This window comes from Pelmatolapia mariae, linkage group LG7 (assembly GCF_036321145.2).
Source record: "Pelmatolapia mariae isolate MD_Pm_ZW linkage group LG7, Pm_UMD_F_2, whole genome shotgun sequence".
Lineage (NCBI taxonomy): Eukaryota > Metazoa > Chordata > Actinopteri > Cichliformes > Cichlidae > Pelmatolapia > Pelmatolapia mariae.
In genome coordinates this window covers 63,351,345-63,494,616 of record NC_086233.1, presented here as the reverse complement: position 1 = coordinate 63,494,616, position 143,272 = coordinate 63,351,345, and the positions used below count along the sequence as shown (strand labels likewise).

The 143,272-nt window shown below is 42.5% G+C and overlaps 7 protein-coding genes and 1 pseudogene across 7 annotated transcripts; 1 reads left to right on the top strand and 7 right to left on the bottom strand.

The window, feature by feature from the left end:
* Nucleotides 1-3,023: 3,023 nt before the first annotated feature.
* On the bottom strand, nucleotides 3,024-12,174 carry LOC134630236 (cytochrome P450 2F2-like). Its single transcript, XM_063477406.1, has 11 exons — nucleotides 12,013-12,174; nucleotides 10,918-11,080; nucleotides 10,415-10,567; nucleotides 10,146-10,306; nucleotides 9,761-9,829; nucleotides 9,545-9,649; nucleotides 9,244-9,382; nucleotides 8,373-8,458; nucleotides 3,540-3,641; nucleotides 3,311-3,452; nucleotides 3,024-3,211 (listed from the first exon to the last, which is right to left on the bottom strand). The coding sequence occupies exons 1-11, from the start codon at nucleotides 12,172-12,174 to the stop codon at nucleotides 3,024-3,026; spliced, it is 1,470 nt and encodes a 489-aa protein (XP_063333476.1).
* A 3,001-nt stretch (nucleotides 12,175-15,175) lies between these two features.
* LOC134630234 (cytochrome P450 2D15-like) lies at nucleotides 15,176-20,957 on the bottom strand. Its single transcript, XM_063477405.1, has 11 exons — nucleotides 20,781-20,957; nucleotides 20,028-20,190; nucleotides 19,130-19,282; nucleotides 18,872-19,032; nucleotides 18,577-18,645; nucleotides 18,395-18,499; nucleotides 18,039-18,177; nucleotides 17,443-17,528; nucleotides 16,009-16,110; nucleotides 15,772-15,913; nucleotides 15,176-15,363 (listed from the first exon to the last, which is right to left on the bottom strand). Exons 1-11 carry the CDS (start codon nucleotides 20,946-20,948, stop codon nucleotides 15,176-15,178), a joined length of 1,476 nt encoding a protein of 491 aa, XP_063333475.1. The 5' UTR covers nucleotides 20,949-20,957.
* A 13,171-nt stretch (nucleotides 20,958-34,128) lies between these two features.
* On the bottom strand, nucleotides 34,129-52,580 carry LOC134630233 (cytochrome P450 2D3-like). Its single transcript, XM_063477404.1, has 11 exons — nucleotides 52,404-52,580; nucleotides 44,742-44,904; nucleotides 42,009-42,161; nucleotides 41,779-41,939; nucleotides 41,522-41,590; nucleotides 41,341-41,445; nucleotides 40,055-40,193; nucleotides 39,459-39,544; nucleotides 34,638-34,739; nucleotides 34,402-34,543; nucleotides 34,129-34,316 (listed from the first exon to the last, which is right to left on the bottom strand). Exons 1-11 carry the CDS (start codon nucleotides 52,569-52,571, stop codon nucleotides 34,129-34,131), a joined length of 1,476 nt encoding a protein of 491 aa, XP_063333474.1. The 5' UTR covers nucleotides 52,572-52,580.
* Nucleotides 52,581-65,638: 13,058 nt separating this feature from the next.
* Nucleotides 65,639-71,233, bottom strand: LOC134631867 (cytochrome P450 2F2-like). The gene is made up of 11 exons (XM_063480425.1): nucleotides 71,072-71,233; nucleotides 69,882-70,044; nucleotides 69,302-69,454; nucleotides 69,047-69,207; nucleotides 68,733-68,801; nucleotides 68,552-68,656; nucleotides 68,204-68,342; nucleotides 67,597-67,682; nucleotides 66,141-66,242; nucleotides 65,918-66,059; nucleotides 65,639-65,826 (listed from the first exon to the last, which is right to left on the bottom strand). Exons 1-11 carry the CDS (start codon nucleotides 71,231-71,233, stop codon nucleotides 65,639-65,641), a joined length of 1,470 nt encoding a protein of 489 aa, XP_063336495.1.
* A 1,771-nt stretch (nucleotides 71,234-73,004) lies between these two features.
* Nucleotides 73,005-78,595, bottom strand: LOC134630232 (cytochrome P450 2J6-like). Its single transcript, XM_063477403.1, has 11 exons — nucleotides 78,434-78,595; nucleotides 77,244-77,406; nucleotides 76,664-76,816; nucleotides 76,409-76,569; nucleotides 76,095-76,163; nucleotides 75,914-76,018; nucleotides 75,566-75,704; nucleotides 74,959-75,044; nucleotides 73,503-73,604; nucleotides 73,280-73,421; nucleotides 73,005-73,192 (listed from the first exon to the last, which is right to left on the bottom strand). Exons 1-11 carry the CDS (start codon nucleotides 78,593-78,595, stop codon nucleotides 73,005-73,007), a joined length of 1,470 nt encoding a protein of 489 aa, XP_063333473.1.
* A 1,771-nt stretch (nucleotides 78,596-80,366) lies between these two features.
* On the bottom strand, nucleotides 80,367-85,692 carry LOC134630231 (cytochrome P450 2F2-like; annotated as a pseudogene).
* Nucleotides 85,693-108,357: 22,665 nt separating this feature from the next.
* LOC134630230 (cytochrome P450 2F2-like) lies at nucleotides 108,358-116,774 on the bottom strand. The gene is made up of 11 exons (XM_063477402.1): nucleotides 116,613-116,774; nucleotides 115,556-115,718; nucleotides 110,408-110,560; nucleotides 110,151-110,311; nucleotides 109,952-110,020; nucleotides 109,746-109,850; nucleotides 109,419-109,557; nucleotides 109,073-109,158; nucleotides 108,850-108,951; nucleotides 108,633-108,774; nucleotides 108,358-108,545 (listed from the first exon to the last, which is right to left on the bottom strand). The coding sequence occupies exons 1-11, from the start codon at nucleotides 116,772-116,774 to the stop codon at nucleotides 108,358-108,360; spliced, it is 1,470 nt and encodes a 489-aa protein (XP_063333472.1).
* Nucleotides 116,775-120,275: 3,501 nt separating this feature from the next.
* Nucleotides 120,276-142,293, top strand: LOC134631866 (protein-glutamine gamma-glutamyltransferase 2-like). The gene is made up of 16 exons (XM_065471506.1): nucleotides 120,276-120,338; nucleotides 121,446-121,692; nucleotides 136,269-136,439; nucleotides 136,802-137,032; nucleotides 137,220-137,338; nucleotides 137,967-138,095; nucleotides 138,257-138,434; nucleotides 138,594-138,735; nucleotides 138,829-138,932; nucleotides 139,290-139,432; nucleotides 139,559-139,658; nucleotides 139,750-139,895; nucleotides 139,973-140,102; nucleotides 140,212-140,372; nucleotides 141,029-141,165; nucleotides 141,834-142,293. The coding sequence occupies exons 1-16, from the start codon at nucleotides 120,276-120,278 to the stop codon at nucleotides 142,015-142,017; spliced, it is 2,385 nt and encodes a 794-aa protein (XP_065327578.1). The 3' UTR covers nucleotides 142,018-142,293.
* Nucleotides 142,294-143,272: the final 979 nt, after the last annotated feature.

Sequence of the window (143,272 nt, the reverse complement as noted above, 5' to 3'; positions counted from 1 at the left end):
TAATTTATTTTAATCTTGCACTCCAACCACATGCAGACTAATATGTCTGCATTACATTTCCAGTGGCCACTGTTATCTGATGCGACTCTGAGACCCGAGGCTGTCATTGTGCTCTTACTCCTTTACCATTAAAATAACAAACGGAGGACAACAGCAGTTACATTTTCATAGTTTAGTGGTTTACACATTCACCTCACAAGCAAAAGTTATGCAGTTCAGTTCTAGGAAGAGACACAAATCCCTTGGGAGCTGTATCAGGAAGAGGATCTGGTGTAAAAATTGAGACGAGATGAAACGTCTGCGGGGGCTGCATAAAGAGACAGAAAGTCACAGAAAGCTATCGTACCTTTCACTTGTGCAGCATGATTGTACATTAGGTGTTGTGGTCTGCCAGAGAAGTCGGCAGCTTTGTGGACCAGGGCCTCCTTTAAGGCCCAGTGATAACAACCGCAGGCCTGGGACCAATAAAAAGGCTGTAGATGTTACCATAGTGTTCAGCCAGCTGGGGGAGATAAAGTGGCATGTTTTATAAAAATAGGGTATGAAATTCAGATTCAGTGCAATTATGAGACACTGTAACAAGTTGATTTAAAAAGTTTTTGTCATCGTAAACATTCAGTCCAAACTTGTTTGGACTAAAATCACCTCACAGCAGCTCTGCAGAGCATTTTTATTCTTTTAAGTTAGATTATTTGATAAATAACTGACCATCAGGTCACAGAGCCAAGCCCCCTCTGTTCTGTGAGGAGCTCAGCTCATCAGCTCGGGCAGACAAACAGCCGAGTGAAATAACTACCACGAAAAAAAACTTTGGAATATTCAACTCTATTTTCATTCATCTTTAAAGATATTTATTCAACAAATGAGTATCATCATATCTAGACTAAAAACAGTCACTGTCATTTTCCTTATTAAACTGTATGCAGCTTACCGAATTTCCCGGAGGAACCCACCCGAGGGATTAATAAAGTTTTATCTAATTCAATCTAATATTTTATTTTTAGAGAGAAAGGAAAACAAAAACTAACACCAGGAAACAATTAAAGATGCAGGAATCTCAGACAAACCTATCAGTGTGTACATCAATGAATGCATATATTAAAAAATTTGTAGAATTGTTTTATATATTTAAAATATTAGAAAAGACATTAAACTTTACCCTCTCTAGGCCAGCAATAAGGCTCTCCAGATTGAGATGGGGATTGGTCGCAGGCCTGTAGGGAAATTATCGGGTCTGTATGCTGAGAAAAGCAGCAGGAGAAGCAACAACAATATCAGAGCAACAGATGCAAACATGGTGATGCTGTTTCTGATGAATATTCAGTGTATTCTTTTTCATCGGGCCTTTGTACACCCTAACCTTATCGCTTTACTGTACAAACACAGACAACCTTTGCACAGTCGTGGGACCTGCAGAGGCACTGAATCGGGTTAGTCATTTGTTCGACACCGACTTGATCTACGCATGTCTGTGCCATCATAGGCAAACAAATGTCTGCTATCACTGTTGCCACAGAACATAATGGTACCTATGATGCCTACTTAACTTTTAATTTAATATATAGAAATGCAAATATTTAAAATCGTACTTTTTGTTTTAATGTTTAACTGACAAAAGTTAAAAAAAGAAAAACAATGGATGCCTGTATTAGGACTGTTTTTACAACTTCAGCTTTGCATGATTCACAATATTGGAAAAATACTGCATTTCAAACCATCTTTTTAAAAATGTTGTACTGGTACTTGGAGCAGCTCCACCCACTTTCCTTTGATTGGCTGCTCCTCGGAAATCAAAGGTTTGAATATTATGTGGGTAGGCGTGATGTACTCCTGAGACGGTCGCATCAATGGGATCCATTTTTTCCCCAAGCTATTTGTGATTAGTTAGACCTGGTAAAACTGTAAATGTCTCATTATATAGGCGGAGGACGTCTGGGCGTCTTTGTGCCTCTCTCCACAGACTCCGCCCCCACAACCTGAACCTGGATGAGCTGTAGAAAATGGATGGATGGATACCATCACATAAAAATATATAAGCTTTCTGTAATTAATATTTAGAATATTTCTGTATTTTTAAGAGACAGTAAATTAAAATACATGTTGTAGATTTAACATATTGTTCATTTTTAAGGACAAACATGTTGAATAAATAGTATTTAAACATGAAAAGATAATGAAATACGTATGTACTACAATAAAAATCTTTAATCCATGTTTAAGGTAAGAAAATGAAATATGAGCCCATAAAAATGTCAAAATACAAAACAAGAAACAGGGTTTATAACTACAATCGAAAGTTATTATTATTATTATATCAAGTGAAAAAACTAATGATGTTTTTTTTATTTGTGTTTATAATAACTTTGTGAAATGATGAAATTAAAAATGGTCTGTTAACCCATTTTAAGTTAAAGTGTTTCTTACCATCAAAATCTATAAAGACCTGTAATTCGGGCTGATGTGAAGAACATGCATGTGTTTTGCAAGTTTTTAAATTTGGGACAGTTGTAAATGAGTTTCTGTTAATGTCTGAAAACCAGGGAGATCTGCTGAACAACCAATAACTAAAATTAATTGTCACAAAAGATGACCTCAAAAAAAGAGTCTGCGTAACAGTGAGAGTGTAAAACAACACACACAAATCTGGGTTGTAATGGATTTATTGTTCCATGAGAGAAAACACTCTTTATTAACACAATGATGGGTGTGATTCACATCCACACAACTTTTTTTTTCCCAAATTAGATGTTGGACGACTGTTGGTCAGGTTTTTTTTATATAGCTCCAAATCACACAAAGCGTTGCCTCAGGGTTGACCCTGCAGTATTTGGAAAAATCTAATACATAGTTTAGAGACTAATTAAGGATCAAACCCTATGTTGGGATAGGTGCACTCACCCAATTTATGTATATTTTACTTTTGTGACTGTTGACTTTAAGGCAGCAGAAATTTATTTTCATTCAATTCTAAGTATGACTCTATTTTTATCTGAGTCACTGAGCTACAGCGTCTGCACACCATCTCATTGTGGTGTCCTGAGTTGGATCTTCATGCTAAAAGGTTTGGGAGTTAAGGTGATCCCGTAGACCGGAGTGAAGTCTGGTTCTCCTGCGTCCTCGGGCCAGATGAACTGATATCTCCTCAGCAGAGTCACCATGATGAGGAAGAGCTCCATACGAGCCAGACCCTCTCCGAGACACATCCGAGGACCTGAGACATTAAAAAAGGTCTCAGTACCATGTAGAACAGATATTTGATCAACCCTGTCTCTGCTGCTGCTCCAAGTAAGATTTGTCTATGCTCTTGTACCTGCAGAGAAAGGCATGAAAGCCTCTGGTTTAACAAACTCTCCTTGGTCATTTAGGAAGTTTTCTGGGTTGAATTCATGAGGGAATTTCCACTGTCCGTCCTCGTTGAGCACTGAGGTCAGATTCTGGATAATTACTGTACCCTGAAAACACACCAAAAGAATAAAAGACATTAAGAAAACTCTTCATTGCCTCTATTCCTAAAACCTATATAGCCGCTTGCCTCTTACCTTGGGAATGGAATATCCCATGAGCTCTGTGTCCCTGGTGGTGCGGTGGAAGACACTGAGAGGAACAGTGTTGGCAACCCTCTGTACTTCATGAATCACTGCCTGGATTAAGACATGTTTTATGTAGTATAGAGCAAAAGACAAACAGTGCAGGCTCACTAGTACTAGCAGTTATCTAGTTTCTCTCTGTAAAGAGATTTCTTCTTCATGTTAAATGTGAGTCTTCTTGTCTCTGTCTTTAGTATGTCTTCTATCCTTGAAAGTTGTGCAATGTCAACACTAGGGGTGCAACAATACATGTATCTGTATTGAACTGTTCGATACGGTGCTTTCGGTTCGGTACACATATGTATTGAACAATACAAAATTTTTCATTTATTTTATCAACTTTTCTTCTGACGATGCTGTCTGTGTTGAGAGCTCAGTGGATCTGCGTTCGACTACTCCGCCTAGGCTGCATTGTCGAGCACAGATCCACTAAGCACCGCCCATATGCATTCACTCAAGCTAGCGAGACAGAAGTTAAGCTTGTTGCAACATCAACGCTACCTGAAATTGAACCTCCCGCACCCTCATTCAGATCTGGCGTTTGGAACTATTTTGGTCTTCATGTGAAGCATGACCCTGATGGTAAGCGCGTCATGGACAAAAGTAAAACAGTATGTCGGATGTGCCACGCAATGCTCAATTACATCGGTGGGAACACAACGAATATGACTGCACATTTATGCTGACATCACCCTAGTGCAAAGACAAGTGGAAGCAGACAAAAACAACAACAAGCACGCATGCTACAAACTCTACCCGAGTCATTTAGACAGCCGTTAGCACATGATTATAAGAGGGCAAAAGAAATAGACAGGGCAATTGCAACTTTTATTGCTGTCAATGACAGCGTGCAGCAAACAATCAGGGGAAAGAAGACAGCATTCAAGATGTGGCTTCAGTCTCGCAACGATGGCGACTATCAACACTACAGGGCCCTTCAATCGGCCACGAAGAAGGCAATAGTAGCGGCAAAAGCATCACATTATGACCAACTCTACAAAGAACTGGACATGCCCGCAGGAGCGAACAAAATCTACCGCCTCGCCAGAAACCGCCATCGAGCAATGCAGGACATCGGCCAGGTCAAACACATCAAGGATGCCAACCATCAGATCCTCCGTGACCCGCCCATCATTCTCAAACGTTGGAGCAAGTATTTCTCAATTACCGCCCGATCCGACTCCTGTGCCACACCATGAAGCGGATCATCGACGCCAGGCTGCAAGAAATCGTCACAATAACGCCCAACCAGTGTGGCTTCGTCAAAGGATGCGGCAGAATAGATGCCATCCATGCTGCCCGCCTGCTGTTGGAGAAGCACCGAGAGAAGAAGACCATCCATATGGTCTTCCTCGACCAGGAAAAGGCTTTCGACCGAGTCCCTCATGACCTGATCTGGCACTCTCTGTGATCACACGGGGTCCCCGAGGCCTACGTCAATTGGATCAAGCTCTTGTACAGAAATGTGACCAGCACAGTCAGAAGCCCAGTGGGAACATCACCACCTTTCAACATCACTGTGGGCGTGCACCAAGGCTCCGTGCTGTCCCCGCTTGTCTTCATCCTCTGCATGGACACTGCGACCGCTGACCTCCAAGCTCCCACCCTTGGACACTCCTCAATGTTGACGATGTCTTCCTCGCAGATGAATCTCGAATGGAGCTGCAACGCCAAACACAGCAATGGAAGACATGCCTGAGTGAGTACGGGCTGAGGTTGAACACCAAAAAAACTGAGTACTTAGAAGCCGGCCCCCAAACCGACAGCACCTGGCAAAAGTATCTCACTTCAAGTACCTCGGATCGATGATCAGCACTGATGGCGACATCCCGCCAGATGTACGAGCCAGGATTGAAGCCTGGATGAAGTGAAGCCAAGTCACTGGTGTCCTGTGCAACCGACGAATGCCTGACCGCCTCAAGTCAAAGATCTACAAGAGCGTAGTGCGCCCTGTGGCCATTTACAGATCAGAGTGTTGGCCAGCCGCCGCAAAGCACGAACAGGCCCTTCACACAATGGAAATGCAGATGCTGCGATGGTGCCTGGGCCTGACACGATGGGACCACGTCACGAACATCGACATCTGAAAGTGGCTAGGCATCGCACCAATTACGGAGAAGATGCAAGGAGCACGACTGCGATGGTACGGGCACGTGGTCAGAAGTGACAAAAAATTGGGGGCAAGAACAGCAGTGCGACTCAGCCCCCAAGGCCGGCGACCAATGGGGTGGGGGGTGGGGGGGGGGGGGTAGTTTTCATTTTGAAAAACATCTCCACGCCCACAAAAATATTAAAAAGTGTGTCAAGCACTGTCAAGGGAGAAGACTGTGTGGACTGAGAAGGAGGACCCAAGTGCTGACACGCGAAAAACAAAACTTAATCTTAACAGAAAGCGAGCGGTTTATTTAAGGCTGGTTGAACAGTTCAAAACAACAGGATAAAGGCATAATAACCTAAACTGGGTGAACTAAGGCTAGGCATAAAAAACCTGGAACATGAACATAGAAACCTGGCATGAAGAAACCTTAACGTGAAGATCTGGAATGGAAACATGAAAAACCTGAAACATGGCATGAACGCAGCAGCATAGCAGATGATCGGACACCGAATGAATGAAAACTTAGAGGCTAAATACACACAGGAGGTGATCAGGGGAAACACATGGGGAAACAGCTGATACGGATGAATATAATGACGCCACAGAGGAAGTAAAACTAAACACACTGAACATGGAAACATCAGACTCTTCAAAATAAAACAGGAAACATAACGGGACGCAGACATGACAACACAAGTTTCACAACATAGGGCACGCAGATATGAAACACATGACAGACTAAGACACGCAAACTTAACATGATGAACCGATGAGGAACACACACACCATAACTACACAGAGGGAAAAGGGGACTGGAGATGAGACATGGACATAAACAGAACATAATGGCGGGAGACAAAGATATGATTGAAACACATGAAGGGCAAAGGAGACGTCAACACAGGGGGCGAAGACACAAGAGGAATCTTATGGGCTCAAATTGTGGTCATAAATATTTTGTACTTGTAAATCAAATGCGTAGCTGTGAACTGAGTTTTGTAACCTTGTAAACCAAAATATCTGAAAATTTTATGTTTGTGCATCTGTAGATGATTATTTGTGTGTGTGTAAAAACGATTTGTGTTTGTAGAAAATATTCACAGAAGTTACAATTTTTTTGTTAAGGTCTGCTTACAGATACAAAGCAAAACACTGCGTCTAAAACTCTGCGCTCAGGTTCCCTGGCTGTGTGTGTGTTTCAACATACGAATTCTGACCCAATTTTTCTTCCTTTCAACTGATTGGTCAATGTCATGCCAATCACAAATGTAACAATCCAATCAGAGACAGATGGGTTTGGCTGTCAGAGGAGTGCTTTACTGAACTTCAGGTCCTGGAAGGGTAATTGCCCTTTCACGTGCCAGCGTTTTCCTTCATCACCACGAAGGAAAACATTCTGTGCGTGTCTGAGTTCGGTGGATTTTTTGTCGCAGGTTTACGTGCTTATACAGGGACCTCCAGAGACTTTTCAACGGCTCTGCGGACCTCGGGGGGGAAAGCAGTGTTGTGGAAATGACACACTTTTCACTAGTCGGGATAGTTACAAAGCTTTCTTCGTTATGAATGAGCAATACATGTTTTTATTGAACATTTGAAGATAATACAACACAAACTCTTGTAGAGGATATAAAAACAGAGAGATACATACAACAAGGAGCAGGTGCATCTAGTACACGTAGAGCTGCCACCCAAAAAAAATTTTGAGTTAGCACTGCCAATCAGTAATCTACGTGAATGACGTCATTTCCTTGTTACTCGGAAGCTGAAGCCCTCAACTACAAATGCTACAGCTAAGCTACCGGTATTACATCCAGTCATGAATGCACAGATTGCTGAGTGTTTTCAGCGTGGCTTCAAAAATGATGAAATTCTTGTGTTATTAGTTTGAATCACATGGCGTTACTATCAGCCAAGGTACTCGCGAAAGAACCAATTTGTTGCGATCCGGTTTTGAGTGCGCGTTACTCTGCGCCATATGCTTCTGGGTAACAAGAAAGTGACCTTATTCACGTAGATTACTGATTGGCAGAGCTAACTCGAAATTTCGAGTTAATAAGTCAAAATTTCAATAAAATAACTCGAAATTTCGAGTTATGGATACTTTTTTTTTTTAGTGGTGGAAACGAGCTTCCATAGTTCTGATTGGTTTGTTACATTTGTGATTGACATGACATTGAACAGCCAGCTGAAAGGAAGAAAAACTGGGTCAAAATTCATACTCGTAAGTTGAAACTCACACACAGCCAGGGAACCTGAACGCAGAGTTTTAGACGTAGTGTTTTGCTTTGTATCTGTAAGCAGACCTTAACAAAAAATTGTAACTTGTGTAAATATCTTTTACAAACAAATCTTTTTTACACACTCACAAATTCTCCTCTATAGATGCAGAAACATAAAACTTTCAGATATTTTGGTTTACAAGGTTAAAAAACATTTATGACCAAAATTTGAGCCCACAGAATCTAATAAACAATGAACCATAACTGGGAAACCTAGCAGCTTATAACTAAATGAACTTAAACACAAACCATCAACATAAATGAAAACTCAAAACGCTGGCTCGATCATGACAATGCTACAGCGACATAACCAGTCGAAATGTTCAGTCTGCAATACCCTGCATCTTCTTGTCTTCATTGTAAAATATGAGTAAACATATAACCAGACATATGTTGTATGATTTGTACCTGCACGTAGGGCATATTGTGTCTATCTTCAAAACTGGCGCGGTCCTTCCCGTCTAACACTCGGTCTATCTCGTGCTGACATCGTTCTGTGGGAGATGTTGCATCATACAATGTGTTGTAAAGAAAATCAAAAACAAATGTTACATAACAAACAACAGTTAATGCTATTCAAAGAGAAAATGAAAATTAGCAATGTGGTAAATGTCACGAGTGAATGATGAACTAAACATAGGATTAAACAAGTTATTAATAATGGGTGCTTTTCATTTGCTGTAATTCTGCATTGTTTTTCGACACACTAACATGAACAAAAACAAACAAGCTTGATTATTTGTAACATACACAGTACAACGTGCAGTGAAATGTTCTTGCGTCCGTGCTTCGCGCCATTCCAGGGTTCTTGGTTAGCATGAGGGGTCTAGCCAGGACCCTTACTGGATACTGGGTGGGAAACAAACTTGTGACTCGCACTCCAAATACGTGTAGTCTTACCACCACACTATCCAGCTGCTACAAGTGGACAAATTCATATGTAATTTCACAGGCTTAAAGACCATTTCCAGCTATTTCTAAGTATACCTTATTAGGTTCTAACATGGAAATTGTTGCATATTATTGAAAGATTGTGAAAGCACAGCTCTAGCAGGGACTCTTTTTGTTCACAGTAAAAAGCAAAATCTTGGATGAAAATCAATTGTTTTGTTTTAGTCTAGCGTACAAAAACATCTCGTGTGCACAAACTAATATCTAGTGGACAGATAACGCAAATAAAACACGACAAATTTAAAAGTAGTGTAATATTTTACTATAAATATGTCAACAAGTTGAATTTTTCTTGATCAAATTATGAGTACGGGGGGAGTCGTATTACCTTGTATGTGTGGATAGTTCATCAGGTAAAGAAAACCAGTAAGAAGCGTGTTAGAGGTGGTGTCAGTCCCAGCGAAGTGAAGATTCAGCGAGTAAATAATGAGCTCTTCTTCTGAAAATGAAGACTCTTCATCAACTCTCTAAAAATGCAGAGAGTGATAATTGTAAGAAACATTCAAGCAAGACAAAAATGTATCATATCATACATATAAGAGTATGAGTGTTATACTTGTGTAACAAGATACTGAGTAAATACTGAGAATGTGCATTTATTTATTGCTTTCCTTTTCACGCTCACACACCTTCTCCAGTTCATCCAGGTAGCAGTCAATAAAGTCTCGTGGCTCTCCGGGAACTCGGGTCTCTTTGTGCTCACTCACCATGCGACGTGAAAGATTCTTATAAATCTAAAACATGCAATTCTTCATTTGTACTTTTCGTTTTTCACTGACAGTGTGCATGCGTATGTTTTTATCTTTATTGTACAAACGTGTGGTAAACATGATCTTCAACATTACCTCCATTTTCTTAAAGGCCTTTTGGAAGGGCAGTGGCAGGTTACGTATTATAGGAAAAGAGTCATACAGCTGCACAAAAACAACCAAACAACAAAATTGGTGGAAGAAGACGTATTGCTGAAGATAAATTTTAACATTTTGATTTGACTGGCAAAATTATGTTGGATGGACAGTCAACAAGTCGACACAAAGTCCATTCTGACTTCTAAACAATAAGAATATAGCAGTGATTCCACAGTGGATTTTGATCTTGAAGATGTTTCACCTTCAGCTCTAGACTGAGCTGAAGACTGTAGCCATGTTGGCATGCTCCAGGCAGTCTCACAGACCTGTCAGCAAACTGTAAACACTTTGCCTCAATAGCATTGCTGTCAGTTTTACTCACCGTGGCCCACGGTCCATTGGCTATCTTTGAAACCTCGGTAAAGATTTCAACAAACAGCTTGATTAACTCGTCATCATACTCGTAGCGTCTAGCAAACAGAACCTGGCAGATGATGTTGGAGGCTGCATTATGAAACATAACCTTAGGGCTCATTGTTTTACCTGTAGGAGACATAATGAAACAAGACAGCACTGTACGAGAGTACAAATCAATATTCTGCAACCGACATCTTGTGCAAAATTGTTGCGTGAACCCATCGATGAACATACCAACGTTCTTTTCCAGGGTACTGATGATGTGTTTGATCTCGTCATGAATTCTCTCCTCCATTGAATTCTTTCCCAGACCAAAGTTCCTCAAAGTCATCAAAGCAAAGCGACGCTGTTCCTTCCACTTAGAGCCATAATCTGCCATAACGACTCCTACAACAGGTTGAGCAACATAAAGAAGAAAGAACTCAAGAATCTTCCCTGTTCCAAAGCTCTCCAACCTCTTGGCCTAAAACTTAAGTGAACAATTGATCCTCACAGTGTCGTTTAAAGTCAGTAAAACTTCAGCAACATCAACTTTCCCAGGTAGGAAACATAAACCACTGTGAGTCTGTTTCGCTTGTTTTGATGCACGCGAAAGTCACGACAGGGGCACTGGAGAAGCAGCAACAAAACACCCACCAAAACATAAATTTGACTCTGAGTCGCAATTAGAATTTCTGATAAAGATGATTTTACTATTATTCCATTATACCTCATATAACATATGATGTAAATTCTACCTTTCCCATCACCGATCTCATTAATGAACAAGCCTTGAGGTCGTCCAGCAAAATCAGCAGCCTTGGTCACCATAGCCTCCTTCATGGCCTTTACACCATTGATGACCACAGCTGGTTCGCGCCCCAGGAAAATACTGTAGACATCTCCATAAGACTTCCTCAGCTGGGAGGAAACAAAATGACATGTTTGAAATCCATGCATCACACCCTCAGATGAATATAACATTTTGAAGGGGCTTTAAACATATTTGCCATGTAGGGAAGTACCGACCAGAGGAATTAACATGTTATATGGTCTAAAGCAGCGGTCCCCAACCTTTTTTGCGCCACGGACCGGTTTATGCCCGACAATATTTTCACGGACCGGCCTTTAAGGTGTCGCGGATAAATACAACAAAATAAAACTAGTACCGGTACCGAACACACGTGAAAAGACCCAGGAAAACCGAGTTAACGATAAAAACGATAACAAAATAACGCTGAAAACCGATAAAAACCCTAAAAACCATACATTTCACACCTGAGCCTCAACTCTCGCGGCCCGGTACCAAACGACTCACGGACCGGTACCGGTCCGAGGCCCGGGGGTTGGGGACCGCTGGTCTAAAGCAGCTCTGAAAAAAGGATTCTGGTTTTTAATTAAATTAAATTAAATGTAATTTACGTTCTTAATATTTTTCTACTATGACCTGAAAATAGGACCCTGTGTACGCATCCTGCTAGACACAGCTTGCGGCATATTAGTAAAGCTATATTGAAAAATTATACTCAATAAAAATATTGCCCTTTTATTATTTTATATAAAGAAACATAAAGATAACCCCCTTCACACATACAGAAAAACTCTGTTGGCAAATACTGACTTATCAAGAAGGTAAAGTGCAATCTGTCCAGTGACTTGCAGTATTGGCTGGGTAAATGCCAACTGTGCAGAGAGTCAGTTTTATACCAACAACATATTAGGCAATGACAGTAAAAAGGTAAGATCAGTACTGTTAAGTGCCTGTATGAGAATGGCCCATTTTTCCTTTCGTAAAATGATAAAACTTTAGGTAATTTAAAACAACACAATTCAACAAACAGCATTTTTATTACCTTCTCAAAATCTTTCAAGGGGTTCTCTAGGCTCAGGTGAAAAACGCTGCCCAGTAGCGGCACGTTAAGAGGTCCTGGTGGAAAGTTCTTGGGCCTCCGGGATTTGAGATGAAGGATGGCGATCCAAATGAAGAGCCATAGCAGCACAAGTGAAGCAAACATGTTGAGACAGAGAGGAATGCACTGAAAAAAGAGTAGTGTACATGGTTAGCCTCTTTTAAAGGGGTAGTTCAGTCATTGGCCCTCCCCTTTCTGTTTGTGTACTTTCAAATAAAAGCATGTCAAGCTAAAAAAATTGTGCATGGTTTCCATGCCCATATGGAAAAGATATATATAAATCTTATAAAGTTTCTGTCTTGTGTGAAACTTGTATGAAAAGCATACAAGAGTGAAAACAGATATAAGATCCCTAGAAAAATTATATAAATGAAACTTGTATGTTTTGGATACTTATTAAAACAATATATGAAAGTGGCCACTTTCATGAGTAAATCATATAAGCCTTATATGATTCACTATATGAAGTAGGCCACATCTTATGCAAGTCTGTTCCATATGGGTGTCTAGTAAGCACCAGTTCCTCAAACTCATTTTTGAAGACCCATTGGAATTCATTCACAAACTATGTGAACTGTTAGAATGATTAAGTAAAGCAGTTTTTTAATTATTTTTATATACACATCTCAGCTCATTAGCTTGCTGGCGCTCTGTGTTTTTGAGGGTCGGGATCCTCATTCAGCGCTACGACTGAATTGAAATATTGAGACTGACGTAGAGCACAGAGCGTCGTTTTGCAGCATGCTTACACATCACACTGGTTAACAGTCAGGATGATATTTTCTGGGCCAAGGGAGTCCGAACAGAATGTCCAGAACTTAGATAATAAATAGAATCAGTAGGATGATATTAATTAATCAAGGCTAGGCAGGGAGGTGTTTTCTTTTCTGTCTCTGTCATTCCAGGAAAAGGAGGAGATCCGAGGTCGAACGTGAATGGAGAGAAGACAATAGGGAGACAGTAGGCCATGTTGCTTCCGGAAGAAGACAGTCATAATAAAATGTGTTATTCTTGAGGTATAAAACTGTACAGCCCGATTCAGAGTCATGTATTCATGTGAAGACCGACGGCTGATTTCACAGAGAAGTCCAGCACTGTAACTTGTAATTTTAACTGCCGAAGCAAATTAAATGTTTTTAAAAGACACATATTTCTCCTGTACTTCCTTCTAGAAAAACTGAACACAACAGAACCCAGAAATGCCTGCATTAACCATACTTACCAATATTTCATGCACAAAATTATGACTTGTCGGTATTTTCTTCTCTGAATTTGTATGTTCTGTATTCACAAATTCAGAATTTCCACAGACTATGTATGCAAACATGCACAATACTACACAAAATCACCAAATAGCAAAAATACAAAATACGAAAAGTACTTACGAGTCAAATCAGATCAGAATTAGAACAAAATAACTAACCAAAAGACGCAGCCCTTTAACTCTGGTTCATAGATGAGTTAATCTGAGTTTTAAAGTGACTTCCTGTCATGAAACAGCTGTGTGACGCAGGCAGGTTAGGACCCAAGTGCAGAATCACAGGACCTAGAAACTCAAACAGCTTTATTGACAGAGTGCTGGAGATACAATACTAAGCTAATCTAAACTGGAATACAGGAACATAAACGAAACATACAGAGAAACATGCAGGGAAAAACACACCCACGAGAGAGACAGCGATGCAGGACAGACATAAATACACACAGAAGGGTAACGAGGGAAGTGGAGACGCACGGGGAACACAGCTGACACAAACGAACAAACACACCAAACACGAGGCTGTCAAAATAAAACAGGAAACAGTGAGAGGTGATGACAGGACATGGAACACAAGGAGAGGAACACGGGAACAGAAAAGGGAAACAAGACACAAGGACGTCTTGATGCATTCTCATTCATCCAGGGAAGTAAATCTCCAAAAGTTGAATCTGTTCATCTGGACGTAGCGTTTTGTGGGAGAAACGTTTCGTCACTCATCCAAGTGACTTCTTCAGTCTCAGCTGACTGCAGGTTTCTTATAAACAGTACATTTGCATAATGACTGAAACCAGCCCACTGAAGGAACAATGGGCTGGGAGGTCAGTTCCTTAATCATAATTATGCAAATTCCCATCTTACAATGCTGTGATTGCAGCCATTCCCCAACTCTCTGTGAATGGTACTCATGGCCATTGATCAGTGGGTTTTGGTCAGTGATTGTTGATCAATGGTCATGAGAATTTGCATAATTATGATTAAGGAACTGACCTCCCAGCCCATTGTTCCTTCAGTGGGCTGGTTTCAGTCATTATGTAAATGTACTGTTTATAAGAAACCTGCAGTCAGCTGAGACTGAAGAAGTCACTTGGATGAGTGACGAAACGTTTCTCCCACAAAACGCTACGTCCAGATGAACAGATTCAACTTTTGGATATCGTTGATGTGAACTACAAAGTTGTAAAGTTTAAGTCGATGGTTTCTCAGTGGATGTGGTAACCACTGCTTTTTGGGGATTTTAAGGAGCATTCATTATTTAACTGGTTGTTTGTAGCCCTGATGTTGCTGGGCACGTCCATTATGTTGAAGAAGACTCTGCTTCATGGATAATAGCAGAAGTCATTAAACGTTTCACTGCCATGCCCCCCCAAAAGCTCCACAAATGTTTTTGGGCAAAAAATAAACAAAATCAAATAAAAATGACACTCAGCAAGAGCGTACGGGGATCTTTCATTTATTTTTTCCTACACACATCGTACAGATATACATATCCTGCATAAATTATTCTCATTCAACTTAGTTTTTCTCATTATTCCCCTTGTCATCAGTGCCCATGTCCCACAGTGGCTCCATGTCCCACAGCTTGAGAACCGCTGTACTGATGCACATCTCAGTGAAACCTGCCCAGCAGAACATGTTTCTTATCTTAAAAGGTCTTTTCTTAAACGTGAAAGAAGATGTTATAAAATATGACATTTTCTACAAAGTCTCGCTGTTTTTTCAATAATCATAGGACATCAACCAATCAACCATGAATGAATAAAGGTCAATAATTTCAATAAAAATAAAATTAGACTAAATTGACTAAAGACTAAATTGTTTCTTTCTCCTTCTATGAAGCACATCGGCTCACTGTGGCATTCTGAGTTGAACCTTCATGTCATAAGGTTTGGGATTCATAGTGATGCCATAGACTGGAGTGAAGTCTGGTTGTCCTGCGTCCTCGGGCCAGATGAATTTAAACTTGTGCAGAAGAGTCACCATGATGAGGAAGAGCTCCATACGAGCCAGACCCTCTCCGAGACACATCCGAGGACCTGAGGCATTACAAGACACTTCAAAGTTATCAAAAACAAACAGATTTACCCAACATCCCTGGTACTGTGGGAACAGGGCATGTCCATATGTGGATTCATAGTTTTCTTCAGTTTTTGGTCTACTAACTACGGCATATTTTACATGCTATAAAAGACAAAAAGGAAAAAAAGCCTTCATGTTTTTCCCTGTTCCATCCTCAGCTTCTTTGACACAGTGACATCTGCTCTGATGCTTCTACCTATTATTAAGTCTCACAAGTGTTAACTTTATTATGATACCAAGATATTTTACACCGAGTTTGTAATCATAGAGAAATAATCAATTAATTTTGTGTATGCATATTTCAAGCAGGGTTTACAGGTTAATCAGCCCTGTCTGTGTCAGTCAGTGTGTTTGTGGTCGTCTACCTGCAGAGAAAGGCATGAAGGCCTCTGGTTTAACAAACTCTCCTTTGTCATCGAGGAAGTTTTCAGGGTTGAATTCATGAGGGAATTTCCACTGTCCCTCCTCGCTGAGCACTGAGGTCAGATTCTCGATGATCACTGTTCCCTGAGAAGAAAACAAATGCAAAGACAAGTCCATTAAGGATGCTCTTGACTTTATTGTATCTAATGTTAAAAATGATTTAATCAGTCGTCCCTTACCTTGGGAATTGAATATCCCATGAGCTCTGTGTCTCTGTTGGTGCAGTGGAAGACACTGAGAGGGACAGTGTTGGCAATTCTCTGTATTTCATGAATCACAGCCTGGATGAAGAGATTATCTGTACTTTATCTTTGAGCAGAGACCTTTTCTATTCAGAGGGCTCTCGTCACTGTTACTTAATATGGAACTGATCTGAACACAGTAAGAAATCCTGATAAAAAGCCATATCAGTCTAATTTTCTCATTTAAACAAATAGTTACCTGTTGTTATTAATTAACCTGCAATCACATGAAAACTACTTTGTCCGCACACACGTGTTCTGCAAGAACAACACCCAGTGGAGTTTGTCCAAGTACTCCATGTGTTTTTTATCACACAGCAGCATTACTAGATTTTATGCGTTACGTTAAAACACGTTGTTTGCATAAACAATGTTCCTTCTAATACTCAATACAAGTAACTATTCAAAGCATGGAAAAGGTTATGATGATACTCCTTTACCATGAAATGCTTCTTTTATGGTCAGTAGATCAAATCTACATCAAGTCAGACCAGTTCCTTCAGTAAAAGCAGAGCTACCATGGTTGGATGGATTTCCTGAATAATGCTGTTTATGTGCATCTTCTAATTCGTTTTGTAGTTTTAAGATTTTGGATCTGTTGCCAAGACAACCAGACCATGAAAGGTTTTGAAGAACCAAAAGATTCAGGATGACACCGATTTGACAACATTTTAATTCAGCTAAAATGCTGGAATTTGTGCTTACTGTCTCCATCTCATCCTATCTCTGGCATCCTCTTTTTGTCACGCCAACCCTCTGCATGTCCTTCTTCAATATATCCATGAACCTTCTCTGTGGTCTTCCTCTTTTCCTGCCTGCCAGCTCCATCTTTACTATCCTTTGTCCAAATTATCCACAGAGGGATGTACATGTGTACAGCAAACCATCTCAGCATTGCATCTCCAACTTTGTCTCCAAACTGATCAACGTGAGCTGTCCTTCTGATATACTGATTTCTAATGGTTACCATCATAGTCACTCCAGAGCATACGTCTGCTCTGCAGGCTCTTTCCACATGTTCCCTACTCTCACTATAGATCACAATGTTATCTACAAACATTATAGTTCACAGAGACTCCAGCCTGATCTCATCTGTCATTGTAAACAAAGGGTCCAATCCTGATGTAATTCCAGCCCCAACCTGAACCAATTTTCAAATCCTGCTACAATCCTGATCACTGTCTTGCTGTCCTCGTACATGTCCTACACTTTTCTAATATATTTTGTATCCACTCCTGACTTCCTCATCCAGTACCATAGTTCCTCTCTTGGGATCCTATCATATGATTTCCCTAGATCTATGAAGACCCACTGCCACTCGTCTAAATAGAGGACAACTGTAAGTAGCAAGATCTCTAACATATACAGTACCTGAGTGTAAGGCATCTTGTGTCTGTCCTCAAAACTGGCTCGATCTTTCCCTTCCAATACTTGATCTATCTCTTGCTGACATTTTTCTGTGTAAGAGAGATAACATCACACATTAACATCCACATTTCACAATACAGCTTCCATACATCCATACATCCATCTTCTTCCGCTTATCCAGGGCCGGGTCGCGGGGGCAGCAGCCCAAGCAGAGAAGCCCGGCTCTTACAACAGTTGTATAAGGATCGAATGGCCCGTAGCAATGGGTCAGACACCCCACAGGACACCTGAGGGACACGGTTGAATGCCTTCTCCAAGTCCACAAAACACATATAGACCGGTTGGGCAAACTCCCATGTGCCCTCAAGCATCCTCGACAGCTTACACAACATGATAACACTGTATTTTGTAAGTAATAATTTGGGGTTCAAAAGAAAGATGAAAATGCATAATGATTAAGCAGGTCTCCTTTTGGCCCCGCCTACATTTTTTATAAGCTGTGTTTCAATTTAGACTCTGTTATGTGAAGGCTACAGCACAAGTCAGAGAATTCAATGACAAATAACCATAATATGCATTATTTACATGTGCAGGTTTACCTTGTATGTGCGGGTGGTTCATAAGGTAAAGAAAACCAGTAAGTAGGGTGTTGGAGGTGGTGTCAGTCCCAGCAACATAAAGATCTAAAGAGTACATAATGAGCTGGTCCTCTGAAAATGAAGACCTGTCATTGCCTCTCTACAAAAAAAGGGGAACAGTTATTGTAAGACAAATGTCTTAATCTGTTACTGGAAATTAATTAAAAATTGTAAAATAAAAACAAAAACATTTCTGTGAAGTATTTAGGCATTTCCTTTTAGAAAGTAGGATTAAATTAATTTGATTTTAAATATGCCTAATACATATGTAAAACAGAATATGAAAAACAGATCTGTTTCTTTTCACACTCACACACCTTCTCCAGTTCATCCAGATAGCTGTCAATAAAATCTCGTGGCTCTCCAGGGACTCTGGTCTTCTTGTGCTCATTGATTAAATCAATTGTAATATTCCTACAAGTCTAAAGAGCAAACGACATTATTCACAGTTTGAAAGAATTTTACTTCTTCCTGCTGTAAAAGTGAAAATTAAAATTACCTCCATATTCTGAAAGGCCTTTTGGAAGGGCAGTGGCAGGTTACGAATTATAGGAAAAGAGTCATAAAGCTGAAAGGAAAGACAAGCTGGGTAATTTGCTTAAATGTCATCAGAGGCGACCAATCCTGGTTTTCCTTTTTGTTGGTTCTACTTATCAAATTAACATGCTAAAGCTAGATGTGACAAAAACATCTGCATGTTAGTTTTGTTACAGGTGGAATTGCTGCAGTAAAATCTCCGCCTTAATGAAATTCCTGAGGAAACTTTGTTACCTCAGAAACATGCTTTTACTCACCATAGCCCACGGTCCATTGGCCATCTTGGTATTCTCAGTGAAGCACTGAACAATCTGTTTGATTAATGCATCATCATACTCGTAGCGTCTCGCAAACAGAACCTGGCAGATGATGTTGGAGGCAGCATTGTGAAACATAACTCGAGGACTCGTGGTTTTACCTGGTAATGTAACAGCACAGCATTGTAAAACAACACAGAAGAACATTACGGAAACAACGGCTCAGCACAAAATTCAGTTATGTGGACCAACGCTTACCAACGCTCTCCTCCAGCGTGCTAACAAGATATTTTATCTCTTCATGAATCCGGTCCTCCATCGAGTTCTTCCCCAGACCAAAGTTCCTCAAAGTCATCAGAGCAAAGCGACGATGTTCCCTCCAACTAGAGCCGTAATCTATCATAATGACCCCTACGACAAAATTAGAAACACAAAGAAGGGAAAGACGTAAGGATCATCAGTGCTGACAATTTGTCATCATTGCTCTACTTTCTGGCTTATTTCATCTTTTATTTATATTTTATTCAATACAGCTTGATACACCAGCATCTCACTGGAGTTTCACTGCAGTCAGAAAGGACTGTTAGCATCTCTAGCATGCATGCTAAAATTAAATTATTGATTTAACCCTGAACCTTAGTGCAATTCCAGGATAACTACGAGGATCTTAAAATAAGCAACAGGTCAACTGATAGAAGCTGGGAATGTTAGACTCTGGTTAAACATGCAGACAAGTGCAAGAAAAACATTTCATTGCCTGAACATGTGAAGCAAGTCATTTTTTAACCAGCTTGTATCAAAGAACATGAACCAAAGTGGTTTGAAAACTTAGATCATCTTAGAGTCTTCTTATAATTTAGATTCATACTTGCTGTTAAAAAAAAAAGTGTTTGTAGTTTTTTGTATGATGGATGGAAGTTATTAGTAATAATGTAGCTTGATGTATTTTTTTACATCAATTTATTTGCAATGTTTTGTGTCTGTTTTGCCACCATGATTATTTCCAAAATAATGAGTTTTTTCTCTTATGTACGCACTAAATAATACCAAATAAAACCTCCAACTTTAGAATCCAGAAAGAAATAGAAAGACTTTGTTTGGCTTTTTTTGTAACAGATGTTATGTTATGTTTTTTGATAGATAACATCTGTTCTACCTTTCCTTTTGGTGACATCATTAATAAACAAGTCTTGGGGTCGTCCAGCAAAATCAGCAGCCTTAGTCACCATCGCCTCCTTTATGGCCTTCAGCCCATTGATGACTACAGCTGGTTTCTGGCCAATGTAAATACTGTAGACATCTCCATACGACTTCCTCAGCTGGGAGGAAACAAAGTAACATGATTGAAATCATTTACACATATTCAGATCAACATTTCTTTCTAAAGGACTTAAACATATTTACCAAATTATTTAAGTTCAGTGTTTACTGACCTTCAGGGGAAGTACCATACAAGTTTATATAGGCAAAAGTTAACAGTCATGACATAAAAGGTATTGTACTGGTAACTAGAAAGCTGTTTGTTGCATGTTTAGCGTGCATGTTGTTATTGCAAATTTGTAACTTCAAAGTACATTAACAAAATGATAATACACCAAACCCTTAGTTTACCACAGAGATTAGCTGATATGCAATGTTACTGAACATTCCTGCTAAATCGTTATAGTGTAAGATTCTTGGATTTCAAATGATTTCATTTACCAGTCACAGCTGTTTCATGGTTTCATGTCTTTAACAGTAAAACCACAACAACTCTTGAATCTGTTAATGTCAGGAAAATCACAATAATGTGAATTTATGTGTGAGTTTTAGTATCTAAACATTTAGAGCCATTTAATACTATTAATAAATCCATTAGTGGGATAAGAGTATGGCATTTAAACACATTTCATTGCAAGGTTTTTCTTACCCTCTCAAAGTCCTTCAAGGGGTTCTCTAAACTCAGCTGCAAAATGGTTCCCAGTATGGGAAAGACTGGGGGTCCTGGTGGGAAGTTCTTTGGCCTCTTGGATTTGAGCTGAAGGATGATAAAGAAAATGCAGATCCATAGCAGCACAACTGAAAGAAACATGGTCATATGAGTTGGACTGCACTGAGAGGAGTAGCTGGCTGACCTGATTATAAACGCGTAACTCAGCCAGCTGTTTACCCTTTGCTCTATGTGAAAGGTTAGCCACAACTTTGAAAGAACAGCACACATTGCTCAACCACTTTTAGCGTGCACATAGGCTACTGTACATCAGTACCTGTCTTCTCTAACAACATGCAACAAGAAGTTGAGGTTATGAAAGGACAAAGATAAGGGGATCTCTTTTTATGATCCTTCACGCCACAGTTAACGAAACACGTCTCAGTCTTAAGGTGGTCGTTTATATGTGAAGCATCTTAAATATACCACAGCCCTTAGTTCACTGTAGAGGCTAGCTGGTTGACATGCTACAATCTAATAGCTCAACTGTTCTGCCTCTGTCTTTTGTCCTATAAACACTGATTCTTTATATTAAACGCGAGTGAAGACGTCACATAAATACGATAGAGCCAAAGGAAGTTTTTGGTTTCTATTCATTCACTGGTTTCTCCACCTCTCCAATAATTTGCCATATTTCTTTTTCAAGGATTGGCAAACATTGGGAGCCTAGGAGCACTGCACTGTGTGCTGTGATTACGTGTGATGGGTATACATGATGGAGTATTGCAGGAGTAAACAAAGTGAATGCCTAATTTCTAAGATGTGGTGAAAGTGTGGGAAATATTTTAAAATTTCCTGAAATGTTGAAAAAATGTTGAAACATTGTGGAAGATATAAAAGTAAAGACATTAGTTGGAAAAGAGGATTCCAGTGTGTCTGTTGTTTTCATGTAGCACTGTCAACCATGTGCAATCTTACTCCTGTGACATGGTATTTGTCAAATCCTAAACTGAAACTGTATCCATGTACAACGATACTGCAGTGGTGTAAACTAGTGATGTGTCGGTCGCGAAGGAAACGGCTCTTAGAGCCGAAGTGAACGACACGAGCCGGCTCCTTATTGGGTGCCGTGGGGTTTTTTTTCTTTCTCTCACCCTCTCTCTCGCACTTTTTTTTCCGCTTCACTCCGCACGCGAGCCTTGTGCTTTGCGCTGGGCAGAGGGGGGAGGGGCGGTAGTTACAGTCGCAGTAGCACAGGAACAGAGCGGGAGGGAGAGAGAGAGAAAGAGAGCCAGGGACAACAACGTCACATTAGAAAGGTATAGTAATCATCCACAACTACTTTCAGTTGTGGATGATAAAGGATTCAGAAAGTTTATTCATGCAGGCCCATATGACAGAGAATGTGCATCTTCTTTTTGTTTTCATATTTTAATTTATATTTAATTGTGTTGTGGTTTGCAGTGTTTTGTGTTGTTTCACTTTAAATTTGTTTAAAAGGAAAAAGATGAAAATTTAAATAGTTAAAAGTTGAAATGTAAATAGTTGGTTTTTGATGAGTCCGTCTAACACAGACCCACTGCTGGAACGAGACAATTTACTACACAGCAAAAGCAGGACACAAGTAGGCAAAGTTCAAAGTTCGTTGTGTTACTCGTGCACAAGGGAGACCCAACTGGAGCCAAGTGTCGTTCCGCCCACTTGACCTCCGTCAGACTCTCAGCTAGGTTCCCTATAGCACTCCTTTTATTGTGGTTACATGAATATGCATAGGTTCATTAACATATGACGTTTCATATAGGTATACATGTGGACAAAGAATACCTTGTCTGTGTGTCGTGTGTGTGTGTGTGTGTGTGTGTGTGTGTGTGTGTGTGTGTGTGTGCGTGTGTGTGTGTGTGTGCGTGTGTGTGTGTGTGTGTGTGTGTGTGGTCAAGATGTGAACCTGTGAAGACTCCCCAAAGCTGGTGCCAGGAGTCTGGCGGTCCATCTAAACAAAGGGATCTCATACTTAACCAGATACAGAGTAGGTGTCCTCCTATACCATAAATGAGTAAGAGACGATATAACCTCTCTCATGACCTTAAGGTGTGTGTGTATGCCAAAGTGCTCTGGAAGGCACACAGAGTCTTTACAGACTAGTACGGATCAAACCTCCATTATTATGCAATCGATTATAAAACTCTAAGCATATATGAGTGAATATTTCTAAGCATAAATGACAATCAACAATATAAACCTGACATTTCTGCCCTGTTTGACATTTATGCTAGAAATTTCAAAGTTATGAACACCTTATTTCTAACTGTTTCAATGCAAAGATTTTTATACTCAGCATCTGTTAATCACCCTAAATTACTGTAGAAGTACACAGTTGACAAATGTGTTAGCAGTTATCCTACTCCTCATTGATCTCCCACACAGGGTAAACTACATCCTACAAGCGAACAAATGAATTGTTGATAGTCAAAACAGAAATTAACATTCTCAAAAACATCCCAGCTTGGTGGTGCTCCTCCTCTAGGCATGTAAATCACACGTCTCTCTGCAGAGTGGTTTGAGTTCTGCAGGGCGTCATAAATGTCTCTTCCAGTTGTTTCCATCACTGTCCATAGGACCAGAGTCCAAATGTATGCAGACATGGTAGACAAACATACCAGCTGGTTTTGTTGTTTGTCCTTTCTACTTTGGCTCTTGGCGAAGGCGGTCGCACTTTTCTCCCTTCTCCCTCTCCTCTCCCTTAGCTTCCCTGCTTAGCCTCTTGTGTCCTTGTCTAGTCTCGTGTTTTTTGTATTACTTTTCCCTGGAACACTCTCTCACAGTTTGTTCTCTAAAACCTAAAAGAGGAATTATGGATTTGATCAACTGGTCTCTGAATGCAATTGACACCCTTTTCTCAACGAGAAGTCTGGGCTCAGGTGAGCCTGAGTGCTGAAGATATCTACCTATTCGGAACCATGATAACAGGGTTCTTGCTGATCGGAGCTGGCTTGGCCCTGGCTTATCGAAGAATTAAGAAAGCGGAACCGGCTGTTCAAACCTCCACAAGGCTGCCCGCTGGGATTGAAACGATGGGATGAGGCGTGAGTTCTCAAAATGGGCTCATTAAGTGCAGCACGGATAAGATCTTGGAGAAGCTTACGGCTGCCGTGAATACTCAGAATAACACCTATGAGCGCAAATTGGATCACATCTTGGAGAAGCTCACTGCGGTCGTGAGTTCTCAGAATCTGCTCTTTGAGCACAAGAATGACAACATCACGGAGCGTAAGTTTGATAACATCATGGAGAAGCTCACGGCTCTCCAACGGGAGATTGAGAGACCAGTGTTGGACTGTTAGAACAGCTTTGAAATTCATATGAGTTGTTCGCACTAAAGTAAAAACCACCATCACTTCATGCGGATACCCCTTCGGCGCCAGCTGCGGTCTCAAGGCTGGAGCTGAACAACAACACCCTGATAACGACTGTGCTTAGACTGTTCTTCCCATTCTATGCAAGGCCAGCTGGGTTGGCTGGAAGACTGTTTACTTAGCCTGGCAGGGCGAAGGACACTGTCTCAGCTGAACTCTGGACACATATACACATACACATACACTGATACACACTCATCCCTCCTCCCTTTCCAAACGCCTTCGACGCTTATTCCCTTCCGATGCTGACGGTGGATCATGGAGACCAGCGCATAGGCTGCAGGCCCGGATGTACTGTCTACACTGGCTGTCTCTCACCCTTTACCCATCCCTGTTGCTTGTCATGTGTTTCTTTGGTGTATTAAGAGTTTTTTCATGTGCAGAGGTGTTTTTTTCTGTTCTCAAACTGATCTCCCTGTTGGAGCTCAGTCTGGGGGGAGTTATTTTTTTTTCTCCTTACCTTTCCTCATGTGGTGCATTTTCCATTGTTATACCTCTCTGACCTGTCTTCCCCCTGTGATGTTTTTGTGTAATGTATGTATTGTCGGAGGGTAAGATGGCGCTGCCATTGCGTGCAATAGGTCGGCAGCCTTAACATGAAATTTCCCACTCGTGGGACTAATAAAGGTATCTTATCTTATCTTATCTTATCTTGTCCATGTGGCTTTCAGCTATCTCCAAAGCTGCAGGCCTCGTCAGCACTCTTCTATCAACCCCCATCACCTCACTTCAGGCCTTCGTCCTGCGAGGGGGATTTTATGACTCCTCTATTGTCCATTCATCTCTGCAGAAAACCCCTTTGTGGAAAGGGTGTTGGATCCAGTTGTTGTACTGCTGTTATGATCCCACCTGTTGAATCACTTCAGCAGTCTTGTAGAAGTGGTCATGAAGCAAATGGCAACAACAATGACACAAAGGAAAACCCTCTTCAGAGTGTCACTGTATGCATAGCACAGTGACACAGCGTCAGGTGATGTTCATAGGAAATTGCTGTCGTCACCACCATAGCTTCTGATTCCTGTGCTTTCACAGAATCATGATGCCATCCTCGAACTCTCTCTGCGCTGTCGATTGGAGCTTGGCTCGCTCCCCTCATCCTTCAGATGTCCGTCTGTTGTCCACAATCTCCTCTTGTTGGCCTCTGGAAAGCCGCGTGGCACAGCTCTCACTCCAACGCAGCTTTATGGTCATTGCTGTGGCTCCGGGATCTTCTCATGATGACCAGTAGGGCCCCAAACAGCACAACCTTTGACCTCAACCACTGCCTGGACTGTCAGCTATGCCTGGAATGTTTCTTGTTTCTCACTGGGCCTCTGAAGATTTCTCAGGAGATTCCAGCCTTTGGGATGATTTCTTCCAGCAATACTCTGGCTGCTGCACCTGTATCTCCTTACTAGGAGGAAAAACTTCTATTTGGAAAACATGTCAACCATCATCAAACCACATTTCCCTTTAGTTCAGTGAACTTCACTTATAGGCCATCAAAACCTCATCTAAACATAGATGCACCACTTGTATAGGCTCAATACCTGTAAATGAACTCTTAATCCCACAAATCAATGCAAAAATCATATAAGACATAGAAAACATAGTTTCATGCTAATTCTGGACCCCTCCTCTTGACGCATGGACACTCCCATGAGTCAACTCATCAAAACCAGATTCCTTTCTTAAAGAAAAAGGTTAGTCAGATCATTTCCCAGGCAACATCAGGGCGTCTCATCTGGAGTAGCCCCACTCCGGACCTGTAACCCTGCAATAAAAGATGTCAGTGTGTGTCGCATACTAGGATTGCTTAACACCTGGCTCCACCAGGAGCCTGCATACACACCATCATTGCCTGGAAAACAAGATCTATAAGTTAAATCAAACTTCACACTTGCAAACAATCGTAGATCATAAGAGTAATAAAGCATTCAGCATCAAAGACAAGTATCATGTGCAGCTTTTCTCAAATCATTAAACCACAATTATTGCCATAATTCGCCCCAGACATGGATCATCCCATGTGGTTAGTCAACATTACTGTAATCGGTGACTTTCCTTAAGCAAAGTCACTCATTTATCACTATGAGCTCAATAGTGGCCAGCTAATGAGCCCCATATTAAACTATTCCATAAACACTGCACCTCTCATTTGTTTTCTCAAGTCACTTGTCTGTCTCTGCTGAATCCTCTACATGCACTCTTAAAAAAAAAAACATTAGAAAAACACACGGACCATCCTGGCTTTCAGGCGCAAGTCGACAGGTTCCAGAGGTGCTGTAAAAGGTCATAAAGTTAACCCTGCTGTAAAAAGAGTGATACTGGTTTCAACACAGGATGTGTCTCACACTGTATTCACATTTTCCCAACAACACAGTGTAACAGCATCACCAACATATAACCTGTAAACACAGTTTCCCTTCACACATAAACCCTGTAATCCTGTGGCAGAAAAAACATTATTAAATTGTGTGTCCTGCTGTAAATCACATAATCAAATCACATGATTAACCCTCTGCTGTAGAAAAGAAAATGTAAATGTTAGCGCTGTGCAGGTGTATACACTCTTTCTCACAGTGACCTCTGTGAGTAACACAAGGTGGTGAATAACACCCTTGGTAAATTCAAAAACATCCAGAAAAAGTACAACTAAAAAGGTTAAATTTCCAGAGTTCACATAGTCATGTGACCCAAGTTTCCTCCTCTGGTCTCCTCCTGCTCTTGCAACAGAAGACACACACAGATATACATCCACACCTTGCCACATCGGCATGGGGGTTAACTTCGCATAATGGTGTTACGTCAGTCAAGTTTTGTCAGCTTTTACCAGTCAGTCAGTTCCCCATTTTGTTTATTTTCACTCATTCATTCATTCAGTGATTCTTTCTTTGCTGATAGTGGAATTTATCGTCGCATTTCGTTTCCACTCTCAGCAAAATGACGTCATTTCAAAAAGAAAAAGAAGAACTTTAGATCGGATTACCTCGCTGAATCCTTTTGGACAGGGACTCGCCTTCTGATTATCCCAATAAGTGGCTTTCTCCCAAGCCCGTTTTAATGTGGAGAAACTCACTTGCAACAGTTTTCCCGACGACGTGTCGTATAGCGCTTTTGTTCTAATCGTGCAGATCTGCTCAAACGACAGAGATTATCAAACAAAGCTTTCAGTGCACTGTGAAAGTATCAAAATATCAAGGCCTTGTTAAGTCATGACACATGTTCCTCATCTCAGGAGGGTAAATCATACCAAACCTAATTGGCAGGTTTAACCTTGCAACAAAAGACAAATCATCAGCCAAATTAATCTCAAACATCCATCCATCAGCCACACACCACACAACATAAGCCTAATTTTTTTATTAGCTATAAATTTAATCCCCAGGTCTGTGTAAATTACTTCTGCTGCATCAGTCAGGCAGAAAGCATCTCCCAATTTACTATATTAACAACTACATTTATTGTCTGATCACTGGTTGGTCATACCAGAATTTTTTTCCCCACAAAAGTTAAACTGTTGTCCTGCAACCTAGTTAATTGTCAGCATTGGATAAATTCAGCATTTGATAACAAGTGTCTGTTAAATTTACACTATTTTAACACTGATGAGAGATAACAAGCTGATTTTCATTGCATGTGTGTTTGTGTTATTAGGCAGGTTTAATCGATGTCTGTGGAGCTGCATCTCCAGCAGGGCATGTTCTTAAAGCTGCCTTTCCTTCACATTTCTCTGCTATAATTTGATCATTTTTTAACTAATTTGCTATGAGTCCAATGGTCTTTGCATCACTTTTCATCACACTAAGTGACTTGGACAAGATGATAAACAGACTCACATGCTTAAGATGCTTTCTAATCTTCATGAACTCTCTTGTATTTGTAAATGTTAGTAGAGTTAATACATTTTCTGTTTGTGTGTGTGATTTCGTATATGTTTCGCTTTCCAGTGTTTCAGACTCCTTCACAATTTTCCCACTTAAGCAGTCAGTTTCCTTTTTCCCAGGTTTGCTAACCCAAATTTTGATTTCTCACATTAAACAACAGCATTCCTCTGTGTTCTCACCTACTGCCTCTCACTCTGTTGTCCTCTCCCACTTCAACAGTCCAATAGCAGGCAGTTCTCTTTCAGCTTTGTCCTGTGTTCCACTGTCTCTTTTTGCCATTTTACTCCAAAAGTGGCAAATGTCAAACTCCAACAGTCTCCTCAAAGGTCCTCTTCACATGCACAGTGAAGTTGCAGCTTGTTGGAAACACAGTGCCATTCATCCAATCAGTCAGGATGATGGGTTTGCTCTTCTTCTCTGATGCTGTTTGTCCACACTGCTGCTGCTTGCTGGGTGTCTCTGCTCAGGACTTTGCTGCTATCTCTTTATCTGCCATGTTATTGTTCTTTGGAACTGCATTCCTTGTCTTCAGGGAGGAGTGAGAGCTCGCTTGTGAGGTTGAGGGACACATGACGCTGTACACAATTCAGCCAGAAACTTGGCCTGAACGTCTCCAATGATGTTAACCTATAACTTTCTTCCGACCGCTGCATGTGGAAAATTGATCCAGGTCTGCTCTTCACCTAAAAGTGACAGAACTAACATTTTCATTATGCTCATCACTACTTAAAACAACACACATCTCTCTCTCTATTTTGTGAACTCTCCTTTCTTAAAAGCAAAAATGAGATTGTAGTTGTTCTTGGCTGAGAAACACAAAACCTTTTCCTATTATTATTTTTCATCTACAATGTAAATTTTGTTTCTTTTTTTTCTTTTTTGTCCACTACGATAGCTGGTGACCTGCAGAATCACCTCTCTCACAGTTGGAGACAATTACTTTTACACAGCGTGCACACACACTGCGACGTCAGGCACATTCACACTCACTTTTTTCATCTGCATAAAAAAATCATATGGCCAATGGTATGTGCCACGGTGATCCATAAGTATGATCACAAGTTTATTTAGTTATTTTTCAACCCAACAAAACAAACAAGCAAAAACATGATGTTGATGCTATGAACACTTTACACACATGAATCATGATGCAGGAAAAACTGCTGCGCATCTGAGGTGTGAGGAAGAAACTGAACTCTCAGATAGCTGCATGCTCAAGTTATCATAGCTCTATTCCTCCCTCTGATGTGTTCTCAGCCAGCGCCTGCTCTGATAATGTGTAGCTTGCTCATCAGCTCAGAAGTGACCACATATTCCATCCAGCTTCTCCATCTTGTAATTTTAGCTGTTGCATACAGGGTTTAGCATATTAGTTGTTTTTATAGGTGTGCTCTATATCACAACAATGTCTCATAATAGGATGACAGTTTTTCAAAGAGGTCAAGTGCCTCTATGCACTTCATTAGTTTAGCTATTTTCCTTGTTTACTGCATCAAACATGTCATTGTACAGGGTGGGCCATTTATATGGATACACCGCAATAACATGGGAATGGTTGGTGATATTAAAGTCCTGTTTGTGGCACATTAGTATATGTGAGGGGGCAAACTCCTCAAGATGGGTGGTGACCATGGTGGCCATTTAGAAGCCGGCCATCTTGGATACAACTTTTGTTTTTTCAATAGGAAGAGGGCCATGTGACACATCAAACTTATTGGTAATGTCACAAGAAAAACAATGGTGTGCTTGGTTTCAACGTAACTTTATTCTTTCATGAGTTATTTACAAGTTTCTGACCACTTATAAAATGTGTTCAATGTGCTGCCCATTGTGTTGGATTGTAACACAACTATAATGCAACCCTCTTCTCCCACTCTTCACACACTGATAGCAACACCGCAGGAGAAATGCCAGCACAGGCATCCAGTATCCGTAGTTTCAGGTGCTGCACATCTCGTATCTTCACACCATAGACAATTGCCTTCAGATGACCCCAAAGATAAAAGTCTAAGGGGGTCAGATCGGGAGACCTTGGGGGCCATTCAACTGGCCCACGACGACCAATCCACTTTCCAGGAAACTGTTCATCTAGGAATGCTCGGACCTGGCACCCATAATGTGGTGGTGCACCATCTTGCTGGAAAAACTCAGGGAACGTGCCAGCTTCAGTGCATAAAGAGGGAAACACATCATCATGTAGCAATTTCAAATATCCAGTGGCCTTCAGGTTTCCATTGATGAAGAATGGACCCACTATCGTTGTACCCCATATACCACACCAAACTATCACTTTTGTTGTTCCAACAGTCTTGGAGGGATCCATCCAATGTGGGTTAGTGTCAGACCAATAGCGGTGGTTTTGTTTGTTAACTTCACCATTCACATAAAAGTTTGCCTCATCACTGAACAAAATCTTCTGAACTGAGGGTCCTGTTCCAATTTTTGTTTTGCCCATTCTGCAAAGTCTGTGCGCCGATCTGGGTCATCCTCGTTGAGATGCTGCAGTAGCTGGAGTTTGTGCCATTTGTGAGTAGCTAATATCCGCCGAAGGGATGTTCGACTAATGCCACTCTCCAGTGACATGTGGCGAGTGCTACGCTGTGGGCTCTTGCTGAATGAAGCTAGGACAGCCACTGATGTTTCTTCATTAGTGACAGTTTTCTTGCGTCCACATTTTGGCAAATCCAACACTGAACCAGTTTCATGAAACTTAGCAAGCAGTTTGCTAACTGTAGCATGGGAGATGGGTGGTCTCGTAGGGTGTCTCGCATTGAAATCTGCTGCAATGACCCGGTTACTGCGTTCACCAGATATCAACATGATTTCGATCCGCTCCTCACGTGTTAACCTCTTTGACATGTCAATGGCTGTGAACAAAGAGAAACTCTCCGTTTGGCAGATTCCACTTTCTCAGAATGCCGTATGGAATAAACTCAGCCAGCGAGGTGTTCCAGCGTGCAATGGAGCATCTCTTTGCTGGATAGCCCTGCGCTGTCATCGTCGATGACATAATCATTGGCTTAAGAGATGTGAAAGACCATGAACAGAATCTCAGAAAGGTACTCGACCGTGCGAGGGAAGTCAAGCTGAGACTCAACCCCCTAAAGCGCAAATTTCGACTCAAAGGAGTCTGTTATGTTGGACATGTCTTCACAAGCAAGGGCTTAAAGCCTGATCCAGCAAAGACCAAAGCAATCAAGGAGATGCCCACACCTGAAAACGTCACAGCTCTCCAACGCTTCTTAGGGATGATTAATTGTCTAGGAAAGTTCATTCCTAATTTCAGCGAGCTCTCAGCCCCACTTCGGGAGCTAGCGTGCAAAGACATTCAGTGGTGCTGGCTAAAGCAGCATCAAGATGCATTTGATGCTTTAAAACAGAGCCTAACCAGTCCACCCACTCAGCTACTATGACGTCCAGAAACCTGTCACGCTTACGTGTGATGCCTCGCAGTATAGACTCGGGGCTGCATGCCTCCAGGAAGGTGCCCCGATCGCCTACTCCTCTCGTACTCGGACGCAGACTGAGATGCGCTGTGCGCAGATCGAGAAGGAACTTCTTGCAGTTGTATTCGCATGTTCCAAGTTCAACGATTACATCTATGGAAAGCAAATCCAAATCGAAACTGATCATCAGCCGTTGGTCACTATCCTAAGCAAGCCCATACACTCAGCTCCAGCCAGACTGCAGCGCATGATGCTCAGACTGCAGAAGTACAACTTTCAGATGGTGTACAAAAAAGGCTCGCAGATGTACCTCGCCGACACTTTGTCCCATGCTCCCAAAACCTCGACAGATCAGCACAGTGATAAAACAGCAGACTACGAGATCATGTCGATCCAACAAATCTCTTCTTCCAGGCTAACTGAACTGAGGGAACACACTGCCTCCGATCCAGAGCTACAGAAACTGAGCACTGTCATAATGAGAGACTGGCCTTGCAGACAAACTCAGCTCTCTGCGTCTGCTTTCTCTCCAACATGATCTGCCCACTAAGATCATGACTGGCATGGTCCCTGTGCCTCACCAGCTGATCCCGTATTAGGCAACATGTGTTTTTGTTGTTTTTGCTCTTTCTCTCTCTCTCTCTCTCTCTCTCCTGCCGGGGCAGTGCTCATTATGGGCTCGCGCCCCTGGCCCACGCACCTGCCGTCTCCACACCTGCTGCCTATCTGCGTAATCGCGAGCCCTACTTAAGATGGCAGCACTGTGCTACTTGTCGCTGGATCGTTGAGCTATCAGCGTCAGTAGTTTGAGAATCAGAATCTGTGAGTTGTTTCTGTCTGTTCGCCTCTAACTAACGTTTCTGTGTACAGATCTTTCCCGGACCTTTCCCTGCCTGCCTGTCACCTCGTGGACGAGTGTGTGGATTTGTGTAACCCAGTTGTGGAGAGAGGAGAGTGATTCTTTGGAGCGCGTCTGATCCCCTTCCTTTCCCTCATGGACCCCGGAGCCCTGGTGGCTTATCAAGAATGGAAGGTACAGAACGCCAGCTGTAAATAGCTCACAGTATTGGTTGGACATATGTCGAGTGTCTCAGCATTATGCCAACAACATATTAGGCAATCACATAAAAAAACAGGATCAGTACTGTTAATGAGTAACTCATGGCTGTATGAGAAAGTAATTTTTTTATTCTTAAATTTAAAATAAGAGGTCATTTAAAAAAATTCCTTCAGCACCAACATTTTTATTTCCTTCTCAAAGTCCTTCTAGGGGTTCTTCTAGGCTCAGATGAAAAATGCTGCCTAGCACGTGCACATTAACTCGTCTTGATGGAAAGTTCTTGACTTAAAGGACTGCCTTCAGTTTTCAGGCCCCTCTCCTGTGGAACCAGCTTCCAGTTTGGATGCAGGAGACAGACACTATCTCTACTTTTAAGATTAGGCTTCAAACTTTCCTTTTTGCTAAAGCATATAGTTAGGGCTGGACCAGGTGACCCTGAATCCTCCCTTAGTTATGCTGCAATAGGTGTAGGCTGCCGGGGGATTCCCATGATGCACTGGGTGTTTCTTCTTCACTCACTATGTGTTGATAGACCTCTCTGCATTGAATCACACTTGTTATTAATCTCTGTCTCTCTTCCACAGCATGTCTTTATCCTGTCTTCCTTCTCTCACCCCAACCAATCACAGCAGATGGCCCCGCCCCTCCCTGAGCCTGGTTCTGTCGGAGGTTTCTTCCTGTTAAAAGGGAGTTTTTCCTTCCCACTGTCGCCAAAGTGCTTGCTCACAGGGGGTCATATGATTGTTGGGTTTTTCTCTGTATGTATTATTGTAGGATCTACCTTACAATATAAAGCGCCTTGAGGCGACTGCTGTTGTGATTTGGCGCTGTATAAATAAAATCGAATTGAAATTGAATTGAATCGATGCAAATGCAGATCATTAGCAGCACAATTTAAACAAACATGGTGAGATGAATTGGACTGCACCTTTAAAGGAGCTGCTCAGCTCTCAGCACTGCCTTTTCTACCTGTGTACTTTGATTCTTTACGTTAAAGGTGAATCATGTCAGTCACTCGAGGTCATATTCACAAACTGTATGACCACACAAATCTGTGCATCAACCATGCATACGAAGGTTTCACACAGTTATGATTACTCTGTTTTACTTTTTCATTTGTTTGTAATCAGTTTTCATCAATGAGGAGCTCTAAAAAAATTCCATGAACTACTTTTGACAATTTCTTGGAGAGTGTCTTCTTCTTGGATGATTACAGTTGTTCTTATGTTTTTAAGAAGCCCCCCAAAAGTTCTCAGTCCATAACCTTTTATTTAAAAAAAAATCACGTAATTAATCAAAGATGGATTTTAATAAAATCACAATCAACATGAGTGTGCGAACATCTTGTTTATTGTCTTTTTCCTACATAAATCAGACTCATTCAGCTTTGCTTTTCTGATTTTTTCCCTTGGCTGTTTCCTACCATTTGAGAACCATTACATAAATGCTGTCTCATCCCAGCTCATTCCCAGCAGGATGAGTCAGTGTATTTCCTATTTTAAAATGACCTTTCTAAACTAACTGGCATTCTATTTCCATCTGCTTCTTTGTATTCACACTGCCTCACTGTGGCCTTCTGAGTTGGACCTTCATGCGGTAAGGTTTGGGAGTCATCGTGATCCCAAAGACTGGAGTGAAGTCTGGTTCTCCTGCATCCTCGGGCCAGATGAATTTAAACTTCCTCAGCAGAGTCACCATGATGAGGAAGAGCTCCATACGAGCCAGACCCTCTCCGAGACACATCCGAGGACCTGAGGCATTGAAAAAGACCTCAGAATTATCAAAACAAAGACTGTTTTAACTGGCCTGTCTGTCCCCGTCAGTGTGCTCATGTACCTGCAGAGAAAGGCATGAAGGCCTCTGGTTTAACAAACTCTCCTTGGTCATTGAGGAAGTTTTCAGGGTTGAATTCATGAGGGAATTTCCACTGTCCCTCCTCGCTGAGCACTGAGGTCAGATTCTCAATGATCGTTGTTCCCTGAGGGGAAAATGAATACAAAGAAAAAAATGTCCACCAGGGATGCTCTTTATTGCCTCAGTTGTTCAAACATATTTAAAGAGCTGTCCCTTACCTTGGGAATGGAATATCCCATGAGCTCTGTGTCTGTAGTTGTGCGGTGGAAGACACTGAGAGGAACAGTGTTGGCAACTCTCTGCACTTCATGAATCACAGCCTGGACCAACAGAAGAGATTGTCTGTGCTTAATCTGACTCTGGGAAGACTTCAGGTGCTCAGACAAAAAATACATATCAATAGATCAGGTGGGTCATCTGAGATGATTACACACTGTCAGGTTTTTGATTATCATCAGCATCATCAGGAAGTGATGGAATGGCAAAACGTAGAGTTTCAAACTTCTGTGAGCAAGACATTCTGCTCCTTTTTCACTTTTATACAAAAGTTTTAGCCAGTTTTAGACATTATTGAATTAGAGGGCTCGTATGGGCAGAAATCTGTGCCATCAGAAACTGAATTTGAATAAGTTAAATTTGAATTTGAATTGCACAGATTGAATCTGAATAGTAACTTCAATAAAGGCTTTTACAAACTGAATATGAATTAGCCTAATTTGAAATTCAATTTATTGGTTTGAAAATGATCATCACTAAATTGAAATTGAATTTTATAGTTTGAAAATGAATTCTTTGCTTGGAAACTGTATTTTATCCTTTAAAAGTTTAGCTCTCAAATAATTTCAGATTCACTTCTCACCATTCAGTTTCAGTTTCTCCCCTGTATTATCACATGCCTTGTGGTGCAACTACTTATTAGTAGTAATAAATGTTTTGGGGCAGTGCCAGGAAATGCACACTTACTCCTGTTAGTTCATGTTCCCTGAGCACTGGCAGGAGTATTACATCACACGCCCTGTTGGGTACAACCCAGAGTCTCTTCAGACACAGAAGTGCTTTCCTCAGCTGGCTGTAGCTCAGGCGGTAGAGCAGGTCATCTACTGATTGCAAGGTTGGTGGTTTGATACCTGGCTTCTCCTAGTCTGCATGCCAAATATCCTTGGGCAAGATACTAACCCCAAATTGCCCTCTGATGCGTCCATCGGAGTATGAATTTGTGTGTGAATGTTAGTTAGAAAGCACTAAGAAAATGTGCTTGGGTGAATACACAAGTTGTGTAAACTGCTTTGAGGAGTAGAAAAGCGCTATATAAGAACCAGTCCATTTACCATTTACTCAGTTGCATAATCTTAAATATGATAATATATCTCTATATGTAGGCTACATACCACAGGGCTTTAAGGCAGCATTATCCATTACTTGACCCAGCTTTCTTAGCTAGGTCACAATTGTTGGTTAATATTGGTTAATTAATAGGTTGAAAGAGTAGTTGTCAAACAGCTAACAGATTATCTGCAGAGGAATGGCTTATTTAAAGAGTTTCAGTCAGGTTTCAGAGCTCATCACAGCACAGAAACAGCTTCAGTGAAGGTTACAAATGATCTTCTTATGGCCTCTGACAGTGGTTGTCCTGCTAGATCTCAGTATAGTGGTCAAAAGGTTTGACCATAATATACAGTGTTGGGAAGGTTACTTTTAAAATGTATTCCATTACAGAATACTGAATACATGCCCCAAAATGTATTCTGTAACGTATTCCGTTACGTTACTCAATGAGAGTAACGTATTCTGAATACTTTGGATTACTTAATATATTATCATGCTGTTTACAACTACGTGAATGTACTATTGCTGTGATTTATTACTGTTACTGAAGGTCCGAAACGTAGTAAAGGGACCTCTGGCTAATACGTCGGGTTAGTGTCGGGCTCGTAGCTGAAAACTAGCTTTACTTTGTTGTCTGGGTCAACTTTGCTAGCGAGAGACAGAGAGAGGCGTTGAAAGGCTGCTCCAACGGAACTTATTGTTTCCGGAGGAAAACACGAACACAGTGTACAGTTGAGTCTTAATAGCTTACTTACAAATGGGCTCGTCAGGCACTCTTCTTGGCTGCAGTGGTTATTATTATATTTACATGCTTCCAGCTCCCGTTTTTGCTCCGTGACAGCTCGGACTTTTCCTTTCTCTCCCTCCCTCGCTCACAGACACATAACGTGTATGGTAGTCCATTCTCCCTGCAGCACGGACTACACTGCCCATGAGGCTACATGCTTTAGAGCTATGCCTGTAGCATTCTGCCTATTAGCTTAGCACAACAACAACAACAAAAACGCGCTCTCTCACCCAGGAAACACGCAGAGAGAGAGCGTCACCCTGTAACCATGGCAACCATAACGCTGCCGCCTGGAACAACAGAACGTAGCTGTCAAACAAACCCAAACAGTCCTGACCCGCGACAATATGAAACAGGAAAGTACCGCCGTGTAATCCATTTATTTCAACAAAGTAACTGTATTCTGAATACCACCTTTTTAAACGGTAACTGTAACGGAATACAGTTACTCATATTTTGTATTCTGAATACGTAACGGCGGTACATGTATTCCGTTACTCCCCAACACTGATAATATATTATTACTGAGAGCTGAACATGCTGTAGGTAGGTATTAAAGCTACTGTGCTGCAGTGGATTGAATCATATGCAATAAAGGTTAATTATGCAGTTTCAAAGGATTTCGTGCTGGGACTAGGGATGGGTACCGGTATCGGTTCTGACATAAACGGTAGTAACCAGACCGAAAAGCAGCGCACATTTCGGTGCTTTATTTTTGTGCTTTTTTTTCCCTGAGATGTCATACACTTTGGATTCTAGCCAATCATTTTACCTTTGCAAGGATAGTAGGCGGGTCCAGGTACGTACGTTCTTTTAGAGCAGAGCTACAGATTAAAAATGCCCAAGGTGAAGCGGTCAAAAGTCTGGCTGTACTTCACAGCAAAAGATGCAAACTCAGCAGCCTGCAACAAGTGCTTTAAGCTGATACTGTGATACTGTGCAAAGGAGGTAACTTCTCGAATCTGATGAAACACCTGGCCACGCATAGCCTTTTTTTAAAAGCCCAGAAATGCACCGTGTTTGATAGCTTGCTGCGAGACCTCACACCGAGCACATCTACTGCGGGTGTGGTGCCTGTTATCAGACCTGGAGTTACCAGCATCCCCCAAGAACCCGAAGAGGAGAGTCCTGACCCCCAGCCCTGCCAGTGTAGCAGAAATGATGAGGATGATGATGGCAGCAGCAGCCGTTCTTCTCTGCGTGAGTAGCTTACCGTTGTCCGTGTGTAATTTACGTTGAGTAGGCTAAACACGTTATTACATTAATGCATGTAAGGTGAACTAGCAAACACCGTCGTAGTTACATGCGGCTGTCTTCTTGTTTGATGGCAGGTACTCCCTTCACCCTGGCCAAAAAGGCTAAAATGACCAAAGAAAAAGTGGACAAAATTCATAGGACAAAATTTATAGGCAAAGATCTCCATCCATTTTCAATGGTGGAGTCACCATCACTCAGGTGAAAAATGTTGTATTACTCTGACATAAAAAATAGTATCTTATAGACTGTATAATACTGTATAAGTTAATATGTTCATAGCTGCTTAGCTTTGTAAATTTTTTCTAAATTATTGGTGTAAATATGTAATTAGGTGTTTATAGGTAAACTATATTTGAATAAAGGGTGAGCTATATGTTTTTACTTTTTCTTTTTTATCTGGAAGAAAAAAAATTAAATTCAAATGCAAATGTATTTTCTGTTTATTCAGGGAGATGGGTTATATGTTTTATTTATTTTATGTGGAAAAAATAATTAAATTTCAACTCAAACACTATCCAACATACTTGTACCTGCTTGAGAAAAGCAACCTCATCCAGAATTTGGCACAGGTTAACAAGGTAGCTATCACCTGTGATGGATGGACCAGTGTTGCTCAGGACCATTTCCTCACAGCACTGCTTCCAGCCAAGAGTGATACCATATATGCCCTATAGCTGCAGAAAAGGCTAACATTGTTATCTTTTTACAAAAAAACAGCTGAACATGAGAGGTTTTTGGACAAAGTTTGTGTTCTCCATTCTTTAAGCACCGGTTTGAGCACCGTTTAAGCACCGGCACCGTTTCAAAAGTACCGGTTTGGCACCGGTATCGGAAAGAACCTAAACGATACCCATCCCTAGCTGGGACCAGATCTGTTTATGTTATACACGATACCCTTAGACAGTATCAGTCAAAGGCACAGCATACATTGTTATTGCTATGCAGATGATACCTTATCTGTCCATGAAGCCAGATGGCACACACCAATTAGTTAAACTGCTCTAAAATTAGCAACATCCTGTTTAAGCATGATGCTGAAAAACTAGTTCATGCATTTATTACTTCTGGGCTAATAATTGTAATTCTTTATTATCGGGCTGTCCTGAAAACTCCCTAATAACCAGTTAATCCAAAATACTGCAGCTAGAGTCCTGACAGGGACTAGAAAGCATAGCATATGTCCCCCATATTGACTTCTCTTCATTGGCTCCCTGTTAAATCCAGAATTCGTATTTAAAATCCTTCTGCTCACATAAAAGGTCTTATGTTAAAGACCTCATAGTACCATATCACCCCAATAAAGAGTTTCCACCTCCTGTTCTTCATCTGTTCTTATTATTGTGGACCCCAAGCATTTTTTGTGTCCCTTTTATATTAATATTGTTTATTTCTTGGACTTTTTGTAATTGAATGGATTATACCTCACTCTTCCATAACGTCCCTTGAGTTTTTACAGCTGCCAGCAGTTAAACACACCACTGAACAACACCTGCTAAACAGAGGGACCTCCAAAGGTTGATTCTGTTCATCTGGACGTAGCTCAACTGAAAACGCTACGTCCAGATGAACTGAATCAACCTTTGGAGATTTATTTACCTGGATGATTGAGCATGCATCAAGACGTAAACCGAGGGACATTTATAAGTAAACTCTGCCTGATGTACAGCACCTGGGTGTAAGGCATCTCGTTCCTGTCTTCAAAACTGGCCCGATACTTCCCTTCCAGTACTTGGTCTATCTCTTGCTGACATCTGTCTGTGCAGACAAAATAAAATAACACAATTCACATTACGGCTTATATAACATGTTGAGACTCTATCACACTACGAGAGCCAAAACATTGTTGCGACTACATTCTTGAAAAAGGAACTGGTTTGATGTTGTCAGTAAAGGAGCATGTTGTGTTGAGAGTGAAGTTATTTTATATGCATGCAGTGGGGAAAACATATAAAACCTTCTGTATTAATTCACTTCATCTTGTCAAACAATACCAGTCATTAAATACCAAATCCACAGTTGATCTAATGGAAATGATTATATTGGTAAGCAGCTGACTTCAGTGGGACTCATACCTTTACAAGATGTGATGATATGCGATGGGCACTTTTTGACCCCTAATTAGTTGCTACCAGGTGTTCTTCAAATTAGATTCTATTATGTGAAGCCTAAAGTGCACATGAATGTGACAAACTGAAGATACAGAGCCTGTAGCAGAAACAAATATCAAAAAAACATAATATGTCTTATTTACATGTGCAGATTTACCTTGTATGTGTGGGAAGGTCATAAGGTAAAGGAAAGCAGTAAGGAGTGTGTTGGAGGTGGTGTCAGTCCCAGCACCATGAAGATCTAAAGAGTACATAATGAGCTGTTCTTCTGAAAATGAAGAACCGTCATTGCCTCTCTAAAAAGAGGAGAATGATTATTGTAAGACAAATGTCTTTTTCAGTTGTAGTAAGAAAATGCATTTTTTAAATGTGTGAATTAAAACTTTATGGATATCTCTCTTTGGTGTTGAGAAGCGTACCTTTCAGTATATCTGAGAGACGGTAAACAGACTAAACATCCAGCTTTTTATGTTAAAAGTGACACAGAAGGCTCAAACATCATGTTTCTGTACGTGAGTTTGCTAATTGTAAATCATCTCTAATTCTTAATCAAATATATAATCAAAGTATAAGTCTAATTAATATGTTGAATGAGGAATGCCGTTGGGAAATGAAAATGATTATCATGTCTGGATTTTTTGTGCGCTGGCATGATTCTGCATCGACCCTGTCAGATTAGTGTGTGTGTGTGTGTGTGTGTGTGTGTGTGTGTGCGTGCGTGCGTGCGTGCGTGTGTGTGTGTGCAAGATAAGAAATGTGTCTCCAGCCTTCATAATGTGTATCTAATTTTGCTGATAGTTAATTATGTTTAATACTAGCCTGAATACAATCAAGTATAAGTTTAACCAATACGACGAATCAGAAAATATAATCTGAGTAAGGAAATAATAAGAGTCCTCTGACTGAGATTCTGTGTGGAGCGGCTTGTTCATGTTAAAGATGACCTTGGAGGCTGTGTGGATGGGAGTGGGGAATAAGCGAGACACTAAAGAGACACTCTGATGTTAACATGTATAATTTGAAAAAAGCTATTCTGAGTATACTGTAATAGGCAAAAACAGAATTATGATTACAGTAATTGTCACTAATTCTAACTTTGGTATGTAACCAAGTGCACAGATTTAGAGGAGAGCTGCTGATCATGGCTGTGACTGAGGGGATTTGAGCTCGAATGGAGGGCCATCCTTGCATGCACACCTTAGGCCAGAATCAGCAAGCTCAACATATGGATGACTGAAAAGCAGTTAGAGCTGGGCGAGTCTTCTTCACAATTCCTTCTAAGCTCTTTTCCTACAAGGTAATATTCATAGACTTAGACTTTTTTAAACAGAACCAATTATAGACGTTCCTGTATTGGGTCAAAATTCCACAGTGGAAAAGCCAGGATTCCAAGAATTCAAACGATTACACTGGTTAGATTTGAACATTTTCACACTCACACACCTTCTCAAGTTCATCCAGATAGCAGTCAATAAAGTCTCGTGGCTCTCCGGGGACTCTGGTCTTCTTGTGTTCATTGATAAAACCAATTGCAATAGTCCCATAAGTCTAAAAAGCAAAAGTTGTCATTCACAAAGAAACAAAAACATATTCTTCCTACTGATAAAGTTTTTGTTAATATTACCTCAAAATTCTCAAAGGCCTTTTGAAACGGCAGTGGCAGGTTACGAATTATAGGGAACGAATCATAGAGCTGGAAAGAACGATAAGTGAGGTTTGTTTAATTGGGAGCAGAACAGGCCAGTCCAGGTTGGTAAATATACAGCTGTATATGTAAAACATCTGCATATTAGTTTTGTTACTGGTAGAATTGTGGGTTTAAGAGCTCAATATAAATTGTATTCCTAATTGAGCTTTATTACTTCATAAAAACGTCCTCACCATAGCCCACGGTCCAGCGGCTAGCTTGGAGTTCTCAGTGAAGCACTGAACAATCTGTTTGATTAACGCATCATCATACTCAAAGCGTCTCGCAAACAGAACCTGGCAGATGATGTTGGAGGCAGCATTGTGAAACATAACTCGAGGACTCATGGTTTTACCTGGTAATGTAACACAAAACATTACAGAAATAATGGCACAGCACAAAATTCAGTTATGTGGACACTTACCAACGCTCTCTTTCAGCGTGCTAACGAGGTATTTTAACTCTTCATGAATCCGGTCCTCCATTGAGTGCTTCCCCAGACCAAAGTTCCTCAAAGTCATCAGGGCAAAGCGACGATGTTCCCTCCAGCTAGAGCCATAATCTACCATAACGACACCTACGACAGCAATGGCGACAAAGAAGGGAAGAACGTTAGGATAATCAATGGTGGCATTTTGTTCTTTCTCAGAGAACCTCGACTTTCTGGCTCATTTCATCTTTTATTTATGTCCAGTTCAATCCAGCTCGATACACCAGCATCTCACTGGAGTTTCACTGCAGTCAGAAAGGACTGTTAACATCTCTAGCATGCATGTTAAAATTAAATTATTATTTAAACTGTGAATGATGCAAAGCTAGTCGAGTCCAGTTCCAGGGTAACTACAAGGATCTTGAAATGAGAATAACAGGTCCATTGATAGAAGCTGCTCTGGGAATGTTAGACTCTTGCTGAACCTACGGGCTGGTACCGTATTTTTCGGACCATAAGGCGCATTGAGCAAAACAAAACAGATAAGTCAAACTTTACTCAACTCATTCTTCTTGCTTCCTCCACTTCCGTACCATTGATTCATTAATGTTGAATTCTCTCACAGCTGCTCTATTCCCATGTTGTTGCAGTATATTAATGACTAACCTCGTATTGTGGATGGATTATCTCAGTTGTTCTCCTGACTGAAGTTTGGTCCGTTTACAGCATCCTGCCATGCGATTGCGATTGCAGGAGCCTTGCGATTGCGAGGCTCCTGACTACGTTAGCCGTAATGCTCCGACAATCCATCAAGCGGCTTCGTAGCTTAGCAAAGTCGTACTAAAACATTTGTTGACAGATTTTTGAGTCTACCACATAAAATCAGTTCGAGGTCAGTAAGCACAACCAGAATTCATACATAAGGCACAGTTTTGAGAAAAGGATTTTGAGTGCGCCTTTTAGTCCAAAAAATACGGTACAATAAAAAAAACATCTCATTAACTAGAAATAACAAACAAGATGAACCAATGTGGTTTGAAAACTTAGATCAGCTTAGACTCAACTTATAATTTAGATTCAATTTATAATTTATTGCTTTTTACATGGTAGATGAAGGTTATCAATAATAACATAGCTTGTTGTGTTTTTAACTTGCATTCATGTATTTGTGTTGTTTTCTGTGATAAAATAAAGTATTGGACAAAGACATATTAAAGAGCAGTTTAACCCATGTCTGTTTTCTTACCATGATTATTTCCAAAACAATTCGTGTTTTCCCCTATGTATGCACTAAATAATAACACACTAAAACCTCCAAGATCAGTTTCAAATATACTACCAGTCTGGTCTGGTGCACTACCAAGTTTGGACACGCCTTCTCATTTAATAATTTTTCTTTATTTTTACTACTTCCTACATTTTATATAAATACTGAAGACATCAAATATATGAAGCAAGATTTATGGAATTCTGTAGCAAAGAAAAAGCTGATAAATAACTCTAAATGTGTCTTATATTTTAGATTCCTGTAAGTAGCCGCCCTTTGCTTTGTTGACAGCGCTGCAAACCCTCGGCCTTCTCTCAATGAGCTTCATGATGTCATCACCTGAGATGGTTTCACTTCACAGGTGTGCCTGTCAGGGATCATTGGTGGAATTTGTTGCCTTCTTAATGGGGTTGGGACCATTAGGTGTGTTGTGCAGAAGGTTGGTACACAGCTGACAGCCCTATTTGACAACTGTTAGGATTCATATTATGGTAACAACCAATCAGCTAAGTAAAGAGAAACAACAGTCCATCATTACTTTAAGAATTGAAGGTCAGTCAGCCCAGGAAACACTAAAACTTTGAATGTGTCCCCTAAAACCATCAAGCACTACGATCAAACTGGCTCACATGAGGACGCCCCAGGAAAGGAAGACCAAGAGTCACATCTGCTGCTGAGGATACATTCGTCCGAGTCACCAGCCTCAGAAATCACAAGTTAACAGCAGCTCAGATTAGAGCCCAGATAGATGCCACACAGAGCTCCAGTAGCAGACTCATCTCTACATGCTCAGAGGAGACTGTGTGAATCAGGCCTTTATGGTCAAGCAGCTGCTGAGAAACCACGACTAAGGAAAAGCAACAAGCCGAAGGTGAAGCACGGAGGAGGTGGTGTGATGGTGTGGGGGGGCTTTGCTGGTGACACTGTTGGGGATTTATTCAAAACTGAAGGCACGCTGGACCAGCATGGCTACCACAGCATCCTGCAGCAACATGCCACCCCATCATTTATTTTTCAACAGTACAATGACCCCAAACACACTTCCAGGCTGTGTGAGGGCTATTTGACTAAGATGGAGAGTGATGCAGTGATGTGTCAGATGGCCTGGACTCCACAGTCACCTGACCTAAACCCAGTGGAGATGGTTTGGGATGAGATGGAGCGCAGAGTGAAGGCAAAGGGCCAACAAGTGCTCAGCATCTCTGTGAACTCCTTCAAGACTGTTGGAAACCATTTCAGGTGACGACCTCACGAAGCTCATGGAGAGAACGCCAAGAGTGTGCAAATTTCACACTTTCTTTATTTAGTAAATAAATCCATATGTGTTTATTCATAGTTTCAAATAGTCGTGACAGTAAAGAAAAACCATTAAATGAGATGGTGTCTATATGTTTTTTTGTTGTTGTTGTTGTAAAATATTAGGTGTATAAAATTCATATGATAGATAACATCTCTTCTACCTTTCCTTTTGGTGACATCATTAATAAACAAGTCTTGGGGTCGTCCAGCAAAATCAGCAGCCTTAGTCACCATCGCCTCCTTTATGGCCTTCAGCCCATTGATGACTACAGCTGGTTTCTGGCCAATGTAAATACTGTAGACATCTCCATACGACTTCCTCAGCTGGGAGGAAACAAAGTAACATGATTGAAATCATTTACACATATTCAGATCAACATTTCTTTCTAAAGGACTTAAACATATTTACCAAATTAGTTAAGTGTTTCGGGGGAAGTACCATACAAAGTTTATATATGCAAAGGTTAACAGTCATGACATAAAAGGAACTGTACTGGTAACCAGTAAGTTGTTTATTGCATGAAGGTGCATGTTTAGCATGAACTTTCACAATTATTTAGGGTTTTACTCATATTCTAAAAGATGTTAATGAGCTGTAAAAGAGGAGTCCGGTGTGTGACTGATTAGAGACGCAGGTGTTATTATAGTTTCCATTTTCTAATTAGTTTTTATTTATTTTTTTTTTTACTTTTTCCAAATCAAATCAAATCACTTTTATTGTCACATCACATGTGCAGGTACACTGGTACAGTACATGTGAGTGAAATTCTTGTGTGCGAGCTTCACAAGCAACAGAGTTGTGCAAAATACAATAATGTAAAACAAGCAAAATATAAAAATGGCTAATCTAAAAAGTAATAAATATATGTACAATATGTAAAGGTATATACATTACTGAATGTGTATACTAAATATGTTTTTCTACATGTGTGTGTTTGAGTGTGTATATAGTATGTATATACATGTTTTATACATGTTTTACAAATGAAATAAAGTAAACAATAAAATAAGATATATAAAATATACAGAGGTTGGTATGTGCAAAACAGTGGTATTTATATACAGTATGGAGTGCATAATGTTGAAGTTCCAGTAGTGAGGGTGAGGTGTCTATGACGTGTTCAGCAGTCTGATGGCCTGGTGGAAAAAGCTGTCTCTCAGTCTGCTGGTACGGGACCGGATGCTGCAGAACCTCCTTCCTGATGGAAGTAGTCTGAACAGTTTATGGCTGGGGTGACTGGAGTCCTTGATGATCCTCCCCGCTTTCCTCAGGCACCGCTTCCTGTAGATGTCTTGGAGGGAGGGAAGCTCACCTCCAATTATCCGTTCAGCACACCGCACTACTCTCTGGAGAGCTTTGCGGTTGTGAGCGGTGCTGTTGCCGTACCAGGTGGTGATGCATCCAGTGAGGATGCTCTCAATGGCACAGCGATAGAAGGTCCTGAGGATGCGGGGGCTCATGCCGAATCTTTTCAGTCTCCTGAGAAAGAAGAGGCGCTGCTGCGCCTTCTTCACTGTTTTGTTTATGTGTCCTGACCACGTAAGATCCTCAGCCAGATGTACACCAAGGAAGCGGAAGCTGCTCACTCTCTCCACAGCGGCGCCGTTGATGGTGATGGGGGTGTGTACTCCTCTGCACCTCCGGAAGTCCACTATCAACTCCTTTGTCTTTGCGACGTTGAGGGTGAGATGGTTGTCTTGACACCAGTGGGTCAGGGCGCTGACCTCCTCCCTGTAGGCCGTCTCATCACCGTTGGTGATAAGACCCACCACTGTAGTGTCGTCCGCAAACTTCACAATGATGTTGGAGTTTCTAGTGGCCGTGCAGTCGTAGGTGTAGAGTGAGTACAGGAGAGGGCTCAGTACACACCCCTGTGGTGTCACGGTTCTGGGTCCGTTGGACCCAGTATTTTGAGTTTAGTATGTTTGGGTTTATATTTGAATGATGGATTGTTTTCTTGTTGTGCTGGTGTTGATGATTATGATGATGTCTAGTATTAGAGTTTCATGTTTCTGTTTATCATTGTTTTTAGGAATTGTGGTCTCACTTATTGTTTGGGGTTCATGTATTACTTTCTGTCCGCCTCTCTGTGTTGAGTCCGTGTCTTTGAGTTGTGTTTCTTGTTTCCTGTTTTATTGTGAAAGTCTTTGTCTTATGTTAGTGTGTCTAGCTTCGCTCCCCCGTCCTCGTTAGCCCTGATCTCTCCCAGCTGTGTCTCCCTTCTGTTGCCCATTCCCTCATTACTGCCCTGTGTATTTAAGCCCTGTGTTTTCCTCTACCCGGTGTCGCGTCGTACCCTCAGATGTTGCCTGTGTGTTTCCGTGTCAGTGTTTCACTAGTTTCATGTTAGTACCACTGCTCAGTTTATGTTTTGTTTTCTGCCAGCGAATAAAGCTGAGGTTTTTGAGTTTCAAGTCAGTGTATGAGTCCTGCATTTGGATCCACCTCTTCATCCACCAGCACACAGAGCCCTGACAGAACGACGCGACCAGTAATGGATCCAGCGGACTCACTGTGGAAGCGCAGCTCCCGTTTTGACGGGACCCGGCTAGCGCTTGGAGGGCCTCCGTGCTGCCGTTCCTCACTAGCAGCCTACCCTTCGGCCCACTCATCTGCTTCCTCCCCTCGGACGCCCCGGTCGCGCAGAAAACGCTCCAGCCGGTCCCGGGAGGATTACTACGAGCCTGCAAACAACCAGCTTACGCCTGCACAGGCGTTCTACAAAATGTTAGGAATTATTATCGTGCCACCCGACTCACCCAGCGTTTCCACATCACCGAAGGAGCAACCACAGCAGAGTCTTTCCTCGTCACATTCCGCCAGCGCCGCTCCCTCTTCAACAGGGGGGCCGCGAACGCGCCGCCAGCACTCACAGTTCCAGCAGGAGCCTGGGATTCATCTCAAACAACCGCCTAGGGTGAGTGACGGAGTCTCCCTTCAGTCACCTTTCGTGCCTAGGGATAAACAGACTGTTTCCCCCAAGGACTGTTCTGTGTCCCAGTTGCATGTTTCTGAGGTTGCCCACTCTGCAAAAACTAAATGCCGAGACCCAGTTTGTGATATTGGGCATTTTGAGACCGTTCCTGAGCTTCTCCCTCCTCTTGTTCCTGCTCCTAGGGTAGCTCGAGCCCAGCATTCCCCTCCACCCGTTTCAGTTCCTCAGGTGGGAGGGGTTGGTGTTCAGCTGGTGCCAGCACCCATTTCTGTGTCAGCTGGAGGCTCAGGTGAGCGCTTCCAGCCGTTTTTCTCGTGTTCTGAAGGCTCAGGAGGATTAGCTCAGTCACCATCTCAACCACCATCACTACAACCTTCACTGCAGCCACCCGTAGCTCAGTGTCCAGTGTTCCCTGCTCAGCAGCCACCCGTAGCTCAGTGTCCAGTGTTCCCTGCTCAGCAGCCACCCGTAGCTCGGTGTCCAGTGTTCCCTGCTCAGCAGTCACCTGTAGCTCAGTGTCCAGTGTTCCCTGCTCAGCAGCCACCGGTTGCTCGGTCTCCACCTCCACCAATGTTTTCATCTCAAATTCAGTCACCCGTAGCTCGGTCTCCACCTCCACCACATTCAGCTCCGCTACCCATAGCTCAGTCATTTCCACAATCAGACTTACTACAAACTTTGTTACAGTCCATAACCCAGTCAGTAGCGCAGTTAGTAAAGGAATCGTTAGCTTTGTCTTCTGCTCAGTCAGCCACTCATCTTCACCCTCAGTCAGGGGTCCCAATTGCCTCTGGCCCTGCATCTACTCCAGCTGGAGGGCCCGAGGAGCCCGTGCAGCCTGAAGTTTCGTTAGCTGGGGGTTCAGGTGAACCCAGACAGCATCCTGCCTCGTCGGCTGGAGGGCCCGAGTCGCCCGTCCAGCTTCAAGTGTCGTCAGCTGGGGGTTCAGGTGAACCCAGCCAGCCTCAAGTGTCGTTAGCTGGAGGGTCCGAGGAGCCCGTCCAGCCTCAAGTGTCGTCAGCTGGGGGTTCGGGAGAACCCAGCCAGCCTCAAGTGTCGTTAGCTGGAGGGTCCGAGGAGCCCGTCCAGCCTCAAGTGTCGTCAGCTGGGGGTTCGGGAGAACCCAGCCAGCCTCAAGTGTCGTCAGCTGGAGGGTCCGAGGAGCCCGTCCAGCCTCAAGTGTCGTCAGCTGGGGGTTCGGGAGAACCCAGCCAGCCTCAAGTGTCGTCAGCTGGGGGTTCGGGAGAACCCAGCCAGCCTCAAGTGTCGTCAGCTGGGGGTTCGGGAGAACCCAGCCAGCCTCAAGTGTCGTCAGCTGGGGGTTCGGGAGAACCCAGCCAGCCTCAAGTGTCGTCAGCTGGGGGTTCGGGAGAACCCAGCCAGCCTCAAGTGTCGTCAGCTGGGGGTTCGGGAGAACCCAGCCAGCCTCAAGTTTCGTTAGCTGGGGGTTCAGGTGAGCCCAGACAGCATCCTGCCTCGTCGGCTGGAGGGCCTGAGGAGCCCAGCCAGCCTCAAGTGTTGTCAGCTGGGGGTTCGGGAGAACCCAGCCAGCCTCAAATGTCGTCAGCTGGAGGGCCGGAGTCGCCCGTCCAGCCTTATGCCACATCTGCTGGTGGGTCCGAGGAGCCCACCCAGCACCACACCTCTTTAGCTGAGGGTCCTGGAGGACCCAGACAGCACATCCTCCCGTCTGCTGGCGGTCCGGGGAGGGCTGTTCAGCCGTCACCCACATCATCATCATCGCCGCCTGCAGCAGCATCATCATCTCCGCCTGCAGCACCCACATCTCCGCCTGCAGCACCCACATCTCCGCCTGCAGCAGCCGCATCTCCATCCACGCCTGCAGCAGCCGCAGCTTCATCCACGCCTGCAGCAGCCGCAGCTTCATCCACGCCTGCAGCAGCCGCAGCTTCATCCACGCCTGCAGCAGCCGCAGCTTCATCCACGCCTGCAGCAGCCGCAGCTTCATCCACGCCTGCAGCAGCCGCAGCTTCATCCACGCCTGCAGCAGCCGCAGCGCTGCCCTCTGGTTCCGCAGCCGCCTCGCTGCCCTCTGGTTCCGCAGCCGCCTCGCTGCCCTCTGGTTCCGCAGCCGCCCCGCTGCCCTCTGGTTCCGCAGCCGCCCCGCTGCCCTCTGGTTCCGCAGCCGCTCCGCCTACGCCTGGCCCGGCCTCTGTGTCTTCGTCCACGCCTGGCCCGGCCTCTGTGTCTTCGTCCACGCCTGGCCCGGCCTCTGTGTCTTCGTCCACGCCTGGCCCGGCCTCTGTGTCTTCGTCCACGCCTGGCCCGGCCTCTGTGTCTTCGTCCACGCCTGGCCCGGCCTCTGTGTCTTCGTCCACGCCTGGCCCGGCCTCTGTGTCTTCGTCCACGCCTGGCCCGGCCTCTGCTCTGCCATCGTCTGGCCCTGCGGTTGCCGCACCGTCATGGGACCCGGTCCGTCCTGTTCCGCTTCGCCTCTGCCGGCCCCTTTCCAGGCCTCTAATTGGGCGTCATGGCCATCGTGGTCGGCCTCCTGGGAGGGATCGTCGCCGCTGCTGGCATCGCAGCCGACCTCCGGATCTGCTCAGTGGCCGCCACTGCCTTCCACGTGGCCGGCCCCCAGAACTGTTTGCCCGTCGCCGCCGTTGCCGTGTGCACGGTCGGCCCCCAGAACTGTTTGCCCGTCGCCGCCGTTGCCGTGTGCACGGTCGGCCACCAGAACTGTTTGCCCGTCGCCGCCGTTGCCGTGTGCACGGTCGGCCACCAGAACTGTTTGCCCGTCGCCGCCGTTGCCGTGTGCACGGTCGGCCACCAGAACTGTTTGCCCGTCGCCGCCGTTGCCGTGTGCACGGTCGGCCACCAGAACTGTTTGCCCGTCGCCGCCGTTGCCGTGTGCACGGTCGGCCACCAGAACTGTTTGCCCGTTGCCGTGTGCACGGTCGGCCCCCTGAACGGTTTGCCCGTTGCCGTGTGCATGGCCGACCCCCTGACCTGTTTTGGTTCCTGTATGGCTGACCTCCGGGTCGACCCCCTGAACTGTTTGTGGACTCTTGTTGAGCTCTTGTTTGGTTTTTGGTTTTGATGTGTTTTCCTGTGTTGTTTGGACTCTTGTGCTCCTTGTTTTTTGTTTGGTTTCTGTCCCTCCTTCCTGGACCCCCTCCGCCCGCCCTGGTTTGGTGCTCATGTTTCGTTCTGGTTTTTTTTTTTTTTTGTTTATGGCTGTCGGGAGCCAGCCCTTAGAGGGGGGGTACTGTCACGGTTCTGGGTCCGTTGGACCCAGTATTTTGAGTTTAGTATGTTTGGGTTTATATTTGAATGATGGATTGTTTTCTTGTTGTGCTGGTGTTGATGATTATGATGATGTCTAGTATTAGAGTTTCATGTTTCTGTTTATCATTGTTTTTAGGAATTGTGGTCTCACTTATTGTTTGGGGTTCATGTATTACTTTCTGTCCGCCTCTCTGTGTTGAGTCCGTGTCTTTGAGTTGTGTTTCTTGTTTCCTGTTTTATTGTGAAAGTCTTTGTCTTATGTTAGTGTGTCTAGCTTCGCTCCCCCGTCCTCGTTAGCCCTGATCTCTCCCAGCTGTGTCTCCCTTCTGTTGCCCATTCCCTCATTACTGCCCTGTGTATTTAAGCCCTGTGTTTTCCTCTACCCGGTGTCGCGTCGTACCCTCAGATGTTGCCTGTGTGTTTCCGTGTCAGTGTTTCACTAGTTTCATGTTAGTACCACTGCTCAGTTTATGTTTTGTTTTCTGCCAGCGAATAAAGCTGAGGTTTTTGAGTTTCAAGTCAGTGTATGAGTCCTGCATTTGGATCCACCTCTTCATCCACCAGCACACAGAGCCCTGACATGTGGAGCACCAGTGTTCAGTGTGATGGGGGATGAGGTGGTGCTGCCCAGTCTGACCACTTGGCGTCTGTCAGACAGGAAGTTAAGGATCCAGCTGCCGAGGGAGCTGCTCAGTCCCAGATCCTGCAGTTTCCTGTCCAGCTTCGAGGGAACGATGGTGTTGAATGCTGAGCTGTAATCTACAAACAGCATTCTCACATACGTGTCTCTCTTCTCCAGGTGTGACAGGGCAGCATGGAGTGTCAGGGCTATGGCATCATCAGTGGACCTGTTGTGGCGGTATGCGAACTGTAGAGGGTCCAGTGAGTCGGGTAGTGCAGAGCAGATGAAGTTCCTGACCAGCTTCTCGAAGCATTTGCTCACGATGGGGGTCAGGGCTACAGGTCGCCAGTCGTTCAATGAGGAGATGGTGGAGGATTTGGGTACAGGGACGATGGTGGCCATTTTGAAGCAGGCTGGGACTACAGACAGAGAGAGGGAAAGGTTGAAGATGTGTGTAAACACTCCAGCCAGCTGAGCCGCGCATGACTTGAGGACGCGGCCGGGAATCCCGTCCGGACCAGTAGCTTTGCGTGCATTCACCCTCCTGAAGCACTTCCGCACATCCTCCTCAGACACAGTGTGCGCACTGACGTCATCCGCGGTGCGCACACTGTCCGGTCTCGTGGTGTTCGCTGTGTCGAATCTAGCGTAGAATACGTTCAGATCCTCACACAGAGAGGCCGTGGTCTGCGGTGTGCTGGTTTTCCCTCTAAAGTCTGTGATCGTGCTTTTTCCAGTGTAGTTTAGTTTCATGGTGGCATTTTCACTTTCAGCGTAAGATTCTTGGATTTCAAATGATTTCATTTACCAGTCACAGCTGTTTCATGGTTTCATGTCTTTAACAGTAAAACCACAACAACTCTTGAATCTGTTAATGTCAGGAAAATCACAATAATGTGAATTTATGTGTGAGTTTTAGTATCTGAACATTTAGAGCCATTTAATACTATTAATAAATCCATTAGTTGGATAAGAATATGACATTTAAACACATTTCATTGCAAGGTTTTTCTTACCCTCTCAAAGTCCTTCAAGGGGTTCTCTAAACTCAGCTGCAAAATGGTTCCCAGTATGGGAAAGACTGGGGGTCCTGGTGGGAAGTTCTTTGGCCTCTTGGATTTGAGCTGAAGGATGATAAAGAAAATGCAGATCCATAGCAGCACAACTGAAAGAAACATGGTCATATGAGTTGGACTGCACTGAGAGGAGTAGCTGCTGACCTGATTATAAACGCGTAACTCAGCCAGCTGTTTACCCTTTGCTCTATGTGAAAGGTTAGTCACAACTTTGAAAGAACACATTGCTCAACCACTTTAGCATTCAGAGGCTAGTGGTGTCTATTCAATGCCTTGTTCTCCGCTTATTTGTTCTTTTTCTTTGTCCTGGAATGGCAAACTTTGGTAGCCTAAGAGCACTGCAATGTGTGCTGGGTTTGATCGATAGAGCAAACATAGATAAAGATAAAAGACGATTTCAGTGTAATTACATAAATTATGTAACAACGTAAGTTCACATCAGTCGCACACCCTATTCAATATATGGTCAAGTAAAGTAACTCTGCAAGGTTTGGAAGCCATTTAACAGTGACATACTTAGTTCTGACTGGATATTACCATCTGCCTCACTAACTTTAATCATGAGACAATTAAATTACAAGAAAATAACAATCTGTGAATCATGAAATCAACTGAAACATACTTACAGATTGTACAAACTCAACACCAAATAATGCCTCTTTACACTGCTGTGCCCCAGAATAAAACGGCGGATCTGTTTTATATGCAGAAGTTTAAATTACTTTACTGGGATCAGTACACTCCCAGCCTGGCATCTATAAGATACCAAATCCAGAAACAACATATATACAGTAACAAACACAACAAGCAAACACAAACAAGAAGAATGACCTCTGACACAGGTCTCGGGAACAGTCACCATTTCTGATAATCTTTAATAACATGATGTTTACCAGGAATGAGTATCAGGTGTGATTCATCTGATGTTAGCTGGGCTCTTGTTAACCAACCGACAACTCTGAGATGTTTGGAGGAAAGGTTGTACTTTGCTGAGTTGGCTTGATTAGCCATGAAGAAAAGACTAGCTGGTCAGCTGGATTGTTGTCGGTAGACACATACTTCCATTGTCTTACTCTTGTGAACTGTTTGATCTGTTCTTTTCAAACCATAGATGGCCGCCGCTGGAGATTGGCCATTACCAAACACATGGACCTTCATCTGAATCTCAAGGTTGAGGTCACAAAACCACAAGACACAGAAATAATCCCAAAGTTTTTCTTTGCCCAAGAAGCTGTGGAACATTTGCTGAATGTCAGTTATACTGCAAAGGGTTCGCACTTGAAACAGACAAGCAAACTGAACAGGCTGTTATTTAGACCTGAGCCTGGCGTAGCACATGAAAAAGGGACATATTATTGTACTGAGCGCTGAAGTCAAACACTCCCTTGATTTGCCATGACTACTGCGGATGACAGACACCGAAGCTTGGTAAGTACCAGCATTCTTTACCATGTAAGAAGAATCTGGTTGACCATTCAATCAATCAATCAATCTTTATTTATAAAGCACTTTTCATACAAACTGTAGCACAAAGTGCTTTACATGGTTAAAAGCAGCCCACCTCACCCTCCCACTCATTCCCCGCACTGTCATTAACAGAAGCGGTCATGATACACACATCCCCCCACCCCCACACACACACATACACACACACCTAAAGAGTAAAATTGGGCTGGGTACGTATTAGCCAAGTGAGGAAACACTATCACAGGGAGCTGTCTGCACCGGGAGCCGGTCACAGACCGCAGCCTCCAGGCTGGGCACACAGCAGGAGGGAGGCTAAGAAGCCCCCCAGCCAGGCTCAGAGGACCCACAGGGCCCCAGCAGCCACGGTCGATCACAGCCCCGGTGCAGAGAACCCCCTCCGAGGAAACACTGGAGATATGACCTAATAAGAATATAAACAGGATAAAAAGATAAAATAAATAAGAGTGGGATACAATATAAATATAAGTATAAACAGAGTAAGAAGATAAAAAATGAATAAGAATAAAATCAGTAAATATTAGGTAAAACTAAATGAATAATATAAATAGAATAACAGGATAGAATAAATAAGCATTAAATAAATAAGCGTTAGTTAAAAGCTAAATTAAAAAGGTGGGTCTTGAGCCTGTTTTTAAAAACATGTACGTTCTCTGCGGCCCTGAGCTCCTCCGGCAGGCTGTTCCACAGTCGAGGACCATACCACTGAAAAGCTGCCTCTCCGTGAGTATGTGTCCTGACTTTAGGGACAATCAAAAGGCCAGTACCAGAGGACCTCAGGGTCCGTGAGGGTTCATATGGTAAAAGCAGATCTGAAAGATAAGAAGGCCCAAGACCATTAAGACATTTAAAAACCAATAAAAGAACTTTAAAATCGATCCTGAAACACACGGGGAGCCAATGCAGCGATTGTAAAACCGGTGTAATGTGGGCCCGCCCTCTGGTCTTTGTCAGCACACGAGTTGCAGAGTTTTGCAAAAGTTGCAAAGGTGAAATATTTTTTTTGGGGAGACCAGAGAGCAGCGCATTACAATAATCAATGTGACTGGTAATAAAAGCATGCATCAGCATCTCCGTGTTGGCCCGAGAGAGAATAGGGCGGACTCTGGCTATATTTTTTAGATGATAAAATCCAATTTTGGTTACATGTTTAATATGTGGGATAAAACCAAGCTCAGAGTCAAAAATAACACCCAGGTTTTTCACTTGTAGTGAAGGGCATAGTGAAAATGCCTGTAATTTAGACAAGAGTTTCTCTCTCTGAGCCTCAGGACCGATGATTAAAACTTCAGTTTTGTCCTGGTTAAGCTGTAAAAAGTTTTCTGCCATCCAAGATTTTATATCTAGAATACAGTTAAAAAGGGCATCCATTGGTCTGGTGTCATCAGGAGACACGGAGATATACAGCTGAGTATCATCAGCGTAACTGTGGAAGTTCACTCCATGCCTCCTGATGACACCGCCAAGAGGGAGCATATACAAATTAAAAAGTACAGGGCCTAAAACCGACCCTTGGGGCACACCACATGTCATTTTATGGATCTTAGAGGAGCATGTATCCATACTCACCATAAAAGTTCTGTCTGAGAGATAGGAAGTGAACCAGTTGTGTACAGTACCAGAGAGGCCCACCATGTGTTTCAGTCTGTTTAAAAGTATAGCGTGGTCTACTGTATCAAAGGCTGCGCTTAGATCCAGTAGCACCAGGACTGAGAGCTTCTGGGCGTCCCAGTTACATCTAAGATCATTTAAAACCTTTAGGAGAGCAGTCTCTGTGCTGTGGTTCACCCGAAATCCAGACTGAAATATTTCTAGGATCTGTTTATCATTCAGAAAATCATTAATCTGAATAAAAACAAGTTTTTCTAAAATTTTACTTAAAAATGGTAAGTTGGATATTAAAATTATTGCAATCCAAATTGCTCTTCTTCAGAAGCGGCCTCACCACCGCCGTTTTAAAGGCAGCAGGGAAGACACCCGACTGAAGAGAGCAATTCATCATGTATAAAAGCTCAGCTTCAAAAAATCCATAAAGTGTTTTAAAAAGTGGAGAGGGGATTGGATCTAAAAGACATGTGGTGGGTCTCACTGTGGAGAAAACTTTCTTAAGGTTCTCAGCATTAACCAGGACAAAGCTGTCCAGTGTCTCCTCAGGTACAGTCGAGCCCTCAGATGTGTTTAAAATCATATCACGAGAAGATAAAATATCACATCTGATGGTGTTGATTTTTCCCCTGAAGTGGTCTGCAAACTGCTCACAGAGTGAGTCTCTGGGGGTTCTTTGGGAGCTGTCCTGCATTGCAGGACATCTTTTCCATGAACTGTACATAGTGGTCTTCCATGTCTGGCTTCCTTCCTACACCAAAGAGACATGAGACGTTTGAGGTCTTGCTTCCTGTTGTAATAGCTGACGCTGTCTCGGTGACCGAAATGGGAGAGGGGCCACCCAACTGTCGGATTGATCCTTGACAAATTCATATGCAAAGAAAAAGCTTCTTTTCAAATGATCGTGCCAGCTTATTCTCCTCCATTGTTAACTAAAGATCTGCTTGCCAAGGTTATCTTGAACTGGCTTTCCCCTGTGAACCGCTTTTTGTGTCTAACCGTTTTTCCCCACTCGGCGACACACCCGCCGGGGGTCAAACTCTGGTAATTGGTGATTCTGTTCTCAGACATGTGAAGCTAGAGACACCGGCAACCATAGTCAACTGTCTTCCAGGGGCCAGAGCAGGCGACATTGAAGGAAATTTAAAACTGCTGGCTAAGGGTAAACGTAAATTCAGTAAAATCATAATTCACGTCGGCAGTAATGACACCTGGTTACGCCAATCAGAGGTCACTAAAATCAATATTGAATCGCTGTGTAACTTTGTGGGACTCTGTAGTTTTCTCTGGTCCCCTCCCCAATCAGACCAGGAGTGACATGTTTAGCCGCATGTTCTCCTTAAATTGCTGGCTGTCTGAGTGGTGTCCCAGAAACGATGTGGGCTTCATAGATAATTGGCAAACCTTCTGGAGGAAACCTGGTCTTGTTAGGAGAGACGGCATCCATCCCACTTTGGATGGAGCAGCTCTCATTTCTAGAAATATGGACAAATTTATTAAACCCCCAAAATATGACTATCCAGAGTTGGGACCAGGAAGCAGAGTTGCAGTCTTACACGCCTCTCTGCAGCTTCTCTCCTCCTGCTACCCCCCCAAAAACCCATCTCCATTGAGACTGTGTCAGCTCCCAAACAGACAAAAAACAAACTAAAAACCAGCAACAAACAACTTAAACATAAAAAATCAAAAAGAAAGAACAATACAGTATCCACATCTGAACCAAAGAGTAAAACAGTGAAATGTGGATTATTAAATATTAGGTCTCTCTCCTCCAAGTCTCTGTTAGTACATGACTTAATAATTGATCAACAAATCGATTTACTCTGCCTTACAGAAACCTGGTTGCAGCAGGATGATTATGTTAGTTTAAATGAATCAACACCCCCGAGTCATTCTAACTACCAGAAACCTCGAAGCACAGGCCGAGGGGGCGGTGTGGCAGCTATTTTTCACACCAGTCTATTAATTAACCAAAGACCCAGACAGACTTTTAATTCATTTGAAAGCCTGATGCTTAGCCTTGTCCACCCCAGCTGTAAAACTCAGAAACCAGTCTTACTTGTTATCATCTATCGTCCACCTGGGCCTTACACAGAGTTTCTCTCTGATTTCTCAGACTTTTTATCTGATTTAGTGCTCAGCTCTGATAAAATAATTATTGTGGGTGATTTTAACATCCATGTAGATGCTAAAAATGACAGCCTCAACATTGCATTTAATCTGTTATTAGACTCAATTGGCTTCTGTCAACATGTAAAAGAACCCACCCACCACTTTAACCACACTCTAGATCTTGTTTTAACATATGGCATAGAAACTGAACATTTAACAGTGTTTCCTGAAAACCCTCTGCTGTCTGATCATTTCCTGATAACATTTACATTTACAATAATTGATTACACAGCAATGGAGAGTAGACTTCATCACAGTAGATGTCTTTCTGAAAGTGCTGTAACTAAGTTTAAGAATATAATCCACCCACTGTTATCATCTTCAATGCCCTGTACCAACATAGAGCAGAGCAGCTACCTGAACGCTACTCCAACAGAGGTCGATTATCTTGTTAATAATTTTACCTCCTCACTACGTACGACTCTGGATACTGTAGCTCCTGTGAAAACTAAGGCCTCAAATCCGAAGTACCTGACTCCGTGGTATAATTCTCAAACACGTAGCCTAAAGCAGATAACTCGTAAGCTGGAGAGGAAATGGCGTGTAACTAATTATAGGCCAATCTCCAACCTTCCTTTCATATCAAACATCCTTGAAAGAGTAGTTGTCAAACAGCTAACAGATCATCTGCAGAGGAATGGCTTATTTGAAGAGTTTCAGTCAGGTTTCAGAGCTCATCACAGCACAGAAACAGCTTTAGTGAAGGTTACAAATGATCTTCTTATGGCCTCTGACAGTGGACTCATCTCTGTGCTTGTCCTGCTAGACCTCAGTGCAGCGTTCGATACTGTCGACCATAATATCCTATTAGAGCGATTAGAGCACGCTGTAGGTATTACAGGTACTGCACTGCAGTGGTTTGTATCATATCTATCTAATAGACTCCAGTTTGTGCATGTAAATGGAGAGTCCTCTTCACACACTGAGGTTAATTATGGTGTTCCACAGGGTTCAGTGCTAGGACCAATTCTGTTTATATTATACATGCTTCCCTTAGGCAGCATCATTAGAAGACATAGCATACATTTACACTGCTATGCAGATGACACCCAGCTCTATCTGTCCATGAAGCCAGATAACACACACCAATGAGTTAAACTGCAGGAATGTCTTAAAGACATAAAGACCTGGATGGCCGCTAACTTTCTGCTTCTTAATTCAGATCAAACTGAGATTATTGTACTCGGCCCTGAAAAGCTTAGAAATATGGTATCTAACCAGATTCTTACTCTGGATGGCATTACCTTGGCCTCCAGTAACACTGTGAGGAACCTTGGAGTCATTTTTGACCAGGACATGTCCTTCAATGCACATATTAAACAAATATGTAAGCCTGCTTTCTTTCTTGGGTGCAGTTTTCTCTGTAGTGGGGTCGGGTGGGCTGTCCCGGGCTCTGTGGGGCCGGTCGGCGCTGCTGCACTGGGCCCTGGTCCAGATGGGCCTGGGCCCCCTTTCCCTGGCGGGTTGCGGAGTATGGGGGTGCCTACTGGGGTCAGCGGGGGAGCTGGCCCCAGGGAGGGGTCACTTGCCCCTCCCTTCCTTCCCTCCCCATCTCCAGCTGCCTCCCTCTTCCCACTCCAGCACAATCACCCACACATGCAGGGCCTTGGGGTAGGGATGTGTCACCAGGGTGCAGAGGAGGCATCCCCCCCCTCTGTCCCCTTCTGGCTGCCTCCGCCTCAATTTTATCCCACAACTTAGACATTCACATTACTCACACTCTCATTACACATACATATAGGATCTTGGGGGTGGGCTCACAACACGGAATCCAAATTACCATCAGGGTGTACACCTCACCCCTGGCGTCGTTGCCCACCTCTCAATTTTAAATACACGTAGACATTGAGGGCTATCAGGAGGGGCTATGCGCTTACCTGCTGCTCTCTGGCAGGTAGCTCCATGCCCTCCTGGGTTTTAATTGCACCTTAGAACACATATACATCAACACTACATATGAGCGGGTAGAGGGAGGTTTGGAGTCTTCCTACACCCCCGTTCTCTGCGGCCTGCTGGAGTGGGGGGGCTAGGAGGAGGAGTTGGCCGTCCGACTGGGGTCTGGAATGTGGGGCCTCCCTGCTGCTGCGGGGTCGGGGCGGTCTGCTTCTCCCCACTGCAGGGAAAAGGGTAACACCACCTGGGTCTGGGTGCAGTTTCCCCCTCCAGGGGCAAGGGTACCTAGACCCGGTTCTTAGAGTACGCTTGGGGAGTGTGATTGTGTGTACAGCGTCTCTTTATGTCTGTCTCCACGTTGGTTGAGTGTGGAGTAATTGCCTATGAGAGCATGAGGGTGGGAATGGATGTTTGTATCTGTGTGTGCCTGTATGTCTGTGTCTATATGTCAGGTTGGGTATCAGACGCCACCTCTCTGGGGACATCTCAGGCCCTCCAAGGTTTGGAGGCCTATCTCCCCCCACCACTCCCCCTGCCAGTGGCAGACGCCCTCAGACATCGGTGCGTTGGTGGTTCTTTGTGTCCGGGGGTGGGTGTCCGGGTACACACCAGCTCACTCCTTGGCAGCTGCTTATCGGGGCCTGGAGCCTGGGGCTCGCTCGGGCCACTTCGGAGGTGGGGTGCCCTCGGCCTCTCGGCCTGGGGCTCGGTCACTCAGGCACAGCTGGCTGCCGGCGGAGCTCACGGGCACGTCACTGCAACCCCCCCTGGCTCCTGCTCCGCTGAGTGACCCCTCATCTGGGACTCTCCTCAGCTCTTTCTGGGACAGTGGCGCGGCTGCCCCTCTGTTGGTCTTCCTTGGTCTCTTGTGTTCTGGGGGCCTCTGGATGTCTGGAGTTTTGATCTCCTCCATACCTGCTTCATGCCCTGGAGGACGGGGCTGTGGCCCCCCCACACCCTCTAGCAGATCATTACATGAAGGAACCTTTTAAATACAAGCGCGCTCATGCTCACAGGTGTACACACAGGTGATCACACACACAAACTACACCCTTTTTGGCTCCTACCTCAAAGCACACTGTGCGCTGTCGATCTTACGTGCTGCACAATAATGTTTAATATTTAGTATTTACTGTCATATTCCCATATATCATTGTGATGTTGTTTATTCTATTACTCTCATTTTCTTCTGCTTGTTTTCTTTTTTCTTTCTCAACAGGTGATTGATATATGTGTTTTTTGTCTGCTTATTTTGTTGGTTTTTTGGTTTTTTTGCCCTTTATCACCGTCCCTCTTCTCAGCTGTTTTTCTTTCCCCCAGTCAAGTCTGTCCCGGATTCAGCAAATGAAAATAAAATAAATAATAAAAGGTGAATCAAATAGACCATTATGGCAAGGCTGGGATGGTCAATTTGGTAAAGTACATCTGTTGGGCATCTTTCTTCGCCTTTAGACAATAATTCTGATGGCAAAAGAGACAAACGGGACAGGCAAAAAAAAAAAAAACACTGTGAGGAACCTTGGAGTCATTTTTGACCAGGACATGTCCTTCAATGCACATATTAAACAAATATGTAAGACTGCTTTCTTCCATTTGTGCAACATCTCTAAAATTAGAAATATCCTGTCTCAGAGTGACGCTGAAAAACTAGTTCATGCATTTATTACTTCCAGGCTGGACTACTGTAATTCATTATTATCAGGAAGTCCTAAAAACTCCCTGAAAAGCCTTCAGTTAATCCAAAATGCTGCAGCAAGAGTCCTGACAGGGACTAGAAAGAGAGAGCAGATTTCTCCTGTATTGGCTTCCCTTCATTGGCTTCCTGTTAAATCCAGAATTCAAAATCCTGCTCCTCACATACAAGGTCTTAAATAATCAGGCCCCATCTTATCTTAATGACCCTGTAGTACCATATCACCCTATTAGAGCACTTCGCTCTCACACTGCAGGCTTACTTGTTGTCCCTAGGGTATTTAAAAGTAGAATGGGAGGCAGAGCCTTCAGTTTTCAGGCCCCTCTTCTGTGGAACCAGCTTCCAGTTTGGATTCAGGAGACAGACACTATCTCTACTTTCAAGATTAGGCTTCAAACTTTCCTTTTTGCTAAAGCATATAGTTAGGGCTGGACCAGGTGACCCTGAATCCTCCCTTAGTTATGCTGCATTAGACATAGGCTGCACCCATGATGCATTGGGTGTTTCTTCTTCACTCACTATGTGTTAATAGACCTCTCAGCACTGTATCATACTTGTTATTAATCTCTGTCTCTCTTCCACAGCATGTCTTTATCCTGTTTTCCTTCTCTCACCCCAACCAATCACAGCAGATGGCCCCGCCTAGGGATGGGTATCGAAAACCGGTTCTTGTTGAGAACCGGTTCCCACTGTTTCAATTCCTTGGAATTGTTTGCCATTTTTACAAACGATTCCCTTATCGATTCCAGTCGCCCCGAGTGACGTCACCACGTTGCGGAGCGTCATTTACCTGGCAGGAAACATGGCGGCTCAAACGCTCAAAAGTTTGGTCATACTTTACGAGAACGGATGACAACAGGGCAACTTGCAATACTTGCAAAGTAGATATTTCATTTAAGGGAGGAAACACTACGAATATGCAAAAGCATTTGCTCACAAAACACGCGATGACCTTAAATGAATGTCGTGTTTTTAATTCCGCTCCGGACTCGTGAATCTCAACCCAGCAGCCGTGGTAACGTTTGCACGTCCTCTCCCGTTAATGCGGCAGGTAAATAATCAACTAACAGTGCATATTATGTTAGCGCGATCTGCCTTATTACAAAACCTGCCATTACTGTGCATTTAGGTGACCATGATGAGACAGACAGAGTCTGGCTGGCTCAGATGCTGGCAGTTCTCACTGCAGTCTACCGGTAGCGTCTCCTTTCAGGCCAGGATAGACGAATGTCACCGAGCAGTGACTGAGTTTGTGGTCAAAGGCTTGCACCCGTTTGCCACAGCAGATGCCCCCGATTTTCGGTAAGTGAATGTGTTTAATTGTAGGCAGGGACATTACTGGATATTCTTGTGTAATTGCTACAGAATAATTTATGTTATACTTTGTTATTGCTACAAAAGAATATTGATTTTATTATTTTACATTTACAATTTTTTCCCCGGGGACCCTGTGACACCCCATTGAAGAGCCGTAGGCTGTGGATCTCTTAAGATCTCACTGTTGGGTTTGTAAGGCCATGTTACTCCTAAATTTCTATCTTGTTCAAAGAGAAGATTGTCAGAAGAAAATTATGTTTTGATCAGTTACATGAAATGTATTCTTTTTATAATTAAGCACATGTCTATGTGACTTTTCACCTAGTAACTTGTGTGATGAACCTATGCAGCTACTAACCGCTTCCTGTCTTCAGAGAACATTTAGATGTAGAGAAGAGAAAGCTCAGCTCTTTTACGAGAACATACAGATGTAGAAAAGGGAAAGTCCCGCTACTGGAGTGATGATGTTATCTTTGTAACACCACACACACACACACACACACACACACACACACACACACATATACAGATCAATCTTGTATAAATAAAGAACGCAGACGGTGACAAAGCGCGAGTCCATGAGTGTCTCCTGTGCGAGCGCTCTGTGACCGTCCTCGCGAGTAAAGAACTGCAGTGTGCTAGTGTTTTCTAACTCAGACGTCTCAGCTGAAGAACGGCAGGGTGATTTAAAGAAATCCCCTGTCAAAGAAGCTAATCGACCTTAGTGTTCTCCTTTTTTAAAAAGAATCGATAAAGAATCGAATCGTTAAACAGAATCGAAAATGGAATCGGAATCGTGAAAATCTTATCAATACCCATCCCTAGCCCCGCCCCTCCCTGAGCCTGGTTCTGCCGGAGGTTTCTTCCTATTAAAAGGGAGTTTTTCCTTCCCACTGTTGCCAAAGTGCTTGCTCATAGGGGGTCATATGACTGTTGGGTTTTTCTCTGTATCTACTATTGTACGATCTACTGCACAATATAAAGCGCTATGAGGCGACTGTTGTTGTGATTTGGCGCTGAGGAATTAGCACTTCATGTGGTCTAAAACAGCTGTGGGAAAACTGATTCTGGTGTTTGATTAAATATGCTAATTTACATTTAAAATATTTTTACACTATGACCTGAAAATCAGACTCTGTGCATGCCTTCTGCCAGACAGCTTGTAGTGTGTATTCAGGTATATAACTTTTATTATAACTATCCAGAACTGAGATATCTGATAGGTCTGTGTAGCACAGGCCTACTGCTGGAACGCCAAGACAATTCTACTACAACGGCAAAAGCAAGACGCAAGTCACTTCTCTTTGTGTTGCTTGTGCACGAGGGAGAGAACTGTGACGAGCGCCGTTCCTTCTGCTCGAACCCCAGTCACTCTCAGTTAGCTCCCCCATAGCACCGCTCTTTATTGTGGTTACATGAATATGTATAGGTTCATGTCAAGATGTGACCCTGTGAACGACTCCCCAAAGCTGGTGCTAGGAGCCCAGCGGTCCACCTAAACAAAGGGCTCTTATACTAAAACAGATACAGAGTAGGTGTCCTCCCATAGTATAAATCAGTAAGAGAAGGTACGACCTCTCTCATGACCTTAGGATGTGTGTGCATGCCAGAGTGCTCTGGGAGGCACACAGAGTCTTTGCAGACTGCTAAGGATCAAACATCTTATCAATATGCAATCAATTATATAACATAAGCCCTTTCACCCATATAGAAAATAACCTTTGCAAATATTGGCTTATAAAGAAAGGAAGGCACAGAACTGCCAAAGAACTGACTCACAGTATTCACTGGATACATGCCAAGTGTGAAGTGAGTCACACTTGGCATGTATCACAACAATAGTCGCCTCAAGGTGCTTTATATTGTTCAGTAATATTTTTGAATATTCATCAATAATTTTGAAAAACTGCATGATTCAGCAGTCAGGAATGACTGCGTACCCTCAGTTTAGGTTATTATTTCAAACTGTTGTTGAACAGTAACAGTTGTGCTAAATGGCCAAAGTCTGGCTCTGACAGTCAGTCGCAAAGTGATTATTTCTTTTTAACTTGTGCTAGTAAACAAAAACAACTGATATTCAACTAGTGGAGGCAAATCTGCTGACATAAAGCAGAAGACTGATGTGTTCCCATCGTGGACCAGACCCATCTTCTAACTACACATGTGTAAAGGTTTCGACACATCTTGAGTGGTTGTGTTGACCTGTTCAAAGACAGTAAGGCCAAAGGAGAAAGGGTTTCACTCTGTCATTCTTTCTGCTACATGAGACGTGTAAAAGACAACGTTTTGCCGTGACAACACTGCTGCACACACTCAACAACAACAACAGTAGCACCCATGCTGCAGCAGCTGGTACACATTTAATCTGAATGCTTTGATGACAGGTCTCCAAAGCATACCTCCATCATTTCTCAGTCCAGTGCTCTTGGTTATCATTCATTGTTTTCTAAAGTGTTTTTAGAGTTTAAAAATGCACCTTTTTAATGGAAAGAGGAAAAATGTAAGTGACTGTAGCATTCAGAGTTGTTCGTAGCCTTAGTCTAATATCGAGGAGCTCCAAAACAAAATTCCTAATGTTTGAGAAAGCGATTTAAAAAGGAGTAAGACAAGTATGATTTTGGCATGTTTATTAGAGACTGTCTAGTGTTTTAATACACTTGTTCTTAAAGTTTTGACTGGCATCACCCCACTAAGAAGCCCAAAGCACGTCTCACTCCACCACCATTTTAATCTAAAAAAAAATCACAGCTGAGTTTTAATAAATACCACTCAACAGATACTAATCAACTTATTTTTTTTCTCATCATTCCCCTTGTCACCCACGCCCCACCTGCAGTGGCTCCATGTCCCACAGTTTGAGAATCATTGTGTTAAAAACATCTCAGGGAAATTTTCCCAGCAGAACGAGTTAAAGCTATTTAAGCTACTAAGTACAGCATTCTTCATTAAATAGGTTTTCAAAACTAAGTGGCACTTTTTCTTTCTGCATCTTCCACCTATGCACGCCACTTCAGTGCGCGGTCCTGAGTTGGACCTTCATGTGATAAGGGCTGGGAGTCATAGTGGCTCCATAGACTGGAGTGAAGTCTGGTTCTCCTGCATCCTCGGGCCAGATGAACTTGAACTTCCTCAGCAGAGTCACAATCATGAGGAAGAGCTCCATACGAGCCAGACCCTCTCCGAGACACACCCGAGGACCTGTGGCATTGAAAAAGACAAAATTATCAAAAACACATTGATTGAACTGGCCATGTCTGTGCTGTTACTCAGTGTGTTTATGCTCATGTACCTGCAGAGAAAGGCATGAAGGCCTCTGGTTTAACAAACTCTCCTTTGTCATCAAGGAAGTTTTCAGGGTTGAATTCATGAGGGAATTTCCACTGTCCCTCCTCGCTGAGCACTGAGGTCAGATTCTCGATGATCATTGTTCCCTGAGGACGAAATCAACACCAAAACCATTAAGGATGCTCGTCACTTTATTGCCTCTACCTATTTAACCAGCTGGCCCTTACCTTGGGAATGGAATATCCCATCAGCTCTGTGTCTTTAGTGGTGCAGTGGAAGACACTGAGAGGAACAGTGTTGGCAACTCTCTGTATCTCATGAATCACAGCCTGGATGAAGAGAAGACATTTTCTGTGCTTTATCTGACTCTGAGCAATTTTTAAGTACTTTGACATAAAAACACAAAATCAGAGGCTGCAGACGTGGGGACCTCTCCCTATAAGCCACAGACAGGATGCAGTATTGATGAGATCATTTCAGCTGATGTAACCTTAAAAAATATTCAGACAGGGTCACGTGGACTATCACACGCCTTTGGCAGTGCCAGGAAATCTAATCCTATCTAATCTTCACAGTCATGTGATGAAACACTCCTGCCATCACATGATTGTTAGGTGTAACACACAACATGTTCAGACGTGCACGCCCTTCATGCAGCCAGAGCTGCTGCCAGGGGTTTGTTAGGGAAAGGGTGTTCCTAACATCCTTCCTACCTATCCTGGTACTTCCTAACTACAGTCTGTAACCAGGACATTATGCAAAACAAGCTTTTAAATTACAATATAATTCTTTCAAAGTAGGCAAACACGACCCTGATGGTTGAGCGCGTATGTTTCTTATAAAATCAGTGGGTTTCCTGTGGCTCAGCAGGTAGAGCAGTATGTGTGAATGTTAACAAGAAAGCACGTAAAACGATAGAAAAAAGTGTGAATGGGTGAATGTGGCATGTGGTACAGAGTGCTCCACGAGAGCAGAAAAGCGCTATATAAGAACCGGCCCATTTACCATGTTAGGCTGACACTCAATGTTTGTGACAGCGCACGACGACAGAGAGGTTACTCTCCCTGTTAGCTGACACTGCTGTGGACCATCAGTCTAATGCTCTGCTTTAAATAAACAGTTACCTGATGTGGAAACATAAAACTTCTTTGTCAACGTCGTCACACAGCAGCCTTACTAGATTTTATGCATTAAGGTAAAACACGTTTGTGTTTCACGTCTAATGAAAACGTTCAAACATCATAGTTCACAGTGTGGAAAAAAGTCACGATGATTCTGCAATATGATTTCGACATGAAACGCTCTTTTTATTATGAGTAGACCAGTTCCAGTCAAACCAGTTCTTTCTACAACAATGGAGGCTCCACGGTTGGGTGGATTTCCTGAAAAGAAGCTGTTTAAATGCATCACCTAATGTTATTAATGATGACCAAAACTGGTCTGAGTTTTTGGGTCTGTTGCCAATATAAACCAACATAAACTGTTTAGAGAAATGAGGAGATTCAGGCTGATATTTATTCTGCTTTCCACCTACTGCTTGTCCTGGAGCTATCGTCTTATTGTGGACCGTGTGCATTTGTGTGTTCTCTTTTTATGATTACCTGTAGGACTCGCTATGCTGTTTAACAATGCCTGCTAAATAAAAGGCCAATTCTAAGTAGAAATCTCTCTGATATACAGCACCTGTGTGTAAGGCATCTTGTGTCTGTCCTCAAAACTGGCCCGATACTTCCCTCCCAACACGTCGTCTATCTCCTGCTGACATCTTTCTGTGCAGGAGAGATAACACCACACATTCAATTCCACATTTCAGATATCTGTAGGTGAGACAAAGGCAGACTACACACAAGTAATGTAACACTAAAGCATTAGGCCCGTAGAGATGGAACCTTATGTATTCATTCAATTTGTCTTCAACCTTTAATATGAGATGATATTAGTCATATCAAACACCACATCCACACCTAATCTAATATAAATAATTTGTACTGGTAAGGAATTCAGTTAAGTGGGACTCTCCTTTGTTAAGTTAATATAACGAGCATATAGAATATAGAATGCTGGGTCATAGTAATAATGGTTGCTCGTATAACTGTGTAACAAAAGCCACACAGCTAAAAGTCGTGAACATGTGGGACGGGCATGGCCCCTTTTGCTGCTATCGGGTGTGGCTCAGGCTAGATTGTATTATGTGAAGGCTAAAGTACAAGTGAACACCTGGAAAACCTCGAGCAGGACCACAGACACCAATGACAAATAACCATAATATGTCTTACATGTGCAGGTTTACCTTGTATGTGCGGGTAGTTCATAAGGTAAAGGAAAGCAGTAAGGAGGGTGTTGGAGGTGGTGTCAGTCCCAGCAATGTGAAGATCTAAAGCATTCATAATGAGCTGCTCCTCTGAGAATGAAGACCCATCATTGCCTCTCTAAAAGGAGGGGAATAATGAACATGATAGAAATGCCTTCAGCTCTTTACATTTAAAACAAAATAATTTTAAACATTTTTAACCATCTTGTGAACTAAAACTATACAAATATCTCCTTTTGGAAAAGTGCAGGTTGAATAAACTCAAATAATTGTTATATTTTGTATACTCAAAATAGAGGAGATGTGATTCTTTTCACACTCACACACCTTCTCCAGTTCATCCAGATAGCAGTCAATAAAATCTCGTGGCTCTCCAGGAACTCTGGTCTTCTTGTGCTCATTGATCAAACCAATTGCAATTTTCTTTGAAGTCTAAAAAGCAAAAGTAGTCACTCACAGTTTGAACAAATTTACTTCTTCCTGCTGGTAAAGTGAAAATTGAAGTTACCTCTATATTCTGAAAGGCCTTTTGGAAGGGCAGTGGCAGGTTACGAATTATGGGGAAAGTGTCATAGAGCTGAAATGAAAGATACGAGAGTTAAATGGGAGTGGGGGGGATGAATCACGGTTTTCTCTTTGTTCAGTGCTACTTATCAGGTTAGCATGCGAACATACCAAAGCTACACGGTGACTATAGTAAGTGTATAAATGTGTACACACAGAACTTCTGCATCTTAGTTTTGTTATCAGTGGAATTAAAACTTCAGCCATGACAGGATTCCTAAGTAAGCACGATTACATGGGAAACATGCTTTTACTCACCATAGCCCACGGTCCATTGGCCATCTTGGTATTCTCAGTGAAGCACTGAACAATCACTTTGATTAGCGCATCATCATACTCGTAGCGTGTAGAAAACAAGACCTGGCAGATGATGTTGGAAGCCGCATTGTGAAACATAACTTGAGGACTCATGGTTTTCCCTGTAGAAGAGATTATTCAACAGAACAGAATTTTACAAGAACGCAAAGGAAACAACAGCAAATGCAACGTCGTCGTGGTCACAGACGGACCCACCAACACTGTCTTCCAAGGTTCTAACGATGTATTTTATCTCTTCATGAATCCGGTCCTCCATCGAGTTCTTCCCCAGACCAAAGTTCCTCAAAGTCATCAAAGAAAAGCGACGATGTTCCCTCCAACTAGAGCCGTAATCGACCAAAATGACTCCTAAAACAGATTTATCAGCACAAAGGGAAACGAGATCACTTACTTTCTGGCCTGTGTCATCTTTTATTACGTTCCACATTCATTAATAGAACTCTATTGTTTACATGGATTGTTCACAGGGTCCAGCATGTGTGCTGCACCGTTGTGATGAAGAGGAGTATTCTACAAAGAGATAGCAGCAAAAGGTGAATTTTCCTAACCCATGTTGTCCCAGCATGCTTATCTCAAACTGGGTGTTTTTCCTTATGCATGCAGTAAATAATAATACACTAAAACTTTAAGCCACAGAATCTAGTATATGCTAACGTATATACTGGATTTTTTTGTTTGTTTTGTTTTATTTATTTAATTTTTTGTTTTGCTGTTTTGGGTACTGATGGTAAAATGTGTGTGAACACTATCATGTGATAGATAATGTCTCTTCTACCTTTATTCTTGGTGACATCATTAACAAACAAGTCTTGGGGTCGTCCAGCAAAATCAGCAGCCTTAGTCACCATCGCCTCCTTTACGGCCTTCAGCCCATTGATGACTACAGCTGGCTTACGACCGATGAAAATACTGTAGACATCTCCATAAGACTTCCTCAGCTGGGAGGGAACAAAATGACGTGTCAGTTTTTGAAATTTATGAACCAGATACTCAGGTGGACATTTCCCTCCAACACGGTTAAACATTTTTGTCCAGTAATTTCAGTTATGTGTTTTCTGTGGAGAGAAATAAGCATCAAATGAATTTGAAAATTTGTCTCAAGACTCCACGTGACGACGTGACTGATCAGATGATTCGTGCACGTGCGTTTCAGGTTTTCTAAGTAAGTGAGAGTGAAGCAACGTGTAATTTTAGAAATATGTGTATGCACAAACAGCTTTTTGAAGGAGAACGTTATCCAGTTCCTGAAGCTGAAATTAATAAATTAAGTTATAAATCAGTTATTATACATCTGTATTTATTCAGGTCTGGGCATACACATTTGTAAAATAGTTTGACGTGGTGTAAAATTGCTTTGTGTGTGGATAGAAGCACGCATTACACACTGCACACATTTATTAACTTTACGCTTGCAGAGCATGCCATACGCATTTGTTAAAGACACATTTGTCTCTGCAGTTTGATGACCTGCAGGGAAACAAAAAACGATATACAGTATAAGCAAACGTTAGCAGTGATGAGACCAAAGGATTTCAGTGTTTCACTCGCATTTTGTAAGATGTTGATGTTGGTCAGTTTTAAAAACGGAGCACAGTGTGTCTGATTTGTAGAGATGCATGTGGTTCTTTTCTCATGTAGCACTGTCACGTGACATTTCTTAAACGATAAGCTGAAGATTGATCCATATACAGTGATGATTGCAGGGGGTTTGAACTATGCTAAACTATCTTATAATCACATAAGGAGCTCACTATAGTGTAAGAACTTTGGATTTTAAAGGTGTTTCCTTTTACAGCCACAAGCATCGATAATGTCTTTAACAGCACAGTCAGGAGAAGCACACTAATGTTTTAGTATCTAAACATTTAGACCCATTTAGTACTAATAATAGTAAATCCATCAATAGGATAAAAAATATTCTAAAATATTTTAGAAATTTTTATTTTATTGAACGTTTTTTCTTACCTTCTCAAAGTCCTTTAAGGGGTTCTCCAAACTCAACTGCAAAGTGTTCCCCACCAGGGGAAGGACTGGGGGTCCTGGTGGGAAGTTCTTCGGCCTCTTGGATTTGAGTTGAAGAATAAGAAACAAAAGGCAGAGGCATAGCAGTGCAATTGAAACAAACATGGTGAGATGATTTGGACTGCACTATGAAAAAGTATTAGTTATTACTGATCTCTGGCTCTCTTCCACAGCATTGACTTGAAATAAGAGAAGTAGCTGGCAGACCCACATTTAAATATGTAGCTCGGCCGGCCCTCTTCCAGCTACACACCTTGAGATTTGTGTGAAAGGTGAAACACAGCGTGATAAAAACAGAGCACATTGCTCCACCACCTTTAGCGTAATGTGACAGGCTACTGTACAGCAGTATCACATTTCCTTAAATATCACATAGTGCCAGGCATTTTTCTGTGTTTCATTTTCTTCCATTGTTAATAAAACACATTTTAATACGAAGGTCCTCATTTCTATGTGAAGAAGAAAGTGAAAGTAAACTGGGTAAACTGACTAATCTACAAGAATTTGCTGTGACTTGTAAAGATCTGAAAGAAAAGAGTGGAGGGGTCAGAATTTCCAGGTAAAAACTGAGCTGAACATGCTCAAACAGCAGAAACCCTCACATAAGATCATAAACTAAATAAACTTTAATATTAAGATACAAAGAGACAAAGCGTAACACAATATAAAAATATGTAAAACCTGCTAGTAATAACAAAGTAACAAGATTTAGATAAAAGGACCTGATTCTGTATTTTATATATTTGTAACATATTTGTGGTTGTTATGTAGCACCGACAACAATGATTGCACAGCTGTGATATGGAAAAACTAAAATCATAAAATGAAAATGTATCCATGTACAATCATCACTCTAATGGCTTTAAAATATCAGTCGGCTGTTTTCAAACTCTTCTTTGAGAAAAAGAATGAACAAAAGAAAACACTCCATTTGTGTGAGTTGAAAGGCCAGTTGGATCATTGAACTGTACAGGTGCTGAACTCTATACAGACAGCACATTATGTAATCAGCAACCAACCACCTTTTATTGCAAGGATTCTGTAAGGTAGATGAGTCAGAGCAATGGTAAACGTTACTGTTGCTTTGCAACAAAATCTTCACCTAGCTGCTCTTGCTAATGCTGCTAGCATTATGGAAACATTAAGGCTAGCAAAGTTACTGAAGTCCATCACATCAAGACTAAAAGAAACTTGTTAATGTTTGCAAGTGCTGCACTGCAGGGAGGACTTTATCGTGAAAGCGTGGCTATAAAAGGTTGCAAATCTAAGAATCCAAGAGATGCAGTTGGATCAAGTTGAGGATGTGCATTTCTTAAATAAGAGTTTCAGCAGATTTAATGCAAGTTCAAATCTTCAATGTTTCATGTTTGAAGTTTGAAATAATCATATTTTAATACTTTTTATGATCCTGTAAGTGTCTGATGTTGAGTTTAAAGAGATTCTTTGAGAAATTTTTCGAGGCCTTTAATGATCATAAGCTTTTATGGCACAGTGAGAAGGTCTAGTACTTATAACTGACACAAGCTTAGTTACATTGTTGTAAATAGACCAAGTTTAAAAACAACTTAGTGAAAAACCAAATCAAATGTAACTAAGAAAATGATTGAGGTGAAATGTTTGTTTGACGTTTTATGTTGTTGGAACAGAAACAATCTTCAATCTATTTATGGAGTCATGAGCTAACAAATAAAGAACAGCCTGAAATTAAAAGAAGCTGATTCAAACTGCAGAAAGTGTGAAATACAAGAAACAAATGTGAGTTTCATACGTTTATTTCACATTTCACCAATGCAGTAGAAATAAGAAATGGATAAAAGTTTCCCAGATAACTTCCAACCAGGACTAACTGCTAGTTAAGGTCCATCTGCACACCGCCTCACTGTGGCGTTCTGAGTTGGACTTTCATGCGGTAAGGTTTGGGAGTCAGAGTGACCCCGTAGACTGGAGTGAAGTCTGGTTCTCCTGCATCCTCGGGCCAGATGAACTTAAACTTCCTCAGCAGAGTCACAATCATGAGGAAGAGCTCCATACGAGCCAGACCCTCTCCGAGACACACCCGAGGACCTGAGGCGTTGAAAAAAATACCTCAGTATCATCTACGACAGAAGATTTAATCAACTATGTCGGTGTGTGAATCGTGTTTTCATGTACCTGCAGAGAAAGGCATGAAGGCCTCTGGTTTAACAAACTCTCCTTTGTCATCGAGGAAGTTTTCAGGGTTGAATTCATGAGGGAATTTCCACTGTCCCTCCTCGCTGAGCACTGAGGTCAGATTCTCGATGATCATTGTTCCCTGAGGACGAAATCAACACCAAAACCATTAAGGATGCTCGTCACTTTATTGCCTCTACCTATTTAACCAGCTGGCCCTTACCTTGGGAATGGAATATCCCATCAGCTCTGTGTCTTTAGTGGTGCAGTGGAAGACACTGAGAGGAACAGTGTTGGCAACTCTCTGTATCTCGTGAATCACAGCCTGGATGAAGAGAAGACATTTTCTGTGCTTTATCTGACTCTGAGCAATTTTTAAGTACTTTGACATAAAAACACAAAATCAGAGGCTGCAGACGTGGGGACCTCTCCCTATAAGCCACAGACAGGATGCAGTATTGATGAGATCATTTCAGCTGATGTAACCTTAAAAAATATTCAGACAGGGTCACGTGGACTATCACACGCCTTTGGCAGTGCCAGGAAATCTAATCCTATCTAATCTTCACAGTCATGTGATGAAACACTCCTGCCATCACATGATTGTTAGGTGTAACACACAACATGTTCAGACGTGCACGCCCTTCATGCAGCCAGAGCTGCTGCCAGGGGTTTGTTAGGGAAAGGGTGTTCCTAACATCCTTCCTACCTATCCTGGTACTTCCTAACTACAGTCTGTAACCAGGACATTATGCAAAACAAGCTTTTAAATTACAATATAATTCTTTCAAAGTAGGCAAACACGACCCTGATGGTTGAGCGCGTATGTTTCTTATAAAATCAGTGGGTTTCCTGTGGCTCAGCAGGTAGAGCAGTATGTGTGAATGTTAACAAGAAAGCACGTAAAACGATAGAAAAAAGTGTGAATGGGTGAATGTGGCATGTGGTACAGAGTGCTCCACGAGAGCAGAAAAGCGCTATATAAGAACCGGCCCATTTACCATGTTAGGCTGACACTCAATGTTTGTGACAGCGCACGACGACAGAGAGGTTACTCTCCCTGTTAGCTGACACTGCTGTGGACCATCAGTCTAATGCTCTGCTTTAAATAAACAGTTACCTGATGTGGAAACATAAAACTTCTTTGTCAACGTCGTCACACAGCAGCCTTACTAGATTTTATGCATTAAGGTAAAACACGTTTGTGTTTCACGTCTAATGAAAACGTTCAAACATCATAGTTCACAGTGTGGAAAAAAGTCACGATGATTCTGCAATATGATTTCGACATGAAACGCTCTTTTTATTATGAGTAGACCAGTTCCAGTCAAACCAGTTCTTTCTACAACAATGGAGGCTCCACGGTTGGGTGGATTTCCTGAAAAGAAGCTGTTTAAATGCATCACCTAATGTTATTAATGATGACCAAAACTGGTCTGAGTTTTTGGGTCTGTTGCCAATATAAACCAACATAAACTGTTTAGAGAAATGAGGAGATTCAGGCTGATATTTATTCTGCTTTCCACCTACTGCTTGTCCTGGAGCTATCGTCTTATTGTGGACCGTGTGCATTTGTGTGTTCTCTTTTTATGATTACCTGTAGGACTCGCTATGCTGTTTAACAATGCCTGCTAAATCAAAGGCCAATTCTAAGTAGAAATCTCTCTGATATACAGCACCTGTGTGTAAGGCATCTTGTGTCTGTCCTCAAAACTGGCCCGATACTTCCCTCCCAACACGTCGTCTATCTCCTGCTGACATCTTTCTGTGCAGGAGAGATAACACCACACATTCAATTCCACATTTCAGATATCTGTAGGTGAGACAAAGGCAGACTACACACAAGTAATGTAACACTAAAGCATTAGGCCCGTAGGGATGGAAGCTTCTGTATTCATTCAATTTGTCTTCAACCTTTAATATGAGATGATATTAGTCATATCAAACACCACATCCACACCTAATCTAATATAAATAATTTGTACTGGTAAGGAATTCAGTTAAGTGGGACTCTCCTTTGTTAAGTTAATATAACGAGCATATAGAATATAGAATGCTGGGTCATAGTAATAATGGTTGCTCGTATAACTGTGTAACAAAAGCCACACAGCTAAAAGTCGTGAACATGTGGGACGGGCATGGCCCCTTTTGCTGCTATCGGGTGTGGCTCAGGCTAGATTGTATTATGTGAAGGCTAAAGTACAAGTGAACACCTGGAAAACCTCGAGCAGGACCACAGACACCAATGACAAATAACCATAATATGTCTTACATGTGCAGGTTTACCTTGTATGTGCGGGTAGTTCATAAGGTAAAGGAAAGCAGTAAGGAGGGTGTTGGAGGTGGTGTCAGTCCCAGCAATGTGAAGATCTAAAGCATTCATAATGAGCCGCTCCTCTGAGAATGAAGACCCATCATTGCCTCTCTAAAAGGAGGGGAATAATGAACATGATAGAAATGCCTTCAGCTCTTTACATTTAAAACAAAATAATTTTAAACATTTTTAACCATCTTGTGAACTAAAACTATACAAATATCTCCTTTTGGAAAAGTGCAGGTTGAATAAACTCAAATAATTGTTATATTTTGTATACTCAAAATAGAGGAGATGTGATTCTTTTCACACTCACACACCTTCTCCAGTTCATCCAGATAGCAGTCAATAAAATCTCGTGGCTCTCCAGGAACTCTGGTCTTCTTGTGCTCATTGATCAAACCAATTGCAATTTTCTTTGAAGTCTAAAAAGCAAAAGTAGTCACTCACAGTTTGAACAAATTTACTTCTTCCTGCTGGTAAAGTGAAAATTGAAGTTACCTCTATATTCTGAAAGGCCTTTTGGAAGGGCAGTGGCAGGTTACGAATTATGGGGAAAGTGTCATAGAGCTGAAATGAAAGATACGAGAGTTAAATGGGAGTGGGGGGGATGAATCACGGTTTTCTCTTTGTTCAGTGCTACTTATCAGGTTAGCATGCGAACATACCAAAGCTACACGGTGACTATAGTAAGTGTATAAATGTGTACACACAGAACTTCTGCATCTTAGTTTTGTTATCAGTGGAATTAAAACTTCAGCCATGACAGGATTCCTAAGTAAGCACGATTACATGGGAAACATGCTTTTACTCACCATAGCCCACGGTCCATTGGCCATCTTGGTATTCTCAGTGAAGCACTGAACAATCACTTTGATTAGCGCATCATCATACTCGTAGCGTGTAGAAAACAAGACCTGGCAGATGATGTTGGAAGCCGCATTGTGAAACATAACTTGAGGACTCATGGTTTTCCCTGTAGAAGAGATTATTCAACAGAACAGAATTTTACAAGAACGCAAAGGAAACAACAGCAAATGCAACGTCGTCGTGGTCACAGACGGACCCACCAACACTGTCTTCCAAGGTTCTAACGATGTATTTTATCTCTTCATGAATCCGGTCCTCCATCGAGTTCTTCCCCAGACCAAAGTTCCTCAAAGTCATCAAAGAAAAGCGACGATGTTCCCTCCAACTAGAGCCGTAATCGACCAAAATGACTCCTAAAACAGATTTATCAGCACAAAGGGAAACGAGATCACTTACTTTCTGGCCTGTGTCATCTTTTATTACGTTCCACATTCATTAATAGAACTCTATTGTTTACATGGATTGTTCACAGGGTCCAGCATGTGTGCTGCACCGTTGTGATGAAGAGGAGTATTCTACAAAGAGATAGCAGCAAAAGGTGAATTTTCCTAACCCATGTTGTCCCAGCATGCTTATCTCAAACTGGGTGTTTTTCCTTATGCATGCAGTAAATAATAATACACTAAAACTTTAAGCCACAGAATCTAGTATATGCTAACGTATATACTGGATTTTTTTGTTTGTTTTGTTTTATTTATTTAATTTTTTGTTTTGCTGTTTTGGGTACTGATGGTAAAATGTGTGTGAACACTATCATGTGATAGATAATGTCTCTTCTACCTTTATTCTTGGTGACATCATTAACAAACAAGTCTTGGGGTCGTCCAGCAAAATCAGCAGCCTTAGTCACCATCGCCTCCTTTACGGCCTTCAGCCCATTGATGACTACAGCTGGCTTACGACCGATGAAAATACTGTAGACATCTCCATAAGACTTCCTCAGCTGGGAGGGAACAAAATGACGTGTCAGTTTTTGAAATTTATGAACCAGATACTCAGGTGGACATTTCCCTCCAACACGGTTAAACATTTTTGTCCAGTAATTTCAGTTATGTGTTTTCTGTGGAGAGAAATAAGCATCAAATGAATTTGAAAATTTGTCTCAAGACTCCACGTGACGACGTGACTGATCAGATGATTCGTGCACGTGCGTTTCAGGTTTTCTAAGTAAGTGAGAGTGAAGCAACGTGTAATTTTAGAAATATGTGTATGCACAAACAGCTTTTTGAAGGAGAACGTTATCCAGTTCCTGAAGCTGAAATTAATAAATTAAGTTATAAATCAGTTATTATACATCTGTATTTATTCAGGTCTGGGCATACACATTTGTAAAATAGTTTGACGTGGTGTAAAATTGCTTTGTGTGTGGATAGAAGCACGCATTACACACTGCACACATTTATTAACTTTACGCTTGCAGAGCATGCCATACGCATTTGTTAAAGACACATTTGTCTCTGCAGTTTGATGACCTGCAGGGAAACAAAAAACGATATACAGTATAAGCAAACGTTAGCAGTGATGAGACCAAAGGATTTCAGTGTTTCACTCGCATTTTGTAAGATGTTGATGTTGGTCAGTTTTAAAAACGGAGCACAGTGTGTCTGATTTGTAGAGATGCATGTGGTTCTTTTCTCATGTAGCACTGTCACGTGACATTTCTTAAACGATAAGCTGAAGATTGATCCATATACAGTGATGATTGCAGGGGGTTTGAACTATGCTAAACTATCTTATAATCACATAAGGAGCTCACTATAGTGTAAGAACTTTGGATTTTAAAGGTGTTTCCTTTTACAGCCACAAGCATCGATAATGTCTTTAACAGCACAGTCAGGAGAAGCACACTAATGTTTTAGTATCTAAACATTTAGACCCATTTAGTACTAATAATAGTAAATCCATCAATAGGATAAAAAATATTCTAAAATATTTTAGAAATTTTTATTTTATTGAACGTTTTTTCTTACCTTCTCAAAGTCCTTTAAGGGGTTCTCCAAACTCAACTGCAAAGTGTTCCCCACCAGGGGAAGGACTGGGGGTCCTGGTGGGAAGTTCTTCGGCCTCTTGGATTTGAGTTGAAGAATAAGAAACAAAAGGCAGAGGCATAGCAGTGCAATTGAAACAAACATGGTGAGATGATTTGGACTGCACTATGAAAAAGTATTAGTTATTACTGATCTCTGGCTCTCTTCCACAGCATTGACTTGAAATAAGAGAAGTAGCTGGCAGACCCACATTTAAATATGTAGCTCGGCCGGCCCTCTTCCAGCTACACACCTTGAGATTTGTGTGAAAGGTGAAACACAGCGTGATAAAAACAGAGCACATTGCTCCACCACCTTTAGCGTAATGTGACAGGCTACTGTACAGCAGTATCACATTTCCTTAAATATCACATAGTGCCAGGCATTTTTCTGTGTTTCATTTTCTTCCATTGTTAATAAAACACATTTTAATACGAAGGTCCTCATTTCTATGTGAAGAAGAAAGTGAAAGTAAACTGGGTAAACTGACTAATCTACAAGAATTTGCTGTGACTTGTAAAGATCTGAAAGAAAAGAGTGGAGGGGTCAGAATTTCCAGGTAAAAACTGAGCTGAACATGCTCAAACAGCAGAAACCCTCACATAAGATCATAAACTAAATAAACTTTAATATTAAGATACAAAGAGACAAAGCGTAACACAATATAAAAATATGTAAAACCTGCTAGTAATAACAAAGTAACAAGATTTAGATAAAAGGACCTGATTCTGTATTTTATATATTTGTAACATATTTGTGGTTGTTATGTAGCACCGACAACAATGATTGCACAGCTGTGATATGGAAAAACTAAAATCATAAAATGAAAATGTATCCATGTACAATCATCACTCTAATGGCTTTAAAATATCAGTCGGCTGTTTTCAAACTCTTCTTTGAGAAAAAGAATGAACAAAAGAAAACACTCCATTTGTGTGAGTTGAAAGGCCAGTTGGATCATTGAACTGTACAGGTGCTGAACTCTATACAGACAGCACATTATGTAATCAGCAACCAACCACCTTTTATTGCAAGGATTCTGTAAGGTAGATGAGTCAGAGCAATGGTAAACGTTACTGTTGCTTTGCAACAAAATCTTCACCTAGCTGCTCTTGCTAATGCTGCTAGCATTATGGAAACATTAAGGCTAGCAAAGTTACTGAAGTCCATCACATCAAGACTAAAAGAAACTTGTTAATGTTTGCAAGTGCTGCACTGCAGGGAGGACTTTATCGTGAAAGCGTGGCTATAAAAGGTTGCAAATCTAAGAATCCAAGAGATGCAGTTGGATCAAGTTGAGGATGTGCATTTCTTAAATAAGAGTTTCAGCAGATTTAATGCAAGTTCAAATCTTCAATGTTTCATGTTTGAAGTTTGAAATAATCATATTTTAATACTTTTTATGATCCTGTAAGTGTCTGATGTTGAGTTTAAAGAGATTCTTTGAGAAATTTTTCGAGGCCTTTAATGATCATAAGCTTTTATGGCACAGTGAGAAGGTCTAGTACTTATAACTGACACAAGCTCAGTTATATTGTTGTAAATAGACCAAGTTTAAAAACAACTTAGTGAAAAGCCAAATCAAATGTAACTAAGAAAATGATTGAGGTGAAATGTTTGTTTGACGTTTTATGTTGTTGGAACAGAAACAATCTTCAATCTATTTATGGAGTCATGAGCTAACAAATAAAGAACAGCCTGAAATTAAAAGAAGCTGATTCAAACTGCAGAAAGTGTGAAATACAAGAAACAAATGTGAGTTTCATACGTTTATTTCACATTTCACCAATGCAGTAGAAATAAGAAATGGATAAAAGTTTCCCAGATAACTTCCAACCAGGACTAACTGCTAGTTAAGGTCCATCTGCACACCGCCTCACCGTGGCGTTCTGAGTTGGACTTTCATGCGGTAAGGTTTGGGAGTCAGAGTGACCCCGTAGACTGGAGTGAAGTCTGGTTCTCCTGCATCCTCGGGCCAGATGAACTTGAACTTCCTCAGCAGAGTCACAATCATGAGGAAGAGCTCCATACGAGCCAGACCCTCTCCGAGACACACCCGAGGACCTGAGGCGTTGAAAAAAATACCTCAGTATCATCTACGACAGAAGATTTAATCAACTATGTCGGTGTGTGAATCGTGTTTTCATGTACCTGCAGAGAAAGGCATGAAGGCCTCTGGTTTAACAAACTCTCCTTTGTCATCAAGGAAGTTTTCAGGGTTGAATTCATGAGGGAATTTCCACTGTCCCTCCTCGCTGAGCACTGAGGTCAGATTCTCGATGATCATTGTTCCCTGAGGACGAAATCAACACCAAAACCATTAAGGATGCTCGTCACTTTATTGCCTCTACCTATTTAACCAGCTGGCCCTTACCTTGGGAATGGAATATCCCATCAGCTCTGTGTCTTTAGTGGTGCAGTGGAAGACACTGAGAGGAACAGTGTTGGCAACTCTCTGTATCTCATGAATCACAGCCTGGATGAAGAGAAGACATTTCTTTGACTTAGAGCAGAATACATGCATGCTGTCAAATTCAGCCACAAAAACAATGCATATATACTTCGAGCAATATTTTGACGAATAATCCAGTTTATCTGCAGTTCCACCGAGCAGCTGTTATTTGACAGTCTGTGCTTTGGTTTGAGAGTCTCTGAGAAGAATCGACACAGCTGCAAATAGAGTTACCGTTTCATTTTTACTCATTTATAAATTATTTCAAAACTTTACATGGCTTTGTGTCACCATCTAACAAACACGGCACTCACATCCAAACACCTTAAATGTAAGCAAAAAAATAAATAAATACCTGCATGTAGGGCATCTTGTGTCTGTCCTCAAAACTGGCCTGATCTTTCCCTTCCAGCACTCGGTCTATCTCCTCCTGACATTGTTCTGTTAGAACAGGACAACACAAACACTGTGCAGTACACCATAAACAGTGATATAACTATGATTTTAGAAAAGCTTGTGTCCCTGTAGGTGTACTGTGTATGCAGTCCAGTATATTGGACCTAAACATCAACAAATCATTTGCAAAAATGGCTGTTTTACATTAAGGACCTTAGTATACGGCACAGCAGTGTGCATGACTTTATGGTACAAGAGAACAAGAGCTGATAACAAAAAGCCAAGTCATATGTGCAGGTTTACCTTGTATGTGTGGGTAGTTCACAAGATAAAGAAAACCAGTAAGCAGGGTGTTGGATGTAGTGTCAGTCCCAGCAAAGTAAAGATCCAAGGTGTACCTAAGGTTCTGCGTTTCTGAAAATGAAGAACCATCGTTGCCTCTCTAAGAAAAAGTTATAAATGGAAAAGAAAGTGATAGACACGGTACGGGGTCACAGCCACACGTATGTTCACCTTTCTGCATTAAAACTATGAATACATCTTTTTAGAGAGTTGTGTTAGAATGAATTCAAATTAATTATTTTTTAATTCATTAAACTGCAACCTGTATTTATATAAATTCTAATATATGACATTGTAAACTGCTCCTTTTACACACACCTTTTCCAGTTCATCCAAATAGCAGTCAATAAAGTCGCGTGCCTCTCCCGGGACTCTGGTCTTCTTGTGCTCGCTCACAAAATCAGCTACAAGATTTTCTAAAGCCTAAAAAATACAAGGGATTCTTCATTTCTTACAATTTGCTTTCAACAAATAAAGTACATACAGTATGTCCTTGTAGTTAGTGTTTTCGTTGTATTACCTCAGCATTGTTGAAGACCTTCCTGAAAGGCAGCGGCAGGTAACGAATTAAAGGAAGAGAGTCATACAGCTGTAAATAAAGAGAAGTCTTCAGTTTTCCTTTGAGCTTCAGTTGTACCTGATAAAAGATCCTCAGTATTTCCAACCACTAAAAATGACAGCATGAAGGACTTCTCTGTTCTACGTCTCCTTATGTCCGATGCTTCCTTCTCTTACTGTCATGGTTGCAGCGTTTTCCCCTCAGAGTTTTTGAATAGCTTCAGAGTGTTTTGGATGAGCTGTCAGTGTTGTTTTTGGTTTTTTCAGTTTGGAGTTTATTTGTTAAAGTGATTTACTGTTTCAACATTTGTTTGGAATCCTTGTTTTCTACTTAGTTTCAATTCCTACTTTGAGTTAATCTGCATTTATTTCTCTCAGTGGATCCTTATCGGTTCCTGCCTCTGCTGCATCTTTTCCCTGAATTAGTTCATTCATGTTTCAGTGTTTGTTTCAGTAAGAGTTTATTTTCAGTTTTAATCTGATAATTACTTTAATCGTTTGTCTTGCTTAGGTTTTCAGTTTCTGTCTGATATACGCTATATTGCCAAAAGTATTCTCTCATCTGGCTGCACAAGCATATGAGTGAAATCCGATTATTAACCCAAAGGGTTTAAGTTCATGTTGAATCACCTTCTTCATCTATGACAGCTTCAACTCTTTTTGGAAAGCTTTCTACAAGGTTTGGGAGCGTGTTCATGGCAATTTTTGGCCATTCTTGACTGATGATGGACGAGAAGGTCTGGCTTACAGTCTCCGCTCTAATTCATCCAAAAAGTGTCAGGTTGAGGTCAGGACTCTGTTTAGGCCAGTCAGCTTCCTCTACAGCAAACTCACTCATCATCCATTATAGACTTGCTTTGTGCACTGGTACACAGTCATGTTGGAACAGGAATGGGCCGTCCCCAAACTGTTCCTACAAAGTTAGGAGCATGAAATTGAAAATTCAAATTATGATTTTGTATTTCTGGGATATTTTGTCTTTTGTTGGTGTTTTCTACATCTTCATTCTGGATCTTAGTTCCTCTTGAAACTCTACAGACTCCACAGAGGTCGTGACACATAAAGCAGCTATCATTGTTATAGACTAAGAAAGGTGCTTTTACTCACCATAGCCCATGGTCCATTGGTTATCCTGGTATTCTCAGTAAAGCATCGGACAATAAATTGTATTAACGCATGATCATACTCATAGCGTGTGGCAAAAAGGACTTGACAGATGATATTGGAGGCCGCATAACTCGAGGACTCATGGTTTTACCTGTGCAAGAAATAATATAACAGCACAGAATTGTGAAATAATGCACAATAATGTGACAGGAAAAAAAGCACTATGCAATTTAGCTATGGATGCACAGATGGACCTACCAACACTCTCTTCCAGGGTACTAATGATGTGTTTTATCTCCTTATGAATCCTGTCCTCCATCGAGTTCTTCCCCAGACCAAAGTTCCACAAAGTGGTCAAAGCAAAGCGACGATGTTCCTTCCAACTAGAGCTGTAATCAGCCATAATGACCTCTACAACAAGTTTAGTAGCACAAAGAGGAGAGAACCTAAGAATCATTCATGTGGTTATCCTACAGGACAGAGCTGAACTTTGCCTCCTCTTAAGTAAACTGGCAACATTTTGTGATCTTTTTTCTCTTTTGCACGGTGGAATTTTAATTTGAATGTGTGAATACAAATGCACATCTTTTTTGTAGTCTTACCTAACATTACAATGAATTCAATTCAATTCAATTTCTTTATATAGCACCAAATCACAACAACAGTCACCTCAAGGCGCTTTATATGAGTGAACAGTTGTTGGGATTTGGGGACATATAACATGTCATATGTCTTATATTACATGTAATGTTTATTGTGCCTTTCCTCTTGGTGATATCACTGACAAACAAGTCTTGGGGTCGTCCAGCAAAATCAGTAGCCTTTGTCACTATAGCTTCTTTGATTGCCTTCATCCCATTGATGATTACAGCCGGTTTGAGACCGATGTAGATGCTGTAGACATCTCCATAGGACTTCCTCAGCTGGCAGAGAAAATAACAAGTGTTTGCAATTATTTTATGACAAAGTCAGATGGATATTTTCATCAAATCTTGATGTGGGTTCAATCATCCAGTTAAGGAAACCTCAAAATGTGATTCTGCTCATCTGGATGTAGCTTATCTGAGTCTTATTGGAAGCACTGAAAATACAGACAGTTGTTGCTATGTGCAAATGTGCATGGAGATTTGTCTAACGTCATACTTTGTAAGGCTGCTCTTAGTGGTGGTTGTGTCAACGTAAGGCAAGCTCAGATGGACAGACCACAATGGATGTGCTACATGTTCACTGTAAGTAGATGTTGAAGGTTTTTTCAGTAGGTTTCATAAGTAGCTAGTACCTGGAATGTTTTGCAAAAAATAAAATGTTACCCATAACTTGTTCAACTTATGGTTCACTCAAGCAAGCTCTTACATCATCTGACAGAAATGATAAAATAATAAAGTAGCTAGCTAAAAGAAAAAGCTCAGTGGAGGAACTGATATCTAACTACAGTAGAAGCGACGGTAACGTGCTTGAAACTCACAGTATAACCTTAAAGCTACATACATTTGCAGATCTGCTATGGCAAAAGTTATTAAATTGAAAAGCTGGGTGATTTATAACTGATGACTCACTTGTATTTTCAGTGCTTCCAGCAATGTTTTTCTGCTATTAATCTGCACACTTAAATGATTATTTACACATTTAAACAATCCAATTTATACACATTCTGAATACCCGTCTGCAGATCCCTGCACAGACTCACAAACCTTTGTACAGATTAACAGATTTAGTTACACATCTCCAAATCTGATTTGATTTCAAAACAATCCAAGTAACAAAATGTATGACTTGGAATATGGGATGGATACACCAAAGTGTGTAGCCAGTGCACTCTGTGCAGACATTGTGTTATGCAATCACATAAAGGAACGCAGGATTGGTTACCTGTGCCATTATATTGCAAGATTTTCAGAGCTTTAAAAAGTATATTAATTTTTACAACCATTGTTTTACATTTGTAGTTTTTAACCTATAGCAAAGATTGAATCTGTCAATGTTAGGAAAAGCATAATGATGATCATATGTCTTTGTAACTTAACAGTTAGACCCATTTAAATACAAATAACAGTCTTCTTTGCAAACTCCTTTGACTACGATGACCTGGATGACTGAGAACCTTCACAGACAAATAACAGTCGTTACATCTGTGCCATAAAATAGCCCATTTAAAGAAAATAGCTTTCATTCCAAGTGTTTCTTACTCTCTCAAAGTCCTTTAAGGGGTTCTCCAGTCTCAGCTGTAGAATGTTTCCCAGTAGGGGCAGAATTGGGGGTCCTGGTGGAAAGTTTATGGTCTTCGGGACTTGAGTTGAAGAATGATAAAGAAAATGCAAAGCCATAGCAGCAAAACTGAAATAAACATGGCAGAATCAATTGGACTGCAAAAAGAGGAGTAGCTGGATAACCTGCCAGAAAAGGTTAACTCAGCTCTGCCTTTGCTAATGTTGACTTTTCGCCCTGTGTCAACTTCATGTGAAGAGACAAACCACATTCAGATAAAAGCAGACAACTCAACGTCAGGCGAAGTTAATGTCAGACAATAAGTAACAAGAATTTGTAGAAATGGAGGCCAAAGGTAAATGCCAGAGCTCTTTGAAAGAAACTTGACTCCACTGTTATCTTCTTTTTTTTAACTGATGAACCAACACGTTCAAAGTTTATCTTAATTATGAAAATTAACTATAGATGCAGTGCAACTGCCACCACTGACACCAACAGAGCACATACTCTGCAGACACTTTATTAGGTACACCTCAATGTTACCAAATTTAACCCATTTTTGCCCTCAGACATAGACTCAACAAAGTGCCTGCAACACTTCTTACAGATTCTGGTCCGTATTGACAGGAAAGCATCATGCAGTAGCTGCAGATTTGTTGGCTCCAGATCAATAATCTCTGGTTAAAACACACGCAGTCACGTTCAAAAAACTGGTTTGAGATTATCTGAGTTTTGTGATATGGTGCTATCATGCTGCTGAAAGCAAGTCAAGGTGTTTACTTTTTTGTTCTGTGTGAAAGGTAAGTGAGGAGAAAAGTCATTCTGACTCAACCACTTCCAGATAAATGCAGATTAATCAGTGTTATGGCTGTGCGGTATGACCAAAATCTCATATCCTGATAAAGACATTTATCCTCCCGACAACAGTATATTTCACAAAAATTGTACATTTTCTGTGAATCTCAGGCAACTTGACGTTCAGCTGGGTGTCGTGTACCTGGAGTCGAGTGTTTTGACCGATGCATTAAACTATACATTTTTAGACATAAGTTTTAACGGCCGCCATCTTCTATGTATTTACTACACGGCGTGCTGCTGGGAGGAGCCTGTTCTAATGTTTGAGTCTAAGGTTTATTTTGAGCACCTGACGGCCCTTTTTTGCTTCTCATCCATAAATTGTCTCCACACTCTGTCACATGACTCTTGCGTAGGTGGTAGAAGAGGTTTGCTGTGTTTGAGTCTGAGGTGGGGGCCGGTTTCCTGCATAACTTGCATCGTACAGTTTTCTGGGCCGTGTCACACTTTTCATAACCAAACCATGTCCATGCTACAGAGGTAGCCACTCATTTAGGAATAAGGTCCTTGATTTGTTTGGACTGGTACTTCTGTTTGGAGCTACCTGGTTCTGCCTCATCTTTACTGGTCATACCGAATTTCCCAGAGGAACCCACCCGAGGGATTAATAAAGTTTTATCTCATCTTATCTTACTGGTATTCTTCCACGTGGTGACTCTAAGCGCCATTTATACTTACTTTATGTTTTTATTTGAGGTCATTTGTTTGATGCATATTCTGAAATTTGATGTTTGAGAATAACGTATGTTGTCGTCATTCTAGTTTATTTTGAAAAACCTCAACAGGATCTTCAGCTTTATTGTGAAAGGTTTATGTGGAAAACAAACAAGCGGACAGGAGCGCCACATGCTGGGTTTACCGTTGTTGTTGCTAATGACAACGCATTAAAACAGTCGCTTGTCCATCTGTAGTTTGGTTATTTTAAATATAAGAGAAAAAGAGAACTTTAAGAAATGAATACAGCCACTACAGTGACCGTCACCATAAACAGTTTATTTTGCGACACCATGAAACAAACGATAGCGTGATATGAAACGATAGACGTTTTCATATCGTCATGCGATATATACCGTTATATCGAACAGCCCTAATCAGTGTCACGTATTGATTAACAAGAAGTTGGAATACCAAAGGTAAGTAGGCGAGCACTTATCTGTGGAGGCCAAAGGTAAGTGCTGGAGTTGAAAGAGAAGAAAACTGAACTCCACTGTTATCATCATCTTATATGATGAATCAACACATACGATGATGATGACAGTTGGGGACACCAACCATAGATGCGTTCTTTGCTGATGGGGGACATTCAATACATATAATCACTGGACACTTTATTAGGTATATCTCACTATCTCACTACATTCAAGGCTATCCATCATCTCTCGCCTTCATACCTCTGACCTGGTTCAGATCATCATTCCTTTTCGGTCTCTCAGATCCTCTTCCTCTCTTTCCATCCCTTCCCCCGGTTAGCCATCGTGGGGCACAGGGCTTTCTGCTGCTCTGCCCCCCGTCTTTGGAGCTCCCTTCCTCCTGAGATAAGAAACATCACTCATCCCTCTTTTTAAGTGCAGACTCAAAACTCACCTGTTCACAACAGCCTGTTTGTGTAAACTGTGTGTCACAGAATCAAAGGCTGCAGGGGAGACTGGTTCTTTGGAGTCGTCTGAGGTCGAGGGCAAAGGTGCTGCTCTGAGATCCTCCCTTTGCTAGCGAGTAAAAACCGGTTAAGCTGTTTGTCTTGCTTTGTTCACAGGAATAAGTCTGAACCAGCGGGCCTGCTGCACGCAGACCCAACAAAGCTAATCAAAAAGAAATGTTACTTACTGTCAGTAGAGACGATGCCCTTTAAAATAAGTTTCGCACCAGAACAGCATTCAGGAACATTACAGTCTTCTTATCTGTCGCAGATGTTACAACTTGAGTTTAATTATGGTTATTTCACACTCTTAAGCTCCCAAAATTAGGATTTGTCTTCTAGTGAAATAGTTTTTGAATTTTTTCCAGGTAAAATAAAGCCTAGTTTTTTAGAAGGTACACTGCTTTTCTCTGTCCATTGTTAAGGTCCAGATATTGAGGAGGAATCCAAAATAACCACCCCTGATCCGGCCGTGTGCAATTAGACGGCATTTTAATAAATACACGCAGCGTGGAGCCAACACTGTACAGATTCAGTGTTGAACTCTCTTACAATAGTCAGAACCCAGTATTTATAGGGGTGAAACAGTACAGCCCCCCTTCTGTTGCCAGGCAGAAACCAAAACCACAATGACTTTTAACATAGTTTAAAAAGAACATCGTCGCGTCTCCATCCAGGTGCCTTCCTGTTGTCCCCGGACGCTCGCCTTCGCTGTCGCTTGTCTCTGGAACATCCTGCACCTGCTTCTTCATCAAACAGTCACATATGCACGCACAATTTTTGCAGTTGCAAGCAAAACATAATTAACTTTTACCTATATAACTGAGTCTATCTACGATGTGTGTATGTGTATGTGTCAGCCTCTGCTTGCACTTTGTTTCACCTCTCAGCTCCCCAGCTAGACCTTAACCTTTCCACTAGACAGAAGGCCAGCACAACTGAAACTATGTGTGTGCCGATCTTGACTTATATGTAAAATGTATAAAACAAATGTTCCAATCTAATACAACTACTTAAAGCTTAATCAGCGATAAATGCATAAAAGACACCCTACTCTTAACTTGCACTTAGACTCTGGTTTCAGTTTCGCTTCTGCAGAAGCATGCCTTGCAGAAGTGTTTCCTGTCTCATTTTGGCACAGAGTATTTCCTGTCCCTGCAGCTCAGTTTCTCACCCACTGAAGACTTCAGTGTAAGAATATAAAAACATTCAAAAGCCTTTAAAATTATAGATTCAACTCAACAGTTTAAAGTGGTTCTTCTTGGACCTGTAATAAAGACTAATATAATACCAATATGTTTGAACATCTGAATGCATCCGCATGCAACATCACTATTAATAATGAAATGGTAATGATGATTATAAAAATAGCAGCAAATAATAGCAGTAAAATATTTCTCCTCTTGACACTCCCTCTCTCGACCTCTGGACCACCAGAGGTCGCCATACATCATGTTGGGTCACTCCTTGGCCCATTCATCTGCTTCCCTATCCACCCATGACGTCATGTACATTAGGATCACTTTTCCCACTCTGACCCTCTCTTGGCATTCTGTGACTTAGCGGACCAGACAACCCCATGTCATCTAGGTGGTCTTAATAATAAAAGGCCTGCTCCCACTTGAGAACACTCCATGGGTAAAGTTAGGTTCTTCCTTGGTCCCTCTCTCGTGGAAATCTGGCGCCCTGCAAAGGAAACAAAACAGCTTTTCCTCCTCCGGCTCTAACTTACTCTGTTCCTCAATTGCTCTCTTTATTCAAACCTGATTCAACCTAATATCACTCAAAACATGAACCTCTATATATTATTCCACAGTCCTCATCATTTTGTAAAACTCTTAAAGCGCTGCTTTCACGTCTCTGCATGTGCTTCCTGTTGCTCCTGTGCACAAAACTGTCGCTGCTGCACGGAGCTCTCCCTTAACGTCACCTTTCACAAAAAAAAATCATCATAAACACTTATTCTACTAAAGGATCAAAGAAAAACAACCACTTTAATCACTAAGTGTAAGCACATAGTTAATTGCTCCTAGATAAATTTCATCATAGCTAAAAGCTGAACTCCCATTTCCTGTGTTATAACCTGTTTTAATATATCATTTTATTTCATTTTTGCTGCTCTTAATGTAATGGTACACTCTAATCTATACTTTATCAGACTTAACCAAAATATATAAGTTTTCTTCCCTTTTGCTTCTGTTTTAAACAAAAACTTGGTCACTTCAACAAGCATTTGTTATTCTGTAACTGCATTTTATATAATAAGACTAATTTAGAGCTGCATGTGTTATCGCAATATTTTACATGTCACACAGTTTAGTTGCAAGCAAACTCCTATTCAGTTCCTCCTTTCTGTCACTTGCTAGTGGGCCCACTCAAATTCAGATAAAAGCTAAAGGAATTCCAGGCCCTTGGCCTCACCTATGTTTAAATCATGTGTGTTTGTAAGCGTGAATGCTGTTTATCCTTCTGTTGCTCCAAGTCCCCCGCAATCTATCGACTGAGACATCGCGCTCGTCGAAGCTTATGACCTTAACTGGACCGAACATCAACTCTGTTAATGAGCACGATCGCAATGTGTAAGAAAAAATCATTTCTACATATATAATCTCCAATATTATTCATTTGAGTCAGCGACACTTTTAACACTCTCTTAATACGCTCTGTCCTCTATCCTAGCAATAAATCTATTTAATATCTGTTTCTAAAGCCTACATTATAACAGCTTATTCTACAAATCAAAAGAAATCACACATTTCTGCTCATCAAAATTTCACTAATCTTCCCCGTTATTATTATTATTCCCACAGTTTCCCTTTAAGTTTTCGTGTACAGCTTCATATGAGCACCGACATTTTATCTTCTGAACAGAATTCAGTTCATTTTAATCCTTTCTTAGAACTAACAATTTCTGCTTCAGTTTTACCATATCTAAATTATCAACCCCAATAATTATAAAATCATACTGAAACCCATTTCAATCCCCCTTTTTATTTGGACTTCACATGTGTGTCCAAATAAAACTCAAAATGCATCACCCAAGCTTAAGAAATTAAAGGGAAAAAAGGTTAGTCATATCATCTCTCTAAACACTCAAACACTACAGCCATCCTCCTCCCAGGTATTTTGCCCTAAAAACCTGTGTTTAAGGAATAAAATCAATCTAATCATTATGTCAAATCTTCTCAAACTCCTTGCTCCATGCAAAGTCTGGATCCTTGGAACTTCCTGGAAACAAAAACCTGTACTTTACATTTCATAACCAACTCTCCCCCTTTATGATCCAATCTGTGTTATAAGAAAGAAACCCCAAAACAGCACAATCATCAAACAAATACATTATAAAAAATAGCAGCAGAAATATCAGCAAAATACGAATCTAACCCCAGTCAGTAAAACAGAAATTCCCTCAAAGCAACTCAAAAGTCAGCATCCCCCGAATTATAAGATAAGATAAGATAAGATAACCTTTATTAGTCCCACACGTGGGAAATTTGTTTTGTCACAGCAGGAAGTGGACAGTGCAAAAGTTATGAAGGACAATTAGAATAAAATAAAATAAGAATAAATACAGTACACAACTGTACAGAATAGAATAAAAATAGAATACTATATACAGTAGAATAAAATAGAATAAAATATACAATAGGATAAAAATAGAATACAAATGCTATATACAACAGAGTGAAAAATACAATGGTGCCAGAAAGATTATTGCACATTTGTGTTATTGCACATTTGTGGATGTGTGTGTATGATCAGTTAAAGTCTTTGTTGTGGAGTCTGACAGCAGTGGGGAGGAAAGACCTGCGAAATCTCTCCGTCCCACACCGTGGGTGCCGCAGTCTCCCACTGAAGGAGCTGCTCAGTGCTGTCACAGTCTCATGCATGGGGTGGGAGATGTTGTCCAGCAGGGATGACAGCTTAGCCACCATTCTCCTGTCACTCACCACCTCCACTGGGTCCAGAGGGCATCCTAGAACAGAGCTGGCCCTTCGGATCAGCCTGTTCAGTCTCTTCCTGTCCCCAGAAGAGATGCTGCCGCCCCAGCAGACCACACCATAAAAGATGGCTGAGGCCACCACAGAGTCATAGAAGGTCTTCAGGAGTGGGCCCTCCACTCCAAACGACCCGAGTCTCCGCAGCAGGTACAGCCTGCTCTGCCCTTTCCTGTAGAGGGCGTCTGAGTTATGAGTCCAGTCCAGTTTGTTGTTCAGATGAACACCAAGGTACCTGTAGCTGTCCACAGCCTCAATGTCCATACCTTGGATGTTCAGTGGTTGCAGTGGAGGATGTTTGTGCCTGCGGAAGTCTACCACCAGCTCCTTTGTTTTACTGGCATTGATCTGGAGGTAGTTCAGCTGGCACCAGTCCACAAAGTCCTGAGTCAGTCCTCTGTACTCCTTGTCGTCCCCATCAGTGATGAGGCCGACTATAGCAGAGTCATCAGAGAACTTCTGCAGGAAGCACTGGGTGGAGTTGTGGGAGAAGTCTGCAGTGTAGATGGTGAAGAGGAACGGAGCCAGAACCGTTCCCTGTGGGGCCCCCGTACTGCAGACAACCCTGTCCGACACACAGCCCTGAGTCCTCACATACTGTGGTCGGTCGGTGAGGTAGTCCAAAATCCAGGTAGTGAGGTGATGGTCCACTCCAGAGTTCTCCAGCTTGTCCTTCAGGACTGTGGGAAGAATAGTGTTGAAGGCACTGGAGAAATCAAAGAACATGATTCTCACAGTGCTCCCAGCGGTCTCCAGGTGAGCGAGGGAGCGATGTAGGAGGTGAATGACGGCATCATCCGCTCCAATGCCAGGCTGGTAGGCAAACTGAAGTGGGTCCAGTGATGAGCTCACAAGGCGCCGAAGCTGAGCCAGGACCAGCCGCTCCAGGGTCTTCATCAGGTGGGATGTCAGAGCCACCGGCCTGTAGCTGTTGAGGTCCTTGGGGCGTGAAGTCTTTGGCACTGGAACAACACAGGAGGTTTTCCAGAGCTGTGGGACTCTTCCCAGCCTCAGGCTCAGGTTGAAGAGGTGCTCCATCACACCACACAGTTGGTCCGCGCAGGACCTGACGACCCTCGAGCTGATGCCATCTGGACCCGCTGCCTTCTTGCCATTAATCCTCCTCAGTTCCCTCCTAACCTGGGTGGTTGAGAGAGACAGGCTGGAGCCTTGTGTTGAGTGTGTATTGGATGCTGTTGTTGGGGGTGGGGAGGAGTGAGCAGGGTGAATAGAGGAGGTGTGAAGTGTCTGAGGTGTCAGAGGTGGAACAGCAGCAGTGGGGGTGGTTGAGTCTGCAGCCGATGTTGGAGACTGCCTCATGGATGAATCAAATCTGTTGAAGAAATGATTCAGTTCATTTGCCCACCTCACATCCCTCCCAGGCAGAGAGTTCTGATGTTTGTGGCCCGAGATGGTTCTGAGGCCTCTCCAGACTTCACCAACGTTGTTTTGCTGAAGCTGGTTCTCCATCTTCTGCCTGTAGCTATCCTTCCCATTCCTTATCAGTCCCCTCAACTCTCTCTGCACCCTTTTCAACTCCTCTTTGTCTTTGGATTTGAAGGCCCTCCTCTTCTGCTTGAGGACGGCTTTAATTTCCGGGGTAATCCAAGGTTTGTTGTTGGAGAAACACCGTACAGTCCTGGTAGGTACGGTGTTATCCACACAGAAATTAATATAGTCCGTAATGCATGTAGTAAGGCTGTCGATGTCCTCTCCGTGGTCGTCACAGATCACCTCCCACACAGTCGACTCAAAACAGTCCTTAAGAGCCTCCTCGCTCTCCTGCGACCATCTCTGCACTGTGCGGGTGGCTGGTGGCTCCCTGCGCACTAAGGGCTCATACACAGGGACAAGGTGCACCAGGTTGTGATCAGATCTGCCCAGGTGAGGGAGAGGTGATGAACTGTATGCCTCTTCAGCATTGGCATACAGTAAGTCCAGTGTTTTATTGTCTCTGGTTGGGCAGGTCACATACTGGGTGAAGGTGGGCAGTGTGGAGTCCAGTGAGGCATGATTGAAGTCCCCTGATATTATGAGGAGGGCTCTCGGAGATTGTGTTTGCAGTCTGCTGACCACTGAGTGGAGAGTGTCACAGGCTGCATCCGCGTTGGCCGAGGGGGGGACATACGCTGTTATCGCGATAACATGCGAGAATTCCCGGGGCAGGTAGTAATTAAGTCTCCCCCTTGTCCTGCTTATGACAAAAGCAAAACAAAGCATCCCATTTCTCATCCTGGCATGGTAAACTGTATGTCCACATTCATTCATCCCCTCTTTGGTCCAGTCACTCACATTCACTCACACGCATTCACACATGATGTTTGCTGATATTGAGCCTCCAAATAATCAGATACTCCACATCAGCAAAATGAGCTCAATCATTTGTTTTATTTCGTTGTCCTTTTTAGGAAAATAGTCCTTTAGGCTTTTGACTGGATTGAATCGCTACAATCCTTTTAGACAGAGACTCACAGCCAATCAGGTCCCCACGATGGACTCCTCTTCAGCCAATCACAATCTGAAAAGCCCACCTTACATTTTGTTCTCCCGAGAATTTTGTCAGCGCTGCTCACCCTCTTCCAGGCCTGCTTCAGAACAAAAATGAGAAAAAGAGAGCTGCTTATTAGCTCATCAAAGTACAAAACAAAATCACCTGACAGGTTTTTTCTAAGTGCACTACTACAAAAACTATGGGCCCTTTTCGACATGTCCATGTTTATTAAAACTCCTTCTATTAAAATAAAAACAGCAACCTCACAAATCTTAACCAATCCCAAATGTCACCCGTTCAACACACCGAAAACCTCGTCAAAAGCTGCACCGTTTTCCACACAACGTCTCCCTAGACACTTCACAATACTTAGATTCAGCATAAGATATACACCCATTACAACAACGTATCATCACTAAATTATAAATTTCCTGTCCAAATCTGCCCCTCTGAACAGACCTGACCACTGTAATCAATTATCCTGTTACTTTACCATTATATTTCGCCAAATAATCCTCCCCAGTCACTGCTCTGTTTCCTCAACTGAAAGCCTCAGTCACACACGCACACAGGAAGCTTCTTCGTCACCACTCACTCCAGCTAATTTGCATACTTAGTCATATCTCAACAAGTTAACCTAACAAGAGAAATACATGTTTAAACCTTATCACATTATTCAATTATTTTCATTTTCTTTCTATACTAATCACTTGCTTTGATCAATCAGTGCAAGAGCACTCCTAACTCACTCTTTTAAAAACTACTTTAATCACTTTTCTTTTGTTTGTTTTTTCCATAACTCACTCCCCTGTCATACAGCTTCTTTTGAGTCAACTTCAAGCTTTAAGTCTATTTTATTAAACATTCACACCTATTTTAACACTCATGAAATTAGCAAGCTGATTTAATTACATATGTTTGTGTTCTTAGCCAAGTTTAATCACTATCTATGCATTAATCTTCCTGAGCTTGTCTCTGTAAGGTTAGTGCGTTTTCCGTTTGTATGTGTGGTTTTTTTTTAATGTTTCTTTTACTGTGTTTCAGACTCCTTTTAGACAGCGTGTTTTTCTCTCTTTGGCTCATCACTGGTCATTGTTAATGACATTTCCCCTCTGCCCAGCGGCTGTACCCTTGAAGTCCCATCTCCACCAGTGAGTCCGAGCTCACACGGACTTAGGTCAAGTAGTCGTGACTGTGCCTGCCTTAGGTTGTCCCAGGATTTTCAGGTGGGATCTTACCCGTCATGGGCTATCCAGCCTTCCGTACTCGCCTGATACAGGGGCCAACTGGGCAATGGTGTCATCAGCTTAGGGGACACACTGGTTCTGGAAATTAAAGGAGTGTAAACTGCTTTCTTTATTTCATGTGTGTATTAAACTTTCCAACAATAATTTCACATGTAACAATTTGTGTACGTGCATTTTCAATTCATTAATGTAATTGATAGTTCATCTATTTATTTTCTCGGTCTTTCTCTTTTCTAAAACATGTAATTAATATAATTTTATTACTTTCTCTTAAGACATTCATTCGCTTCATCTTCTTAGAGTTTAACTCGTCTGTTTCTCTCTGTCAGCTGTCTTGACACAGTCAGCTCCTTTTATGGGCATGCAAAGTTCCTCTCACAACCACCACTTCCTCTCACACACAGCAGCACAGTATTTTCTGTCTCTCTTTCCTGTTTCTACAGATTAATCAAACTCTTGTTTTCCATATTTACAGTCTACAAACCCTCTTTAGTTCTACTAAATCTTCGTCTCAAAACCAATACACCCTTATTTCATGCACACTTTTAAATATTCTAACCTCATTCAGACATCATGAATCGCCTCACACACACTGCCTTTTAGATATACTAAATTCTTTGCATTTCTACTCACAACAGTCACACAGTTAAAATCACTCCAAATACGCTCTCCTAACAGTACTTTAGACATGCTTTTCATAATCATAAAAGCAAGTCAAAGAAAAACAATTTAAACCTCTAATCATTCTCACAGCACACACATAACTGAAAAAATAAAACACACCAGCATTTGTGGCTCAAGATAGGTTACTACTTAAAGTAATATATTGGTCTTAGGTACTGTACAATGCACTCAATCTATATATATATCTATCAAAAGTCAGTCAACTCCTATACATCTACAGTAATCAATTCAAACTCTATTTATACCATTCTAGTGAGCAAAGCCAGCCTCTCAGTCACAGGCATTTAGCAATATTTGCAAACAATAGTTATAAAGCTCAATCACACTCTAAACCGAAAGCAACACTCTCCATGCGCGTCACCGCTCCTCATTTGCATTCTCACACACACACCATCAGTGCACATCCGGCAGTGCACTGCTGACACAGAGACTTCTCTCACACAAAGATCTCATATTTTATATTACAGAGACGTCTTATAATTACAACTGCACAGATTTTAGGCCTTGTAGCTCCTACATAATTTAGATAAATTTATCCTAACGGTCCAACCGATAAAGCCTCTGCTTTTTTGCGACCAATTCACCAGGCCAGACTCGAACTGCTCTGTCCAGATTTCTAACCCTAACTTAATTTACCAGTAGCCAAACAAGCGCAGATAGGAGACTCGAACTCCTAGCAATTTTGAAGGTTCCCAAGTTCTTCCCAGCTGTCGGCCGTACTATCCCTACTCTTCAGGGTAGGTGAAGGATAAACGTCTTTATCCAGCAGGGAGCGTTGCCTCCGAGAAACCTGCGCTTCTTAACAGACGCCCCTGCCGTTCTAGAAATATTTTAGAATAATTTGAACCAACAATCTACACCCAAAACCGGATTACAATTGAGGCCAACCCTTAGCAATTTTGGAGGTTCCCCAGTTCTCCCTGGCTGTCGACCGTACTACCCCTAGTCTTCAGGCTAGGTCAAGGGTCAGCGTCCTGCCCAGGAGCGAGCGTTACCTCGGAGAAAATTCGCTTCTTAAGGATTGAAAGAACCAAAATGACCAGCGGGACTCTAACCCACACAATGACCAAATTCCCTACTTTCTACGTGAGACTCGAACTCACTTTAATTCTTTTCCTTTATTCTCTTTAACTCAGTACTGTCACTTTATCACTTTCATTTCATTATCATTACTTCAACTTCAGTTTCCATGAGATTTTCACCAAAATCAAAACAGACATTCACCAGTAATTTCAGTGATTAGACTTTAATTTTGTCATGTCCAATCTGACACTTTTTGGAAATATATTTCAACAGGCAGTGTCTTACCTTTAAATGCCCCGGGGAATGCCTCCTCACTTTCACCACTGATTAGCGTCTGCCCGTCTAATCACCACGGACCCCGGATCTCTCCACCTACACCTCCAAAATCCCCCTCAACCACCGGACGAGCCCCCAAATGTTAAGATTCATAAATTGAGGGGGATTCCAAAATAACGACCACTGATCCGGCCGGGTAAAGTTAGACGACATTTTAATGAATACACGCAGCGTGGAGCCAACACTGTACAGATTCAGTGTTGAACTCCCTTACAATAGTCAGAACCCAATATTTATAGGGGTGAGACAGTACAGCCCCCCCCCCCCCCTTTCTGTTGCCAGGCAGAAACCAAAACCACAATGACTTTTAACATAGTTTAAAAAGAACATCGTCGCGTCTCCATCCAGGTGCCTTCCTGTTGTCCCCGGACGCTCGCCTTCGCTGTCGCTTGTCTCTGGAACATCCTGCACCTGCTTCTTCATCAGTCACATATGCACGCACAATTTTTCCAGTTGCAAGCAAAACATAAGATTAACTTTTACCTATATAACTGAGTCTATCTACGATGTGTGTGTGTGTATGTGTCAGCCTCTGCTTGCACTTTGTTTCACCTCTCAGCTCCCCAGCTAGACCTTGTAACCTTTCCACTAGACAGAAGGCCAGCACAACTGAAACTATGTGTGTGCCGATCTTGACTTATATGTAAAATGTATAAAACAAATGTTCCAATCTAATACAACTACTTAAAGCTTAATCAGCGATAAATGCATAAAAGACACCCTACTCTTAACTTGCACTTAGACTCTGGTTTCAGTTTCGCTTCTGCAGAAGCATGCCTTGCAGAAGTGTTTCCTGTCTCATTTTGGCACAGAGTATTTCCTGTCCCTGCAGCTCAGTTTCTCACCCACTGAAGACTTCAGTGTAAGAATATAAAAACATTCAAAAGCCTTTAAAATTATAGATTCAACTCAACAGTTTAAAGTGGTTCTTCTTGGACCTGTAATAAAGACTAATATAATACCAATATGTTTGAACATCTGAATGCATCCGCATGCAACATCACTATTAATAATGAAATGGTAATGATGATTATAAAAATAGCAGCAAATAATAGCAGTAAAATATTTCTCCTCTTGACACCATCATCATCAGCTTTATAGAAACACATTCCTGTACATTTATATATAATAGAATAAAATATGAGCTTACTGTTTGTGATTAGAGATTTTATTAATACTTTTTTCATACTGCAATGTACTGAATTACAATATTTCAGGAAATTACCAGGTATATGACCTCATCTAAGTTAAGGACTATTTTTGCCTTATAAAGCATTTATTAACTGAAATATCTTCACAACAGAATAATGACAGAGACGACCCACAAAGAACAGAACATACAAATATTTATTGCCACATGCAAACATTACCCATCTGAGGTTTGCAGGTGGGACCGAAGTCTGAGTTTGTAAGAGAAAGATACACTGGAGCCACAAAGTAGCTTAACTCATATATGCTCAAGCTGTCACGGCTGCCAAGGCGAGCCGTGTGGTGTTGGAGGAAAAGGAGGACCCAAAATGCAGGCAGTGGCTGATGATTCGAGTGACGTTTATTTATAAGTGGTGGAGTGGCAAAAAACAGGCAGTAAGGGAAGAGAATTTACAGAACAAACCTAAACTGGGAAAACTAAATAACAAACCAGAGATCATATGAACGGGGTGAGAGGCAGAGAGACGCAGACGAGGAACAGGACACCGCGGAAACACAGACGAACCGGCAACAGGCAGGAGAACACACAGGGCTTAAATACACACACCAGTAATCAGGGGATGAGAGACAGGAGGGCAACACACCTGGGAGAAATCAAGGCTGACGGGACAGGGGAAACGTAAACTGAACACACTCACATGAGACAGAGACCTTCAGAATAAAACAGGAAACTCACAGACACAGAACTGGACAAGACACTGAACTAAGCAGACTGATTCACAAACAGACAGTGTGACACCATGTACAAACAGAGGGAACACAGAAGTGGGAGCAGGCAGGCAAAGAACAGAAACCTAACACATGGCAAATCACAACAGAATACATACTCGGAATGAACAAAAGCATAAGAAAACACAAAACACTGAGCCGGCAGGCTCAGGACCATGACACAAGCTTTTGCATTTAAAATACAATATAAATCAGGTGAGCACAAATCAGTAGTGAATATTTCACAGAGCTCCACAAACAAGTGTTAGCACTATAAGCAAAGTTTGCATTATATTAATCTCATAATCCAGGAAAAGCATCTCTGGGATGTTTAAGAGTTTGGAATTTCTTTAGTTCATTCCCGATGTTCAGCGTTCCTCAGACAAGTCAGCGTCCAGTCAGGATCAGTTCCACAGTGCTACTGAATTGAATTAAACAGTGCTTTCACACAGGTGAACTCAGCTTAAATGAATGATGTAGTGGAAGGTTTCAGTCTCCTTCAAAGCAAACTCAGAGCGGAGGGAGTCGTCACACAAAGACAGAGAGAGAAGCAAGAAACACTCGTCGGGAAGCTTAAAATCCCCAGTCTGTAAAACCGTTGTGTTACTGCATTTAATCAATAAATACCAATATTTAGTGACCATAATGAAATAAAATCAGAATTCTCTGAATACCATTACAACAGTATTTCCATAATTATTATTAATCTTATTATTATATGGAGGGTTATTATTCAGAATTCATTTATCATCTTATTATTACTACTAGGACTTGGGAATGTTCCAGGAAGCATGTTCATCAAACGTGATGAAAACAGGGTTTAAAAGCTCTGACTGGCAACTTTGAGTTTTAGGTCACAGGACAGAACAGCTGTCCAGTAACCATCACAGTGGCAGACATCCAGAGGGTCTCCAGTATGAAGACTTGCTTCTTCATGCCCCAACATGATTCTTGCCTACTGGCTGAAGAAGCTGACTGCACTCCCCGAGCATCTGGCAGCACAAATGAACCAGCTGCTAATCAGTGAGAGACAGCCGGAATGGCTAACCAAAGGCCGGACAGTCCTGATCCCCAAGGACCCTCAGAAGGGACCGTTCCCATGCAACTACCGGCCAATAACCTGCATCAGTATCACATGGACGCTCCTGCCAGCGTCTAAGATGAACAGGCACATGGGTCAATACATGAGCGGCGCGCAGAAAGGGTTCGGCAGAGGGGTGAAGCCAAGGGTGTAGATTTGGTTTGGGATTGTTTAGCTAAACGGCCTAAACCGTTTCCCATTCATTCTCTATGGTAGTGCTAAACCACTACGGATGTAATATATTTTTGGCCACTACGGTCTTCCGGCGCTGTTGCGAGTTTGAGATGCAGCGGCACTTTTAAAAAATCTCCTCTTTTACGAGAAAACAAGTAACGCACCGCTCGCAACACATCTCAACGATCCTCGTTCATTGATCAAAGGTAAGAAACGTCGTTTGAAATAAGAGTAAACCAACAGAATACATTTACAGGTGTATATTACAGGTAATAGACGTGTTGCGATTGCATTTACGAACCATCCATCGCTCAGTTAAAGACGGTGGGAGTTTATCCGCTGTTGTAAAGTGGCACGGTAAATCACGAATGAACCTGCTCCTTAAATATATTGCGTGGTTCATTGACGTGTTTTACTTTTAAATAAACTTTGTAGGTTTCTGACTGCTGTGACACTGACATTACTATAATGTGGTACAATTAAATAACCGATAAGTGTCATGAGATGACATGCTAAATGACTTAACTTGCTTTAAAAGAAAATGTATTGCTTTGATGTTGTAATGGTCAGTCACCTTATCAATGCGAATGTCTGTCTTGATATCAACAGGAGTAATGCCCACTCGTGTATGAATAAACACGATAGCTTAAATACATATATGTTGTTAATCTACCAGCAATTCTTATGTGCCATGACTACTAAGCAGTTACCACAAATCTTGCAGATATGCCAATAATCATTCAACCATGAAAGGTTTTTATTTACAGACAGAACAGTTTGTTATACCTGAAGGAAAAAACACTTTTATCGCAAATGTTGTCAATTTTCTTTCAAATTGTGTCTCTTTATTGTTCTCCTGCATCCTGCTGTTAAACCCAGCCACAATGTGCAGCAAGATTATAGCCTGAAATGTCTTTGTTTGTGTTTGGAATCAATTTTGTTTAATATAATTGTTTATTTTTTCACTGCATGTCAAGATGCAGAAGAAAATTGCGCCATATCCAGGGAAAATCTCTGTGGCGTTCTGCAAGGGGCCACTTGGATACCTTCCCCGGGACTTGTCAAAAGAAGCTCGGCGGATTAAAAATGACCCCAAGCTTCAGGACAAGTCTGCACCTGTGAGGGAGGACGATGCTCTGACTGTCGTCTATCAGAGAGGAGGGGATGCCTCTGACATGAAGGAAGTGCAGGGAGAGTACATCCTGCAGTTTGGAAAGTATAAAGGGAAATCTTTCCGGTGGCTTCTAGAGAATGAATGTCGGGTACACCATGTACCTGATCAAAGATCTCCAGAAGCAAGAGGCTGCAGGGACCTCTGTGGAAGAACGGCATGGCAAGGAGAGCTTGCATTCATTTGTACAGTATGCCCTCAGCTTTACAGAGATAAAGACTCTTCTGAACTACGAGGCCAGCAGAGTGAGTGTTGCAGCAGAAGCCTCTGAGGATGATCAGCTGGTTGGCTTTGGCTCACGAGCCAAGAGCACCTGGAAGGAGATTTGGGGTGGCAGAGGTGACAGCTATGGAGACTTTATCATGAGGAAGAGCTGCAGTCAAGGAACACGGATGCATAAGCTGCAGCAGTACGTGCGGAAGAAGCAGCAGTCTGTGTCTGCTTCCACAAACGCTCCAACTAAACCCCTGGGTAAGTTGTTTTAATAATATTTTAATAACGTTGTTGATGTGAAACAAGTTCAGTATATATTTATCTATTTGTTGCCTGCATCATAGCGATGGATGAGGATAAAGACCTGGAGGACGCAATGCTGAGCATCTCACCTGTAAAACTACACATGCAGAGCTGTAAGTACTGCGTTATTACTAAATGTCAGAAGTGATAATGGCTAAGTCTGTTTACATCTCATATGCCTCTGTCCTCTGTCTCTGCATAACTAGTCACTGTGCCAGCAGCAGCAGCAGGGTCCACACCCAGAGGATCTTCAGGAGCAAACACAGGTTTTCACATGAAAGGTTTCAGAACTGGAGTAAAATATATTTACATGAATTGCTCTCCAAAGCTGAGCCTGAACTTGAACTTTTATATATTTTCTTGTTCTTGTTTTTGTGTGGTCTGGCCACGTTCCGGCGATGTTCCTCTAATAGTATAGTTGTATGCTGGCTGTATGGTGGAAGAAAACAGTAAATAAGGGAGAAACAGTTGATATTGTACATAAGACAGTTTTGTTCTAGTTGTGAATGTTTCTTTTGTTTATATAAATAAAAACAGATTGTAAATATAAAAGTGTAAAAAAGTGTATAAAAGTGTAAATAAATAGTTTTCTGCAAAAATATCAACAGTTTTCTTCTTAGAGTTCACCTATATGTTTATATATATAGGAGGCCTCTAGGAGGCGGGCTGTATGGCTGCGGATCTGAAACGCAGAATGGCAGAAGCAGAAGAGCAACAGATTTAAAGCATGCAGAGTGGAGGCTGGCAAGAGCATGACTGGAATAAAGTAATGATGTCAGTACTGAGTTTGTGCTGGAAAATGAATAGATATAAACTGGCAGCCACCAGGAAGCAGACAGATGACTTATTACAGATCTTCCTTATTGAAATTATGCATAAGCTTAATTTTCTATGCCAACAGAATCTATCTGTATTATAGTTTTAGCTTTAGTCTTTGTATTAAAAGTTGGATGTCTGCATAATTGTAGACTATATGTCTGGTATGTATCATCTCAAAACTGTGATGATACAGTTTAGTCTGAGTTATGTACTTTGTGACAGTATAGGTACGTAATGCAGAAAAATTGCTCCACAGACCATAACACTATATAATATAAATAAAATAATAAGAAAAAGCAAAGTGAAAAGTAAATGTTTTCCACAATAAGTAAATTGAAAATGGTGTTTAACTTTTGATAATGTAACACAACCTTTGTCCCAACCAGGACTCGAACCCGCGCTCAGATGGTTCAGTGTAACTAACTATGAATAACTAATATAAACTTATATACATAAAATACAGAAATGAAATGAGGTGGAATGAATACTACAGAATGTACACAAGGTGCAGCTGCAGTCTGGCAGTGGGAGCAGTGTGACAGGTCAACTGTTTAGGAGGGAGATGGCGAGGGGAAAGAAACTGTTCCTGTGTCGGGTGGTCCTGGTCTGCAGGCTTCTGTACCGTCTGCCAGAGGGCAGCAGATCAAAAAGTCTGTGTCCAGGGTGTGAGGGGTCTGTGATGATTTTCCCTGCCCGTTTCCTGGTTCTTGAGAGGTACAGATCCTGGATGGAGGGCAGGGGGGCGCCGATGATCCTTTCTGCTGCCCGTACAGTCTGCGCCTGTCCTGTTTAGTGGCTGCACCATACCAGACTGTGATGGAGGAGCACAGGACAGACTCAATGACTGCAGTGTACAACTGGATCAGCAGCTCCTGTGGAAGACTGTATTTCCCCAGTTGTCTCAGGAAGTACATCCTCTGCTGGGTCTTTTTGAGGATGGAGTTGATGTTGGTCTCCCACTTCAGGTCCTGGGAGATGGTGGTACCCAGGAACTTGAAGATCTTCACAGTGGACACAGGACTGTCTGATATGGTAAGGGGGAGTAGTGTTGGGGGATGTCTCCTGAAGTCCACTGTCATCTCTACAGTCTTAAGCATGTTCAGCTCCAGATTGTGCTGACTGCACCAAAGTACCAGCCGCTCAACTTCCTGCCGGTATGCAGACTCATCACCATCCTGAATGAGGCCAATGATGGTGGTGTCATCTGCAAACTTTAGGAGTTTAACAGCCGAGTTCTTGGAGGTGCAGTCATTAGTGTAGAGGGAGAACAGTAGTGGTGAGAGGACACATCCTTGAGGGCACCAATACTGAGGGACCGAGTTTCAGAGGTGATCTCCCCCAGCCTCACTTGTTGCTTTCTGTCAGTCAGGAAGCTGGTGATCCACTGACAGGTAGCTGGAGACACGCTGAGCTGGGAGAGTTTGGAAGAGAGAAGTTCAGGCAGTTCAGATGGTGTTAAAAGCCGAACTAAAGTCCACAAACAGGATCCTGGCATAAGTTCCCGGGCAGTCGAGGTGTTGCAGGATGTAGTGCAGCCCCATATTCACTGCATCATCCACCGACCTGTTTGCCCGGTAGGCAAACTGCAGAGGGTCCAGCTGGTGGCCTGTAATGTCCTTCAGATGGGCTAACACCAGTCGTTCGAAGGATTTCATGACCACAGACGTCAAGGCGACAGGTCTGTAGTCATTCAGTCCTGTGATGGTGGGTTTCTTGGGAACAGGGATGATGGTGGAGCGTTTGAAGCAGGATGGAACTTCACACAGCTCCAGGGATCTGTTGAAGATGCGAGTAAAGATGGGAGCCAGCTGTTCAGCACAGGTCTTGAGGCAGGAGGGTGAGACACCGTCTGGTCCGGGGGCTTTCCTGGGCTTCTGTTTCTGAAATAGTCGGCTCACATCCTCAGTGTGTATTCTGAGTTTCAGGGAGGAGGAAAGGGGGGTGAGAGGTGTGATGGAGGTCGCTGAGTCTGGATTGGAGAGGGTGATGGTGGTCGTTGAGTCTGAGATGGGGAGGGTGGTGGTGGTCGTTGGGTCTGGATTGGGGAGGGTGGTGGTGGTCGTTGAGTCTGGATTGGGGAGGGTGAGGGTGAAGGGGGGGAGAGGTGGAAGGTGTGTTGGGGGTCAGTGTCTGAAGCAGTGACTCTGGGGAGGGGAGGGTGAGGCGTGGGAGTCTGTCCGTCTCAAACCTGCAGTAGAAAGTGTTTAACTCGTTGGCCAGGTCTTTGTTTGCTTCAGTGGGTGGGGGGCGTCTGTAGCTGGTGATTTCCTGCAGGCCCCTCCACACTGACGCAGGGTCGTTGGCTGAGAGCCGTTCTTCCAGCTTCTGGGAGTAGATCCTTTTAGCTGCTTTGATCTCCTTGGTCAGTGCTTTCCTGGCTTGCTTGTACACGGCCCTGTCACCACTTCTGTAGGCGTCCTCCTTGGCCTTACGAAGATGTTGGAGTTTAGGGGTGAACCATGGTTTATTGTTGTTGTATGTGCAAAAGGTCTTTGTTGGCACACACACGTCTTCACAAAAACTGATGTATGATGTCACAGTGTCCGTGAGCTCATCCAGGTTCTCAGATGCAGCTTCAAAAACAGTCCAATCAGTGCAGTCAGAACAGTCCTGTAGTTCCTGCTTTGCTGCGTTAGTCCACTTCTTCACAGTTTTGACTACAGGCTTGGCACGTTTGAGTTTTTGCCTATAAACTGGAATAAGATGGACCATGCAGTGATCAGAATGTCCCAAAGCTGCCCGGGGCACAGAGCGATAGGCATCTTTTAGAGTGGTGTAACAGTGATCCAGTATGATGTTGTCCCTGGTGGGGCAGTCTATATGCTGTCTATATTTAGGGAGTTCGTGGTTGAGGTTTGCTCTGTTAAAATCCCCAAGGATAATTCTAAAGGAATCCGGGAATTTTCTTTCCAGGGTGGTGATCTGGTCAGCCAGCTCGCACAGTGCGTTGTTCACATTGGCCTGAGGAGGGATGTAAACTCCGACCAGCATGAAGGAATAAAACTCCCGCGGTGAATAAAACGGTTTGCAGTTGATAAAAAAAGGTTTCCAAGTGTGGGCTGCAGTGTTTCTGTAACACTGTGACATCAGTACACCAACCTTCATTAATGTAGAAGCAGACTCCACCACCCTTTGTTTTCCCTGAGAGCTCCGTTTCACGGTCCACCCGGTGAAGTTGGAAGCCCGGCAGATTTAAGACAGCGTCTGGGACTCGCTCACTGAGCCAGGTTTCAGTGAAGCAGAGGGCAGCAGAGCGTGTAAAGTCCTTGTTAGTCCGGTTTAAGAGCAGTAATTCGTCAACTTTGTTTGCCGACGTAGTTTCACCAGCGCACCAGCACGAGTCCCCCGTCTACGTCTCCTCCAGGAGCCACAGAGAGCTGCTGCGCCTCCAACTAAAATCTCCAAAAAAACTTTCCGGGTTTGTGAAAAATGGATAAGAACGACTGCCTGATGTTTAGCAGTTGATCTCTGGAGAAAGTGATGTGGTCTGAGTGACCAAAAGCGCAGAAAATAAACAGAAACAAGAAAAGTGCGAGAGAGCGCAGTACCGAGGCTGCCATCCGCGGCGCCATCTTGGACATAGTTCAAGTTTTATATGTGAATTATATAATGTTAAATTACTATTAAACAAATGACTAAGTATTTTAGGCTTTAGTTTACTTCAGCCATATTCCATATAAATCAGGTATCATACAAAAATAAAAATAGAGTCATGACAATAAAAGAATATGACTTTAAGGACTTAACAACATTACTTCAGTTATAGTACACCAACATCTCTGATACATTAGCACTAAGTTTTCTCTGACAGTTTCAATCAAAATTAGAAATGCTGCTCTGAGACTGAGATAACTAATAGTGCTGCCTGTTGTGCAGTTAGTTTCCAAAACACGTTATTCATGGTTACATACAATTTTAGACTGATGTGGGCCAAAGCCGAGCATAGCCTGTAACGTTATTGTGACGCACACATTTTATGAGTGAACTTGACTTTAAGTGACTTACAGGTTTCTTTGAAAAATACTTTCGTATATCCAGGTTCTTCCTTTTTGCTGCCATCCTCCTCTCCTCCTCGCAGCGCAGGCTTGCCGCTGCTGAAACTAAACAGAGCTCCCTGAAAGGCACAGCCAATCACATTGGCCATATTTGTCACATGAGGTAGGACTCCAGTAGAGAACGTAATTTAACTCTTTCTGCACCGCTGGCTGAATGAGACGTTGACAGATCGTTTTTTTCTTTCTATCGGGTTTGTTTTTCTTTACTCAAAGAGATCAAATTATTGGTGGGGACAATTCAATAATCGCTGGATATTGATGGGGACATGTCCCTTCCGTCCATGCCAAATCTACGCCCTTGGGTGAAGCACCATCTCCTGGTAGACATGGCAGTCGCTCGATGCTGTAAGACCCCGCTCCCCAACCTGTGCACCACCTGGATAGACTGCAAGTCAGCCTGTGACTCAGTGCCCCACACACAGACTTTTTTGTTCAGTGTGACTGTTTATGTTGAGACAAATGAACATGTAAATGCAAGAAAACTGACTGTTGACATTGGTCAGAAGCCTGTAGTAGTGCAAGAGACTTTTGTAAGGTGGTTTCTTGATGTTTTAATGTTGTTTGGCGAGTAGCTGCCTTTAGTCCATGATTAGAGCTGTGAGCCAAGAAAAAAAAGGACTGTGTGAAAATAAATATTTAGACTGCAGGAACTGTTAGAAACATAAAGGTGAGTTTCATGTGTTTATTTCTTGTTTCAATAATACAACAGAAGACAAAAACTGGAACGCTCTATAATCTTTCACTTAATAGTATCCCAGATACGTTCCCACCAGGATTTCCATGGTTAAGTGTTAGTTTGTGACCTCACTGTGGCGTTCTGAGTTGGACTTTCATGCGGTAAGGTTTGGGAGTCAGAGTGACCCCGTAGACTGGAGTGAAGTCTGGTTCTCCTGCGTCCTCGGGCCAGATGAACTTGAACTTCCTCAGCAGAGTCACCATGATGAGGAAGAGCTCCATACGAGCCAGACCCTCTCCGAGACACACCCGAGGACCTGAGGCATTGAAAAAAATACCTCAGTATCATCTACGACAGAAGATTTAATCAACTATGTCGGTGTGTGAATCGTGTTTTCATGTACCTGCAGAGAAAGGCATGAAGGCCTCTGGTTTAACAAACTCTCCTTTGTCATCGAGGAAGTTTTCAGGGTTGAATTCATGAGGGAATTTCCACTGTCCCTCCTCGCTGAGCACTGAGGTCAGATTCTCGATGATCATTGTTCCCTGAGGACGAAATCAACACCATTAAGGATGCTCGTCACTTTATTGCCTCTACCTATTTAACCAGCTGGCCCTTACCTTGGGAATGGAATATCCCATCAGCTCTGTGTCTTTAGTGGTGCAGTGGAAGACACTGAGAGGAACAGTGTTGGCAACTCTCTGTATCTCGTGAATCACAGCCTGGATGAAGAGAAGACATTTCTCATGCTTTGGCTTGGAGCAGAATGTATGTGTGCACCCAGAACCAGGTGGGCACCTTAAAAATAAGTTCAATAGTAAATAACACTTTGCTGTACGGCACCTGCACATAGGGCATATTGTGTCTGTCCTCAAAACTGACCCGGTCTTTCCCTTCCAACACTCGGTCTATCTCCCGCTGACACCGTTCTGCCAGAGCAGGGCAACACATTACCGTCTACACACTGCAGTCACCACAAGCAATGATACACAACAACATTATACCAAATATATTCAGTGAATTAGCAGTATGTTGAGTTAAACCAATTGGCTGAAAATAGTTGCTTTCCATTGATTGTCATAGTCTACAGCATATAAGTGGCATGTGTCACACAAAGATAAATGCAACCAATTTTAAATGGACAAATATCAGTTGAACTGAAAGAAAAGAAGAAAATGTGCAGGTTTACCTTGTACATGCGGGTAGTTCATAAGGTAAAGAAATCCAGTAAGTAGGGTGTTGGATGTAGTGTCAGTGCCAGCAAAGTGAAGGTCTAAAGCGTACAAACAGATCCGGTCTTCTGAAAATGAAGACCCATCATCGCCTCTCTGAATCAGAGGAATGATTTCAAGATTTATGCAAATAAGGAAATTCAACTTTGTTGTTACAGGGTGAAAAGCTCACAGCCACATGTGTAGTCTCCTTAATGTAAAATCTATTTTTTCAAGTTATTTTAAATGTAATCAATTGCTATGTTCTAATATCTGGGATAGTAAACTCCTCATTTCTCACACACCTTCTCCAGTTCATCCAGATAGCAGTCAACAAAGTCCCGTGGCTCTCCGGGAACTCGGGTCTTCTTGTGCTCTCTTATAAACTCATTTACAAGATTTTCAACTGTCTAAAAGAACACAACTATGACTGTATTAGCATTGACTTTTTCTTATTATTGATGTAATACACAGATTATTTCAATGTAATTAAAGGGATTTTAAGTGTTACCTCTGCATTCTTGAAGGCTTTCATGAAGGGCAGTGGTAGGTAACGAATTAAAGGAAAAGAGTCATACAGCTGCAAAGAAGAACGATCGTTTATTTTCCTTTATCCTTCATTTGTAACAGAAGATGGTTACAGGACGCTGTATTTCCAATAATTAAGTCATTTCTTTTATTTTATCAGACCTGAATGCTGTTTTACTTACCATAGCCCACGGGCCATTGGCTATCTTGGAGTTCTCAGTGAAGCACTGAACAATCACTTTGATTAGCGCGTTGTCATACTCGTAGCGTCTAGCGAACAGGACCTGGCAGATGATGTTGGACGCTGCATTGTGAAACATAACTCGAGGACTCATGGTTTTACCTGTGGGAGGCGTAATGTAAGTTATAAAAACCAAAGGAATACACAAGAACAACAGAAACAACAGCACAATGAACAATTCTACGTTAAATGACATACCAATGCTCTTTTCCAGGGTACTGACGGTGTATTTAATCTCTTCATGAATCCGGTCCTCCATCGAGTTCTTCCCCAGACCAAAGTTCCTCAAAGTCATCAGAGCAAAGCGACGATGTTCCCTCCAACTAGAGCCGTAATCTGCCAGAATAACCCCTACAACAAGTTCACCAACACAAAAGAGGAACAACAAACTTAAGAATCATCTATTTGAACATTTGATGATCATCGCTGTTCTGTTCTAGAACTCTAAATTGTGTTAATATATATATATATCACTTCCGGCGCCCCCCGTGTGCGGCAGCCTGTTACAGCAGCTCTGCTCATTCCGAGTTTCTTTCTTTCTTATCTTTTCTTCTCGTAATTTTTCTATAACTAACGTATTAGTAATTAGACTCTGCAACCATGTTCTACCGTTTTGTGCTAGTTCTGGTCGTTTTTCTTAGTTTTTTTCTACTTTTTTCACCCGTGTGTGGGGACCCAGAGCAGGGATCCTTTGTTTACAGTAAGGATCAGCTGTTAGCGCTGCGTCCCACAGCAGTACTGCCGGCGGACAGACCCGACATTCCCAGCGAGCTGAGGAGGAAAAGACGGGGGTGTCGTGCTGGGAAGGAGCGCCGTCGCCCGAGAAGGAGACGTTATCGACCATCTCTTCCTTCTGTAATTATTGGAAATGTACGGTCTTTGCACAATAAATTGGATGAGCTCACGTCGCTAACCTGGTCACAGAGGGAGTACCGGCAATGTAGCATCATGATGCTAACGGAGTCGTGGCTAACACCGCTAACTCCGGACACGAGTGTGACACTACCGGGATTCCAGCTGCTTCGAGCGGACAGGACAAGAGACAGCGGTAAGAGGAAAGGAGGGGGACTGGCAGTGTTTGTGAATGACAGATGGTGTAACCCTGGGCACATCACTGTGAAAGAACAACTCTGCAGCAGAGACATTGAGCTGTTAGCCGTTAGCATGCGTCCGTACTACCTGCCCCGGGAATTCTCGCATGTTATCGCGATAACAGCGTATGTCCCCCCCTCGGCCAACGCGGATGCAGCCTGTGACACTCTCCACTCAGTGGTCAGCAGGCTGCAAACACAATCTCCGAGAGCCCTCCTCATAATATCAGGGGACTTCAATCATGCCTCCCTGGACTCCACACTGCCCACCTTCACCCAGTATGTGACCTGCCCAACCAGAGACAATAAAACACTGGACTTACTGTATGCCAATGCTGAAGAGGCATACAGTTCATCACCTCTCCCTCCCCTGGGCAGATCTGATCACAACCTGGTGCACCTTGTCCCTGTGTATGAGCCCTTAGTGCGCAGGGAGCCACCAGCCACCCGCACAGTACAGAGATGGTCGGAGGAGAGCGAGGAGGCTCTTAAGGATTGTTTTGAGTCGACTGTGTGGGAGGTGATCTGTGACGACCACGGAGAGGACATCGACAGCCTTACTACATGCATTACTGACTATATTAATTTCTGCGTGGATAACACCGTACCTACCAGGACTGTACGGTGTTTCTCCAACAACAAACCTTGGATTACCCCAGAAATTAAAGCCGTCCTCAAGCAGAAGAGGAGGGCCTTCAAATCCAAAGACAAAGAGGAGTTGAAAAGGGTGCAGAGAGAGTTGAGGGGACTGATAAGGAATGGGAAGGATAGCTACAGGCAGAAGATGGAGAACCAGCTTCAGCAAAATAACGTTGGTGAAGTCTGGAGAGGCCTCAGAACCATCTCAGGCCACAAACATCAGAACTCTCTGCCTGGGAGGGATGTGAGGTGGGCAAATGAACTGAATCATTTCTTCAACAGATTTGATTCATCCATGAGGCAGTCTCCAACATCGGCTGCAGACTCAACCACCCCCACTGCTGCTGTTCCACCTCTGACACCTCAGACACTTCACACCTCCTCTATTCACCCTGCTCACTCCTCCCCACCCCCAACAACAGCATCCAATACACACTCAACACAAGGCTCCAGACTGTCTCTCTCAACCACCCAGGTTAGGAGGGAACTGAGGAGGATTAATGGCAAGAAGGCAGCGGGTCCAGATGGCATCAGCTCGAGGGTCGTCAGGTCCTGCGCGGACCAACTGTGTGGTGTGATGGAGCACCTCTTCAACCTGAGCCTGAGGCTGGGAAGAGTCCCACAGCTCTGGAAAACCTCCTGTGTTGTACCAGTGCCAAAGACTTCACGCCCCAAGGACCTCAACAGCTACAGGCCGGTGGCTCTGACATCCCACCTGATGAAGACCCTGGAGCGGCTGGTCCTGGCTCAGCTTCGGCGCCTTGTGAGCTCATCACTGGACCCACTTCACTTTGCCTACCAGCCTGGCATTGGAGCGGATGATGCCGTCATTCACCTCCTACATCGCTCCCTCGCTCACCTGGAGACCGCTGGGAGCACTGTGAGAATCATGTTCTTTGATTTCTCCAGTGCCTTCAACACTATTCTTCCCTCGGTTCTGAAGGACAAGCTGGAGAACTCTGGAGTGGACCATCACCTCACTACCTGGATTTTGGACTACCTCACCGACCGACCACAGTATGTGAGGACTCAGGGCTGTGTGTCGGACAGGGTCGTCTGCAGTACGGGGGCCCCACAGGGAACGGTTCTGGCTCCGTTCCTCTTCACCATCTACACTGCAGACTTCTCCCACAACTCCACCCAGTGCTTCCTGCAGAAGTTCTCTGATGACTCTGCTATAGTCGGCCTCATCACTGATGGGGACGACAAGGAGTACAGAGGACTGACTCAGGACTTTGTGGACTGGTGCCAGCTGAACTACCTCCAGATCAATGCCAGTAAAACAAAGGAGCTGGTGGTAGACTTCCGCAGGCACAAACATCCTCCACTGCAACCACTGAACATCCAAGGTATGGACATTGAGACTGTGGACAGCTACAGGTACCTTGGTGTTCATCTGAACAACAAACTGGACTGGACTCATAACTCAGACGCCCTCTACAGGAAAGGGCAGAGCAGGCTGTACCTGCTGCAGAGACTCAGGTCGTTTGGAGTGGAGGGCCCACTCCTGAAGACCTTCTATGACTCTGTGGTGGCCTCAGCCATCTTTTATGGTGTGGTCTGCTGGGGCGGCAGCATCTCTTCTGGGGACAGGAAGAGACTGAACAGGCTGATCCGAAGGGCCAGCTCTGTTCTAGGATGCCCTCTGGACCCAGTGGAGGTTGTGAGTGACAGGAGAATGGTGGCTAAGCTGTCATCCCTGCTGGACAACATCTCCCACCCCATGCATGAGACTGTGACAGCACTGAGCAGCTCCTTCAGTGGGAGACTGCGGCACCCACGGTGTGGGACGGAGAGATTTCGCAGGTCTTTCCTCCCCACTGCTGTCAGACTCCACAACAAAGACTTTAACTGATCATACACACACATCCACAAATGTGCAATAACACAAATGTGCAATAATCTTTCTGGCACCATTGTATTTTTCACTCTGTTGTATATAGCATTTGTATTCTATTTTTATCCTATTGTATATTTTATTCTATTTTATTCTACTGTATATAGTATTCTATTTTTATTCTATTCTGTACAGTTGTGTACTGTATTTATTCTTATTTTATTTTATTCTAATTGTCCTTCATAACTTTTGCACTGTCCACTTCCTGCTGTGACAAAACAAATTTCCCACGTGTGGGACTAATAAAGGTTATCTTATCTTATCTTATCTTATCTTATGTAGAGAAAATTCACTGAAAATCGCTGGGTGACAGGTATAAACTGCACGCAGACCTTTTTAGTACCATTACACTTTACAGAGTCATGCTGATGGTACACATGCAGAATCTAGTTTGGGATTTAGTATTAGTAGTATTTATTTCATCTTTTATTTGACCAAGAAGTTACTCTCTTGAGGTTAAAAAGGTCTTTGATGAGAGTGACATGCTCCGAGACAGAGAGCATGTTTTAATGATGGAAGAAACCAGAGAAGCAGGATTAAAATGTCTTGATGCATGCTCAATCATCCATGTAAGTAAGACTGAAGAAGACGTTTCTCCCATTGAAAATGCTACGTCCAGATGAACAGAATCAACCTTCTGGGAGAGAGAACCAGGAGAAAAGCCACGCAGGCACAGGGAGACCACCAGACAACCACTGAGCCGCCATCGTGCCTCTTTTAAGTGTTAGAAAAGTGAAGCAACCTGGCTTTCAGGAGGCTCGTGGAGCCTAAACTGTCCGGTCTGGGGTCTTTGACCCTATTTTTATGTGTTTGTTTTGTGCAGTCAGTGCATCTGTTTATGTTAATTCAGCTGTGCCAGGGCCCTGCTCCGATTGGTGTGTGGATATACAGCTCCGACGTGACTGGTTCCAGCCCATTAAAAGGAGGCTGGAGTGCTGCGGCGGGAGAGGTTCTCGCGTTTCTCCTCACGACCCAGCAGTATACTTGTGGCAGCCGCTGGCTGCAGTGCTGTTTTGACAGTTGTGGAAGTGGAGTGTGTAGGGGTGAGCTGCCGTTTCTTTTGACCACCAGTTTTCTCCTGTTTTGAATTAGTTAAGGAGGTCAGACTCTGTCTTTACTTTTGACTTTTGGTAAGGTCAGGGGTGCGGGATTTGTGTAGATTTGTTTTTGTTTATTATTTTGGCCTTGGCTCACCCTGAAGTGTTTTGCTGTCACATTATAAAGAACAGATTCGTTTCCTGCCGCTGCTTGGGTCTTGGGGGGGGCGCGAGTGCCTCACTCATGTTATTGCCCGGCCCTAGATGGGTCGTAACAGTGTTTTCTCTTTGTTTAGCTGCTTTGTCTCATTTCCAGCATTAATAAAGATGTGATCTGAGTGTGTCTGCTGAGTCCTGCACACTGGGTTCACTCTCTGCCTGCCACACGTCCTGTTTCACATGAACACTGAACGAAAAACTGGTTTTCTTAAAGAGAAACAAACTCTGGTGTAGCCACGGTTTAACTCTCACTGTTTTGCCTCTTTCAGATGCTTTTTTATCAGTGTATTATATTTCCAACATGCTTACGCTCTGTGATTTTTGCACACTATGTTGAGATGCCTTTTACAAAGACATATTTTACACAAAGTGCTCTTATTTCCTTTTCATTTGTTTCACATGTCAAATACTATAAAAATATAAAGACAAAAATGTGTCCTATACAATATAATACCTACTTTACCTTTACTCTTGGTGACATCATTGACAAACAAGTCTTGAGGTCGTCCAGCAAAATCACTAGCCTTGGTCACCATGGCCTCCTTTATGGCCTTCACCCCATTGATGATTACTGCTGGTTTAGGGCCAATAAAGATACTGTAGACGTCTCCATAAGACTTCCTCAGCTGGGAGGAGATAACAAGCACAGGATAAGTCATATGTTTAAAGTGGGCTAAACATATTTGCACAGCTGAGCACACGATATAGAAACATTGCATTTAAATATTACAAAACATACAGAGAGGATAAAATGCATTTAGGGACAAACCTCCTGTGTAGAGCTTTGTGTGGTTCATAATGTAGCAGCCTGCTGTAACATGATTTAAGACCGTGCATAATGGCGCCTTTGTGTGATATGGTTATTGTCAACCAATCAGATGCAAATGTATCCATGTCCAACCAGAAGAGAATCAGCCCTGGACAGTTTGCTTGCTGGCACGTGTCCTAACCCACCAAAACCTTTTGTCTTCTTTATAACGGCTGAACTATGAAACGAATGAGTGTGTTGTACTAACACACACCCATACATTGTAGAATAACTATCTTACCTGATGCAATACTTTGGTAAAATATTGGTACTCTGCTGTTGTTTATAAAAAACTGTTTTTAAACTTGCTTGAATTACAAAAAATAACAACTTCCTTTCATCCAAATTATAAATATAGATAATAAATATCTACATAAAGATGTTAGAAAACTCCTGTTGTGTAAGAGGTGCAGTACTGCTGGGACGCATGCCAAGTTCATGTTTGAAATCACACAGAGCAAACGGCTGCACCGTTGTTGCTGCTGGGTAATTTATGCCCTTACAGCTCAAGATGTTTTTGGTTGTCATTATGTTTCATTCGGTCTGTAACAGCAACGGTTTCATTCATTTCAGGAAAAGCAGAAAAATATCCTTGTGTGTTAGCATCCAGACATTTAGACATATTTAAATGCTAATAGTAGTAATTTCACCAGTGCCATAACAATATACAACTTAAACAAAATCTTCTTTATTGCAGCATTTTTTTTCTTACCCTTTCGAAGTCCTTTAAAGGGTTCTCCAGGCTCAGCTGCAAAGTGTTGCCCAGCAGGGGCAGGATAGGGGGTCCCGGTGGAAAGTTCTTGGGTCTCCGAGATTTGAGCTGAAGAACGATGAAGCAAACACCGAGCCACAGCAGCACAACAGAAAGAAACATGGTCAAACTGGACTGGGCTGAAAGCTGGCTGACTTGCCATTAGGAGTAGTAGTAGCCCTGCCTCTTGTAAGTGTTTACTTTGTCCTCTGAGTCAAAGTTCAGAGAGGTTGTTAAAGAGGGAGGCCATTGGAGTTTTGCAGGTTTTCAGTGAGAGCCACTGTTAAACTAAACCATATGTTTTTGTGTCAGGTAAAGACTTGAGTATTTTCTTTTTAAACTCTGCCCATGTTAAAACACAAAAGCCAGTGAGTTCTCTCAATGCATCGCAGCTGAGGTGAATACTGATAGAGGGGGGAGAGCCCGTGTATCTTCCCGTTTCCATGGTAATGTGCTCATTTAAATGTTTTTTAGGTTTGTTTAATTGTAAATCAAACAAGATTTGAAGCAAAGTGCAGTAAAGGCGCCAAATGGAGGACTCACAAGGCAGCAGCAAGGAGCAAAAAACCAGACAGCAAAGAGTGGAATCGAAGCTCTTTAACAAAGGTACACTAAGGGAGGATAACACTGACAACGAGCACTATTAGACTGAGGCTTTAAATACACAAGATAAGTGAAGACACCTTTGGAATTAGACAAAGCTGAAACTACAGCAATGATACACAAATAAAACAAATACAAACACAATAGAAACATTACTAAACTACATTAAATAAATATAAAACGAACTCAATCAATACCACAGACTAGAAATAAAACAAAACTGTGAACACTGAAACATCCCAGAATCCAAATATGAAAACAAGGCACAAAACCCAGAATCCATGACATGAACAGCAGTCCTGTAATCTTCTCTAAGGTGTTATGTATCAGGACATAATTAAAATAATCTGCGCCTTAACAGGTAATAAACAAATAAAATAACAAGTAAAATTAGACTCATCATACATCACACACCTCATTATTTAAAAATAATGCAGAAGAAGCCTGAGAAACTAATTTCACCCTTATTGTATCTGTCATACACATCTGTACGAGGGTTAGGGTAAGTGGTCATAATCACATGCACTTCATAACTGATCATCAGCGACTGTTACCATGTTACCATGGTTTTGGTCAGACTGTGAATGGACAGCAGACGGCAGAAAGAAGAGGCCAAAGATGAGCACAGAAGCAGGTGGATGGAGGAATAATGATGGGTGGGGTCAAGTACAAATGGGATTTTATTTTTAAAAGGCAGAGATCAGAAAAAAAACAAGAGTGAAATAAAACTTTAATAATAAATAAAACTGTAACACCGAAACAGGATGAGGAATCCAAAGTGATCAAAAATTGTGATCAGCAAAAGTGATCAAGTCTGATGAAAACTCAGTTTTTGAGAACTCTGCATCATGAGCGCGGTGTTTTTACCTGACCATCCAAAAATAAATTGTAAGATAATGTTTTGACCAGTAAATTGAAAAAAAAATGTCAGGTGTAGTAAACACCTTAAACTCATATATGCAATTTGATATTTAATTTCTTTTTTTATTTGTCAGATTTAACTGAGCTTAAGCTCAGCTTCAAAAGTTTGAATTTTCAAATCTTTGCCTGGAAATTGTTAAACCAGCCAGCAGGTGGCAGTGATCACTATCCAATAAGGTTTGGACTGAAGACGCATGAGGAATGACAACGCACAGGTGGAAGGTCAGCATTGCAGACTGGCAAACATCAGGGAAAGACAGTGTTGCAGTCTTAGCAGAGGGCAGTGACACTGTTGATTTAACCCCCAAAAGTTGATTCTGTTCATCTGGATGTACCTTTTTTTGAATGAGTGACGAAACGTTTCTCCCACTAAAAAAAGGTGCGTCCAGATTAACAGGATCAACTTTTCAAGATTTCAAGTCATGAAATCAAATCAATCAGCAATCGAGCATGCATTGTGACACCATTGGTTCAGGTTCATACGTGAGTTCAAACATTTCTGGCCTCTTAGATTTCTGAATCTAAGTGAATGCATTTAAAGCAGGAACTGCCCACCTAGTAACATGAGTACTGTAAAGTTTTGCAGGGTACTCACACAAGCACCACACTACATCTGACATATATAGTTCCATTTTTTACAGGACATTGTTGAAATGATAAACTATATATTCCAGTTATCCACTTATCAGGGATTTTTGAATAAACGGATGATCAATCAGTGGTGATTCACCTGCAAGTGTTTTTAACAAACTTTGATTTTTGTAGAATTCATCAGCAGCTGTGGAGAGATGTATTTGGTTCCACTTTTACAAACATGCACATTACCAACTCCGGAAGACGATCAAAGCAGCCAAACGTGAGTACAGGGACAGGGTGGAGCAACAGTTTGACAACCCTCGGAGTATGTGGCAGGGACTAAACACAATCGCAGACTTTAGAGGGAAAACCAGCACACCGCAGACCACGGCCTCTCTGTGTGAGGATCTAAACGTATTCTACGCTAGATTCGACACAGCGAACACCATGAGACCGGACAGTGCGCGCACCGCGGATGACGTCAGTGCGCACACTGTGTCTGAGGAGGATGTGCGGAAGTGCTTCAGGAAGGTGAACGCACGCAAAGCTACTGGTCCGGACGGGATTCCCGGCCGCGTCCTCAAGTCATGCGCGGCTCAGCTGGCTGGAGTGTTTACACACATCTTCAACCTTTCCCTCTCTCTGTCTGTAGTCCCAGCCTGCTTCAAAATGGCCACCATCGTCCCTGTACCCAAATCCTCCACCATCTCCTCATTGAACGACTGGCGACCTGTAGCCCTGACCCCCATCGTGAGCAAATGCTTCAAGAAGCTGGTCAGGGACTTCATCTGCTCTGCACTACCCGACTCACTGGACCCTCTAGAATTCGCATACCGCCACAACAGGTCCACTGATGATGCCATAGCCCTGACACTCCATGCTGCCCTGTCACACCTGGAGAAGAGAGACACGTATGTGAGAATGCTGTTTGTAGATTACAGCTCAGCATTCAATACCATCGTTCCCTCGAAGCTGGACAGGAAACTGCAGGATCTAGGACTGAGCAGCTCCCTCTGCAGCTGGATCCTTAACTTCCTGTCTGACAGACGCCAAGTGGTCAGGCTGGGCAGCACCACCTCATCCCCCATCACACTGAACACTGGTGCTCCACAGAGGTGTGTACTGAGCCCTCTCCTGTACTCACTCTACACCTACGACTGCACGGCCACTAGAAACTCCAACATCATTGTGAAGTTTGCGGACGACACTACAGTGGTGGGTCTTATTACCAACGGTGATGAGACGGCCTACAGGGAGGAGGTCAGCGCCCTGACCCACTGGTGTCGAGACAACCATCTCACCCTCAACGTCGCAAAGACAAAGGAGTTGATAGTGGACCTCTGGAGGTGCAGAGGAGTACACACCCCCATCACCATCAACGGCGCTGCTGTGGAGAGAGTGAGCAGCTTCCGCTTCCTTGGTGTACATCTGGCTGAGGATCTCACGTGGTCAGGACACATAAACAAAACAGTGAAGAAGGCGCAGCAGCGCCTCTTCTTTCTCAGGAGACTGAAAAGATTCGGCATGAGCCCCCGCATCCTCAGGACCTTCTATCGCTGTGCCATTGAGAGCATCCTCACTGGATGTGTAACCCTGGTTAACATAGCTGTCAATAAATAAAAGCCTGTTAGTAAAAACTGTCATAAGAAATATATTACAGGTGATAAATAGTCAATAAATAGATCATAATGGTTAAAAAAAATTCAATAAAAACATCAGCAATGATATAATTCATGGTATAGTATTTCATTTGTGTTTAAAAACCTGTTAAAAGGTTTAAAAACGTGCTAATTCATGGTGTTTTATGTTAATTCAGGTAAAATGGCTAAAATGTGTTCAGACTCTTATTGTGAAAGGGCACGCTGCAGCGTGACTCCTGTGACCAGCCACACCCAATCGGGTTGTTCCTTCTTTTTGATGCTGGAGATGAAGAAATGCAGACAGTCCTTGCGGAGCTGCTGCCTAAACAAGTGAAAAAATATTTTTAAAAAACAAGCCAGAAATCTACATAAAGCCATTTTTGTACTCTGGAGAATATATTTTTGTTTTCCGACCTGTCCCAGTGTTGCCAACTTAGCGACTTTGTCGCTATATTTAGCGAGTTTTCAGACGTGAAAGCGTCTGAAAAAAGACGTGAAAGCGCGTATCGCTTTTACTCTCAACAAGCAGCGGGTGCTGTAACGCAGTCAGTTCTTCTTTTACTCTTTTACTCTTATGCTGTTTTGTGGATCACAAGGTTTAAAACTACTTAAAAAACACACACACACAAACCTTACTAAGACTAAGATGGCGCCGGTGTACGTGGCTGCTCGTCTGTCGCTGTCAGGCTTGTTTGTTTTTATATTGCTCCTGTCGTGTGTCACTCAAGAAATCGGGTCATTACTGGTGTACGATCGCCAATCGCTTCTGAACCTCCGAAGTTTTGGACAAAATACAGCTGCATTTTCTAACGGAGGTCAGAATTCATGGTGTCCGCTGCAGTCACATATCCCAACTTGCCTATGCCGTGCAGTCATGCTACCTCCCCGGCGAAGACGTCGGGGTAGGCGCAGTGGTCGGCTGGTTAAACTCAAGATCTCTTTAGCGCACCATCCCACTACCGTCAAAGGAATACAGAGATTATTTCCTGGAGTTTTTGTGCACCGACGTTTCCTGGACCCCGTGGATTCCTGACTCATCCCCGTGGTCTGCCAGGATGACGCGCCGCTCCTCCGTGACCCCTGTCCTCCTCGGCTCAACGTGCGCCGGGCGAACCTCCGCAATCTGAGGCCGCTGTGTCGGACTCCCTGTGCCGCTGGGGCTTATACCTCACCCCCGGCTCCTGTCAGGATTGGGCTGGTAAACGCTAGATCGCTGGTGAACAAATCTTTTATTCTGAATGACTTATTCATCTCCTGGAAACTAGACTTCATGTGTGTCACGGAGACTTGGCTTAACACTGGTGAGTCCAGTATTTTATCCGAACTTTTACCAGCGGGTTGTTCCTATTTTAACACACCAAGGACATCAGGGAGAGGAGGAGGTACGGCAGTTGTTTTTAAAAAGGATTTTAAATGTAAACAGTGTTTTTTACAGCCCTCGTTTTCCAGCTTTGAGCTCACGTGTTTTGAAGTTAATCGCTCGAACTCTGTGCTCTTTGCTGTTATTTATCGCCCCCCTAAATACAATAAGAATTTCATAAATGACTTTTCAGAATTTCTAGCTGGGATTATGCCCAACTACGATCATGTTCTTATTGTGGGAGATTTTAATATCCATGTCTGTTGCCCTGATAAACCTCTGGTGAAGGAGTTTTTAAGTCTCATTGACTCTTTTAATCTGGTCCAGTCCGTACCTGGTCCCACACATGAACACGGACACACACTAGACCTGGTCTTGTCACACAGTCTACCTGTGTCTAATGTGGAAGTGACTGACACTGCTTTCTCTGACCATATGGCTGTATTATTTGATGCTGTGTTTTCACGCACCACAGTTCAAACCAGCGCTCCTGTTCGCCGCTGTCGGATTATTAACCCTTTTACTGCTGCCCAGTTCTCAACTGCTTTTAACCAGCTGTCTATCCCCGCCGATCGTACCCCCTTGGACACAGAGAACCTCAGCTCCTGGTTTCAATATTCTTGCCTTACTATCCTGGACAGTTTAAGAGCCTGAATGCTCGAAAAGCCCCTGGCCCAGACGGTGTGTCTCCTGCCACCCTCAGACACTGTGCAAACGAGCTGGCCCCAGTGTTTTCTGGCATTTTCAACTCCTCACTGCAGGCACGTCATGTGCCTGTCTGCTTCAAGTCCTCCACCATAATCCCTGTCCCCAAGAAACCAAGGATCACTGGACTAAATGACTACAGACCTGTGCCTCTGACATCTGTGGTCATGAAGTCATTTGAGCGCCTGGTTCTCTCCTACCTCAAGACCCTCACGGCCCCCCTCCTGGACCCCCTGCGGTTTGCATACAGAGCCAACAGGTCTGTAGACGATGCTATCAACATGGCTCTACACTTCATCCTGCAGCATCTGGACTCCCCAGGAACCTACGCCAGGATCCTGTTTGTGGACTTCAGCTCTGCCTTCAACACCATCCTTCCAGACCATCTCCAAGGCAAGCTTTCCAAGATGAATGTGCCTGATCCCATCTGCCGGTGGATCACTGACTTCCTGACGGACAGGAAGCAGCATGTGAGGCTGGGAAAGAATGTCTCGGACTCCCGGACCATCAGCACCGGCTCCCCTCAGGGCTGTGTTCTTTCTCCTCTGCTCTTCTCCCTGTACACCAACTGCTGCACCTCCACCCACCAGTCTGTCAAGCTAATCAAGTTTGCAGATGACACCACCGTTATTGGACTCATCTCGGACGGGGATGAGTCTGCCTACAGGAGGGAGGTTGAACGTCTGGTGTCCTGGTGCAGCCACAACAACCTGGTGCTGAATGCCCAGAAGACAGTGGAGATTATTGTGGACTTCAGGAAGCGCACAGCCCCACTCCCCCCCATCATCCTGACTGACACCCTCATCACCACTGTGGACTCATTCCGCTTCCTGGGTACCACCATCACCCAGGACCTGAAGTGGGAGCCCACCATCACCTCCGTCATTAAGAAAGCCCAGCAGAGGATGTACTTCCTGAGGCAGCTGAAGAAATTCAACCTGCCAACACGGACGATGATGCAATTCTACACCGCAATCATCGAGTCCATCCTCACCTCCTCCATCACCGTGTGGTACGCTGGAGCCACTATCAGGGACAAACAGAGACTGCAGCGTGTTGTGCGCTCTGCTGAGAAGGTGATTGGCTGCAAACTCCCATCTCTGCAGGACCTGTACACCTCCAGGACACTGGGGCGTGCAGCTCGGATCACAGCTGACCCTTCTCACCCTGGACACAGTCTGTTTGACCTGCTCCCCTCAGGCAGGAGGCTCCGGTCCATTCGGACCAGAACCTCTCGTCATAAGAACAGTTTCTTCCCCTCTGCTGTTGGACTCATGAACAATAACCATATGACTGTTCCCACCACTAACACATGACCCTACGCTGTGTTCACTGCATCATTCCATGTTTGGCACTGATCACCACCTGCACTCATGTACATATGTATCCTCTTAGCACTTTTAATTCTTATTTTTATGTCTATTTAAGAGTTGTATAACAGTATGTTTGCACTAAGTACCGCAGCAATTTCCTAATGTTGTAAACCTGCTCAACATTTGGCAATACAACCCTTTCTGATTCTGATTCTGATTCTGACTCTGTGGCACCATTAAAAACCAGGAAGCCCAAGGCTAAAACTGACCCTTGGTTTAACGACGCCACTCGGGCTGTGAGGAGGGAGTGTCGTAGAGCTGAACGCAGATGGAAGAGGGACAAACTGCAGGTGTCTCTTCAAATCCTAAAGGACTGCTGGCGCCTCTATCAGGATAGAGTCAAAGAGGCTAAAATAAAATATTTCTCTAAGATCATTTCCTCCAACAGTCACAATCCACGTGTGTTATTTAAATCTATTGACTCAGTCTTAAATGCTCCACAAAGTGGCTGTTTGGAGGCCTCTCATAAACTATATAATGATTTTTTGCGTTTTTTCATTGAGAAGGTTGCAACCACGCGGGCTCTCATTTCTTCCCCTGAGTCTGACCCCTCTGTCTCGATCCCTTGCTCTGCTGTTTTTAACCAGTTTGAGCCTGTGTCTCTTTCTTATTTAGAGGATGTGGTCGGCCACCTGAGGCCCTCTGGTTCCCCAAATGATCCTGTCCCACCACAATTTTTTAAGGAGATTTTTCCTAGCATAGGCCAGGCTGTTCTTAGTGTTATAAACAGCAGTTTAATATCTGGTGTAGTCCCTGCTAATTTCAAGCATGCAGTAGTACAACCCCTGCTTAAGAAACCTGCCCTGGACCACACTGTGTTGGCTAACTACAGACCTATCTCCAAGTTGTCCTTTATGTCTAAAATCTTAGAGAAAATTGTACATTGCCAATTGATGGATTTTTTAAATGAGAATGGTATCCTGGAGGTCTTTCAATCAGGTTTTAAAAACTTTCATAGCACGGAGTCAGCACTCTTAAAGGTTTTTAATGATATCCTCCTTACCTGTGACTCTGGTAATCATGTTGTTCTTGTCCTCCTTGACCTAACAGCTGCTTTTTACACTGTAGACCACATTTTACTGACTCGCTTGCACCATCTTGCAGGCATTCGTGGTACTGCTTTGAAATGGTTTAGGTCTTATCTTTGTGACAGAACTTTTAGTGTTAACTTTTTAGGGTATGAGTCTTCCTCTGCCACTTTTCAGTCTGGGGTCCCGCAGGGCTCAATTTTAGGGCCTCTGCTTTTTTCATTATATTTACAGCCCCTGGGAACCATCCTCAGAAGGCATGGAATATCCCTCCACTGCTATGCTGACGACTGTCAGATTTACCTGCCTCTGAAGCAGAAAGAGGCCTTCTCTATTAAACCACTTCTAGAAGACATCAAATCTTGGATGCTCCTAAACTTTCTAAGATGTAATTCAAGCAAAACTGAGGTGATTGTGTTTGGTCCTAGTGGACCTTGTGACCAATCCGCTATTGATTTGGGACCCCTGGCAGAGTATTTTAAATCTGTTGTTACAAACCTGGGTTTTAAGATGGACAGTGATTTTAAATTAGACAGTCAAATTAGGGCTACTGTCAAGTCCAGTTTTTATCATCTAAGGCGCTTGGCAAAGATAAGACCTATTTTATCCAGGCCGCATCTTGAAACGGTAATCCATGCTTTTATTTCATCTCGTTTGGATTACTGTAATGCTCTGTATTGTGGAGTTAGTCGGTGTCTTCTCTCTCGTCTGCAGCTGGTCCAAAATGCTGCTGCACGACTTTTAACCAGAACTCGTAAAAGAGAGCACATAACTCCCATCCTCGCTTCACTCCATTGGCTGCCTGTATATCTTAGAGTTCATTTTAAAATTCTCATGTTTGTTTTTAAATGTTTAAACGGTCTTGCCCCACCTTACCTCTCTGAGCTTCTTCGTCCTTACTCACCCCCCAGGTCTCTCAGGTCAGCTGACAAGCTGCTCCTGGAGGTACCCAGGTCCAAGAGGAAGCTCAGAGGGGGCGGGGCCTTCTCTATTGCTGCTCCTAATCTGTGGAACAATCTTTCCCAGCACATTAGAGAGGCCCCTTCACTGTCCACTTTTAAAACACGTCTTAAAACCCATTTTTACTCCTTGGCTTATGACACAGTCTGACCCTGATTTTACTGATTTTATTGTTTTAATCTAATGTGCTGATTTTATTGTTTTAAATGTAATTCTCATCATCATTTTTTTATACTATTTTATTATTGTTTTTGCTATTTGTGTTAATTTTATTATTTTAAATGTCATTTTAATAACCATTTTTTATATATATTTTATTTATTTTATATTATTATTATTATTTTTCTTATTTTTTAACATGTTCAATGTATCATTTTTGGCATGTCAAGTGTACAGCACTTTGTGTTCAGCTGGTGGCTGATCTGAAAGTGCTATATAAATAAATTGCTTGCTTGCTCGCTTGCCTATTTCGGGTCACTTTTGCCGGTCCAAGCCCGGGTAAAGGAGCAGGGTTGGAATTGTGACATTAAAAAACAATAATTGCTAAAAGAAATTTAATTTGTAGTTCTAAATAAACTCTAAATGCATTTAGGACGTTTTTTACTCACTTTATGTCTCTTCCACGATGTTATTTCTCTCTCCAACAACATAGGTTACAATTATATTAGCATGACCAATTATGCAAATTAGGTGATGACGTCATTTAGCGACTTCTAGCGACTTTTAGGACAACCAATAGCGATTTTCCTTACTGAGGAGTTGGCAACACGACCCATCCACGGACCCATTGAACTGTACCGAGCAGGAAAAGGGTAAACGCCCCCTGCTGGACGTTGAGCTGTTTCGCTGGAAAAAAAACTGGTAGGATTAATCCATACACCTCTGCAAAAGAACAGTGGACTCTTATGGAGGACCACAAGAGCCACGCACATCGATGCATTGGTGGTTCTTTGTGTCCGGGGATGGGCGTCCAGGTACACACCGGCTCACTCCCGGTGGCTGCTTGTCGGGGCCTGGAGCCTGGGGCTCGCTCGGGCCCCTTCGGGGGTGGGGTGCCCTCGGCCTGGGGCTCGGTCACTCTGGCACAGCTGGCTGCTGGCGGAGCTCTTGGGCACGTCACTGCAACCCCCCCTGGCTTCTGCTCCGCGGCTACTGAGTGACCCCTCATCTGGGGCTCTCCTCAGCTCTTTCCGGGATAGTGGTGCGGCTGCCCCTCTGTTGGTCTTCCTTGGTCTCTTGTGTTCTGAGGGCCTCTGGATGTCTGGAGTTTTGATCTCCTCCATACCTGCTTCATGCCCTGGAGGACGGGGCAGTGGCCCCCCACACCCTCTAGCAGATCATTACATGAAGGAACCTTTTAAAAACAAGCGCGCTCATGCTCACAGGTGTACACACGGGTGCTCACACACACTAACTACACCCTTTTTGGCTCCTACCTCAAAGCACACTGTGCGCTGTCGATCTTACGTGCTGCACAATAATGTTTAATATTTAGTATTTACTGTTATATTCACATAGATCATCATGATGTTGTTTATTATATTGCTCTCTTTTTCTTTGCTTGTTTTCTTTTTTTACTTTCTCAACAGGGGATCCAGGTGATTGATGATATATGTGTTTTTTGTCTGTTTGTTTTGTTGGTTTTTGCCCTTTATCACCGTCCCTCCTCCCCGCTCTTTTTCTTTCACCCTTTTCTTTTCCCCAGTCAAGTCTCTCCCGTGTTCAGCAAATGAAAATAAAATAAACAATAAAAGGTGAATCAAATGGACCATTACGGCAAGGCTGGGATGGTCCATTTGGTAAAGTAAATCCGTTGGGCATCTTGCTTCGCCTTTAGACAATAATTCTGATGGCAAAAGAGCCAAACGGGACAGGCAACAAAAAAGAAAGTAATGCGCATACACTCTTATATCGTACATATATTTATTCATATAATTCTCAGATTTACCCATTCTTATATTTTGCTTGTTCTTATGTTATTGTATTTTTGCACACCTCTGTTGCTTGTGAAGCTCGCACACAAGAATTTCACTCGCATGTACTGCACCAGTGTACCTGCACATGTGATGTGACAATAAAAGTGATTTGATTTGATTTGGAAGCTGAGGATGGCTGATTCCTGACAAGGACACCAACCTCAGCGCTTATCATGGGTGTTACATCCTTCGTGCAGCCATTCCAGAGAAAACGAGAGAGCAACGACTGCTCATTAACATGAGCCAGAAACCAAACTGTCCCTTCCTGGCAGCTGTGCAAACTTCCAATAATAAAGTTTGCATTCTTAGAGCAATGATGTGTGGTGTCATCGTATGAGGATGTTACAGTTTGACTTAATTCTGCTCAATTAAGTGTTTGATGATCAAATATGGCAGTTTTGTGTTGTGCTGCAAGTTAAAACTGACTGTCCTCGTGAGCACAGCATCGAACAACTCTCCTTTAGAAAATAGACTGAATTTAACTGGACACACTGGTGTCAGTGGGAGATACATTCATCACTCATCCGTGACACTGGAGAAGTCACTTGGATGAGTGATGAAACTATTTTCCATGGAAACATCCAGAGGAACTAAACTTTTGGGCATATCCTTGCCTGTAACTCATTCATCAAGAGATTTATGTACACATTTATTTTCAGTTGTTGTTGCTCTTGGATTAATTTCAGCCTCAGCAGCATCTCTCAGAAGAAAACCGCTGTTAGCTTTCTGCCAATCATCAGACAAAAACACTGTGGATTCAGGAGGTATTCTCTGCAGTTTAAGACCCAAACTGAACTCAAACAGTGAATTCAGATTAGACTGGAATTGATAAGATGGATAGAAAAACTGCTGGAGCTGAATGACTGTGGTACATATTACGAAAGAATAAAAACTCGATGTGAATAACTTTACTCTTCTTAAATGTAACTCATAAAACAAGTAAAGTACAAGTGTGTACAGGTTACAGACTTTGTCTACATGTACAGTCCTGCATGACGGCCAGGTGCTGCTTTTCCTGTGTGTGTGACTCAGAGCTGCAGTTGTGCCAAAACCTGATTGCTCATATTGAAACTGCTATAATTTCATCACTGAAGTCTATTTACCAACATAGGTAAAGACATTCCACATAAAAAACCACAGGCAAACATTGGAAATCAGTTGTTGGCACAACACCGTAACTGTCCTCTCCGGCCGACCTGCTTGTTGTGTCCGTGCGTGTAGTGTTTGATCGTGTTCTTCCTCTTTTCCCATCTCCCTGCGTTTGTTTACACTCGCGCTCCCGCACATTTTGGACACCAAGTGACCTTTAAACTCAGAAGTGTTCTGGCACTGGAGGCAGCCGCACCTGCTGCGCTGATTGTGATCGTCAGGAGTGCCCTATTTAGCAGTGCGGCTGAGCTCCAGTCGACGCCGGATTATTGACTTTGCCCTCATCAGTACAGCCGTGATTAATTGTGTGAAAAAACCTTGCTTATTCGGATCGTCTTGCCAACGTGTGTGTTTTGTAGTGATGGGATTTCCGGCTCTTTTTAGAGAGTCGGCTCTTTCGACTCCGAACCGGCTCTTTAGGTTGTTTTGTTGCTTTAATTAATTTATTATTAACCATAATATAAAATTATGCACAAAAGGAATTACTAATGTAAAAAAAAAAGAAGGGGGTTTTATTTATATATGTTTATTAGGGGTGCAACGATACACAAAATTCACGATTCGGTTCGATACTTTGGTGTCACGGTTCGATATTTTTTCGATACAAAAAAATGTTCATGCCTTTTTAATTTGTCATTTATTAAAATTATAAATCTATATTTTAACTCAAAAGTACAGTTTTTAAACTTAATGTTGCTGAAACAACAAAGTAATAAAAAAAAATCTATCTGATGGAGAAATCCCTCATCTTTGGAAAAAGAGAGTTTATTACAGAGAAATGGCTCTTTCCAAAATAAAAGCTATACTATACGCTTCTTCTGGGGTATACTCAGCAGCATATTAAACATATCAGGTCCCCATAAGGAGAATCATGTGCTAACGGCTGTCTAAATGACTCGGGTAAAGTTTGTAGCATGCGTGCTTGTTGTTTTTGTCTGCTTCCACTTGTCTTTGCACTAGGATGATGTCGGAGTAAATGTGCAGTCATATTCGTTGTGTTCCCATAGTGCTGTCAGCGCTAATCTGAAATGACGTTAACGCCACAACACGGCAAATCTCCGTTAACGAGCTACCGCGGATCGCCCCGTGCGTGGGGATGGACGGCGTCAACACGTTAACGAGCAAACTGCGCTAACGCAGTAGTTCCCACCCATGTAATTGAGCATTGCGTGGCACATCCGACATACTGTTTTACTTTTGTCCATGACGCGCTTACCTTCAGGGTCATACTTCACATGAAGACCAAGATAGTTCCAAAGGCCAGATCTGAATGAGGGTGGGGGAGGTTCAATTTGCCATGTTGCAGCGAGCTTAGCTTCTGTCTTGCTAGCTTGCGCTGCGCTCAGTGGATCTGCGCTCGACAGTGCAGCCTAGGCGGATAAGTCGAACGCAGATCCACTGAGCTCTCAACACAGACAGCATCGTCAGAAGAAAAGTTGATAAAATAAATTTAAAATTTTGTATTGTTCGATACACATGCGTACCGAACCGAAAGCACTGTATCGAACGGTTCAATATCGATACGAGTACCGTTGCACCCCTAATGTTTATATATAAATATATACGGTGGCCCCTAGAGACAAAACACGTACAAACTCCAAAACACATTTCTAGCGTTAACTGTTTTGATTTTCAATTAAATTATTAAATAATAAATTACTTTAGTAATGTTTGAATAAATAAAATAATTTTAAAATATGCATTTTTAAATTAATTTATTGTACAATTCATTATTTAAGTACAGAATTATTTATGTCAGTGCTTGTGGCTCTTGTGGTCCTCCATAAGAAAATATCAAATTGTGCAACACCTATTTACTTTTTAATACTTTACTCAGTTTGAATGCAATGTCTAGTGTGTTAAAAAGGGAAAATAATGATTGTAAACAAGCTGAAGTGTCCTTTAACTTCAACATATGTAACCGGTGTATACCAGGAACCAGGAACAGTTTGGGGTCTAGAGCACCTTTTTGTGTAATTATAATGTCATTTAGAATAGAATAGAATAGCTCTTTATTGTCATTGTTACAAAAACAATGAAAGGCAGTTTGTGTGAAGTACACGATAGCATAAGTATTTACACAATAACACAGACAAATTTACATTTACACAAGAAAGATATGTTCAAGTTATACATACACCTGCATACATACGGATACACCCATACATACATATATGCATGCGTACGTATGTACACACACATATTTCCACATACACGCTTACATATATATATATATACACACACATATATACGCCATTCGAGGAGCAGGTGCATTGTGATCAGTGATATTGCACATTGGGGGGGTGCTGTTGCAACTATAATAAATAGTGGTATAATAAATACAGTTTAAAGAGGTAGGGATGTTGGTTGCATATTCATAGAAATACAGTTTATAAACAAGGTGTAATGTCCATGGGTGTTGGCAGTGCAGTTATCCTCCAATCAGGGTGGAGGTAGAGCATGTTTGACAGCCTGTGGGTAAAAACTTCTATTGAGTCTGTTTGTCTTTGTCCTGATGGACCTGTAGCATTTACCAGAGGGGAGGGGGGAAAGTGAGTGTCCAGGGTGCGAGGGGTCTTTGATGATGATGCTGGCTTTCTGCTGAAGTCTGCCAATGTCTCTGAGGGGGCTTAGTGAGGTGCCGATTGGCCGCTCTGCTGCCCTCACCACCCGCTGCAGTTTCCTCTTGTCCTCCGTGGTGCATTAGTTGGACCAGAGCGTGCAGCAGTAAGTATGACCTGGTTACACATAATTTACATAAGTGGCCTAAACAGTCTCTAACTTTCCAGTAACAGAGCTGCATTTAAAAAATACATTCGAACCTGTGACATCCAGATCTCAGGTTAAATCTCTGTATACGTTCATCATGTTAGATCTCAGTATACGTCAGTGAATCAGGAATAATGTAAAACTATTTGAAACACCTTTACAGCATACAGATTTCGGTCACTCTCTCCCTGTTGTCTCTAGTGTCAGCTGCCTTTTTCTATTTACCCCCCTGCTTCTAGTCTCTGTCCTCTCCCTCGGCTTCTCTTCTGGTGTGTGAAAGCAGGTAGATCTTTTATTCCTTGTAAGGTCCCCGGAGCTGTGTTCTCTCACCAGCTGACTCCCTGACCTGCACTTCATCCACTCAGCTTGTATATTTAAGGACCAGCTCAATCATCTAGCTTTACAGCATAACTAACATCATGTTCATGTGCAGACTCTGTTATAGTAGTTTGATGTTGTTGTAATTTCCCATTTACCAGAGCACTTACCTACAGTTCTCTTCATGTTTGAGATCCTCCTTGGTGTTTTCCTGCTAGTATCAACTCTACGGAAACCATCTGTGGAAACATCACTTCCTGAAATATCCAGCTGTCTGCAGTCACTCCACACAACCTCCGCTCAAATCTCGTCCATTCTGGGTTTCTTCCCATCGCACATTTTCACAGTGTCGTTTAAAATTTTATTTGCATGCACTTTGATGCTCACGCGTAAACATATTCTGGCTCAGACTCATCTTAGAGAAATACTTCATGAAGCAGGGAATCTACTGTGTATGTACTGTATATTTAAAAAAGGACAAATTATATCTAGGAGATTTTTTTTCTTTAAAAGCATCAGTGTATTAATAAACATCGTAATTTGTCCTTTGAATAAAAGTTAAACTGGTCTAAAAGATTTTTTAAACTTTTCAGCAGTGGGAGTTTTCCACAGAATTGTGCTGAAATTGGGTGAAAGACCAGTGTGTCACTCTGATAACACTTTGGTGTGATCAGGACACTGAGGTCAGTTAAAGACCTCGGTTTCCCGAACATGACCATCCCAGCATTCCTCAGTTCAGCATCAGACAAACAATGTGTTCCTGTAACTCAGTCTGGATTTTGCTTCTGTTCACTGTGGATATTACATCAAACAATTAAAATGTGATTGCAGTGCAGAATCTAAGCGTTGATCCAAGCGCTGTAAGAGAAATATTCCATAAACTGCTTTGAATTTACAGAAACGGGCGTACATAGTCAGAGGCTCAGAGGTAATCAGGCAATGAGTGAGACAGAGATAGAATTTTATTTCAAACATGCAAATATAAGTGAAATAACAAGAGAAAAGAAGAAAAACAAAAAAACCAAAGTAAAACTTTAAAAAACATCAAGTTTTCATGTATATCTCTATGTCTACACGATGTGTGTGCTCAAAAAGGAGTAGGATGAAGTTTAGTGGCAAGAAGCTTCAAGGTCAGAAGAGGCCAGTGCCCTTGTAATTCCATTAAAGAGATAAAAGCTTCTAAACTGGTGGAGAACTCATGAAAAAGTGCATTCAAACACATTAAATCTAAGATGGAAACTGCTTAAGTGGATTTTCTGCTGTTTTTTGGCTCCACTCAGCAAAATGTCGACCCAGTCTGGACTACCAGGTGCTGCTGAAACCACAACAGATTTCAAATTTTGATATGTCCTGGTGATATTTCCATCAAATTTGCCTCTTTCAGCTGTACATGACATGGAGCTGGGCATAAATAAATGAGTCAAGTGGCCGTACATGTTTAACTGACTCAGTACTGAATATCAATACTGTAGAAGTGTTAGTGAAAGTGAGTAAGTGTGTGTAGTTTACAAAAAAAATAATTCTCATTGTGCGTCATCCTTCTAACACAGTAGTGGCACCTCAGGCTATTTTTGCACTGTGTTGATTGTGTTTGCTCTGTCAGTGCTCTCAGTCTGTCACAGACCTCATTATCAGACTCAGACACTCGGTGGGCACTGAGAAATCTAACACAATGCAGTAAGAGCTCCAGTTGCACCAACACATTCAGTTTCTTCATCACAAACCAAAGTCACAGAGACTGTTTGACATCAGCAGATTAGGACAGGGTCCAACTTTTCCAGCACCTTTATTGACTCTACAAAATGTAACTGCAGAAACCCCCGAAACACAAATGACTCTTCTTAACCTGCTTCAACTACGTGTTGAACTCATTCAAGACTTCTGGATGTGTGCCTCACTGTTTCAGCAGGCTGACGGGAAACGCTCAGTGTGAGGAAACAGTGGTGTTGTTGTGACAGGAAAAGAGCCAGTTCTGATATGGCTCTAAAAGAGAAATCTGACTGTCTGGCTTTACAAACACGTTGCGAAACATAAGTGCTTCTGAATCAGTCCTCATCAGAGTGATGCTGTCTCTTTCTAGTTTAGATCAGCAGCTCACAGCACACATGTTCCCTCTCATAGAGCTCATCCACCAGCCCACACCAATTACAACTTACTGACCACCCAAAGAACACCGGAAGATTTAGCATCAGCGATAACATCGATGTGTACAGATGTGCATGAGTTATTTTCTCACCTTTTCCATAACTTTATATGATTTCAGTCTGTTTTCAGTTTGTCCAAAAGCATCAGATATTATAACTTTAAAGTCTAAATTTAGTCCTCACTATATATTCTTTGTGGTTATTCTTACATGAATCCCTCCTTTATCCCATGACTCCATCCTTACATAGTGTTATTTGCTTATCTAATTCAGGGAGCTTATCACAACTACCTACATACTTCTTGACTCAGGGAGGACAGCAGCATGAAGCTTAAAGCTATTTTTCAGCTTTACTTGAACATTAAAATTCAGCAGTCCGACCGTGTCAGTGTTGCAGAGGTGCTGACATTTGGTGTATGGGTTAAATCCCCGGAGAGTAAAAATAGAGATAACTGTTCAGAGTCACAGACACCCTGCTCTTGAATAATCTGGGTGTGGACATTTGCTAGATGACTCAAGTTGTATTTAGTAATTCAAGAAGGGGAAACTGACCTTCAAGTTTGTGACTCTTTGACCCAACTTTGACCTTCCTGCTTCAGCTCAACTTCAGATCACAGAGTAAGAAACTTTAAGATAAAGCACAGGACCAGTCGCATACAACAACTTACAAGCTCACAAGTTCGCCTGTACGAGTGCATGATTTGACATCTTTTTAAAGAAGTGTATCCAGACCAGTGGGCACGTGATCCTGACCTTCTTTGTTCTGGTGTCACTTTGGGGTCACTGGGCCTATATTTGGTTGAGACCTGTGTCTGCCTTCTATCTCTGACAGCTTCGATATATTCTGTAATTTCATGATCTTTGTTTAGCACCAGATAACTTTCTCATCTTCTTTGGCTTCTGCTTTCTTTGCATGGTGTTATAATTCGGCCCACTCTGATTGGTAGTTGATGGGTTTTGTTTCCGTTGTGTTTGTTCAGCACTTTGGTCAACGTGAGTCGCTTTTTCTTTATCAATGTGCTGAATAAAGTTTGAAGCACTCAGTCTCAGAACCAGCGTGTCTTGTGTGTTGAATTTATTGCTGATTAAAACAAATGAGCACTTTCATGTTGTGGATTGACATCGTTATCGCATGTTTACGTTACAATAGTCCTGATGTCGTGCTCAGTGTTGTACTGCACTACCCTCAACATTTTACTTCCTAAACTCTGTGACACTTGGACAAATCCACCAGTCTTCATATAAAGCAACAATATAAAGATTTTATTTATTAGACTGAATGACTGTGTTCGACCTCATTTTTTATATTGTTGTTTTTCTCTTGACTCCACAGGGAGTGCTCTTGATTTCATTCTTTTTGTTACAATGACTATAAAGACTCAAGAGAGATAATAAAGAGAAGCTTTCACTCATGCCTACACCCACAGAGGAGTGTAATTTTTGGTATGTGAGAGGTCACAGAGGGAGGAGAAGCAGCATGACCGAGTGTTTGGGGGGTGAGTGTGTGTCAGATAGGTGGGAAGGCCTCTCTGGAGTATAAATACATGAGCCTGGTGGACATCGAGCATGAATCGGAGACAGCGTGAAGACATTTGGAGCAGATATTTACAATGGCCAACCACAAAGGCAAGTGAACGTCTGCTGCTGAATGCATATTACAAAATTAGTTTGGGATTTTAATGTGTGAGAAATGTGCTGAAGGGTGAATCAGCATTTGGGTGCTACAGGACTCGTCCTGGGTCCCTACCGAAGGCTTTCACAGCTTTTGAGCAAAACTAGGACAGGAAGGAAGGCAGCTATGCATTGAGAACAAATACGTGTAATTTTGCAGATTATGTAAAGTTAATACTTTGTTAATAATCTGATTTAAAGGGAAGAAAAATCAACAGTTGGAAAAATCATAGGCAGAGCAACACAGCCGACGTACATCTTGACTATGATCATGGACTTGACTCTTAGCAGTGTCGCAGATTAAAAATTTGAAAGCTGAAACTCCCAAGTCTGTGTAAATGTGTTATTTGGCGATATGACAGAAACCTTTATAAGCCTGATATCAGTGCATGACCGATGTCTGAACTTTCTGTTGTTCGTCTTAGGTTTGATTAGCGATGTGGATCTGAGAAGTCGTGAGAACAACTCGGCACACCGCACCAGGGAGATCGATCAGAAGCGCTTGATTGTCCGTAGGGGTCAGCCCTTCTCCATCACTGTGCAGTGTAATGACTCTTTGCCCCCCAAACACCACTTGGATCTAGTCCTGCACCTCGGTGAGTACAGGCTGACCAGGAAGGAGCTGTAAAGATAGAAAAGATTAAACTTGATGCTCTTTTGAGGCAAATTTGCAAAGAAAGCATGTTGTTGTTATCGATGGGTGTACACACAAAAATAGTCCTAGGAGCTGCTGCCCCTGCGACCCAGCCCTGGATAAGTGGACGACAATGGATGGATGGATTTCAAACTGACTTGTGAATTTTATAACAAGTTATACTATATAGTTATACAATTACACATAACTTAGTTTTTTATCTGTACTTACATAGTAAATAAAGACGAAGAAATCAAATGCAAAAACTCAATATGTGCTGTTTTTTTGTGTTTCTGACCCAGAAGGTTTTGTTTGTTTCACCAGGTAAGAGAGACGAGGTGGAGATCAAGGTTCAGAAGGGGCGTGGAGCTGGGGACAAGTGGTGGTTTAACCAGCAGGGAGCACAAGATGAAATGCTGCTGACTCTGCACAGTCCAGCAGATGCTATAATTGGCCAGTACAGTCTGGCTGTGCTGCTGATGTCACCGGACGGACGCATTTTAGAGAAAAAGGACAAAATGAGTTTCCACCTGCTCTATAACCCCTGGTGCAAAGGTAAAGTGTGTGCTCTCTGTGTGTCTGATTGCTTCAGCAGGTCAGACTGAAGCCACTGACACACTCTGAGTTTAATTTGCTTTTTCTGCGATTTCGATGAATTAAAATCCACAATAAGCAAAATGATCAGATTACCACTGAAGATTTCCTATTAGCAACACTGTCGTGGTCTTTATGCGTTTACCAGATGATGTGGTGTACCTGCCTGACGAGACTCAGCTTCAGGAGTACATCATGAACGAAGAAGGAATAATCTACATGGGGACCTGGGAATACATCAAAAGCATTCACTGGAATTATGGACAGGTAACACACAAACATTTAAAGTGCGACTGGGCTGAATACATCTGTGTCTGTCAGCCCAGTGGGGGCTGGTGTGAACTGTCACAGCAGTGTGGCAGAGACTCTCAGGCTTTGGCTGGATCAGAAAATCTGTCAGTTGGCTGGAGGAAACATCTGGATGCGATGTGTCAGAATGTAACCAGACCACACAAACAAAGGCTCACCCATTCACAGCTAGCTGGGAGGGCAGAGAGGATGACTAACAGGCAGACTGTGGGTGTAACAGATGCACACATACAGTGGGGGAAATAATACTAATCTGTGGAGGGAGCTGAAGCCTTGAGTTGCCAAGGAGCAGCCAATAAACCTGAAGGAGTGTTTCTGTTAAGAGGGGTGGACCAAAATCCCCCCTGACATGTGCGGTTGTCAGAAAGGGTTTCTTCACCAAGTACTAAGTTATATTTTTCTTGAGGATCAAAAGTCATCAGCAGAGAATCCAATAATTATTTCCCCTACTGCACACACTGGGCAGCCGATGGGAAACATTTAGTATTTAGAAAAAGGTTCTTGAGGAAATCTCTCCTGAAAAGCCTTTCCTGCTTTTAGGCACTCTTCTATGGTCTCTCTCACTGGTGTTCTCCTTCTCCTGCAGTTTGAGGACTATGTGATGGACATCTGTTTTGAAGTCCTGAATAACTCCAACGATGCTCTGCGAGACTCACAGATGGACATTGAGCAGAGATTTGACCCCGTCTATGTCAGCAGGATCATCACTGCAATGGTGAGAACCATTTCTGGCTTCCACTGAAAATAATGTTAACGGCAGGAAAACAGCGCAAGGAAAAACATTTGGTTTCATTTGTGTGAGCACATGATGAACATGATCTGCAGCTCATGAATGCCACAGCAGAGATCCTGAGTCTGATAGGTGAACTCTTGCAGGTGAACTCTAATGATGACAGAGGAGTGCTGACTGGGCGCTGGACTGAGCCGTACTCTGGTGGAGTTGCACCGTACCGGTGGACCGGCAGCGCACCGATCCTCCGTCAGTGGAGCAAAGCTGGGGTCAGAGCAGTGAAATATGGCCAGTGCTGGGTGTTTGCTGCTGTTGCATGTACAGGTAACACAGACTGAATCATTCCTTTAAAAGCATCCCTTCTGTAGCAGCTGTCATTTAAACTACTTCCATCGTTCCAGATCTTCAGCACAAATACATTCACAACATCGGATGTAGAAACGAATCATTTGTCTCAGTTGGAGGCGTGTGATCTTTTCACAGTGCTGCGCTGTCTGGGAATCCCAACACGCCTCATCACCAACTTCTCTTCAGCTCATGATGTCGATGGAAACCTCTCTATAGACTTCCTGTTGGATGAAAACCTGCAACCACTGGAGAGCAGAGGAGGGAGAGACAGCAGCTGGTAGGATCACAGGAACTCCTACCATCAGAAAGAATACATGAATACGGCATTATCTAAAGGGAGGTGATACGTTTTCCATCCTCAATTTTTTAGGAATTTCCACTGTTGGGTGGAGTCTTGGATGAGGAGAGATGATCTCCCCAAAGGAAATGATGGCTGGCAGGTTTTAGATCCCACCCCTCAAGAACTCAGCGATGGTACGGTCCTAACGTTTGATGTCCACATGTTTTTCATGTTTTTCTGGTACTTTTCTGTGTAAACTCATTTCTGTATTTCATCGTTATGAACTGCTGTGAGGATTGTCACCGCTGACTTTCTTTAGAGCTAAAACAAAGATGTCGATAGTTTGACTTCCACTTGAAAAAAATTCTTTTCAAAACCTTATTTAGTTCAGAAAAGTCCCACAGCTGTTGACTGAGCGTCAAAACTTAGTTCCAGATGGACTTGGGTGGTCATCAAACTGAATAAGAATTGTTAAAAGTGTTTTTATGTCACTTAGTGATTCTCTACTGATGCAGGAAATGCTTTTAAATACATGGACGTTTGTGCTTCAGGGGTTTTCTGCTGCGGTCCGTGCCCTGTGACGGCCGTCAAGGAGGGAAATCTGGGAGTGAAGTACGATGCTCCGTTTGTGTTTGCAGAGGTGAACGCTGACATCATCCACTGGATCGTTCAGAGAAATGGCCAACGGAGAAAAGTATGTGTTGTTTTTTCATTCTTTCTATCTTCCAAGTCATAAAGCAGTAACCACACACACACACACACACACACACACGTTTTTATAACAGATAATCATTTCTAATGGTCTCTCCGACTTCTACAGATCAGAGTGGACCAGACCACTGTGGGCAGGAACATCAGCACCAAAAGTGTTTATGGGGACTTCAGAGACGACGTCACTCTGCACTACAAATATCCTGAAGGTTAGTTGGAAAGCAGAACACACGCAGGAGCATATAAATAACGTTTAAATGAGTTCATGGCAGTTCTTCATGAAAACTCTCTTCTCCACAGGATCTAAGAAGGAGAGAGAAGTGTACGAGAAGGCGGGGCGTCGGGTGACAGATGTCCTCAGTGACAGCTCAGGACCAGGACGACTGCAGCTGTCCATCAAGCATGCCAAGCCCGTGTTTGGGACAGACTTTGATGTGATTATTGAGGTATGGACTATTCACACTGCAGCTAAATGAGTGGATGAACTAAACCTGAATTCATGACACAGTCATTCTGTCTGTAGGTGAAGAATGAAGGAGACCAGGATGCTCACGTTCAGCTGACCATGCTGGCTACGGCTGTTACTTACAGCTCTCTCTCTCGGGGGAACTGCCAGAGGCAGACCAGCACTGTGATGGTGCCTGCTCACAAAGGTCAGCAGCCTGGATGAGCTCTGACATGTTACAAAGCAACATCTCAGCTGCTCTTGTAATTCTGTAAGAGCTGGATGCTGTTTGATGCTGTGTGTTTGTGTGTTATCAGCTCAGCAGGAAGTGCTGCGTCTGCGCTACCATGACTATGCCCAGTGTGTCTCAGACGATCATTTGATCAGGGTGAAAGCATTCGTAGAGGCTCCAGGCGAGAACGAGCCCCTCCTGACTATGACTGACATCCCACTCAGCAGACCTGAAGTCTTCATACAGGTGGGAACACCTGTAGGGGTCACCTGGGTTATTATAGTTTTATATTTTCTAACACGTTTTAACTTTTTGTTTGTAAGTCAGAGCTGGTTTGTTTGTCCCAGTTCAGGTTTTATTGTTTGAAAATCTTTCACTTTAGTTTTTACTAGTTTCAGTGTTGGTTTGAGTCTTTTCAGTTATTATTGTGTGGAGGGGACGCGTCACAGGAAGATTCTGGAAAATCAGTATTCCAATAAAAACACTTTGTGAATGCAGTTGACTCGCAGCCTTGTAGACGTTCAGTTTCAGTAACACGTCCGTTTTAACCAAAGTGACAAATACTAAAACCACCTCAAGTCCACAAAATCATTTCACTTATTTTTAAGTTTTTCAAGAGTGTACTTTTTATTTTTGTTTGTATTTTATTTAATTAAAATGTTTTTTCACATCTGCTTTTAGTTTGAAGTGAACTTAGACTGAACTATAATAACCTGGTGGGATGTTTTTGCTGGTGATGTTTCTTTAGTGCCTAAAGAAGAAGAAATGTAAACAGGAAGACATTTGGCTGAATTTAGACACATTTCAAATAATGTAACCAAACAACGTGACATCCAGTGTTATTGTGTTTGGTGATACTTCGTAGACGTTCTAGAACACAGAGCGGTCTCCTCTTTCTCCAGGTTCCTGGGAAGGCTTTTGTTTGTGAACAAGTAAAAGCTTCCATCTCCTTCACCAATCCATTACCAGTTCCACTGAGAGGAGGTGTGTTCACTGTGGAGGGTGCAGGCCTACTCTCTTCCACTAAGATCCACGTCAGGTAAGTAATGGGTCTGCTGTTTAGAACAAAAGTTTATCCCATAAAGCAAAGCTTGCCGCGTGTATGAAGAATGAGGCATGGGTCCAACATTGGGAAAATGTGGAATAAATGAGTGCGTGGGTGGGCGTTGTTACATATTATTACATATAATAATAATGTATACTTTATTGATCCCCGTGGGGAAATTACTTGTTTTTCTCTGCATTTGACCCATTCACCCAGTGAAGCAGTGGGCAGCCACTAAGCAGGCGCCCGGGGAGCAGTGAGTAGGGACGGTACCTCGCGGTAGCCGTTCAGTGGACTCGAACCCCGACCTTCCGATCATGGGGCGACCACTCTACCTATATCCCTATATGTATATACTTATAGAAGCCCTCTCAATCACTTAAAAGTATCAGTATTTTACAATCTGCCTAGCGCAGTAGGGTCTCGCTGTGGTCGTTTGGATCCCTCAGTATAATAAGACGGTTTTTCTGGGCCAGGACAGAGTTGGTCCAAAGGCCAGTCCAGTCCTTGAACAGGGATTTTTCCATGTGTGAACCAGTGGCTTGATTCTAATAAACTGCCCTTGTAGGTTATTCCTGATGACTTTAATGTGGCACTGAGGCACAAATACAGCAGTCAGTAAAAAACAAAATAAAGAAGAACACATGCTTCTTCTTTTCCAGTGGGGACATTTCTCCAGGACAGACGGTGTCTATTGTGGTGTCCTTCTCACCCATGAGGACTGGGGTGAGGAAGCTGCTGGTGGACTTTGACTCTGACCGACTGAAAGATGTCAAGGGAGTCACCACCGTGGTCGTCCGCAAGAAGTACAGAAATATCTTCCCTGAAATTACCGAATGTTATTAAGCAACCTTTAAATAATCTGAGACGATGTGACGTGTCCTGTGAGCGGACGAGCAATCGAGCAATCAGCATGTACGTGGAATAAAACATGTTCCACATACATCAGCCTGTGAAAGTCCACAAATACATGATGATAAAGCATTAGTTTGAAGCCACTATGTGTCACGTATGAACATTTCTGACTTTGCATTATCATATTTTGCATTTTGTTTCATTTTCACTGCATTAGCGTCTCATTTCTTACCTTTGACTTTTGCGGTTTGGTTTTTCTGCTGAATTTTGGTGCCTGGCCGACAGTTTAAAGGTTTCTAATAAAGGAAATTCTGTTGTTGTTTGTATTTTTTGTTTGTTTCTTTTTCACTGTTTGTAATCACAAAGTTCAAATGAATGCACTTTTATAATATTTGTGTTTTAGCCAATATATAAAAACATATACAGAAGTTTTTTCTCCCAGTTACTTTCATTAGTTTTTTATTACTTTTTCTTAAAACAGTTGAACCCGTCTATATGTTTATAGCACATTTTGTAAATCAAGACCATTTCAAATATTTAACATATTCCATCATTTTTAAAACTTTAAAAAATGATGGATTATTTTAAATATGAAATATCAAAGGAAAAAAGAAAAATAAAGAGGAGCACGTGCTCTCAATATAAAAGATGATTAAAAATGTAAAGATAAAGTTTAGAGTAGTTACATCTAAATTTATAGAATCAGCAGCAGAATCACTGTTTAATGAAAAGCAGTTGGAAACAGAACAGATCAAAGTCCATGACACAAAGTCAGTTCAAAGTAGTCAAAATATCAGCTAATTCTTACTTTACAAATGCTGCCAATAAACCTTAGGCTGGAAATATTTGTTCTTCAGTAATAGAAATAAAACTCTGAGTTCTGATGACATACTAAAAATACTCCAAAGACCACCTTAAATGGAGAAATTGCAACTGAAAAAGAAGAGCAGAGCATGCTTTTTGTCAAACAGCTGCAAACTCTTTCCAATGAAAAGACTGAACAGGGAACATCCCAAGTTATCCCAGAAGGTGGCGCCATGCAATGGCACGTCACTGCATGAATGAAAGCTTGAGGGGAGCTAATTCTTCTAATTATTGGTGAAACATGGACCGTGGAACTTTTGACTTGGGAGACCCGGTAACAGTGGGATGCACACAGGGCAGCCGACAAAAGGTAGTATGCTCCGACATTATCAGCTCATCGGTCTTTCATGTCAAACTGAATTATTTAAATTTAAAGTTATTG

Excerpts from the sequence above, each read along its gene's own strand:
- LOC134631867 (XM_063480425.1), bottom strand. The coding sequence starts at position 71,233 with ATGTTTGTTTCAATTGCACTGCTATGCCTCTGCCTTTTGTTTCTTATT. Across the intron at positions 66,243-67,596 it reads ACAAGATGCCTTACACACAG|GCTGTGATTCATGAGATACA; the intron begins GTGCTGTATATC and ends CTCTTCATCCAG. Across the intron at positions 65,827-65,917 it reads CTTCATGCCTTTCTCTGCAG|GTCCTCGGGTGTGTCTCGGA; the intron begins GTACATGAGCAT and ends TCAATGCCACAG.
- LOC134630236 (XM_063477406.1), bottom strand. The coding sequence starts at position 12,174 with ATGTTTGCTTCACTTGTGCTGCTATGGCTCTTCATTTGGATCGCCATC. Across the intron at positions 10,307-10,414 it reads TACCCTGGAAAAGAACGTTG|GTAAAACAATGAGCCCTAAG; the intron begins GTATGTTCATCG and ends TGTCTCCTACAG. Across the intron at positions 9,650-9,760 it reads AGGCCTTTAAGAAAATGGAG|ATTTATAAGAATCTTTCACG; the intron begins GTAATGTTGAAG and ends TGCATGTTTTAG.
- LOC134631866 (XM_065471506.1), top strand. The coding sequence starts at position 120,276 with ATGAGCCCCCGCATCCTCAGGACCTTCTATCGCTGTGCCATTGAGAGC. Across the intron at positions 136,440-136,801 it reads GGATCTAGTCCTGCACCTCG|GTAAGAGAGACGAGGTGGAG; the intron begins GTGAGTACAGGC and ends TTGTTTCACCAG. Across the intron at positions 139,896-139,972 it reads ACTTTGATGTGATTATTGAG|GTGAAGAATGAAGGAGACCA; the intron begins GTATGGACTATT and ends TTCTGTCTGTAG.
- LOC134630234 (XM_063477405.1), bottom strand. The coding sequence starts at position 20,948 with ATGACCATGTTTCTTTCAGTTGTGCTGCTATGGATCTGCATTTTCTTT. Across the intron at positions 20,191-20,780 it reads CCTTGAAGGACTTTGAGAGG|CTGAGGAAGTCGTATGGAGA; the intron begins GTAAGAAAAACC and ends GTTTCCTCCCAG. Across the intron at positions 18,646-18,871 it reads CCAATGGACCGTGGGCTATG|CTTTATGACTCTTTTCCTAT; the intron begins GTGAGTAAAAGC and ends CTTTCCTTTCAG.
- LOC134630230 (XM_063477402.1), bottom strand. The coding sequence starts at position 116,774 with ATGTTTCTTTCTGTTGTGCTGCTGTGGCTCGGTGTTTGCTTCATCGTT. Across the intron at positions 108,952-109,072 it reads ACAATATGCCCTATGTGCAG|GCTGTGATTCACGAGATACA; the intron begins GTGCCGTACAGC and ends CTCTTCATCCAG. Across the intron at positions 108,546-108,632 it reads CTTCATGCCTTTCTCTGCAG|GTCCTCGGGTGTGTCTCGGA; the intron begins GTACATGAAAAC and ends TCAATGCCTCAG.
- LOC134630233 (XM_063477404.1), bottom strand. The coding sequence starts at position 52,571 with ATGACCATGTTTCTTTCAGTTGTGCTGCTATGGATCTGCATTTTCTTT. Across the intron at positions 40,194-41,340 it reads ATCTGGATGAACTTGAGAAG|AGAGGCAATGACGGTTCTTC; the intron begins GTGTGTGAGTGT and ends TCCTCTTTTTAG. Across the intron at positions 39,545-40,054 it reads GACCTTCCCACACATACAAG|ACAGATGTCAGCAAGAGATA; the intron begins GTAAATCTGCAC and ends TTGTCTGCACAG.
- LOC134630232 (XM_063477403.1), bottom strand. The coding sequence starts at position 78,595 with ATGTTTGTTTCAATTGCACTGCTATGCCTCTGCCTTTTGTTTCTTATT. Across the intron at positions 76,570-76,663 it reads AACCTTGGAAGACAGTGTTG|GGAAAACCATGAGTCCTCAA; the intron begins GTGGGTCCGTCT and ends TCTCTTCTACAG. Across the intron at positions 73,422-73,502 it reads TGGGATATTCCATTCCCAAG|GGAACAATGATCATCGAGAA; the intron begins GTAAGGGCCAGC and ends TTTCGTCCTCAG.